At 53.5% G+C, this 139,478-nt stretch overlaps 4 protein-coding genes across 7 annotated transcripts in view; all 4 read right to left on the reverse strand.

Annotated features, from left to right (window-relative positions):
* Nucleotides 1-5,818: 5,818 nt before the first annotated feature.
* Nucleotides 5,819-12,261, reverse strand: TESC (tescalcin). Of its 2 annotated transcripts, XM_062504559.1 has the most exons (8): nt 12,204-12,261; nt 8,698-8,767; nt 7,101-7,181; nt 6,747-6,886; nt 6,599-6,660; nt 6,423-6,530; nt 6,008-6,055; nt 5,819-5,910 (listed from the first exon to the last, which is right to left on the reverse strand). In XM_062504559.1, the coding sequence occupies exons 1-8, from the start codon at nt 12,259-12,261 to the stop codon at nt 5,833-5,835; spliced, it is 645 nt and encodes a 214-aa protein (XP_062360543.1). In that variant the 3' UTR covers nt 5,819-5,832. The 2 variants fall into 2 exon arrangements, with proteins under 2 accessions (XP_062360543.1, XP_062360544.1); XM_062504560.1 differs by lacking the exon at nt 7,101-7,181.
* Nucleotides 12,262-12,880: 619 nt separating this feature from the next.
* Nucleotides 12,881-35,247, reverse strand: FBXO21 (F-box protein 21). Of its 3 annotated transcripts, XR_009933756.1 has the most exons (13): nt 35,034-35,247; nt 32,468-32,603; nt 30,295-30,389; nt 28,519-28,640; nt 26,759-26,905; nt 26,060-26,193; nt 25,701-25,837; nt 25,020-25,196; nt 23,738-23,870; nt 21,187-21,377; nt 20,110-20,267; nt 19,818-19,951; nt 17,183-17,320 (listed from the first exon to the last, which is right to left on the reverse strand). XR_009933756.1 is itself a non-coding variant. In XM_062504646.1 (12 exons), the coding sequence occupies exons 1-12, from the start codon at nt 35,237-35,239 to the stop codon at nt 17,142-17,144; spliced, it is 1,815 nt and encodes a 604-aa protein (XP_062360630.1). In that variant the 5' UTR covers nt 35,240-35,247; the 3' UTR covers nt 12,881-17,141. The 3 variants fall into 3 exon arrangements, 2 of the variants coding, with proteins under 2 accessions (XP_062360630.1, XP_062360629.1); XM_062504646.1 differs by lacking the exon at nt 19,818-19,951 and having other exon boundaries at nt 12,881-17,320; XM_062504645.1 differs by lacking the exon at nt 19,818-19,951 and having other exon boundaries at nt 12,881-17,320; nt 21,187-21,398.
* A 10,223-nt stretch (nt 35,248-45,470) lies between these two features.
* NOS1 (nitric oxide synthase 1) lies at nt 45,471-82,780 on the reverse strand. Its single transcript, XM_062504701.1, has 28 exons — nt 82,068-82,780; nt 73,714-73,735; nt 73,150-73,236; nt 67,365-67,502; nt 66,803-66,948; nt 65,768-65,930; nt 64,616-64,707; nt 63,532-63,673; nt 62,938-63,077; nt 62,375-62,549; nt 61,518-61,619; nt 60,632-60,826; nt 59,199-59,284; nt 56,423-56,567; nt 55,986-56,090; nt 55,576-55,634; nt 52,721-52,837; nt 52,354-52,528; nt 51,867-52,005; nt 51,089-51,167; nt 50,438-50,631; nt 49,773-49,942; nt 49,337-49,547; nt 48,104-48,191; nt 47,710-47,831; nt 47,137-47,285; nt 46,378-46,572; nt 45,471-45,593 (listed from the first exon to the last, which is right to left on the reverse strand). The coding sequence occupies exons 1-28, from the start codon at nt 82,778-82,780 to the stop codon at nt 45,471-45,473; spliced, it is 4,272 nt and encodes a 1,423-aa protein (XP_062360685.1).
* Nucleotides 82,781-124,044: 41,264 nt separating this feature from the next.
* KSR2 (kinase suppressor of ras 2) overlaps nt 124,045-139,478 on the reverse strand; it is a 75,233-nt gene continuing 59,799 nt past the window's right edge. Inside the window, exons 15-19 of the mRNA XM_062504230.1 lie at nt 134,963-135,059; nt 131,236-131,369; nt 127,358-127,489; nt 124,724-124,853; nt 124,045-124,182 (exon numbers count right to left, since the gene is read on the reverse strand). Of these exons, the coding sequence (XP_062360214.1) occupies nt 124,045-124,182; nt 124,724-124,853; nt 127,358-127,489; nt 131,236-131,369; nt 134,963-135,059 (631 nt within the window). The remainder of the gene's footprint in view (nt 124,183-124,723; nt 124,854-127,357; nt 127,490-131,235; nt 131,370-134,962; nt 135,060-139,478) is intronic.

Consider the following 139,478-nt stretch of genomic DNA (forward strand, 5'->3'; position numbering starts at 1 on the left):
CACTGGGACAAAGGTCTGGCTCAGGTTGTCAGATGTGTTCTTGGCTGGATCATGTCCTTCCACAGCACCTGGAGGGTTTTCAGTGCTGTCCTTGCTTCCAAGCTGGGAATTGATCATGGAACAGAAGGGATGAAGTGGCCACAGTGGCCTCACTGGGTATTGAACCCCAAAGCTGTGGGGAAGCACCAGGTGAAGGGCAGGGTTCAGGTTCAGGAGAGTGAGGCTTTACCTTAAGCCCAGGTAGCACTGACAGGTAAAACCAGTTTGGGGAACAAGAGCTCCAGTCCAGGATGGATCTTTTTACTGAATTAAAATGATTTTAATTTTTGTGATTTGCCCTTGTAAACTTACTGGTGCAAACCAAAGCTGTGTCGGTTCTGTTTAAATTGAGGTTAAGTTTTAACTTAACACCTTTTTTTTCCTGGGTTAATGGATTCAGTGTAAAGTACTGCGGGAGAGGTGGAGGAATGTGCCCAAACCTGCAGGAGAGGGGCTGGGCTGGCACTTCACCCCTGTGCAGTCACTGAGACAGCCCTGGGTTTCACTGCTTGCTTTCTTTGGCTTTGGGTGCTTTCCCATGACCCCTAGGCCAAAATTTCACGTTTTAGGTTTTTAAGTTACCTTTTTCTATATGATGGATACACAAAAAGTGCAAGGTACAAAGACATTCTGTCTGACCAATAAATCTGATCTTTCATAAAGCTTTGGTCTTTTTTTTTATTCCTCTACACTTCTGAGAAGTCAGCTCCCTCCCTCCGTTCCTGGAGGAGCAGGAGGTGTCATGGATGCAGAGTTTGGACAAGATTCCAGCTGAAACCTGACGAATAAATAATGGTTTCTGTAGCATAAATGACTTTGGGGGTTGCTCCAATCCTGTGACTTCTGCTGTGTGCTGGGCAGGGAGAGCTCCATGTCATTGTTCTCCCTTGTCCTTATCTTGCCTCATTATCTAGGAACAGCTTTGTTCCTCCTTCATCTCCCTGCTGCAAGGAGCAGATAAAGTTTGTGTGGTGACCAAGAGAGCTCTTTTCCCGAAGTCCTCCCCCGGATTCCTGCTTCTCCCTCTCCTGCCCTGCCTGTGCCTTGCTGCTTGCTGCTGCCGCGGTCCTGGAGCCCATGGGAAGGGGATTTTCAGCACCTACACCAGCAGGTGTTCTCTTTCTGAGTCCAGGCTCACCTCCAGTGGAGATGGAGCTCTGTCCCCACAGACCCATTCCACTGGCTCACAGTCACAGCTCCTCTGGGGGATGCTGCTTTGGGTCTTTTCCTTGTTAATTAATGGAATTAATTGAGGAAGGTTACTCCACAGCAGTTGTGCGTGTGTTTAACTCGTGCTCATGTGGATGAGGGCACTTGGGCTGTTGGGGGTTGTCCATGTCAGGACTTTCTGGGGAGGGATGTTCTTCTGTCCCCCGGGGTGCTCATTAGTGCTGTGCTGGAGTGGAACAAACACCAGCCAGGCTGCTGAGGTTTGGGGTCAGGGGAGTTGAAATGTAGCCTCTTCCTTCATTTCAAGAGCAGGAACAGAGTCACCATCCCAGCTGTACTGGGGACAGAAGGCACCTTGGAGCTTCCCGGCCCACTGGTGCAGTCAGTGGCAGGGAGGGACCTGGTGTTTTGTCCCACAGGTCAGGGTGGGCACTGAGAAAGGGGCAAATCTGCCTCGGGTGGGCTCAGGGGCTGGTGTGGAGGAGCTGCAGTCAGGGAATGTTGGACCAGTGTGGACTGAGCTGGCAGAGGTCAGGCTGGAGGTCAGGCTCACACTGGTGCCACCTGCCAGGCTGGTGGCCCCAGACAGGCTGGGGGTCAGGGACAGCTGAAGGATCCAAAGGCATCACAGCAGGAAAGTCTGGCATGAAAAGCCTTGAGAGTTCTGGTGTCCATTGTTGGTGCCGGCGATGCTCAGCTAAAAAGAGTTGTCTTTGTCCTGGTGAGAAGGATCCCTGCTCCAGTGAGAATGTGGGACCAGAGGGGAGCTGTGTGTGTCACACCCCAGCCGTGCCTGCAGGGAGCAGCTCCAGGGCTGCTGGGCACGGCCATCCTGGAGGGCAGGACACGGCTGCAGAGCCGTGCTGGAAAATCCCCACTGCCCCTCCTCTGTCCTGGGCCAAGCCACCAGCACAGAAAGTGCTTTTTGCCTCTGGTTTCTATCCTCAATCACCTTGGCAGTGAGTCAAGAGCCACTCCTGGGCTTCAGGGGCTGCCAACCCTCTCTGATCTGAGGAGTGGTGGGAGGAGGAGGAGGGGGTGCTGTTTGTACAGAGGCACTCTGGGGGTCTCTGAACCCCCTTTTCTCTCCCACCCTGTGGCCCTTCCCACCTGGCTCTGCTTTCCTGCCCTGCCCACCTCTGTCACTCCCTGTCCCAGCTGCTGTCACAGAGGGGTGAATGCAGGTGCACTGAAGTGGTGCAGGAACTTGTTTATGTTCTCTCTTCCCCCTCTTCTCCTCCAGTGACATTAGCCTGCTCATTTCCACCTTCTGTGGATGGTCCTGGAACTCCAGGGACACGGAGCTGGTGTTCTCCAGATCCTGCTGCTGGAGGGGAAGGTGGGGAAAAAGGTCAGGATTTTTGCCGCAGGCAGATCTTTATCCTGCAACGTGGACTTCAGCCTCTGGGCCAAATTCCTCTTCGTGGAAGAGCTGCAGGCGAGGATTTCCTCTGTCGCTCCTGCCTCAGGCAAGGCCACTCAAAGGAAGGAGGAACTCCTCAAAATGTACCTTAGAAGTATCAGCTGCAAATGGCTGCCCCGGCTCCACGGCTGTGGGGTCTGTGCTGCCTCCTGCTCTCCTGCCCTTCCCCTCCCTTCCTGGGCAGGTGCCCCTTTGTTTGGTCTCTCCTACCATTCCCATGCTCCAGGGTGGCTGATGGATGAGGAGGAATGGTGGTAGATGGGTCAAGCTGTGTCACCTCTGTGCCAGCATCCACCTGCCCAGGGTCCCTGCCCTGCAGTCCTGGGGTCACTCAGCTCCCCTCTCCAATCCTGGGGTCACTCAGTCCCAATCTCCAATCCTGGGGTCACTCAGTCCCACTCTCCAATCCCAGGAGCATCACATCTCTCTGATGCTGCTCAGCCTTTATCAGCCTCCCTGGAGTTTTCCAGTGTGGGGTAAAGCAGCTTAAATTTCCCAATTTCCCTCTGTTGACCATCGCTGGGATCTGCCACAGAACTTTGTGCCACGTCCCAGGGCTCAGTGTCCTGGCCCCACAACAGAACCATTGTCCTTTATGGACTCTTATGGGCTTTGCAGGATTTTGCTGGGCAGAAGCATCGTCCTTGCCAGGTTTCCCAGGGCTCTGCCAGATTTTCCTGTGATTTTCAGGATTGTTTGTGGTATCCTGTGTGGAACATTAACACTGTGTTGTGCTGGAGTGATGCTCTTGCCCATCCTTGGGGCCCTTCACCTCCTTCCCTTTGCTGGGCTGAGGATCCATCTCGACTTCCCTGGTCCCTCCCTGTCACCTGCTCTGTCCAACCCTCCCTCCTGCTCTCCACTCATCCCATTTCCCACAGGGGATTCCAAACACAAAGCAAAGGGAAAATGCTGCAAAGTTTGTGTTGGGTCCTGCCTCTGTTTCCCAGCCTCCCACACTTTTCTTGCCCTGTAGAATATCAGGGGGCAGCTAATTGTCTCAAGGGATAATAATTATCCTCTCATCCATCCTCTTCACTCCTCTTGGCCTCTACTTGCCTGCATTGCAGGGCATGCCAAGCCCTTCCTGGTGTGGATCCTCTTGGATGATTCCTCCAAGGAAATTGGGGTGTGGAGGGGGAGTGGGACCCTGATCTTGTGTTAACCCCTGCAGCCCCAGCTGGGAGATGTGGGGGCAGTAAAGGACCTTTCAGACACCCAGGCCTATGATTGGGAGCATGGAGCTGGATTAGGGAGTGGGGTGGTCCCGCTGCGGATGTATGGAAATTTTAGTGGGAAAACAGGGAAAGGAGCCAGGATTGGCTGTGGAAACCTGGGAGGAGCTGGATGTTGTGCCCTTGTGTCCATGGGGTGGGGAGGGAGCACTGAGGGTCCAGCACAGAGACAAGGAGGAGGAAGAGAAGGAGGAAGAAGAGGAGAAGGAGGGGGAGGATGTTCTGCCTGGGCGGTGCTGATGTGGTGCCCAGGCCATGGGGGTACCCAGAGGGGCTCAAGGAGAGCAGGAGGGAATCCCAGAGCCCTGCAGATGCAGTCCAGGCTGTGGGGCAGCACCAGGAGCCTGCAGACCCCAAATGGCTCCTCTGGGACAGCCGGGAGCTCCATCCCCACTGTCCCTTCCCTATCCCTGGCTGTCCATGCCATGGGACCATCCCAGCCTGGAGATGGGATCAGCTCCATCCCTCGGGGTCATCCCAGCCTGGAGATGGAATCAGCTCCATCCCTCGGGACCATCCCAGCCTGGAGATGGGATCAGCTCCATCCCTCGGGACCATCCCAGCCTGGAGATGGGATCAGCTCCATCCCTCGGGACCATCCCAGCCTGGAGATGGGATCAGCTCCATCCCTCGGGAGTATCCCAGCCTGGAGATGGGATCAGCTCCATCCCTCGGGGTCATCCCAGCCTGGAGATGGGATCAGCTCCATGCCGGGGGACCATCCCAGCCTGGAGATGGGATCAGCTCCATCCCGCGGGGTCAGCCCTGGGCCAGCCGAGCCGTGCGGGTCCCTGCGGGCCAGGACTGCATTGCAGGGAAGGGCTGTCCTTCCCCAGCAGCTGCGGCTCCGGGACCTGCTCCAGGCTGAGCTCCAGCAGCTCCGAACAGACGCGGGACTTTGGAGGGGACAGAGCCTGTGAGGGAAGCCCTAAAAGCGCCCTCAGTGTGGGGGTGCCTGAGCAGAGACCCCCAGTAATGTGGAAAAGAAGGAGGAAGTGTTGTTGCCCGAGGCAGGGATGCTCTGGCTGCCACAGGGATGCAGGGGGTGCCAGCAGGGCCGGGGGTCTCCGCATCCCTCGCCCCCCCAGCCCCTCGCCTGCCCGCTGTGCTGCTCCCATCGCCTGCTCGTGTCACCCGGGGAAACCATTTTTTGATAAAACAAATAAATCTTCCCTGCTTTTCTAAAAATAGCCATTGCCCTTTTTTCTCCCCCTCCCTCTCTCTCCAGCTCAGGCTGCCTTAGAGACAGGAACCCGCCTGGAGCCATGCAGTCATTAATGCCGGTAAACAACCCCCGTCTCCGGTGCCTTGTTCTAGCGGGAACATGTGGGGGCAGGAGCCACCTGGTTGCCAGGAGCCCACGTCCCGCGTCCCTGCTGCTTGCTCGGGGCTCCTCCTGCCTGGCTGCGGCCGGCAGGGCTGGTTTGGGATTCAATTGGGAATATTCCTTGTGTTGCTGCCACCACCTTCACCGCAGGATGCAGAGTGGGGTGTGGTTGTACTTGCGGGTGCTGAAGGTGCTGCGTTCACCTTCTGCCTCTCAGCATCCTCATCCCTGCCTCTCCCATGGCATGGGATCAACCCAAGATGGGCAGCTCCTTCCCCACAGCAGCACGTGACAAAGGATAAAAATCCAGATTTATGGGGCAACCTGGATTTGTGGAGGCTTTCTGCTGAGAGAAACACTCCTACATGGATGGATGGATGGATGGATGGATGGATGGATGGATGGATGGATGGATGGAGTATTTTTCAGCAAGGACTAAAAAGAGAAATATCTTTTATTACAGATAAAAGCCTCTGATGTTTCTAGAGAGCAGAGGGCAGCCCCAGTGTGGAACAGGCACACGGGTGAGGCAGACCCATGGAGCTGGGAGCCAGGTGCCAGGACATGGAGCTGCTGCTGGGTCCTCTTCCTCCTCCTCACCCTCCTCCTGCTCCTCCTGCTGATCCTGCTGCCCCTCCTCAGTAGCAGTGAGCGATGGTGTCCACGTTGAGGAAGCGGACGTGCATCTTGGTCTCAATGTCGATGCCCTGCCACATCTGCCAGGGGACAGGGCTGAGCGGGGCCAGGGGCCACACTTCGGGTCCCTGTGCCCGCCCAGGTCACTCCTCTTGGATGAGCACAGCTGTCACTGACCTTAAGGAAATCCTCGAAGGTGATGCCCTCGTACACCTGGTCCGGGCCCTATGAGAGGAAACGTTGCAGCTGCCCCAGGGTGATGTGGCACAGGGATGTCCCCTGGGGTGAGGGACATGTCTCCCATGGGTTCCCAGTGCTAGCCCTGCCCTGTACCCCATGGCAAGCCCCAAACTGGTTCCCAAACCCCCATGGGTGCAAGGAGCAGCCTTTTCCATAAGGGTGGGGGTGCTGTTTGCTGATCTCCTCTGGGCTGTTCCCATGAGATAACATCACCCTGGAATCTGCTGCCTGCAAAAACATCTCCAGCCAAAGCATCTGTGGGACAGGGAGATGCCCTGGGAAGCAGGGACACCTTCCAGCCCTGTTTGTGCCACGACAGAGCAGGGAAGCAGCTCCCAGCAGAGGCTCCCACCATTTGTCCCACACAGATGCTGGCTGCCTCCATCATGGCCCCGTCAGCGATGGAGCGAGCCGACTCCTTCTCCAGATGGGGGTTCCCTGACAGCAGCTCCTCCACCACCTGCAAGGCAGAGGGTGAGCACCAGGCCTGGGATTTGGGGGGGCAGGGCAGGAGGGACCCCACGTTACATTTCTGTATTCCTGCAGCGTGATCTTCCCGTCGTGGTCCGAGTCGTACATGTGGAACAGGACTGGCAGGGATAGGAGGAGAGGGCAGGGTCAGGGCAGCCCCTTCCCAGCACCCCCAAAGCCCAGGGAGGCGCTGGGAATGCCTCACATTTCAGTTTCTCCTTCCGGAAGCGGTCGAGCTGCTCCTCATCCATGTTCATCTCGATGGGTCTGAAGTAGGACATGATGGTCAGGAAGTCCTCGAAGTTGATCTCATCTGCCAGCCCATCCGACTCCTGCCTCAGATTCCTGGGAGTTCCAGAGCCCACGGTGATGGGGAGCCCCCTCCCAAGATCATCACACCCTCAGCAAAGCTTTGGGACAGTTTTGTCCCTAAGGTTTAGCTGAAATGTTTCATTTCCCACCTGGTTCCACCCTAGCCCCTAGGGAGAAAGTTCCTGCCCAGTCCTATCCCATTTCCAGAGGATAAACCATCCCTCCCTGGGTGCTAGGGGGTTCTCACCGCTTGTCAAAAAAGGCGTGGACAATTTTTCCCCGGATTGGATTGAATTCCAGGTCAGGAATGCTGTCGAAGTTCTCCTTTCTGCACAGGGGACAGAGACAGAGCATGAGAGAGATGGAGACGAGGGAGAAGCTCTGACAGATGCTGAGAGACCCAGCCCCTTCCTTCCGCAGCAGTCATGGAAAAATAGAGATTTTGGATAAAAACCCTTCTTTGCTTCTGTTCAGACAAGTCTCTGTTCAGAGATTTTCATGGGTCTTTGAGAAGCTCTTGGGATGAAGCTGGGGCCCTTTGCATGGCTCCACCTGCCATGGATTTTAGAGTTTTCCCAGGAAAAAGGCCTCAAACAGGGCTCAACAAGGCACAGAAAAGAGATCATGCTCTCCACCCTACCCTCAGCTTCGTGCTGAGCCCGTGCTGGGCACTTTTGCTGTCCATGATTTATAAAGCAAACAAGCCAAGAAATAACCCCTGGGAGGAGAGGAGCAGTGGGAGCTCAGAGCTCTCCCAAGGTGAAAAATTCCCTGCACAAACACCAAGAAGAGGGACAAGAGCAACTGCAACCCTCCATGGAGGGGTCACCAAAACTGATTTTAAAGCTGGGGGTGATGAGATGTTTGTCAGGAGTGCCCCTGCTCCGGGGCCACTGTGTCATTGTGTTTTTCCTTGGAATACTTGCAAGGCCACGCTGCAGGAGCTGGTTCAGCACGGCTGGGCATGGCTGGGAGAGACACTTGGAATCCCAGTCCTGGACTGGCACCCCTGGGCAGCCCAGGGAAGGGGGATATGCTGGGGTGGTCCTGGCATTGGGACTGCAATTGTCATGGGATGGGAATTGTCATGGGGCCGGAATTGCCATGGGGCTGGGATTGCCATGGGACTGGGATTCCGATGGGACTGGAATTTCCTTGGGACTGGGATTGCCATGGGGCTGGGATTGCCATGGGACTGGGATTGCCAGGGGCTGGGATTGCCATGGGGCTGGGATTGCCATGGAGCTGGGATTGCCAGGGGCTGGGATTGCCATGGTACTGGGATTGCCATGGGACTGGGGTTGCCATGGAGCTGGGATTGCCATGGTACTGGGATTGCCAGGGGACTGGGATTGCCATGGGACTGGGATTGCCATGGGGCTGGGATTGCCATGGGACTGGGATTGCCATGGGGCTGGGATTGCCATGGGACTGGGATTGCCAGGGGACTGGGATTGCCAGGGGACTGGGATTGCCATGGGACTGGGATTGCCATGGGGCTGGGATTGCCAGGGGCTGGGATTGCCAGGGGCTGGGATTGCCATGGGACTGGGATTGCCAGGGACTGGGATTGCCAGGGGCTGGGATTGCCATGGGACTGGGATTGCCAGGGGCTGGGATTGCCATGGGACTGGGATTGCCAGGGGACTGGGATTGCCAGGGACTGGGATTGCCATGGGGCTGGGATTGCCAGGGGCTGGGATTGCCAGGGGCTGGGATTGCCATGGGGCTGGGATTGCCAGGGGCTGGGATTGCCATGGGACTGGGATTGCCAGGGGACTGGGATTGCCAGGGACTGGGATTGCCATGGGACTGGGATTGCCATGGGACTGGGATTGCCATACCGGATTGTCAGCTGGTCCTGGCTCAGCTGCTTGAAGCGCCGGTGCAGGTGCTCGATCTGTTCTGAAGTGACTGCCAGGGAAAGGAGAGAGGTGACAGGGGCTGAGCCCCTTGGGACACCCACCTGTGCCTGTCCCCACACCCCCATTTCCCTGTGGGTGCTCCTTGCAGCCTTGCAAGGTCCAGTTGTGTCCCTGTGCCCTGTGCTGGCTGCAAGGATGGTGCCAAGGGCTGGTTTATCTGCTGTCCTGGTCTGCAGGAAACTCCCTGGCCCAGCATGGCATGGAATGGCCCAGTGGGATCCCACCCCCAGTTCAGGATCCTTGGGGCCAGGCCACTGGAACAGGCTTGGCAGTTCTTTTGGGGTTGTTGGTGCAGTGAGCAGAGCTGTGCCCAGGGAGTTCCTCTCCCCCTGCCCCAGGACATCTCTGCCTGGAGCCTGGAGGTTCCTCCATGTCAGAGATCAGAAATCCTGACAGCAGCGACCTTCCCCTTGCCAGGGAGGAGGAAAAGACACAGAGGGGGCACAGCAGCACCCCAAAATAAATGCTTGGCTTTGAAATTGCTGCCACTGCTCAGGGTGGACCCCAAACCTTTGGGGTGGGCTGGAAGGGGGCATCAGCAGCTCCCTGTGAGCCCCACAAGTGCTGGGGTTCAGGCTCAGGCTCAGCAGCACCTCCCCTGTGCCCTGATCCCCCAGTAGAGGTGAGTTTATCTTCCCCAGCTGTTCTCCAGGGGCTGTAACCAAGCTCTAACCCCCGCAGAGCCTGACTCTTGTGCAAATATTGACAGGGACCATTCCCAGGAGCCAGGGAAGGGCTTTGGAGCTGTGTCTCTGTGAGCTGGGGGAATCTGGCACCAGCTGAACCCACAGGATCCTGCAGCCCAGGCACGAGGCAGGGCTGCCCCAGCAGCTGGAAATCAGCCACTCCTGGCATCATGGAGAGACAGAAAACCACATTAAAACATCTCTGAGGGGTTGCAAAGGGTTAATTGCAGCAAGACAGCAGGGTCAGAGCCGGGCTGAGCTGCCTCCTTCATCCTTTCTATGATGTTTAAATAATGTCTTTTGCTTTCCTGCCTGCTGCTTCACAGCCTGGAAATAGCTCCACTGTATTGATCAGAGAGCCTTCACAGCCCTCTGTTAGCAGCCTGGAAAACCCATCTGGGCTGGGGCTAGGGCTGGGGCCCTGTGCCTGCCTGGATCTCACCATGATGGGCTTCAAACCCCCTTTATTTACCCCCTTGACCCCACTGGCTCCCAGGTGACGATGCCCAGGCCCCACTGATCCATCCATGGGATGTTTTCTCCCCTGATCCCCCCTGGCTGCTGCTCTGCTGCTGACCACACACACACCCATGGAAACTTTCCCTGGACTTTGCTTTCCAATTTTGGCCATGGAGAAGTGACCTTTCACTCTCTGCCATGACGACATCTCTGTCACCATGGGAGCAGCTGGGCCACCAAGCCTTCAGCATCTGGGACTTGGGTGCACACCACAAAGCTTTGATCTCTCAGAAAAATGTCCCAGGCACCAAGAGGACAAAGAACTGGGGTCAGTGGCTGGATGCTCATGGTTGGACCAGCCCTGAAAGGCTGGATTAGGCTTTTCCTCCCTCTTTCCCCAGTCCCAGGTCTTTCTCCTAGGGCAGCATCTCTCTGTCCTGTAAAGGTGGCAGTGCTTGACTGCTTTTCAGAAAAAAAAGGGAAAATCTGCAGAAAAGGCAGAAAAAGGGCTGGCTCAAGGGCAGCAGAGGCTGCTCATATCCATGAGAAGCATCCTGATGCTGTAGGCCCGTCTCCAAACACAGCAGCCTCTGCTAATGGGGGAAAAAATGGGATTTAAACTAAAGGGAGCTGGGCTTGCTGTTTGCAGACTTTCATGGTCTGTGCTGCTTGAGCAAAGGACATCCCCTGGGACAGGGACACTGGGGGAGCTCAGCTCTCCCTGTGGGACCAGCCTGGCTGCAGGGAATGGTCACATCATCTCGGGAACAGCCCCCTCACCCCGGAGAGACACTGCTGCAGCTTTGGGATAGAGCACATGAAGGGAGGGAGAGAAGAGAACCGGCCCCAAGCAGCCCCTCAGGGCTCCCCTCCATGGGGGAGAAGGAAAAGGAACAAGCCATGGGCACCTCCAGGTGGTTCTGCCCTGTCCCTGCTCCTCCCACGGGACCAGGGGTGGGTGCAGCGCCCTGCACGAGGTCGGACCGCAGCAGCAAGGCTGCAAAGTCTCAGAAATCCCAGGGATTTTGGCAGCAGCCACAGCACAGTGGGAGCTCTGTGAATACCACGGGGAGCACAGCACGTGCACCCCAGTCATGGCTTGGAGTTCTGGGCTCCCCCTGCCCTCCCTCCTCTGGTTTCCATGAGATTTTTGGGTGTTGCCCTGGTAAACCCTTCCCTGGGGTTGATTCTCAGAGCACAGGGGAAGAAGCCCCCCCAACGGCAGGTTCCACCTGTGCCGGAGATGCTGCTGCAGGGTCCCCGGGACAGGGGGCTCCCCAAAAACCTCCTCCCACCCTGGGCTGCCAGGCTGGCACCCCGCGGGCTCCCCAAGCTCCTGAGTCAGCCCCGGGGTGATCACTGGGGTGCGGGGGGGCTCAGCCCTCCCTGGGGGAGGAGAGAAGGTGGAGAGGGAGATGTGACCCCAGAAGCAGCAGCAGCACTGGGGACAGTCACTGGACCCCCTCGGCCCCCACAGACCCTGTGGCCGTGGGCAGAGCTGCCCCCTCAGCCCTCCCTCCATCGCAGCGGCTCCGCACGGCAGGAGCTGGAGGATCCAGGCGGGAGCATCCCGGTCCCCGTGCCCGGAGCTCCTGGTGTGGGGACACTTCCCAGGACGGACACGATCACCCCGCCCCACGCCCCGGCCCCTGCGGGGTGCCCTGGGCCGTGTCCCTGCTCCTTTCCCTGCTGGTCCCTCCATCCCAAAGCAGCGCGCTCCGGAACAGCTCCGGGGGTGTCACGGCCCGGTGGCTCCGGGGCAGAGCAGCCATGCGGGGACAATTCCCTGCACGGTGGCGCGGGTGGGCAGAGCCCGGCTGGGGTTCGCACGTGTGGCCGCTCGACGCCCTGGCTCGTGGCATTGTGGCACCGGGGACACGACTGCACGTCCAGGGTGACATGCTGGCACCCTCTGGTGACAGTCCTACCCCTTTCTGCTCTCCCCCACCCCAGCTGACACCTCCGCACCCTCCCCGAGTGACATTTCCTGCATCCTCCCCGCGGGTGACACGACATGTCCTGCGTCCCCCTCCCCTGCTCGAGCGTCACCTTCCGCAGCCCCCCGGCCACCCAGGTGACATTTCCTCCCCGGCCCCCACCCAGGTGACATCTCCTGTACGCCCCCCCTCCCTCCCCAGGGGACACGTCCTGCACCCGCCGTGGGTGACATGTTCCCTGCGGGGCCGGACCCCGCTGTCCCCTCCGCCGGCGGGGCCGGGGGCTCCGGGCTGGGGTGGGCGGTGGCAGCGGCCGAGGTGCCCGCGGGTCCCCGGTACTCACAGCCCGTCCTGTCCGCCAGCTCCCGCATCTCGGCGGGCACGGAGTGCGCGGAGCCCATCCCGGGCCGTGCCGGGAGCGGCGCCGCGGGCGCTGCACCGGAGCCGCCGCCGCTTTTAAGGGCGGGCGCGGCGGGGAGGGGGCGGCGGCGCCGCGGCGGCCCCGGGTCCCTGCGCGCCCCCGCCCAGAGCCAGCGCAGGGCCCGCGGGGGTGACACCCTCTGGGAGCGGGGACGGCCCCGAGAGCTGCCGGCGGCACCGGGAGCCCCCGGCTCATCCCCCGCTCGCGGCTCTGGAGCGTCCCCCGTGTATCCCAGCGCGGGAATGGGGCCGGGGTCTCCGCATGGACACCCTGCAGCAGCTCCCACCTGAACCCCTCGGCTGCCCCAACCCTGGCACTGCGGGGGCTGTGTCACCCCCGCGTGGGGAAAGCCAAAGGGGACGCACAGAGTTGATCCAGGACCACCATAAGGGGCGGGGGGGGGGGGGGGGGGGTTCACCAGGAGACAGCTCTGGAAAAGCCCGGGGCAGAGCAGGGGATTCTGTCACCAACTCCATCCCTGCCAGACCGGCACTGGCAGGTACACATCACCCTCCCACGGGCACACGGAACAGCAAAGCCCTTCCAGAAGTGAAGGCAGAGGTTTGGGAGCAGCTCAAACAGCACAGCACACCGCGGCAGTAGGTAGCAAGTCAGTGTTGTTTATTTGTTTAAAGCCAAATATAAACAGGAAAGGAATGAAATAATTTCCAGCCTCCAGCTGTCCAGGAAAATACCTGTTTATAAATAAAAACAAAGGAAGGAGAGATGTCCCCATCTTGCAACCTCAGCTGTCGGCATCAGGGGCCCCGGAGCTCAGGGCTCCTCACCCTCCATTCTTGGGCCAGCAGTTTTCCATCCAATGTGGAATTTTGCCCAGTCCAGGCACTTCCAGGCAGGAGGAGGAGGGAAAACATGCAGCACTCTGTCCCTGCTGCCACAGTCCCCGTATCCCCCATCCCCTGGGGGAAGAGCCAGCAGGGAGGCAGGCAGGGCCCACAGAGTTGGGATATCCCTGGAGATGCCCAAAATGGATCAGGACAGTACCTGGAGCCAGCTCGTGTGCAGGTGGAGGTGGCCTGCAAGGGACGAGGAGATGTCAGAGACCCTTCTCCAGCCCAGAGCAGCCCTTTCCTCCTCTCACCCTCCTGCCCCAGAGGACACAGCTCTCCCTGGCCCCAGGGCTCCCACGGTTTGGTTTTCCTGCAAAGACTGTGGACAAACTCCCATGGTTTGTCAGAGGCTTCACTCCCTGCCCTCAGCTGTCAGGGTGCTGTGTGTCCCTGGGTGGTAGGATGGATCCAAAGGGGTTGGAAGTGCTTCCCAAGAGGATCCATGAGCTGGAGCTCTCCCTCCCTGCCCCTTTGCTGCTGCAGGGTGCCAGCAGCTCCTGAGCCTGGCCTGGAGCAGCAGCACATGGAGACCTCTGCCCCCAAGGGGTGGACAAACCTCCCAGGGTTTGTCCACAGGACTCACTCCATGCCAGAGGAAGCCTGGGAATGGCAGTGCCTGGAACATCTGTGAGTGCCAACATCCAGTGGTAAAGCTTGGAACCAGCCCTGGCTTTTCCTTATGATCCAGACAGTCAGTACTTGCTTCCTGCCTGCCCCGTCCCAGCTTCCTCTTCCCCCATCCTCTTATTTTTTCCTTCACCCTCTGGATTTTAACACGAGAGCACCGGGGCTGTTCTGTCCCCAGGACAGGTGGCCTGTGACACAGAAAGGGAAGGAGAACATGACATGAACTGCAGGGAATTCACCCTGCAGGGAATTCCTTCTCCTAAGGACTTTGGCACTGCACAGGAGCGACCTGGCCAGGCTTTGCACCTGGTAGGAGAGAAGGGAAGAAATTCCACCTTCTTGAGAAAGCCCCACAACTCTGTGTGGGAGAGCTCCACACAGACAGGACAGGACAAATCCCCAGGGACAGCACTGGCACCACCTTGAACACAGATACCATGGATTACAGTACTCACAGACACATGGAGATTTTGGGATTCACTGCTGCCTTCCTGGGGAAAAGGTGACTGCCTGCACTGCCAGGAGGGGGCACAGGCAAACCCCAAAATGCCACCCCACTGTCCCCCAGAGGTGTTCCCACAGTGTTGGGCTGTGGATGTGCAGCCTCTGGGAACCCAGGTGCATTCCAAGAGGCTGCTCCAGCACGGACATAGGGAAATCCTGGGGGCTTCCAGCTTTCCCTGGCCACCCTGGATGCTGGGATGAGGCCTCCCACAGCAGCAGGTGCTCCCAGGAGTTTCTCCTCACCAAGACCAAAGACTCCACCCAGGGCAAGCAGCAATGGGAGGCAGTGGGGACATCCTTCCCAAATGGGAAACCAAGTGAACTCATTCCCTTTGGGTTTGCCTCAAATTCCAAAATCTGACTTGGTCCCTGGGCTGAGACTATGTGGAAAAAATACTGGAACAGCCCAATCTTTTCCAAATTTGGCACTCCCAAGGCTGTGCTGATGCTCTGGGTGACCCCAACACCCACATCCCATGTATGGATGTGGGCAGCACCCAGAGCAGGCAGAGCTGTCTGAGGTCACAGCTCCTCCAAAAGCTCCTGCCAGCTGGATGAGGATTGAGCTCCAGGGCTGCTGGGCTGCCCTGAACACCCAAGGCTGTTCCCTTCTGTACCCCAAGCACACCAGCCTGTGGTGAGCAACAGCTCCCACACTTCCTCCTGGGCCAGGCTCTTCTCAGGGTATGAGCAGAGTGGCCCCAAAAGAGGAACAAAAGGGTCGTGCTGGCAGCTCTGGCACCCCTGAAGCATGCACCAGCTTTCCAGGTGGGTTGGCAAGCACTGGCCAGTTCTCAGGGAAACTCTGGGTGCTGGCCATTGGCTCTTTCATGGCATGGCTGTACCTCAGGCAGCTCCTTGTGCTGAGGGCTCCTGTGAGCTCTCCAATTCCCTGGATACACTGCAGAAGAGAGGCCCAGGTGCCAACAGAAGGGAGCACAAAATCCCAGGAATCTTGCTGACAGCTGGGAATGGGGAGCCCAAGACCTGCTCTGCCCATCTCAGCTACCTTGGCACTCATCACCCCCATTCCCAACCTTGCATCCCTGCCAGGAATCTTTTGGGATCTGCTTTCAAACAGGTTGGAGGGCTGATGTCTACCCCAACCTTCAAGAAAAAGAGATGGATTTTAGGATTTTTGCCCAAGGATTCCCTGCCCTGCTTCACAATGGAAACTCCTCCCTTCCCTCCAAGTTCACGTCAGTACAGACCTGGGATAGTGAAGGTGTTCCTGCCCATGGAACAAGAGGAGCTTTAAGGTCCCTTCCAGCCCAAGCCATTCTGGGATTCTGACCTTTTAAAGACAGAGTCCTGCTTGGAGCAGAGCCCCCTCAGCACTCCTCACACTCTCCCCACAGGCTGCTCTTTCTGGAGCCCCAGATCCCTGCAGACCACCACCACCAAAGAGCTGGGCTCTCAGCATTTATTTCCACAGCAAACCAGTGCTCAGGGATGCAGGAGGTGACATGCAGGGCAGGCATTGCTGGAGAGGAGGGCTGTGATTCCACGTGGAGATACCTGTAGTGCGTAAGAGACTAAAGAGCATCCACCTACCTCTACAGGGCCCTAATTGTCAGCTCGGAGAGAATTACTGTGCTGCAAGTAGACAGTGACAGGAGACACAAGCTGCAGCTACTCTACACACATTGCTTCAGAAACCACAAAGATATGCACCAACACTGTGTCACTCTGCACCCCACAGCCCCTGAGCCCAGAGGGAAACCTCTTCTGCAGTGGTTCTGTCTGGGCCTTTAAGTCAAGGTTAAAAGTCATGTGCCTGAGCTGCTAAAGCTCCTCCCTCGTAGGCAGCCAGGTCTGTGCTCCCGTAGAATCCATTTTCTTTTGGCAAGAAGGAAGAAGGCCTCAAGCTGCAGGAATTAACATTTTGCTTCCGTAATTGTTTTTGCTGCCTCCAGAGATGGCCAGGTTCCAGTCATCATTCCACTGTATTGCATAAATACCTATTGGAAAATTAAATTGGGGATGGCAGGGAGTGGCAGCTCCATGTCCTTTGAAGTCACTCTGGCGCTGCCCTCAAGGTCCCACCAAACATCCCCACGAGGTTCCAAATCCTGCTGGGAACACTCATGGCTGTGCCATACACCCCACCTTGGACACACATGATGGACAGACCAAAAAACAAGGTCAGGACACGAGCTGGAAAAGGGCCAGGAGCTCCTCCTCTGCTTTTGGAGTCTCTGCCATGGGCGAGGTGGCCACCTGGCCTCTGGGTCAGCACTGCTCGCCACCCCACGAGCCTCACTGCTGCTGGTTTTGTGGCTGAGCTCTTTCCCAGGCCCATAAGGATATTGCCAGGCCCAGAAGGATATTCAGGATTGGAACAGCAGCTCTAGAACAATCAGACTACTGAGGTGAAGCAGTACCTGACCCAAAAATTCAGACCGAAGAAGACAAGAGTGAAACGTGTGAGACTTTAAAAACTATTGCCTGCATGGGACAGACACTCAAACCAAACCAGACAGACACAGCCAAACAAAAATACTGCCAGGACAAGCAACTTCCTTCTCTGGAAGAGGGGGTTCCTCCATATTCCACACCAGGATCTTGCTTTGTTGACGTTCTAAGGCCACCACAGAAGGAGCAGAATGTGCAGATCCTTCCCAGGGACAGCACTCATGGCACAGCTGTCACTGTGAGATCCTTCTGCTGGGCCTCAAGTACCAAAGTGTCCCTGTGCCTCCGGGCCAGGATGGGCAGGCAGACAATGGGAAGATGCTGTAGCACCACTTTCCAAGTTCAATGCAGTTTTCAATGCATTAAGCCAAAGGATTGTCACCAAACTTGCTTCCCACGCAAGTTCTGCAAAGAGGGTAAAGCTACACTCCAGCTGCTTCTGTCCCCAGGCTGCCTTTGGCACTCACTCCTTGCCTGAGCTGTAAATCTTCTGCACTGTGGCTCGGGTGAGCTCCAAATCCTCTGGGTACCGAATTTCCAGCTCGGTATTTGCCAGGTAGTGAACGCCGGTGAACTCTGAGAAATAGCGGCCGATGTCAGGGTGAGGGATCTCACGAGGCTCAGAGTTGTACTCCAGGTTCTCTGTGAGGGAAGGAAAGCAGCAGTTACCACCACAGGAACAGCCTGCTGCAAGGCAGGGCACCCTGAGCCTCTCTCAGGCCTTGTTTGCATTTCTAGAAACACCAAATCTGGTGCTTGAAAGGAAAAAAAAAATAACCTAATTAAGGAAAATGTGCAGAGCAAGTCAGTGTGATTGCTCCCAGAGCCTCACCTCCCGAGGACCCCCCTGAGTAGGGACATGGGAACTGTTGTATGCCTGGGACTGCCTGGCATTAGGCTGGAGGAGCAGGATGCTTCTCCCACTCTGCTGGTCACAGGATTCCGTTGTAAGCGCAGGGAGAAGCTGCTGCACTGAGCTCTGCTCTTCTAATCCCTCACAGCCCTTGGGGGATCCGTTTTAGGAGAGATTCCCCCTCAGATGCTCCAAGGTGAGCCCACCTGCACAAGGCTGTCCTGGCAGAGGAGCCAAGCCTCCAGCAAAATAAATTTCCCTAAAGCCAAACTTCCCCAAGCCACATGAATGTCCCTAAGAGGGACATGTCAATTCTTTCCCACAGCAGCTCCCTTCCTACAGATAACCTGATTAGGCACAAGAGTTAAACTACACTGAACCCCAAAGGCGACCCTGGCCAAGGCTTCTCTGCTCCACAGTGTGGGCAAAGAGCAGGGATCTGGAGTAAATCCCTCACTCTGGAGCCCAGGGATGCAGCACTCCCCAAATGATGTCATTTTTTTCCAGCACAGTGCCAGATGAAACAGGTAGTATTAGCTAGGGAAAAAAAACGCTGCATCAGGATCAAAGGCTGACTTTGGGTAGGGCAGGAACGAGCTGGGGTGCAGAGAATGTCATTCAGGAATAATCAGTCTCTGAAATCCAATTCATTACTGGGAGCAGAAAACTCCTATTAAAATCCTCTTTGAAGCTGCTGCATGTCAGGGTGTGCAGCCAGCAGCAGCAGAGCTTTCCATGCCTCAGCAGCCTGGTGCAGTCCTAGAGGCTTGCAAAGGACCTTTTCAGATACTGCACCACTGCGGAAAACAATCTGCACTGCTGAGAGCTCTGCAGCAGCATGGCTGAGCTGGGAGCTGTGCTCGGGGAGCTGCAGGGATGGAACAGCAGCTGGCAGGAGGTACAGGCTGACACAGGTGAGCTCAGCATAAGGTGGGAGCCTCCCAAAGGTGCTGACTAGCAGTTTTGAGTCACAGATCTCTCTCCTGTGCTGTCACAAGGCAAACAAGACACAGACAAGAGTGGACAGGCACCAAACTCCCTGAATAACACAGGAGTTCTGGAATAAGCTGCACTCAACCCACAGATTTACAGGAAGGTCTCAAACTGAGGTACATTCATCTATAATAAGCATGGGTTATTTCTGAGCTGGTTAAGTTAAACTCCACGTGAGGATTTGTTAAGGGCTCTTTCGGTAGAGAACTCTCTCTCCCTCCCTCCCCAGAGTCAGAGGATATGAAATAATCCTTCCCAAATGATCTGAGGCTGTTTTAGAGGGGATATCAACAGCAGCAAGAACAAACCCTTCACTCTACCCCAGCAATATCAGAACTCTTGCAGGCCACAGAGCTGCCGTGATAACAGTGTCTCCTCCACAGAGATAACAGTGTCAACCTACTCTGCAAGAACTGTAGGGCCAGACACGGTTCTGTTTGCTTAAACATCATTAGACACAAGGTAAGTGATGACTCAGCCCCAGCAGCCCTGGGGACAATTACCTGATTAGGTAATTATCAAGATGCATATTTTAATATCAACCCATGGCACATGAGAATTTCTGGTTTTAAGGCTCTCTGAGGCCAAGTCCTGCCTGATCTGAATCATCAGGCTTTGACACTTCACCTTCTTGGGCTTCTGAAAAGCCCAAAAAGAAAAGCCCACTGTCCACTCTGAGGACAGTGGGAAACACCTGCACTTTAAATCTACAGAGGGAGGAGTGCCCCTGTCTGTAAAACCACCTCTTGTCACATCTCTTATCACACTCAGGGGACCAGAACATGAGGGAAAGGACATTTTCCCTCATTTTCCACCCAGGGAAAGGGCATTTTGGTCAGCACTTTCCCTCCAGCAACTTCCCCATCTTCCCTTAGCCAAACACACTCTGGCTGTGCAGCTGCCCTTCCTGGGGGAAACACAAACATGAGGCAAATTAATATTTTTACAATGTACAGAGTCACAGTTGTGTTCTTCTTTTTTAATTTTCATCAGAACCTCAGTTCAACAGTTCTTCCTGTATCCCAGCCACAGACTCTGACCATCAGACAAGAGTTTCCTCTTATGGTTTGCTGCATAAAGCACACGTGACATAGATTTCAACACCTCCCTGCACTTGTGAAGAGACATTAATTTTTGTTCTAGTTAAAGGTAGCACTACCAACCAGGTTGCCTGTGTTCCTTGGGATCCTGGCATGTGACAGTGGCCAGAACCATGTCCTGACCAGCAACCCCCCACTAAATCCCATTTCCAGGTGCTGTCCAAGGCACAGCTGTCAGGAACTGCTGACAGACCTTCAGCCTCCAGCAGAAGATGAATTATTTCTTTCAAAGCAGCCATCAAGGTTCACACCATGAGAGTGTCCAAAACACTTCAGGGGCAAGAGGAGATCACACCAGAGTGGGCCTTCCTGTCCATCCCAGCAGTGCTGATTTCATGGAGAGCAAACAGAGCAGGCCACAAGTCAGGGTCATTTCCTTCCTACTGCCACCTTTATAACCCATTCTTAACCATGCTTAATTAAATCAATTAAACATCCCTTTGTCCTGTTGTGGGCAGAGAGTGCCCCCATGAGCCCCTGCTCACCTTGGGCAGCGTATCTGCAGGAGCCATCCTCCACCAGGACATTGTAGAAGGGCTGGTGGGGGCCGTGGGGGAGGCTGTGCACGTTCATATTCCGGATCCACTCGTGGCCCATCATGCAGGCAGGATCCCAGCCATAAATTACACAGTTGTAGCCATACCTGATTAGAGAAATTGCACACAAAGGCTGTGGAAACTCCAGAGCCAGCTCTTTTCCCTCCAGATTAACAGAGCACAAACAGGATAGGAACCTCCTGAGAGCTGGCACAAGGAGGAGAGGAACAAGAGAAAAAAAAACAAACAAAAAAATCAATTCAGAAAGACTTTGTGTTTGCATTTTCAGGTGGAGGGAAATGATTATGAATGAATAGATAAACAGACAGGAATAAACACCTCAAGACAGGAGAAAACCAAACGTGAGTAAGAAAAGAGAATAGGAAAAAGCCTGGAAGTCAGCAGCCAGAAGAGGAAGGAAGAAAGAAGGAGGGATCAACCTCCCTGCTGGGCTGTGCAGTTCCTCCTGTGCTCATCACGCAGATGTGGCCACCCTAACACTGAGAACAAAGCCATCACAATTTACACAACATTTATGGGATTAATTGTGAAGTGTTGTAACTGCCACTGCTGATGCCCCTCAAATATGCTCTGGATGTCTTGGTGAGTCAGAGGAGTGGCCAAAGCAACACAGTGCTGGAGTGCTGGCAGAGCAGTGCAGGCACAGACAGGGAATGAGAGCACAGGGAAACATCCATAAACGGTCCTGGGAATATCAGAATCCATTCTGACTTTGACTCTGTTGCACAGTCCCTCATTAAGTGCTTGCTGCTGTTTCCTGGAGAGCTCTGTGCTGTGGAGATGTTACCTGTGTGACAGAGGATGACTCAGACAAGTCAGGTTCTCTGCAGTGCAAACATTTGCTCTCTCCAGGCACTCAGAGCCACCCCCCTGTTCCTGCATGGGACAGAGGCATGTGCCTGGCATTTCCCACTCCTTGGCACTAAAGCCCAGCTTACTGCTGCCAGCTCAAACCCTTCTGCTCTACTGCTACAGAGCTGACTGTGGGGAAGGCTCCAAGCTCACCTCTTGTGTTTCATGATGAGCCCAATGGAGAAGCAAACCTCCTTGTGCTTCTCATCCGAGCGGTGCTTGATCTCGGGGCCCAGCTCCTCCTTGCGCCGCTCGATGTGCTCCAGGGTGTGCTGCACCAGGTACCCCACAGCCCCATGCTGGGAGGGATCCAGGGCCTGGATGTGCTGCAGGATGTCCAGGACCTTCCAAACCACAGCAAAAACAAGTTCAGGACACGTCCCTGCAGTAGCACAACTTACAAACACGTACAGATATATTGCTGTAATCAGCTGCATGTAAGTGCCCTGAGATCTGCCACAACATCTTCACACTGCTCTCTGTCATAGCTTCACGTTCAGCCTGCACACAGCCTATTCTCATTCCTTTGCTCCTGGTAAAGCTCCCAGCTTCCAAGGAAAGGCACTGGAGAGCTCCTAAAAACTCAGCCCCACGAGTTCATCATGTCCTGTTTGGTGCCCACAGACCATCTCTCAAGGTTTCTGGTCATGAGAATGCAGTTCTCAGTGTCCCAAAATGCTGCTGGGAAGTGATTCCAGATGACTTCTGCTGCTCTTGAGAATATTTTAACTTAAAAGAGCTTCTCAGCATGTCTGTGAGGAGCAAAAATAGGGCAGCACAGGAGGAAATGGAAATAACCTCCACGATGCCTTCCCATGGAACAGGGAACAAGACAGAAAAGCTGCTTCTCTCAGGATGACTGAAGAACACAAAGCAGCAAGGTCTGCAGATCCAGAATTCCAGCCTCCCAACACCCTCTGGCACAGCATCAGAACATCTGCTGCTGTGTTTGTTAGAAGCAGACAAAGCAAATTGTAATTTTTTGGCAAAAGCAAGGAAAAAAACAAAAACCCAACCTGTTGTGTAAACGTGTTGGGAACAGACAGGTATCTGTCTCAACATCAAATACCTCGAGTCCCAAAATCTGCCACACTTCAGCACCTGGCAAAAGGATTGTCTCCTTCATGATAGGTTTGGTCATTAAGTTCAGAGCAGCAGCAGAAGAATGGAAGTCTCAGGCTGTTCAGCATGGACAGCAGCCAAAACCCAAGGAAAATCAATTTAAATAAAGGACAGGTGAATAATTAATGAGAAGAAACACAGCTCAGGCTTCGTGGCCACTTTAATTCTATTAAGAATTAAGAAGGATGTGAAAATCCTGAAAAAAGGTTACATAAAGGACGTAACCACAGCTGCCAGAGATTCTTGGGAATTTTATTTATTGTTACTTACAAATATTTAGAGCAACATTATGTGTAGCTCTGCAGGATTTTTTAGATTTCCTACCCGTCCATGAATCTGGCAGCCCCTGTCAAAGCTGGTACATTGTGTCCTGTCAGACACAGAATTTTCTCTGGTTAGCTGCAACCCTGCCTGACAGCCTGGAACGACTGGATGCAGTCCTGAAAAATCCAAATTTGCTCATTTCCATTGCATCTGGTACAGAGAACTCAGTAAAACTCAGTCCTGGGGTTGGGTTATGCATTCTGAGGGGCTGCAAATTCAAGTCTGGTGCTCTCCAAACACGTCCCTGAGTGCCAGGAAGATCTTTCAGTATTCCCTATTTTTGTCCAATTGCCGTTTCAGCTCAGTGAGTCCCTCCCATACACAATTTTTTGGCGCTGGTTTTTCTGTGCTCACCCTAAAATTTGCTGCCATAAGAAAGGAAGACCAAGCTTAGCATAGTTTGTTCTTCAAAGGGAAGGAGGCAGCTTCTCCAGCAGTCCTGTTCTGTTGACTTGGTGGGAAGAGCTTTGCTTTCTACTCAGCTGTGCAGCCAATATTCCTGTCCCCTTCCCAAACCTCACAGGTGGAACTGGCACAGGCTCCACTGAACCAGCACAGGGAATGCTGAGTAGGAAAAACCCCTGTGCTGCAGTGACACACTACAAAAATCAGACTTTTTTTGAGTTATAGGCTCTTCCCAGTGCCTTCTCCTGAAATCTCCTGAAATCTTCTCCTTCACTGAATCCAGTGAAAGCCCTAGATGATCCAGACTACCTGTAAATCTCAGCACCTTCTTTCCCACACTCCCAGATAAAAGGACTGGAGTTGTTACCCTGCAGGAAAAGGAATTTCAAGGACAGGAATATCAAGCTGCTTTTTCACAAGAGCCACAGATTGTGTGGCCAAGGTTGGGAGCACAGCTTTGGTTTTATTTATAAAAGATAACTTCCTGAATTTTTCTGATAAGGTAATTGCTCCTTTTCCAGGAGCCTAACAGGAGTTTTACCACAACTTAGGCACAGAGCAAACAGGATGCTCTTATAACTCACAGTCCACAGTCTTGGTTGCAAGACAAGCTGTAAATCATAAATTACAACTCAAGGCTGCTCCCAAGTCTCCCTCAGGACAAACAGGCAAGAATCATCCACTCTCCCTGCTTCAAATTGATTCCCTGCAATGTGAGAACTCCCCCAGCTGCATTTATTACAGAAACAACTCGTGGCAGACTGTAATGCAGGCTGACATAGCCCAAAAATCAATAGCTCAGTGTTACTAGTGCTCAGCCTTCCCCAGAACATTCCCCTGAGTGCCCAGGTACCTTTTCTGGCCAGATTCCCAGGTGGAAGTATAACCTGGCCTGGAGCATGAGGTGCTGCACATTGTCTGGGTACATGGCCAGGTACAGGTCCAGGGAGTCTCTCAGGAGCTGGTAGGACTGGTCAGTGCTCTCTCTGCCAGCAGAAAGGAAACTCAGCTGTGAGGCTCTGCAGCCCTGTCCCCAGAGCTCTCAGGCACAGGGGTGTCCCCAAAATGATGCTGCGAGTACAGCAAGCTTACAACAGTGACTCCAGCAAGGAAAAGCTCTCCACAAATGATCACTGAACTCTGCCCTCCCATCCACTGCTCTTCTCCTTGGTCACATAATCCCACACTGAGAATTCACTCTCCAAGCCATTTCCTTTTGTTCCCCTGACACCTAAATCAATCCCTCCACTCCTGTGAGTCTATGGCTGCTTGGGAAAGGCATAATCAGGAGGATTTAAAAACAGAACTTAATGTTCTACACACCAACAGCATTTCTGAAAAGGCTCATTTGAACACAGGGGTTGTGCTTACCACAGGACACAAAAAGGCTCTGCTTTTAAGGTGGACACTCCCTATCAGCTTTTCACAGAGAAAATAAAATATATTGTCTATTTTCATGAGAGGAACTGTTGTTATAGACTTTGAGTTATGAGACAGAAATTAGATACTTGTTTCTTTGTGCAGAATAGCTGATCTTTATTGTGCAGTTAATTTTTATATGGTATTAGAAGGCACTATGTTTGAATTTAATTGGTTAATAATTCACTGAAACTTTGTTTATTGGTCAGTAACACAAACTGTACATGTCTAGTAAAGGTCTTTATTTTTTGATAGTTTACTTCTTTTTTTACAGATTCTCATGAGATAGACTTTTTATTTTTGCAGGTATGAACTGTTTTTCTCACAAGAAACAGACTGTCATGTAAAATGATTTTTGCTTTTATATTTTTTTAAAATAAGAGCAAGTAGACCTCTACTGTTATGAGATTCTCAGGAAAGTTAGTAGGTTCTTACAGGAACTTACTAAACTAGCTATTAGTTTAGCTAAAGTAATAAGGTCTGATTTTATAAGGCCTTTCTTTATAAGGTTTTACCTATATGCAACAAGGAACTAATTTCACTAAACCTTTTTGTTTCCACTCAGCTGCAGGTGATCGAAAGCACCCACCCAATGTTTGTGACACAGGAAATTTTCAGGATCTCATGAGCTCAGTGACACCTTTTGGGAGCAGCAATACTGGATATGCAGATCAGACTCTGGGTCCTTTGTCCCAGGGCATGGATCCTGAACTCACCTCTTGCCAAGGTTCAGGAGATTCCCCACCATGCGCTGCAGGACCTCCTTGGAGGTCACCACCCCATAGAACTCCTCTGTCACGTGGTGCCCGATCAGGTACTCGCACTCCTTCACTGTCAGCTGCTTCCCCTTCCCAAAGGCATCGATGTAGGTGTAGTCAAAAATATCTGTGCTTCTGAAGAGGCAACAAAGAAACCAAACTGTGATCAGGGTCTGGTGGTAAAGCAGGATTTGCTGTTTCTGTTCTTCCCTCAGCACTTCCAACCCGTGTGTCCTTCGTTCCTCAGCTCCCTCCTGAACAGAGACTACCTGGTACTTTCTCTGTTTTCCTTAATGCTCACATCACCTCACGGGTATTATTATTTCAGGAAATCTGTTATTAATCAGCACCAGCAGCAGAACTGAGTTCTAGGAAAACTTTCCTAAAGGTCTCATCTTTCTCTCTGTAAAGGTTATAATTCCAGATAGAAAATAATTAAACATTCTCCTCTAAGTCTAGAGCAGGAAATGTGTAACCATTCAGCAGCAGCTGAATTCTAGGAAAACCTTCCTAAAGATCTAATCTTCCCCTCTATATAGGCAGATGGAACATAAACACTTTCACGTACGTCTGGAGCTGTAAATGTTTTCTGGTTTTTGTCACTGTGGGCACAATTTCAGAGTTCGGCAGGTCACTCACCCTTCTTTCCCTTGACACCATCGCAGGAGGAAATGGCTGGGAAAGTTGACAGGCTCCAGTTTGACTCCCAGCTGCCTGGCAATTGTTAAATAAAGCACAGACAAACTGATGGGAATTCCTGTCCTGCGGATCAAAACCTGCGGGAGAAAAATGTGACAAAAACACAGGCAGGATTTAAGAAAAAAAATTTCAAGGGTTGATTTCACAACTGAAAACACGACTTGACAGAATATGCACTGAAGGATGACGTATTTATTTAAGAGTTGCTCTTCACAGAGAATTATTTGTCTGGCTACATTCAGAAAAATAAAGTATCTCAAGCCTTGCAGCCTCCCGGTTTTTGCCTAACACACACACACCTGGTGAATGTAGGAATTCAGGGAGTTGTAATAATCCAGCTCATTTCCTTTGTACTTCAGCTGCTCATACAGGACACAGTTCATGGCATCAAGCACCTGCCTCTGAAGTTCCACTTCCGGAATGAGAATCTCTCCTGGAAACACATGCAGTGAAACAAAGACTGAGAAAACAAGAGCACTCAACATTTATGCAATTAAATTTTCACATGGGCAGGCTCAGTCTCTCCTTGAAAGCCAGAATTACTCAGTGTTTATAAAACCAAGGAGCAAGATGCTGCCTGACCTTTGGAGATGATAAACATGCACCTTTCCACTGATGATTTTCTGAGATTGGCAGGAAAGGGCTTTTTTCCCAGTCCCACAGCTCAGCTATAGATAACAGGACTAATAAGATTTCAGGGACAAATGGGAAAAAATAGAATTCCCCTCCAAATTCTTTTAGCATCAGATGGACTGAACCCTGGGCTACTGAACAGCTGTTTCTTGAATGATGGCTTAAGTAAATGTCAGAATTTTGTTTGCCAGGGGATAAAAACAACAACTCTTTGAGTTGCCCCAAGTACACAGGTGTTTCAGCTATGCAGAGGTGCAGGAAGGCTCTGCAGGAAAGCACATTCCTGTGCAGCACCTGCAGGAAAGCACATTCCTGTGCAGCACCTGCAGGAAAGCTCTGTAGGAAAGCACATTTTTGTACAGTACCTGCCTTGGAAGCCAAGCTGGGGTGCCTGGGGTTCTTGGTCCGCAGCACTTTGCGTACTTTGTCTGTGATATCGTCCACCTGAGCCTGGACACTCTTCAGGCAGATGTCTGACAGGGGGTTACAGTACTGATCAATCAAAACAGCACCTGCAAAAAACAAACTACATAAGAAACAGGACTTCAGTTTTTTCTTTGCTTGGTTTTGCCTGCTTTACATTCCAGGCATGCAGTGAGCGGTTGCAGCAGAACAGCAGAGCTTTGTGTTTGAAACCTGCAGTCATCTACTGGATTTGTCACACAAAATGCAGAGAGTTTTGAGCTAGAATGAGGAATTAGCAGCTGAACTCAATATTCCCCTTTCCACCATGCTAAAAGGTATCTGTACCTTGAGCAGGAATGCTGCTGGATCAGGCTTGACCAGCTCTGTGCTCACACTGCAGCCCCTGGCACCTCCACAACGTACAGATTTTTATTCATAGTCTGAAACAATGCCAACTTCACTCAAACTGTCTCAGCTCTGATGTCCCTGTCACATCCTCCTTGGATATCATCCTTGTTCAACATTTCCTTGTCTACTACACTCATCTTTTTCTTCCACGCCTGCTCTCCATCTTCCTAACACAACACAGAACAGATGTTCATGTTCCTCCTGCCCAAGCCTCTGCAGGAAAACATTTCCTTATCACAGAACCTTCCTGGCACCACTGCTCTTTCCAAAGCCTCCTCTTATTCAATCTTTGGAATCAGCTGTAAGGATTTTACATGGACCACACCTCTTCTAGCCACCTACATGGCTTTGGCAGCATGTCCATGACAGGCCTGTAAATCAAGGAATTCAGCAGGGCCCCACGTCTCCTTTTTGTCCTCCCAAAGCTGACCAGGTGAAAATTCCCAAAAAACTACCTGCTGGTGCTCCAAAGGCACCTTCATGGCAGACAAATCCCACGTGACTAGGTCTCATAATTAATGCGGTTTTTTCTTCAAAAGGCCACTTTTTGCTTTCCCTTCTTGCCCTAACAGCTCCTTCTTCAAAGTCTATTGCATTAAAAAGAGCCACCTTTTAGAGTGTTACAGACTCTCTTGTCCTCTTTCAGGGACATCTTGGAGTGTGTACTAAGAGGAAGAGACTCTTCTACAGCCCCTGGCAGCTTCTGAGCCATTCAGAAGATAGGAGAAGAATCCACCAGACTGAGAACGTGAAGAGCAGAACAAGCAGAAGAAAGAACTTTTCCTTTCTTAGCAGGTGTAAGTGCCCTCCCACCATGTGACTGAACTTGGATTTGTTTCCCACCAAAGTCCAGCACTCAGTTCTTGAGACACTCCCAATGCTCAGGCTACAACAATTCCCTCTGCTTGCTCCCTGCCCTTATCTGAGGAGTTCCTGGGAAAGGAAAAAGCAGAGAGCTGACTGGGAATCAGCTCAGCTCAATGCATTCCAGGGGCCACAGCAGCAATGTCAGGAATTAGAATGTCGAGCTACAGCTCATTTTTTCAGCACCCTGTTCAAGATTCCAGTGTTGTACCATTTTCTGCCTTCAGTGCAGCTGTGCAGGGGTGATTCTTCAAGCACACAGCACTGCCAGCACCTGATGTCACTCTGACATTTTGATACAACGCTGCTGCGGGATGGGAATGATTTCAGGCAGATCCAAAACCACACCTGCCAAGGGCTTGCTAAGCAAGGCAGGCCCCTGGCAAGTCCATCCATGATGGAAAGCTGTCATTAGGAGTTCTGGCTGGGCTTTGTGCCAAGGACTCACCCTCCAGAAAGGACTGCCGCTCCGTGGGGCGCTGCAGATACTCCTTCAGGTTCTTTAATATGTTCTGCTGCCGTAGGAAATAGAGAATTTTCTTTGCATAGTACTTCCAGGTGAGACCTTTCCTGCACAGTTAAACACAAGAAGCATTTCCCTAAATAGGTATTTGAAGGGTGAACAGTTAGTTTAAGTTTTCCACTGAATACAAGTTTACAGTTTAGATTATTGTTTTTATCAACAAGCACTGTCACTGAAAGTCAATCCAAAAAGGGAATGCTGAGAGGAATTTATCAGAAAAAGGCACACAGCTTGCAAAACATCGCTCCTTATCATCTCCAATTTTCATCCCATCACTGATACATAATTCTGAGAAGATACATTATCATGGGAAACAACACAGATCCTAATTAAAGGAGCTCAGGAATATCTGATTAAAATCCTGTACTTTATTCATAAAACATTACCCTCTGTCTGACTGCATCTCTCCAGAGCCACTCCTAAAGCATCCTCTCAGCCTTAAAAACAGACTGATGAGGGACATGAATGTGAGTGCAGTAGCATTCAGGAGAAAAACAAAATTCCCCAGAGGAAAACGAACTCTGTAGCTCTGAAAAGGCAGGAAGAGATCAACAGTTGGTCTCCAGATGACACAATTCCAAAACTTTTTACCGTAAAGCCCCATAACTTTCTAAAGCATCTCCATGCTCCTGGACAGCAGGGCAATCAAATTTCATAATAATTTATCTTCTTCCAATAAACTGGGATCCTCAACAGGGACAACTGCTTTATTGGGATATCTTCCAGGGAAATGATTTAGCCTAATGTTCCTGAATTGCAATGACTACAGCTTAATCAGGGTGTAATTAGCATCAATTCTGCTTTATGGGGAGGCATTTGGCCAGTGCAAAGCCTCAAAAGCTTTTTAACCAGTTGTCAAATGAGAGATGCTCAGGCCCAGCTCAAAGAGAAAAGGCAATAAAATGGATGGGAAAAGGCAAAAATGAGATGATTGCTATTCCAGTTGGGTTTTTTCAAGCTCTACTAACAGTCCCTCTAATCAAGGCTATTAGGTCCCATTAAGGACATTTATCACAGCTTTGTATCACATTAAACCCAGAGTGGGTAGGTGGTACCAGTAAAAAAAACTTCAAATAAACTCACTCATCTTACCCAGTGTAAATTAAGGTGATGAGATTACCCAGGCAGATAAAAACCAGGAGTTTTATTTACCACCTGCCTGAATAATTTGCAGAACTGCAAATTTTGCAGTGGCTGAATTCAACTCAGTTGCTTCTTTCGGGACAAAAATTGGACCAACCTGCTCCAGCTCAGAAAAGGAAAGAAAAAGCTGGAATTTCATGGTACAGGGATTCATGATGGCAATCCTGAAAGATTCCTGCTTCCCTCTGGTGCTCGGGCCTAATCCTGTAAATCAGTAGCAAACTGATCCAGGCTTAAATCAAAAAGGAACAAGAGGATGGGAACTGCTTAGGCAGAAATGTGGGTGCTTGGGACATTTCCCAAGAGATGCCATGAGCTGGTAAGGAAATAAACAACAAAAAGCAACACAAAGCCAGAGGATCTTCTTCTTGTGGGACAAGGTTTCCACGGTTTCCTCTGGAAATGCTCAATCTGTTCTGAAATCAGGTCTTAGCAAGACTGGGCGTGTTTGTTTAATGAGTGACCAAGGGCAGAAGCTGAAGTCAGGCATTAACCAGGGTATTTTTCTCCTTGAACTGGTGAAAGAGAGAAATCCCTGCAATTTCTCAGCCCTCTTACCTTCCTTCCATGTTGAGGATACACATCAGCTCATCCTCAAAGAAATGGCTGGGGCACCCCAGAGTCTCAATGTCACTGAATCCATCACAGGGGACCTGCCAAGGCAGACAAGGAGTTATGCACAGCACAGCAGATTCTCCCATAACATCAGAAAGAGTCTCAAAACCAAATTAGTCCAATTTTTTTTTTTTTTAATTTATGGAAGATCTTAAAAATGCCCTGCTCCTCAAATACTCACAGTCTGTACTCCTGGGTTTATTATTCCATTGAGAGCCCCAGGGACATCCTACAGCAATTTCAGCCAAATTATACAGCATTTAGGGCTGTGATGCTGAGTTCAGGACCAGAAGAATCACATTTATGCAGGGTGATTTTAAGGTGGAATCAACTTCTGCTTGTGGTTGACTGAACCTCTCCATACACCCCCCTGTGCAGGAGATTCATCCTGGGTGAAGGAATGAAGAGGCAGGAGCCTTTATTTTTTGCAACAACCACTTTTGCATCTAAATTCAGAGCAGCTATTTTCTTCCAGAATCCAGAATTACTTTTTAAACTTTGGCTGAACTGTAGAAAAATTTGCTTTCAAGCTTTTCACTACAGGATATGGGCTCATAGATGGGTTGAAAGCCTTTTCCTCTCAGTTCTGAGCAGGGAATCAAACTGCAGTTTGTGGCCCCACAGGAGATGGTTCTCATCATGAGGCCTCTGGGTATTGCTTAATGGTCTCTCCATAGTCTTTGCATATATGATTAAAACAGGAGGAATCCAGGAGCTTCTTCTCCCAGTTAATGCTCTGACAATTCTCCATGGACAAATGTGTGGCTGCTGCAGAACAGAGCAGCCAGGAGACACCAAACACCCACCTGGCCCTGGTGCCTTCCTTTTGCACAGGAGCCATAAAAGGGGCACTGTTTAGTGGGTCTTGTGTGGAATTTTGAATTCAGCCAAACCTATAGGCAGCTTTTTTACAGAATTCCAGGCTGACCCAGCTGTACAGCTTGCCAAAATCCACAGCCACCTACTAAGCAAACAGACAAGTAACTCCTGTTCCATGTGCACATCAGTGTGAGACACCACATTTTCACCTTTTCCCTGCTGAACATGGACTCATCTCAAGGTCAGGGCTGCCTGGAGAATTTCAAAACCACACTTTGCAACTGAGTGGCCCTGTTGTGCCTTGCTCCTGAACTCAAAGGGCCTGTGACAGCTCTCAGAACTCGTCCTTGCACAAGGTCTTCAGTGAAAAAAAGTAGCTGTGCTTTGTGTCAACAAACTCTGTGGCCTTCAGGATTCCCAGAGCCAGGGCTGAACTCCCAGCAAAAAGCAAAGAGCTTCTAGGGCTGAATGTAATCCCAGAGTGTGCTGCACTCCACACACCTCTGGATTTAGAACTCTCTCTCCTTCTGGCTGTGTTTCAGCATTTTCACAGAGTCAGGAAATACAAAATCTCTGACTTGCACAGATGAGGTGATGTGGAGAGGGGGGAAAGAGAAACTAATAAAAAGTATTGATCATAACTGAGGATGGTGAATCTTTGAATTATTATGGAATCATGGAATATCCTGAACTACCACAAGGATCATCCAGTCCAGCTCCTGGCCCTGCACAGACATCCCAAAATCCCACCCTGTCCATCCCTGGCAGCGCTGTCCAAACACTCCTGGAGCTCTGGCAGCCTCGGGGCCGGGACCATTCCCTGGGGAGCCTGGGCAGTGCCCAGCACCCTCTGGGGGAAAAACAACTTTTTCCTAATATAAATAACAATAAAGATTAAATAAACACATTTTTAAAAAGGTACCCCCCAAGAAATAAACAACTCTTGAATGGTTTAATAATTTTTAAAGAAGAATACACCCTGGTGATGTGAATGCTCAGGCAGCCTTGAGGAAACAGCCTCAAGCTGCTCTAGGGGAGGTTTAGGTTGGATATTAGGAGAAACTGATTAACTGAAAGGGCCATCATTGGAACAAACTGCTTGGGAAGTGGTGCAATCACTGTCCTTTAAAGAGGTGAGAAAATGTGAAGATGCGGTGCTTAGGGACAGGGTTCAGGGGTTGGACTTGATCTTTGATGTCTTTTCCATCCTTCATGACTCAATTAATGATTTTATTAATTATTCTATTAGACAAGCAGCCAGGCTGCTGCACACACACATGAAGAGAGGAGGACTTACATGTTCTGAGAAGAACCTTTTGGAGAAGGAAGCCACAATCCTCTGTGCTTCCAGCCCCGCGTTGTGCCGTGCCTTGTACTCCTCCAGCCAGCTGACACTGTCACTGTGGCTGTAATACTTCAGCAGGGATGGCCACCTGCACAGACACACACAAATTAACAGCATCATTAACATTTCACATCCTCCCTCAATGACCTGAGGAGCTCAGACAGTGCCCAGACACTGCCCAGCTTTAAACTGCATTATATTCCCTCAGACATCAAAGCACAACTCCCTGATTGCAGCTGTGCATTAATGATTATTTAAAAGCAAGCTCTCCTGAAACCTTCAGAGGGTCTCACTCTGGGATTTCAATACCTAAACATCCTAAATGCTTCAGTTTTATAATTAAAGGAGTTTACCACAAAGAAGTGTCATGTGGAAGCCAACCTGGCACTGAACAGAAGGGGAATTCTTTGTCCTGTGTTCTTCCTACTACCTCGGGGAGCTCATTAAAAGGCTGCACAAAACACAGCTGCCTCCACTGCCCTTGCTGGTGGCAACATCTATGGGAGGAAAACACAATCCTGAAGTCAAATTGTGACAGCTAAATGCTTCTGCAGTTTGGTTTTGAGACAAGAAGTAATTGTTTGAAGAAAAGAAAACAAAAACCTCCCAGCTTTCTTGTAAAAAACCCCCCTTCATTTACTGAGATTCAAAGTCCAAACATTTCACAGCTTACTCAGAATTTCAAGGTTCAGCTGAAAATCTAACTTCAGGGCATGCTCTAAGGGGGTGTTAGCAACACCTTTCTGAATAAAGTGGGTGTGTGGTGCCACAACACAGCTTTGTGCCATAAAATATGTGCCAGGACTGCAATTCCTGCTGCTGTAAAGACACAAGACCACTTGTGTGAGAAACATGAACAAGAACCAACACAGATGGAAATATTTTGGAAAGACAGCTGAGAGAAAGAGGTTTCTTTTAATTTGTTGCTGGGGGATTTATTCCACATGTTGAGATGCTGTTCATTATCACTGGTTAATACAAAACATTTTCCTTCAGCTCCAAGGGTTGTCTTAGGTTCTTTTCAGGTTATATGTATATATGTATTTGATTTGCCAAATACTGAAATCATTCCTCCTGTATAATAATTATTACCAGTGTCCAAATCACACCTGGAAGATATTTCACTGCTGGTTAATAAAAAAATATCCCTGCACTTGCCTCCACAAAATAAAGTCAAATAACCTCACATTACATAACAACCTCCCTCCTGATGAATCCCTGGCCCTTCAGCTACTGCTGGAATGCAGCCACCTCCCAATAACCATGACAGTCCTTTATTTTGGGATGAGAAAGAATTCCATGGGTTGGAAGAATAGTGGGAATTTTTTGAAAATTTTAGAAAGATGAAAGTGCCATTGCTCACGATGGAATCCAGTCAGGATGGCGAGGTCAGGGTGAAACCCCCTGCCAAAAATGCCATTATCAGGGAGAGAGAAGAGCAGCATGTGGCAATCATCCACCACACCCCAATCCAGCTGGTGGATCCCAGCCAGGCTGAAACTTGCAGGAACTGCAGCCCCTGAACTGGTGAAAGTCAATCCCAGAGCCACAGCATGGTAGAGTGGGGAAGCTGTAATTGTTCAGCAGCTTCCCCCCCCATGGAAAGGGAATAATCTCCTCACTTAGGCTGTGCTGGATTTCAGGAGCCAGCTTGCAGTTAGAGAAAGCAATTCTGCTGCTGCTCCTGTGCCAACACACACAAAAGCAGGTAAGAGATGAACAGGTGCTACCCTGGGGCTGCCCCTGGGGGAAACAAAACCCAAAAAGGATTTGGGTACGTGTGAGAACAGCTCTCCGCAAATCCTCACAAATAAATACCTCTCTGCTGCCCAGCACCAGTCCTGAGATGGGTCCTGGCTGCAGTTTTGGGAGCTCCTGGAGGGGTCAGGGCAGCCAATCCACAACCCCAGTGCGTGGTTCCACTGCCAGAGCTCTGGCTGGACCTGGCAATGCAGAGATCCGCGTGGCCCGTGTGGAAAGGGCCACAAAATTCATCTCTGGCCAAGGGGGATCCCCTGCCAGCAGCAGGCTTATCCTGGACGCTCCCCACGGGATTTGGGAGGGAAGGCGGCCTTGTGGAAGTCCTTGGAGCAGTGCAGGCCACCTGCCCGGAGAAGCTGTTGCTGCCCCATCCCTGGAAACGTTCCAGATTAGGCTGGATACCCCCGGAGCAACCCGGGACAATGCAAGGCGTCCCTACCCATCAAACGATGGGTTCAAAGTTCCCTGCCCACCCAAACCGCTCTGTGCCCGCATGATCCCGAACGATCCCGCCCGGGAGGAGCTCACCGTGGGGCCGGGAAAGCACGGAGGGATCGGCCGGTGACAGCGGCACTTCCACCATCTCCGGCACACGCGACCCTCCCGGGCCGAGCCGGGCCGGGCCGGGCCGACCACCCCCGGTGCCGCTAAAGGCCCGGGAGGACGCTGAAGGCCCGGGCGTGCCCATGCCATTCCATTCCCTCCCCTCCGCGGCCGGGCCGGGCCGGGCCGGGCCGAGCCGTGTGGCGGTGCCCACCTGAGGCGGAAGCGCTCCCGCCACACCTTGCCGCGGGGCTGGCACGCCTCACGCAGCCGGCGGCAGGTGCAGGACACGCGGCCGATGTCGGCGGCGCCCAACACGTCGCAGCAGAGGATGAGCTCCAGCAGCTCGCCCGGCAGGTCCGTCAGGCCCGTCCCGCCGCCGCTGCCGGGCCCCACCGAGCCCGCGGCCTCCGCCGCCATCTTGGCTGTTTACCTGCGCTCCGGGGCCGCCGGCGCTTCCGGGGAGGGGCGGCCCGGGGAGCGTCCGCCAAGTGCGGCCGGCGCGCCGAGCGCAGAGCGGCCAAGGGAGCGTCTGACAAGTGACGGGAAAGCGCAGGGGAGCTGTCGGTGGTACCGGGGACGGGAAGGGGCACGGGCGGGTCTGGCAACAGCGGAAACGGGGCCAAAAAGGGACTCCATCGGTGGGCATGAGTATGGGAAATAGGGGGCAAAAGGGGGCCTCATCGGTGGGCATGAATATGGGAAATAGGGGGCAAAAGGGGGCCTCATCAATGTGATCAGTATTGGAAATGGGGTGCCAAAAAGGAACCTCATGGATGGGTATCAATACAGGGAATAGGGGCCAAAAAGGGACCTCATGGATGGGTATCAATATAGGAAATAAGGGACAAAACGGGACCTCATGGATGGGTATCAGTATAGGAAATAAGGGACAAAAAGGGACCTCATGGATGGGTATCAATATAGGAAATAAGGGACAAAAAGGGACTTCATGGATGGGTATTAATATAGGAAATAAGGGACAAAACGGGACCTCATGGATGGGTATCAATATAGGATATAAGGGACAAAAGGAACCTCATGGATGGGTATCAATATAGGAAATAAGGGACAAAACGGGACCTCATGGATGGGTATCAATATAGGAAATAAGGGACAAAAAGGGACCTCATGGATGGGTATCAGTATAGGAAATTAGGGACAAAAAGGGACTTCATGGATGGGTATCAGTATAGGAAATAAGGGACAAAAAGGGACCTCATGGATGGGTATCAGTATAGGAAATAAGGGACAAAAAGGGACTTCATGGATGGGTATCAGTATAGGAAACAGAGGACAAAAAGGGACCTCATCAGTGTGGATCCATATCAAAAATGGGGTGCACAGGGGGGAATCTATCAATGTTTATCAATATCGAAAATGGGGCCAAAAAGGGACCTCATCGATGGGTATCAGTATAGGAAATAGGGGCCAAAAAGGGACCTCATCAATGTTTATCAATATCAAAAATGGGGTGTACAGGGGGGATCTATCAATGTGTATCAACATTGGAAACGGGTCCAAAAAGAGGCCTCATCAATGGGTATCAAAATAGGAAGGGGATGCACAGGGGATCTATCAATGTGTGTCAGTATCAAAAAGAGAGAGCCCAAAGGGACTTATCAAATGTGTATCAGTATCAGAAATGGGGTGCCAGAAGGGGACCTTATCTAATCAATATCCAATGGGTATCAATACCTAAGAGGCGGTGCCCAGAGGGGACTTTTAAAAATGTATCAGCATTGAAAAGGGGATGCCAAAAGGAGGAGCTCATCAGTGGGTACCAATATCTAATATGGGGTACCCAGAGGGGACCTAGCCAAGGTGTCAATGTCTAAAGGGGTGCATAGAGGGCACTTCATTGCTAGGTGTAAATATCAAAAAGGAGGTGCTCAAAGGGGACCTGTCAATGTGAATCAATATTGAAAAAGAGGTGCCAAAAGGGGATCTTATCAATGTGTATCAACACCTGAAAGTGGGAGACCAAAGGGGATCTTTGCAGATGTGTATCAGTATCTGCAAGGGGTGCACAGAGGGCACCTTGTGAATGTGGATCAATACCTAAAGGAGGTGCACAGAGGTGACCTCATCAATTGCTAGAAATATCTAAAGTGGATCAATATGTATCAGTATCCAAAAGCTCTGTGGCAGGGCCTCTCCACCCTCCCAGGGAACAATTCCTTCCCAGTATCCCACAGACAATTCCTTCCCAGTATCCCACTTAACCCTGCTCTATGGCAGTGGGAAGCTGTTCCATCACTCTACTTTTAATAAGCCCCCTTCAATTGCTGGAAGGATCCCCCTTACAGGGGAAAATCTTTTACCTGTGGGCAAAGCCATGTCTATATTTCTGCCTCATTTCCCTGGCTGCTTTCTGCCATTTCCAGGTCTCTTAGCCCCTGCCTGCACTGCTTTTGCTGTGTTCCCAAGGCTCCAAAACTCCCCAGCCAGCCCTCCTTTCTGGGCTGTGACATTTCCCCCGAGGACACGGGATAAAGGATGGGATCCATGGAATGCTGTGACTCAGGCCACCTCGGCAGGCAGTGCCTGTGTCTGGCAGGTAAACAGGCACTGCTGATTGTCACTGCTATTTATGGCACCCTGGCATTACAGGTGGCAGAGCAGAGCGAGGCCAAGGCATCAGCAGAGACCTTGAGCAGCCTTTGGTGTTAAAAACCCAGAGAGGAGAGAACAACTGCCAGCTTTCAGTTCACTTTTTTATTTTGACCGTAATGCAAACAGGCATAAGTATTCCATAAAATCAGAAGATTGGGACTATACAGAGAGAGATGCATGCTTCAGAACAACGTGGATATCTTGCAAACAGAGCCAGAGTCAATCTGAGAGAGGGGCTGGAGCACGGGGAATGAGTGGCAGAGATTTTAGCAGCATTGAGAGCTCAGAGGTAGGGGAAGAACCACGCTTCTGGCTGCTTAAAGCACTGGTAGGATCACACACAGCTCAGGCTCAGCCCACCCCAGCACAAACCTACCCTGGGATCACACAGAGAACGGCTACAAAAGGAGCTCCCCCTGCTCCACACATGCCTGTTGGATGGGATGCAAAGTGAGAGTGCCAGGCTCAGATCTTGGCATCATTTCCTGGAGCGAATGAAGGCACAGTGACATGAGGGTAGCGAGGAGCAGAGAGCAGCCAGGGCTTGGAGCTCCACCCAGCCCAGCAGGATTTACCCACAGCTGAAGGTTTTACAATGGAAAATTTGGGAGTTCCCTGCCCCCAAAGCTGCCACCTTTCCCAGCCCAGTCCCCGTCCTCATCGTGGCACTGCTGCTCTTCAGGAAAAGGCCACCAAAAAATTAAAGACTCCAACCCAACCTTTGAGTCTGAGACTAAAGGTGCCTGGGGGAGCTGAGGGGATAAATCCCTACTCCTATTACAAAAATTAATTGGCACTGAATATCAAATTCCCTGGGCAGCTGGCAGAAGTGGTGTTTTTAACTCTGTGCAATCTAAAAAGCAATGAGTCCCAGCTGAAAGTCATCCCGCTCCACTCATCCTGTGCCTGGGGAATTGTGTGTGCACTCTGGAAAAGCTGCAGACTGCTCACAAAGCACACAGAGCCTGGGGTTTTTAAAGGCATTTCGAGGCAGCACAGCATGGGAATTCAACCTTGGGAATCGTGGGGATTTGCCTATATTGTAGGATTTTAGCAAAGCAGGGATTTTGCACTGAATCTCACTCACAGGGAGATTCTCCAACCTCATCTCCTGTTCTTGGACATCCTGTGGGCTACTGGGAAGTGGCTTTTGTTAAGACAGGATTCCATGCCACGATCACACGGAGAGGAGAACAAAAAAACAGGCTCAGAAGCAAAGAGCATTAATGTCTCAGTTAATTAAGGCCGCTTTGTTGCCCTTGATAAATTTAAAAAATCTCCCCTTGCAGTTACTGTAGGAACAAAAGGTTTGCTTTAAGCCAAATTTGATACACTGTCTGTTGGCTCTCTGTTTGCTTTCCCCACCCCAAAACCAACACATGAAAACAAAGCAACAAAAAGAAGCCCTGAATTAGTTCCTCTCTTAGATCAACTTTTCCAGTATTTTAGCCTTTCAATTTTCCAGGTATTAAGGGTGCCCCTGGAAGGAAAATACTTTGCCTGGTGTTTTTCCCTCTCAGATTTCTGCACCAGCCCTGCAGAGAGCCAGGCAGGAACTGCCCTGAATCCCAGTGCAGTTCCTGCTTTTCCACAGCTCCAGAACAGCTCTGAAAGCTTTGGATGCAAGAGCCTTGCCCTATTCCTCAGCACAGGAATGATGAATAGCTGCAAAACTTTAGCCTGTAGGCTCCTGATAAACCAGGAGTTCTCAGGGCCAGGCTCACAGGTTTGATTTGCTCACTTTGAGGCACTTCCTCCCTCCTCCCTCCCCAAAACCTGGACAGGTGGATGAGTAAGGCAGGAGAGCAGCAGCCCTGGCAGTGAGGTGCTGCCACTGCTCAGTTCTGAGCTCACAACCTGCTGGGGTTTTATTCCTGTGATTCCAGGGCTCCAACTTCCATCACAGCCAAACACCTGTAGGGTTGGAGGTCAGGAACTGCCAGTCTGCTTCATTTTCCCAGCAGGAAAAAAAAAGGTGGATCTGCATGGCAATGCTTGGACATCCCACGAGTTTCTCTGTGCTAAATCAAGCTGGTTTTGACCTCTCCTAAATTCTGTTTCACCTCTGGAACCAAATGCTTTAAAGCAGCAACTCTCTCCCTCTCCCCTGACTCCCTGCTGAACACACATGGCCATGTGGAAGAAGCTGGAGCTGGGATCTTCCTGGGAAAGGGGAGATTTCCCAGGATTGCTGGAGCCATGCATTGCAGGCACGTGCAAGCGCAGATTGACACACACAAAAATATTCTGGATTTGCTGCTGCTGCACAAGCTGCCAAAATCCCCAGTGCCACTGAAGTCAGCAGGTGTGGAAGGCATTTTGGATCTGGGAGGACTTAGATTCCAGGCTAATTTAATCCAAGTTCAGGATTGCAGGTTTTCAAGAGCACTGGCCAAATTTTGCAGAAAGAATTGTTATAACAAACACGGAGTTACAGCAAAGTTGAATGGTCCTGAAAATGTGTCTCCATCTGTTCTGTGAAGGGACTGTGCTCCCCTCTGGAACTATCAACACAACTGCAGAGTTATCAGAACAATTCTGAAGCTGAGAACTAGTCCCCAGTGAAAGCAGGAACAGAATTTAGTTTTGAGCATTAAATTATCCTTCCAAAAAACGGTGGGAACCCTCAGAGGACAATGGCACAGCTTCAGTGGTCAGAATTCAGGAGGCAGCAGCTTTGGCTCGGGCTTGGTGCAAGTCCAGGAGGCTTCAAGCACAAACACGGCCTCTCCCCCCACAGTTTAATCAGAACAGGGTCTCCAGGATGTGGGAGAGTTCACAGCCCCAGCCTGCACCCACACTGTGACCTCTCCCCACCTCCATCCCCCTGGAAACCTCACCTCAGGGAGATGGGGCTGAGCAGGGCTGAGATTGCTCCCAGTGATCCCGGGGAGAATTTCCCCACCAGTGGAAAGCAGAGGGCAGGAGCTGTGCCGTGCTCCCTTCCCAGCACAAGGCACTGTGAGCCCGTGTCCATCCCAGCACCTGCACTCCCAGGTGGGCAGGCAGGGCTGGGAAGGGAGGGATCTCCAGAGGGAAACAGCCGAGATGGGATGGGCTGAGAGGAATCACACGCTGACAGAAAAGGAGCAGCCACAGGCTGGACACGGGGTCATAGTCCCATTGTCTGTTCCCACCTCCTCTCCTGCACGGCCGTGGTTCCTGGCCCAGGACACACCTGCAGGACTGCTGGCCATGCACAGCCACCCCAGATCCCCGTGCTCAGGGTGTGACCAGAGTCCCTGCTCCCCCCTGGGGACACACAGGCAGAGGGGACAGGGAGCATGGACAGCCCCGAGTCATTTCCCATCCTCTGGCCAGTTTGGGTGTGACTGGCTCAGTTCCTCTGGAGACAGCTCAGGCCACGATGTGGAGGTGACAGCTCTGTGAGGCCACTCCTGGTGGCAGATATCTCATTGTTTTGCCATTGTCTCTCATAAATAGAAGAATAACAAACTCCCAGGCAGTCCTTCCCAGGAGATGAAACCTTAGAAATCATCAACAACACAGCACTGGATACCCTGCACTGAATGGTTATTCCCTGCTGGTGGACACAGCAGGTTGGGAAAACACAGAAACTTTCCCCCTAGGTTTTCAAATCCATATAATGACTCTGTGGATGCTTGAAAGACCTAGGATGTAAAATCTTTGCCACAAAAACCCCACTTTGTAGTGTCTTGAAAATCAAACCTCCTGTTCAGAGAAGAGTCTCTTTAACACCTGAAGAGTGAAAAGGAGCGGGGCTGCTCAGAATTGGGGTTGTGGTGGTGGTGGAGATCCTCAGGAGAGCAACTGGGACACTGGCCAGGCTAGGTGTCCATCAGTCCAGCACAGGAGGGGCAGGCAGGCACCAGAGGGGACAGATTTGTGACCCAAGTGCCCCAGAGGCACAAGCCCTGTGTGTGACCCCTGGAGCAGCTCAGGGCAGCGGACTGGGGCAGAGCCCACCTCACCCTGTGTTTATAGCAGAGATTTTGTAGCTACACCCGCACGTCAGAAATGCCACAGTGAGATGAGCAGAGGCCAGGCTGGAAGAGCTGCATTTTGGGAATAATAAAGCACATCCACAAGTTTCTTTCCCCTGTTGCTATGGGAGAAAATGAAGCTTGAGGGGAGTGTGAAGCCCCCGCAGGTGGAGGGGATGAAGGGGAGCAGTTCAGACGTCAACAGCAAAGAGTGAATCAAAATTCCCAGCGGTGCAGCTTGTGAGGAGCCAGCAGCCCCACTCAGGCTGTGGGAGCAGAGGCAGCTCGGTGCCCTGGGGGTCTTTAACTTCATGGACCTTCATGGCAGAGAGGGGATTTCTGCTCCAGGTCCAGGCAAGGAGCCTTAAACCAGCATTTCCCTTCCCAAGGGCAGGCTCAGCAGGGCTGAGCTTTGCTGAGCTCTGTCTGTCTGCCTGGCCCAGACCCCTCTGCAGACCCATGGCAGGCAGAGCTCTGCTTCCCTGCTGGCAGCCCTAGCAGCTCCGGTGAGAGGGGTGATGGAGCTGGAGAGCTTTGGGATGCAGGAAAAGCGAGATAATCCAGCTCAGGCATGGGCTCCGGATGGGAGAAGGTACAGCAGAGCAGGCAGGAGGCAGGACAGGAGGGCAAAGCTTGGCAGCACCACGGTGTGAGCTGGGAAGAAGATGAAGAGATGTTTCTTTGGGCATTACCTCCTCCTCCTCTTCCTTGTCAGGTTTCATCGCCCCTTCTTCTAAAGGAGGATGAGAGCACAAAGCCAGAGCCAGAATTTCCCAGAAGAAGAGGATGAGTCTGATTTTCTTTCTGATTTTAGCTTTGTTCCCACAGGCACAGGATGGGGCTCAAACCCAAGCTTGCTGCGTGTTCTCAGCTCTGGAGCCAGGGAGTTTTCTCCCGGACAGAACCTCTCCCAAACTCACGCATCTCAAACCAAGGGACCCGGGTCCCCCATCCCACTGCCCGTCTTGGGATTGGGGCACATCCCACAGGGGTGGGCTGCCCTTTCCCCTGCAGGTCGCCAAGTCCTGAGGCAGTGTCACACAGCCGGCCGTGTGTCCCAGCCCCGCTGGCCCAGCCAGCTCAGCTCTGGCCACACCGTGGCAGCATTTATTCATTTTATCCCATGCTGGATGCTCGGCTGGCACCAGCAGACCTGGACCTCAAGTTCTCCCGGTGCCTGGAGCCCTTTTGCTCCTGGATTTTGGGCTGGAGATGCTTCAGGGATTCGAAGTTGCAGAAGGTGTCAGAGCCCATGGAGAAGTGGCAGGAGAGGGCAGGAGATCCTGGCTGAGGGTGAGAATAACAGCACAGCCTGAGATAGGGGAGCCAGTGGGGCTTGTTCCATGGGCTGTGAGAGCAGCAAACCTCCTGCAGTTCTTTCTGGGCTGCCTTTAGCTCAGGGCAGGTAATATTAGCCCTGTGAAAGCTCCTGGACAATTCCTGTGCTGTCACCAGTTCTGGTGCTCGGCTCCATCCAGGATCCAAGCACAGCTGGGCACAGCAGGGCAGGAGGGGAGCATCAGCAGCTGCCACCTCAAGATGCCAACCTGCATCCCTGCCTCCAGCAAGAGCTGCAGCCATGTCCTGCTGTCCTTGTGATGGCAGCGAGGGAGGACAAACCTGGGATTGTGGGCAGAGCCTGGTGCTAAAAATGCCAAGGTTCAATCCCTGGATGGGCCATTCACTCAGGAGTTGGGCTTGATCCTTGTGGATCCCTTCCAGTTCAGGATATTCTGTAATTCTTCAGGGTGCAGCAAGAGGAAGGACACACAAGGTCACATTTTCTTTCCCTTGCAGACAGCTTTTCTCTGTTAGAGGCTTTCTGTTTTCTCCAACCTCTCCGTGGTTGTGTCAACAAATTGCTTTTGAGGCCAGGCTCTTGCAGCAGGGCTGAGGTGTGAGTGTGTCAGAGCCCAGCACCTTTGCAGCTGATATCACCTCTCTTCTCACGTGAGATGTCCTGGCTGAGACAGCCATGCTGCTGGCAGGTGGCACAGAGCAGCCTGGCTCATCCCCAAAATGCCACACGTGTCTCTCTTGGCAGGCAGGTGGATCCAAGGTGGCACTTTCTGCTCCCTAAAATGTGAAAAGGGCTGGGGTGTGCTGTCCTAAAAGTGCTCACGAGATGTGCTGCTAAGAGCTGATGGCTCTGGGATTTCATGATTCTTCTGTTGGCACATCCTTGCCAAAGACCTGGAGCCTCCATCCCCCTTCAAGTGCTGCCTTTGTTCCCAAGAGGTGCCTCTGGCAGCTGGGAGCTGCTTCTCTCCCATCCTCCTTTTCAGGCTCATGTGGGAGAGGGATCAGAACATGCAGAGCTCTGGGTGCAGCCAGGCCCTCAGTGTCCCACCAGCATCGTGGCTGCAGATCAAATATTCCCTGCAAAACCCTCTGGAGAAGTCACTGCCAGGAGCTTTTCCTCAGCCTGAACATCAGCCTGTGTGTTCAGAGCTTGTGGGAGAACTTCCATGCCAGCAAAAGTTGGGATTGAGCAAAAGGAGAGGCTCACAGGGAGCAGGAAAAGAGAGCAGGAAAAGAGAGACAAGGGGCAGGGCCCATTTAGGAGAAATCATGACACACACATCAGATCAAAAAATACACAGCTGTACCCAGGCTGCCTGGGGATGAATAAAATTCATGGGCACAAGGGAACTACATATCACCTGCCCCCAGGTTCAGGTGTATGCCCAGGTTTGTCCAAACCCAAAGGAAAGCCATGAAAACACAAGGATTCAGCCAAGCCCCAAGCCGAGGAAAGAGGGAGCCTGGCAGGAACAACTCCCAGCTCTGGACAAGCAACAAGACCTCACCATTGCCCAGCCCCTGCCACCTCTGCTCACTCCTGGAAACACCCAGAAATGATCACAAAGGTGGTGATTTCATGCAACTGCAAATTGCCCTCATGGGAAGGAGGGGAACTGTGGAATTCTGAAAAGAGCCACTGCAGGTTATAAAGCCATTAAACTCCAGTGGGGAAATCCAGGGAAGGGGAAGGAGGTGAAAATAAATGGCCACAAGAAATGGACAAGAGCAAGAGAAGGAGGAAGAAAGGAAATAAAAGTCATCATCATCATCAGGACACAACAATAGGACGAGAGACAGAGTGCTTTCCATGGGCAGTTCCCCGTGGAAAAGGAGCCACCGTGTCCGTGAAATACAAAACCCAGCTGGAGGGGGCAGCAGGTGCTGGGACTGGTTTGGCATCCCCTGGGGGCGAAGGGTCCAGTTAGGAGCAGAAAACCCTGCAAGGGAAAGGGGAGAAAAGGCTGCCTTAGAGGGAGCAGCGAGGAGCACCGGGATGATCCCAGCGTGGACTTTCCATGCTGTGGGCAGGAGTTCACAGAGCTGTGTGAGGTGGGCAGGAAGGTGACCTTTATCCCTACCCACAGGTGGGAAACTGAGCCACTCTGATAGAGCACCCTAGAGTATGTGATTCCTTGGAGGAAAATTCCTACCAAACCTCAGGGAAGTGGGGAAACTCACTCCAGGCACTACACAGGGAATGGGTTTCACCCCAAGCTACCAAGGGCAAGCACAAGGAACAAGATCCATGCAGCCTTTATCCTAAATAATCCTTCTCCTCAGCCAGGGAAAATCCCACCACGACCAAGCTGAGCAAATGGCAAGACTTGGTAGAGCAGAAACAAACATGGCAAATGTCAAGTTTTTTTTTGTTTTTTTTTTAAACTTCTGGCTGTTTTTGCAACAGCAGAGAGAAAAATCTCTGGATCTTTCCTGAAGGGGCATGGAGAGCTGAACACCTGGAGCCAGCCAGGCTCCCCTGCAGCTGGGGAGAGTCAACCCTTCCTGTGGGCTTTTCCAGACTGGAAGCAGGCAGCGGGCAGAACCTTTTTCCTTTGGATGGGATTGTCAGGTCTGAGCACATCAGTGCAATAAATTGGGATTTATCCTAGAGAGGTGACAGCTATTGCAGAGGCACTGCCGGAGCAAAAATCCAGTGCCTTCCTCAGCCTCTGCTCCAAGGTGTGCACGAAAGTCAAAGCTTCCTTCCCCATTCCCCATCCCCCAGCCCACGAGGTGACTGCAGGGGTTAAAATAAACGTGTCAACTCACTCATCCGTGTCTTTTTTGCTCTCCTCGATGAACGCGATGGACTCGGATCTAAGGCGGTTTGTCACCTCGTACGTGCGCAGGGTGACTCCAAAAATATCCTCGTGGTACCGGCTGTCATCCTGGGAGAGAGGGTGGCAGAGGGAAAAACGGGGTTTGTAAAGGGTTGGTGTCGGCCCCAGCAAAACCCTGCGTGGTGGGGAGACACCAGATGCACAAGAGAGGGTTTGGGGTCTGTCAGGAGTGGGACAGGGGAGTGGAGTGACCTTCCCAAAGTCACACCCTGGGGAACAGGGGAGCTGTTCCATGCATTAGACCCCCTCAGCTGCTGGAAATTCCTGGCTGGCAGGGGCACAGCAGCCCTAATGCCAGTCTGTGGACAGCCAGAGGCTCTGGGCTCTCTTGGGGCTTGGATGGAGGTGGGGACATGGCTCCCAAAGAAAAAAGAAAGAAAAGGAAAGAAGGGGAAATCCCACGGGAATCATGCTGAGTTATCTTCCTGGGGAGAAGCAGAGCTGTTCCAGCACCCATCCTTGAGCCTGTATCCCAAACTGAGCTCATTTAAGCTCCAGCTGCATCATCTGTGTCTGGCATGGGGCACACAGACAGGGAGATTTGGAGTGGGGACCCACAAAGTGTCCTGATAAATTCATTTTTCTGACGGAGGGACTTTGCAGGGCAGAAAAAGCCCTGCCAGGGGTGCCTGAAAGCACCAGCCCCAATGCTCAGCACACTCCTGACAGCACCCAGGTAACCTCCCTGCACACAGGAACCTTTGGAGTGTCACCCTCTGACCCTCCCTGTGTGCAGTGCAGGCGGGGGCAGGCAGCAGGTGCAGTGCCCATGGCAGGAGGGGACAGTGGTGGCACACAGAGGTGGCAGTGTCACCCTGCACACACGACTCACCCGCAGCTTGCTGAGGAAGGCTCCTGCCTCCTCTGCTGACAGCTGGCCCTGCTGCCTCACGATGCGCTGCACGGTCTTGAGGACGTCCCCAGCCATGGTGACATCCCCACAGACGTAGATGTGGCCTCCCTGCTCCTTCAGTGCTTTGAACACGGTCTGGGCCAGCTGCTCCTGTAACACGTCCTGCACGTATTTCTGAGGGACAGGAGGAGGAGAGAGCTGGGATTAACTCTGGTTTCTCAGCCCCTTCCTGCCCTGGGGGCAGCACTGAGGTGTGACCCCTCTTTGGGGGACACAGCTGTGCCTTGAAGCACCCACAGTGACAGAAAAGAGATGGGGACAGCAGCAAAGCATCACTCTGCTCTTGCATGGGCATACCTGCACCATCTCTTTCTCTGAGCCAGGCCTGCTCAGGTCCCAGTGGGAATTTGCAGCAGGTATTTGCACTGGCTGTGGGACACCCCACTGGGTGACATCTTTCCCTTTCCCTTTCCCTTTCCCTTTCCCTTTCCCTTTCCCTTTCCCTTTCCCTTTCCCTTTCCCTTTCCTTTTTCCCCTTTCCTTCCCTTCAGACTGGGCACTGGGATAGGGACACACAATTCCCAATCCTGGGAATTGGAGGCCACTGGGAAGGGACAATCCTGCACATTTACATGCCCCAGGCATGAGCAACTACTGGCCAAGGAAGCAGCACACCCACACCCTGCTGGCTCCCTGTGGGTACCCGGGGCTGGCTGGCACTCCCGGGGCCGTGCCCACCTTTGGTTTGTCGGGTTCCCGGGAATAGGCAGTGTACAGCTCTCTGAAGACACCCTGGCTTTTGGCAAAGAGCGTCTCCTCCTTGTAGATGTGGTCGATCCTGGACTGCCGGCAGCCAAACACCAGCACCATGGGACATGGCTTCAGCCCTGGGGACAGCACGGGGACAGCAGTCAGACAAATGCCAATGCCACCAGCGCTCGCGAGCCACCTTCCCCCGGACTGCAGCACATGTGCTGGGACAGCCCTGGCAGGAGGGACCCCATCCCTACGCCCCCAGTAAGAGGAACCCAAAATCTGTGTGAGGTGAGCAGCAGGACAGCTCCACCCAGAATCTGGGGGAGGTGAGGAAGAGGAAGAGGAAGAGGAAGAGGAAGAGGAAGAGGAAGAGGAAGAGGAAGAGGAAGAGGAAGAGGAAGAGGAAGAGGAAGAGGAAGGTTCCACCCAAAATCTGTGTGAGGTGAGGAAGAGGACGGCTCCACCCAAAATCTGTGTGAGGTGAGGAAGAGGAGGAGGAGGGCTCCACCCAGAATCTGTGTGATGTGAGGAAGGGGAGGAAGAGGGGGGCCCTACCTTTGTGCTGGATGTCAAAGAGACGCTGCTGCCAGAAGCTCCGGAAAGGGGCGATGCCAGTGCCGGGACCGATGAGGATGCAGGGCACCTGCGGGTCCTGGGGCAGGTGGAACCCGGGGGCACTGCACACATCAAAGATCCGGTTAAACACAAGCAGGGTGTTCCCCCCCTGCCCACAGCCACCTGAGACACCTCCTGGAGAGGGAGGGGTAGGACATGAGGTAAAATCCCAGGATGTCATACTTTTTTGCAGAACTTCTCTCAAAGGGGAACCATCTGCTCACAAACCCAGCCCTGTTTTCTCCCATTGTGATGACAATTGAGGGCAGAGAGTTCATCCCGTGAGGGGTCTCAGCCCCTCTTCCTCAGGCCTGGCCTTGTGTGGGTCACTCACCCTCGTACAAAGCAGGGCACCACTTCATCCGTCTGGATGCGACTGAGCCACGAGGAGCAGACTCCATGGTGGATTGGTCCCTCTCCGTCTGGGGAGGGAGGGAGGGAGGGAGGGAGGGAGGGAGGGAAGGAGGTCTGTATGTGACACATCACCCAACGACTCTGTTTCCTTTCCTAAAACCCTCCCTTCTGCATCCTGCATGAACACTCCCTGAATAATTTCATACCTCAGCATTCATTCACCATGAACTTGGCCGAGTTTGGCACTTGGATCCCTCTGTGGAGCTCCCCAGGACCCAGACCTGGCACAGATGGAGCTCCACAATCCTGGAGCACCCAGATCTCCTTTGGACCCTTTTGGCAGGAGCAGCACCATGATGGCACAAAACCTCCATGGCAGCTCCAGTGTCCTCCCTTCAGAGCACCAGGGCTGTGTCCATCTACACCAGGACCATGCTTGGACACATCAATGCTTGCCCTGCTACAGAAGTTTGGCTACTGGGAATGTGGATTTTAGGGTGGGCAAACAGAATCCTACACAGAGCTTGGATTATGTATTATATACATAATATAACTGCTATAATTATGTATTACATACATACATACATACATATATATATATACATAAATAATAACTGTCCCAGAAGTGCCATCTCTGTGTCACTGCCACTCTGCATGACATGGGACAGCAGTGCTGTGGTCTGGGGGAATCTACTCTTGCAGCAGGCAGTGATGCCTTGGGTTTTAGCTTTTATATGTTTTGGAATCTCTGCTGTGTAGTGTGTAACTCTGAAACTTCATGTTAGGTGTTAGTAAGTTCTCTTCACAGGGTAGTTGGACAAAACAATTCCTTCCTAGCTGGAGAATCAAGGACAACCAAAAAAGAGAAACAATGGCTAAGGGAAGGGGGCAAGCCACGGGGCTGATACTTCATAGCCTTGGGCTGTGGTTGGATAATTAACCCCAAGATGAACCAAAACTTTTAAAATTGTGAAAACTCCTGACCAGGATCCATCTTGGATTTGATTTGTGTGTAGCCCCAGCCAGGCTCTTGCACTGCCCAAGGTGTATCCTTTCAGTAAATACTGATTTTATTCCTTTGTCTCTGTTCCGGGTCAGCCTTTCCAGGCAACGGCAGAAAGGCTTTGAAGGAACATCTCCCCGCCAGAGGTTTGGTGGGGTCACCCCGACTGCACTGCTGCCTTTGTCCAGAGCCCCAGGCCTGGCACAGTACCTCGGGTGCGGTAGGACACCACAGCCACAGTGAGGTGCACCTCTCCAGGGTACATCTCTGGGGACGAGCTGATGGAGTAGTAGCGAGGCTGCAGGAGGGGCAGCTGGGTGAGCAGCAGCGTGGAGGGCATCTGCACCGAAGGGAACTCCTCCAGCACCTCCACGATCGTGGGGTTCTTGGACCACTTCCACTCCTCGTACTCCTGCAAGCCCTGGGAAACGGGGAGGGAGGAGAGAGCTGCAGATCCACCTTTTCCAGGTGTCTCAAGTGATATCCCGGGAGGTCCATGGCAAAGCTGGAGTGGGTGGCAGTGAAGGCACCCTGAGCCCTGCTCAGGGGTAGAGACTCAGCCTAAGCACAGTGTGGGATGGAAATGCCCCGGCTGGGCTGTGATTGTCCCCAGGGCCTTGCAGAACTTGGGGCTTGGGCTCTTTACCTTGCTAAGGACCTGCAGACGTTTCTTCTCCTTGTCACTGGTGGCCAGCAGAGCGAACTGCTGCAGTAGCAGCGGGGTGGGAGGGGTGGTGATGTCCAGGTAGTACTTGAAGGCCTGGAAGATGGTGCAGGGTGGGACACGGTTCTCGTCTGTCCAGTTACTTATGACACCTGCCAGGAGGCAATCCAGCACAAGCCTGGGATCAGCTGAGCAGCAGGGCCAAGGTGGACAAATCCTGGTTTTCATCCCCCTCTGAGACACTGGATTAGGGTTTTCCATCTCCAGCTACACCGTGCATGGCAGTAGGGCGTCAGACTTATCCCTGAAACATGCTGCTGGGATGACCTCTCAAGACCCCTTAATTCTTCTTCCCAGTCCTAGATGTTGCCCTTCCTAAGCGAATATAAACACCTTTAATTTTTCCATGGAATAAGGAAATATCTTCCCCAGGGCCCTGCCCACCCTTCAAACCTTTGCTCCACATCCCAAGTGCAGGCAAGCAATGGCTCTGGGCAGAGCAGAGATGAAGGTGCTGCTCCCAATCCAGGTGAACACAGCAGGGAGATGAAAATAATTCTCCTGGGGCCCACCCACTTCCCTGAGGAGCTCCAAGAACTGCAGGAGCTGGGAAAGCAGGAGAGAGACCACCTGTACTTCCTGATTACCTAGAGCTGTGTTCCTCTCCTCCAGCAGCTCCACCTTCACCAGCTGGTTGGTTGGAGGGGCATCCTCAAGCCTGTCTATGAGGGCATTGACCAAATCCTCGTGGTTCCCTGGGAACACCCCCAGGTGATCCCCGGGCAGGTACTGCAGTCCCTGGTGCCCATTGGTGTGCAGGCGCAGGAAAATTGTCAGGCGGCTGCGGGGAAAGGAGGAAAAGCAGGAAAAAATGTTTTGGGGGATCCTTCAGGGAGAGAGTGGCTGAGCCCTGGCCTCAGGAGCTGCTGTGGCACATCCAAGCTGTGGTGGCCATGTCACTGAGGTCACAGCAAGGAGAAGGGACGCTGCAGCACACCCTCACTCACCCTCAAGGACTTTTATTTAAAAGGAGAAAACCAATTTAACCTCTTGCTCAGCGGTTTTATCCCTCCTTTGCTGCCACTCCAGCCAGCTCCCCATCCCGTAGGCTGAGGGAGGGACCAGCAGGAATTTCACTGGGCATGGAGGTTGGGAACAAACACTCTCCACTGGCTTCCAGTTTTACCCATGGTTTGCACAAAGGGTTCCATGGACACCCAGGGCTCAAGGGCTATTTGTGGAACTGTTTTGGGTGCCCCAGGTGTGTGTCCAGCTCCCAGGACAGTGCCATCTCTTACCTGGATTTGGGGCTCTGCAGGTTCTGGCGAGTGAGGAGCCGGGCTGCATAGACACGTTTTTTGTGGATGCTGTACAGTCCTGAGGAGGAAAAGAGTCAGGGAAGGGATTCAGCAGAGCACAGCCAAGGACTTCTGGCTGTTGTAGGGTCATTGTGGGTTCAGCCCTTCAGACCAGAGCCGACCACAGGGGTTTGATCTCCCTCCTGCAAGCCCAAGGGATCACAAACCCCAGGGGTGACCCAAGCACGTGTTTTTAGTGACAGAGGAGGACTCCAAAACCACCCCGTGAGACTCAGGGCTGTGCCCTCGCACTGCCCACAGCCTCCTCTCGCTGCCAGTGCCACCTGGCTGGCAGGAGATTTTGGGAAGATTTGGGAAGAGCTGAGCCGGTGCGGCAGATCCTGCGCTGCAGGAGCCGTGCTGAGGGGCCAGGTGTCCGTGGGCTGCACCTGCCTTTGCTCCGCGGCGCTCGGTGGAGTGGCATTGGACAAAATAAGCTTGGAAAGATCCCAAGCTTCCAGATCCTCGCTTCAAAAAATGGGGTCAGGAGGAGGGAGAGCAGATCATGTCCAAACATCTCTGTTACGGACACAGACAGGGACTGGCCAGAGGGGCCTGGGACTGTCACAGGCTGCTCCTTAGGCACGGCATGGGGGGTAAAAGCAGGGTTGGAATTGTGGGAACTTAACAGAGACAAAAAACGGTGTTTGGCCCCTTTGCCCTTGCATCTTCTCCATCTGCCCCACAGCCAGAGCCCTCCAGGTAAGCCCGTCTGTACCTTGTGTGAGCTCCGGGGCCTCAGCCACGTAGGTCAGGCGGAATTTGCTCCTCTTCCAGCTGCGGTCGTTGCTGATGAGGGAGTTGTTGGCTTTCTCGATGTTGACGTCGTCCCCCACGCAGAACACGTCGCATGCTGCCTGCAGCACGCACCAGGGCCTCAGGCACCTCCCTGACCCCACTGATCCCCTCATCCCAACCCACGTAGAGAAGGAGCCCCCAGCAGTGTGGGGCTGCATCGGTAGCCGCGGGCACGGCTCGTGGGGCTCTTCTTCCCAGATATCTGGGATGACGCAGGAATTCGACACATTGGTAACTTTTTGGTGGTCAGCACAAGCCAGAACGTCAGCTCCACCCTCTTTATTGTGGGCTGGGTGGCGCCGGAGCATCCCAGGGCCAGGAAGGGGAGGCTGGGCTCAGAGCCAGCTCTAACCTCTGTCCTTCTCCCCCCTGCTCCTCCCTGCAGCACCAGGGCAGCCCCAGGTTACCTTGAAGACCTTCTTGGCCCAGGTCCTGAAGGATTCCTCCTGGCCACAGAGCTCATCCCCTTCTCCCATGCGGAGGATCCTCTCTCCCCCCAGCTCCTCCAGGAGCGTGTCCACGGCGCGGGCAAAGGCGCAGAAATGGGGATAAGCCCGGGAGCCCAGCCCGAACACGGAGAACCTGTGGAATGATGGCTCAGCTGTGACCGCCCAGCTGGAAGAGACACTGACACATCCCCTAATCCTGTCCCACCACCTCCCATAGCAGCCTGGAAGGGTCTGCACATCACCAGAAGACCTCAGGGTGAGGGGGAGTTCTGGGGTTTGTGCAGCACCAGCTCCTGCTCTGTCCCTCCTCTCCTGTCCCCTTTACCTGACGTTTGCCAGGGGCCCTGTGCTCTCGAAGTTGTCTCTGGAGTCGGGGCCATCGCTGGAGGATTTCCGTGCATCCGAGTAGGAGGAGACACTGTTGAACCGGACCTTGTAGCTCCTGTGAACAACGACAGCATCCAGGATTTACACTGAGGTAACCTCACCTCACCTCACCTGGCTTCGTGCTCAGAGGGCACCCACTCGTGGGGGACACCAAACCAGAGCTCAGGGCTCACAATTCTATGAGCAGGCACTGTTGGAAGAGCAGAGGAATGTGCTCCCTCCAGGGTAAAGCCATAGCAACCCCTCTGCATCCTCCAGCTGCAGCAGGAATGCTCCACGAGGTCCTTGTCACCTCCTTGTCACTGTGCTGAGCCAGGTGCTGGCCACCACATTGTCCTCAATGACGCAGAGCTGCCAGGACCTTTGGCTTTACCTGTCCTTCCCTGGCAGCACACAATATCGGGTGTGTGTCTGAAGAGATATTCTGAGGGTTTTTTCATTCATAGGAAGTGAGAAAAAAAAAACAACAAAAAAAACCCCAAAAAACCTGAGTGAGAGAAGAAGGGATGAGGAGGGGGAAGGAGAGCAGAGGGGGAAAAAAAAAAATCTGACAACAGCAGAAGTATTTCTGAATTGAACCATCTCCCAAAATTGCTCCACACAAGAGTTTCTAAATTTACAGCCAGAGCAGTGAGCAGTGGTGTGTGCATGAGTCACGGCACAGCTCCTGCAGCCGGCACGGCACGGAGAGCACAGCCCTGAGCCGAGTGACAGCCGGGTCACAGAGTCCCCAGTGCCACCTCTGCTCCTCTGCCTCCTCCTCCCCTGTCCCCACACCTCCACGCTTTTCTGCTTCTCCACCTGCTTCGGCCCACTCTGCTGGCCCTGGCCACGTCCTCACCGGGGGTTAGCCCAGGACAGGTGGCCTCTCTCCCTCCCTCCTTCTCTCACTCCCCAGCCTCGGAGATGCTCAAAGCTCCCCTTCCATTGTGGAGGAGTCTCTGCAACCCCAGACTCTGTTCAGGGCAGCAAAAACACCTGCATTAGATGGACACAAAGCCCAAATTCTCCAGGTGGGTGCTGGGCCCAAGGCTGGGACAGCAGCTGGAATGAGATGGTCCTTGTGGTGTGGCATGGCTGCTGAAGGATGGGATGCATTTGAACAGCAGGCTTGGGATAGGAATGGCTTAGGAATGCTTTGGAAAACCCTTGGAAAACTCTTGCTGTAAGAGATGAGGACCCAAATATCAACCCCAGCACAGCCTCAGGGCTGTGGTCAGAGAGCTGTGGTCACAGAGCCCTGACAGGATCCTGTGACACTGGGATTTAGAGAGGCCACCCTGCCTTGAGGGGTCTCAGCATCCCCTGGGGGAGCTGGGAGTTCATGGGGTGCATGGACAGGAACTGCTCTCTCCAGCTCTCTTTTGCCAGGCTGACACTGTCCCTCTTCCCCTGACAGTCTCCTGCAGGTCTCCTTTCCTCATTGCAAAAGGATTTTTGTGTGCTTGATGTTAGCAAGGTCCTGGATATTGGCTGGGGCAATCCCAAAAACAGTTGGCCCAGAGAAACTGTGGCTACCCCTGGATCCCTGGAAGTATCCAAGGCCAGGCTGGACACTGGGGCTTGGAGCAGCCTGGGATAGTGGAAGGGGTCCCTGCCTGGCTCTCAGAAATTCCTTAAATTACACTTGGAGGTGTCTGGGACAGCAAGCATGGAGCTCAGGGGCTTTTAACCTCCTCAAATCTGCCTGACTGGCCACGGGCAGCACCTCTGCAGCCAAGGAGAAGATCCTTGGGGTGAGAACCACGTGTAGAATGCCCTGTCTCCATCCTCACCCCTCCAGGGCAGCCTGCTCATCCTGCTTTGTCACTGTCCCCATTAAGGTACGAGGCCATTAGGAACCTGATGGGTTTTCAGCTGGGCAGCCCTGCAGGGATCCATCAGCTGACCCGGCTGCACAGCAAGGAGAGCACCTCGGGGCTGCAGCAGGGCCAGCTCTGGACAGCCCCAGTTTGGCCCCTGCCGTGTTTGTCACCACTCCACAGCCCCAGTGACACCGCCCCAAGTCAGGGTGCTGGAGTTGCCCTGGATCCCTGGCTAGGGCTGGTCCATCCTTAATTAAAGAGCAGTTCTGTGCCAGTTGTTAGCTCAGGGGACAATCCAGGGCAGAGCAGTGTCCCAGTTCTGGGAAATCTTTTATTCTTCACAGCTAAAATAAGAGGAGACCCCAAATGATTATTCTCACTGCCCTCCTTTCCCAGCCCCTGGGATCTGCACAGAGATGCTCAAAGCTCATCTTCCCCTGAAGGGGGATTTTCTACAATCCCAGATTCTGTCTCCAGGGTACCGGTTACAAACATCACAGGATTATCACAGCTCTTATTTTCCCTAGAAATCTTTTCACACCATGCATGGAGCTAAATCTGGTTCTCAAGCCCTCCCCCACCTACATCTGCAAGGCTGGGAACTCCCTTCTACCTCCAACTCTTATTATTTTGATGCCTCCTGGACAGGCCCTGGCTCTCAGAACGGATGATTTTGGGGAAATTCCTATTTTTATCTGGTTTTTTTCATAGATTCCTGCCTCTTCAAGATGAAGAGAGAAACTCTGAAGTGTCATCCCAGTGAATTACAAGCTGGGATCCACAGGCACCCCTGATTCTGTGCTTTTGTCCTTCCTGGGACCCCAGTCTCTCCATTCCCTGGGTCTCCATGTGGGTCTCATTCCCGGATATTTGCAAATGAGAGATCTGCCTGAGGAGTTCCCACTCCCTTGTGAGAGGATGGAAGCAGGGAACCTGTCCTGCAAGCTAGAGTTTGGATTGGGAGAGGAAAGGGTTGGAGTGCTCTTACTTCCTCTCCTCCAGGTTGGAGTTGGGATTCTTCATCTCCATCAATGCACAGCCAAATTTCTACAGAAAAAGAATGAAAAAGGTCATCAGTTTTGCCAGGTTTTGCAGGAAGCCAAGCCCTGAGCACAGCCTGTGCTCTCTGCTCGCTGTTCCCAGCTGTCCAGGTCACAGCCCCCAAGCCAGGGGACTGTCACCTTCTGGTGACACTGGTGGTGGTCACGCAGGATGAATGTAACACCGGATCAGTGGCTGCCTCATGACAGGGAGGTATCAGGAGATATCCCTGCTGCAGAGCAGGCTGGAGGCAGCTACAGCACCTGGACCTGTTTTGGGTCATTCCAGCCCAGTCTGAACCAAAAGAGGACGTTTCTGGCCCTGTCCCACTGCTGTCCCCCCTCCCTGCTGTCCTACCTCTCCGTTCTCAGGGGGGTCCCCGTTGCCAAAGGTGCTGGTGACCACCAGGACCATGGTTTCATGCTCCAGGTGCACGATGTCATACTCATCCATGGACATGACCTGGGAGCACAGAGAGGTTACAGAGAGCTGGGAGCCTCCTGGGCCGGCTCCAGTGCCCCTGGGGATGGGAACGGCACATCCCTGCTGAGCTCTCTGCACGGGCAGGATGGGAACAGGAGCCTGGAGGGACATGGGCAGCCCTGGAGCTGCCAGCCCAGGGCCACAGGCAAACGGAACGCTGCGATGGCTGCAGGAAATCAGCTGGAAAAATCCAGCCCAGACCCACAGGGTCACATCCTGAAGGCCCCTGGCAGCTGTTTTCCATGTATTTCCTTGGAGCACCCACGATTTCACACCCATCACGTGTCAGGAGCTGGGAGCTGGTACCATACCTTGGCATCAAAGGCGTGTTTGAAGATCTCACACAGAGTTTTTGCATAGACCTGGGACTTCCCTGTTTCTGTGGCATACAAGATGGTGGCCTTGACCCTCTTGGCCATGGCTTGGCCCATCAGCTTGGCTGAGAACTTCACAGCCCTGGGAAGCAGGAATAAACCCCAGTCAGAGCTTGGTCCTTATCCATGCCTCTAGCCCAGACCTTTTTATTTCTTATTAAATGAACAGCCTTACAAAGCTGTAACATGGAATTTTTTGGTTGTTATACAGCAAACAGGGAAGCCTTGGAAGAGCTTGACTTGTCAGAGAGGAAGAGGAGATGAGGGAGCTTGAACAGAGCTCAAATACCAGAATGGGTCGAAAGAGGAAAATGCTAAAGCAGGCATGGGGGTGGTAATTCTGCAGGGCCAGAGAAGCAGGAGAAGAATCAGGAGCAGGTAATGCCAAAGGAAAAGCTGGAACCAACCAGAGCTGGAGCTACAGGAGGAACAGCAGCTCCTCCCTCCCTTCAGTCCAGGCAGGTTCTGCAGGAGCTGCCCTTGCCAGCCCTGCCCCGCACAGAGCAGAGGACACCGAGGTCACACTGAGCTGTCCCCATCCCTGTCACCTGCACTCTGGTGACACCGAGAGCTCCCTGGGAGGAGCAGCCCTTCCAAGCCTGGGGGTAGCACATTTATCTGAACCTTGTCAGGGCTGTTTCCTGCGCCTGCAACTCTGACTGGGTGATTTTCTTCCAGTTTTCCCCACTGGCTCAGGGCAGAGGGGCCCTGGGAGGTCTCCAGCCTGTCCCCAATCCTGGCTGAGGTGATGCAGCACCAGGAATGCTGATTCCTTGTCTGTGGCATCAGTGGGAGCAGCGTGGTGGGGGACAGGGGTTGCGGATTTGTTATTTTAGGGACATCCACAATCACATCAACACTGTTTTTCCTACACGCCCAACATCCTTTTTCCTAAGTGGACCACCAAGCCTTTAAATGGGGCCAGCAGAAAGGCAGAAATCCATCAGGTCTGGATTTAGGCTGGTGTTGCAACAGGGAAAGGCAATTTTTGGGAGGCTGAGGGAGCACAAAGCATGTCTGTGACCTCTGCAGGAGGAAGGGCTGCTTGATTCACTTTGACAGCCCTTGCCCCAGGTTTTTGAGGTCAGCAGGACTCCTGCATCCCCTGCAGATGAACTGTAGTGAATGGAGGCTGCAGCTGGAATGGTCACACTGGACAGGAGGAGTCCAGCTTCTCCCTGACCCTCCTTAGAAATACCCTGGTTTGGGGAATCATTTAGGGAGGGGAAAAAAAGAGGAAAGAAGAGGTAGAAACTCCTCCAGGCTGGTTTATCCTGCCTGCCCCTGGCAGCTCCTCTCCATGGCAGAGTCAGCCTCAGGAACATTTCTGTTTGCTGCTGTACCACCACCGTCAGTGAAGTTCTGCCCTTGGTTATCCCGTGGTGGCAGTGTCCCCTGTCCCCAGGACCCACGCTGGCCCCAGGGCAGGGAGAGGGCAGGAGGGGCAGGGACTGAAGCTCTGAAGGCTCGGATTTGCTCAGATTTTTGAGTCTGAGCAGGCACCAAATCATGCTCAAGGCTCTGGACTCAGGCTGCCTCTTCTACAGCTGATAAGCTCAGATCCAGACAGGATTAATGGTGAATTACAAAAACAATTCCTTTCCCTACATCAAGAACAATGGAGATTTTGTTTTAAATTACCTGCCACGCTCACATTTTTATAAAACCACCCTTCAATGGGGTAGACAGCTATAAAAGCATTTTTTCTCCATACTCCACGGATCCTCCTGCTCTTCCCCCAGCCCCAGTGTCAGCTGCAGGAGCACATTCTTCAGCTGCTGATCCTGTTTATGGATGCACCAGGGAGAGCAGCTCGCAGGAGGTGACAGCTGAAGAGTGGGAACAAATTGATAGCAGGAATTCGGGGAAACTGAAGCGTGGGGAGATGCTGTGATGAGCCAGGGCCACCTGGCAGCCTGGCCACCGCCACCAGGGCACACCCAGCCCTCTCCTGCCTTGGCCCAGGGCTCTGCTGCCACGGAACCAGCAGCTCCTCTCTGCCAATGGCCCACAGGGGAGGAATTTGCACCAGAATCAGCCAAAGGGTCCAAACTGTGCTTGATTCTTGCATTCTTGCTGCTGAGGAGCCTTGGCAGGGAAGAGGGACTGAGGTGGCTTCTTGCCAAGGGTCAACTGACCATGAAGTGCAAATCTCAGCTCAACCCTGATCCATCTGCTGCCTGCAGGGGGATCCCTCATTCCCATCTCCCCCCTTCTTTCCAAAGCAGGTGTTTGGAGGCTTGGGCACACACTGGGGGCAGGTTCTCCTCATGGAGGGAAAAAATCAATGGGAAAAGGAGGAATACGAACATAAGTTAGTGCCAACACAGCCCTGAAGAGGGAGGGGGGGATCTTCCTGCCCCAAGGAAAGGAAAAACAGGTAAAACACCTGCTTTTTTCCCAAAACAATACTCAGGGAAAGCCACCCCTGAGCATTAAGACCTCCTAACCAGAGAATGAGCAGCTTAGGAGAACAAACAATAACCAAAATCTGACGTTCACCCGGTCACAGCCCTTTTGGTGGTCTAGACCGGGTGTTCAAAGGATTGCCTGTGTCCCCAAATGTCCCTCGTGGCAGCTAAAGCCTTCAGTGGCCCAAAGCCCAGGCTCAGAGCCCATCATCTGTAGGGTGATGCACACACCCATAGAGTGCTTAAATCCAGGACCAGCCCCAAACATTCCAGGTCTTTTTCCAGAGCCTGCTGGTACTTACTTTGCCAGCTTCTTAAAGCCAATGGCCCTCTTCTTGGTGGGTGTCCCATTGACCCCTTTCCAGACATGGGTGTTCCAGGGGTCAGGCTAGGAGAGGGAAAAGCAGGATCAGATGGCAGAGAGTTCTCAGAGCTTGGATAAATGCAGCATGCACAGCACTGAGAGTTAAATTCTTCCAGTCAGGTAGGGGAGGAATAGCTGCTACTCCACAGTTCTCCTCTCCTCTCCTCTCCTCTCCTCTCCTCTCCTCTCCTCTCCTCTCCTCTCCTCTCCTCTCCTCTCCTCTCCTCTCCTCTCCTCTCCTCTCCTCTCCTCTCCTCTCCTCTCCTCTCCTCTCCTCTCCTCTCCTCTCCTCTCCTCTCCTCTCCTCTCCTCTCCTCTCCTCTCCTCTCCTCTCCTCTCCTCTCCTCTCCTCTCCTCTCCTCTCCTCTCCTCTCCTCGTCCCTGATCCTTGGAGCCCCATGGGGCTTTTTTTTTGGGCAATGGAACATGCCCAGGAAAATTGCAGTCTAATTAACCCTCCTGGCTTGTAACAGCATCTGGCCAATTACTCTGTCACCTCTCAAGAGGAGCGTTAATAGCCCACAGCCAAAAAGAAGGCAACACCAGAAGGGGAGAGGTGATGGAAACAGATCCTTTCCCCTGCTCTGGCCACAGGTTTTAATCCCCTAAGAGGCCCTTTGGGAAGGGGAGGCAGCTGAAGCCAGGAGCAAGCACACAAACACTCATTCCATGCCCTTGCAGGCTGCAATCAGAGCCAGGAAGCATCAGGGTGCCTGGTGGGTTGGTTACAGGAGTGAACAGACTGCTCCTGCTCTGAGATTATTCCTTAAGGGCTCTTGACTAAAGGTCACATTGTGTGGAAAGCACCGGAGCAGGGATGGCTGGATAACGAGGGAAATTTGCTTAGGGGTTTTTCTTCATGGTCTGGAGTGTTAAATAACCCAGCAGCAGCATTTGATCCCCTGCTGGGCCTGCTGGGCCAGAGCCCCTGTCCCACTGTTGAATCCCCAGGATACAGGAGCCATCCTCTCAAACCTGCAGACTGGGATGGGACACGGGAGCCATCCTCTCAAACCTGCAGGCTGGGATGGGATAAAGGAGCCATCCTCTCAAACCTGCAGGCTGGAGAAGGCAGGGACACAGGAGCCTTCCAGGCCATTTCTTCAGCCACCCATCTGGAACTTCCAAAGGGGAGTAGCTCTGTGTGATTACAAATTGGGACCTCAGGTGTCCCACATTCCTATGGAGGAGCCAAACCCCATTATCACATTATGTTAGGCTGAAATATCCATTGGACTTGTCATGGAATTGAGGCACAGCTTGTGAATGCTGTCCCATGGCGTCCCTCTCCTTCCTGCACCTCCTGAGCTCCCATTCCCACCCTATCCTTGGCCACAAGGCGCTGGTGGAAGGCAGAGGTGGGGACAGCACCTGGTACTCAAAGGAGGGTGTCAGGCGGTAGTTGAGCATCTCCTGGTGGAACACGGGGGTGATGCTGCCCGACATGGGTGGGACAATCCAGACCCAGTCGGCGGGACAGCCCCCCCGGCACCGGTACTCGTTCTCCATGTGCTTGATGAAGGACTCGGTGGCCGAGTGGTGATCCACGATGGTCACCTTGTCACTCTGCCAGGGGACAAGAGAGCAGAGCCAGCAGTTGTCAGCACATCCCAGAGGGCAAAAGGCCAAAATTTTACTTTTGGAGCTCTTGGTCCCAAATATTCCTCACTCCCATGGTCTTTGGGGATGACCCAAGATGGCTGCTGACCCTCGTCCTCCCAAGAAGGCTCTAAAGCTGCCCCAGTGCTTTGAGAATAAATGTGCTATGGGAGCCCTGCTCCGCCTGTAAATTGGCCTGGGCCAGGCAAAGATGGGATGTCTGGGATGTCTGGGATGTCTGGGATGGGTGGGGTGGGTGGGATGGGTGGGATGGAGCATCCTCTGCTCAGAACCTTGGGAAGCTCCTCCAGCGGGGCAGCTCTGACCCAGCTCAGGGCAGGACTGCCACCATTTGAAGCTGGGTTGCCAAGGACTGATTTTGTTACCCAACCCTTAAGTGCAGGCTGGGGGAGAACCTGGGCCAGTTCCTGCCTTGTGGATAGGTCAGAAGGGCTGGATTTTCCCCGTTGGGATTTTCCTCCTGGACCAGCAGGACTCAGGTGCTGGCAGTGCTGTTTTACAACATCCAGAGTGTGGAGATTATTAAATCTCACTGCTTCAGCCCAAATTTGGGAGGCACAGCCCAGTTTCAGCCCTTGTCCCACCTAGACCCTGTGTCCCTCCAGCCTGGCCCAGACAAAGCAGGGTCCCGAGGTACCTGGAAGCTGTAGAGCACAGCGATGTTGATCTCCACCAGGGCCTGGTCCTTCCACAATGAGGATGTTTTCCTCATATCCAGGTTCATTTTCTTGGCCACTTGCTGTAACAACACATTGCAGGAGTGGAAGGATTTAATGGCAAAAAAACAAGGATTGGAGATCTCTGCTTGGGGAGAGGAGTCCAGAGGAGGAGCCCAGGCTGGCACAAGGCACCCACAGGGCAGGGAAGGGCTGATGTTGTGCCTTCCTCTGGGAAGAAATCCTGCCTTTTCCTCTCCAGGATCATGTCCTTTCCTCCTTCCTGAGCAGAGGCAGGTGGCCAAATGCTGCTGAGAAGGCCACCAGAAGCAGCTGGACACTCACACTGCTCCCACCCCTCTGGTTTTCAGGAGACTGGGGAGGGGTGGAGCCCCTCTAAATAACACAACATTCCTTAGAAGGTTTTAATGGATCCAGATGCCCTGCACAGGCACCTTTCCATGGCTTGGCTTTGTCTCTCCCAGTGTGGGTGGTTCCTGAGCCATGGGATTAGCTGGAGGTCCCACACACACGTCCCTTGAGGAGCCACCAAGTGTCTCTGCACTCTTCCATGCTTTAGCACCTGGCCTCAGCCGAGTGCATGACCAGGTGCCTGCTGATCCCCAAGATTCTTTGGCAAGCCTGTGGGAAGCTCCCCAGGGATCACACTGCCTGTGTCACACACCTGCTGGCCCCACAGGACACAGAGACCTTGCCAACTTTGTCCATGTGACTCCAGGAGAAGGGATATGCTGAACTCTCCTGCTCCAGCAAACACTCCCCAGTGCCCTGCCTGCTCCCCAGTAACTCCACACCCGCCAGGAGCACCAGGAATCACCTCCAGGATGTTGTAGCGGGAGTTGTCGCAGTAGTCGCGCACGCCGATCTCCGTGCCCATGTACCAGCCACTGAAGGGGCACGCGGAGAACTCCAAGCCCCCGATCTCCAGGAGCATGTTGGAAACAGCTGGCAGCCCGTACCACTTCAGGCCCAGGTCCTTAAACCATTCAAACCTGCCAGGGAAAAAATCAGGATCAGGCAACCAGCCAAGAATTCCCTGCCCAATGCAGGCAGAGGGGTGGGGGAGGTCACTTTGCCACCAAGGTGAAGGACTTGAGCAGAACATTTCCATCAGTACCTCCCTGTGGGGCTGTTTATGGGGACAAGGTGATTATGGAGTGGGAGACTTCAAGGAAAAGAAAACTTTCAAGGAAGTCACTCTGGATACAAGGAAAACCCCTGAGACATGGACACAATTTCCTTGCCAGATCTGCCAACTTTACTGGAGGGAAGACCCAGGAGAGGGTCTTGGGTGAAGCCCCCAGGCCATGGCAAGGGTGGAACCAGAGGAGCTCAGTCCTGCTGACACCCTCGAGCAGTTCTGGGGTACCCCTGACTCACTTGGGGTGCCGGATGGGCACTTCCAGCACGAGCTCCGGTGGGATTTCGAAGAGCTCAGGGTCATTGCCATTGGCTTGGAGCAGCAGGGGCAGGATATCGAAGCGCCCGTATGGAGCCTTCCAGCCTTGCTGGATGCAGATCTGCACGGACAATAAAGGCAGGGTTGATGTCCCAGCAGGTCACCTGCTCTTCAGACACTGTGGGCAGGGAATTGTGTGGTCCTGGGCACAGTTCCCCGGCAGGATTTCTGTCCTCATGGTTAAGCCAAGGGAGCTACAACAGGGGGTGGCATGTCTTAGCCCACCCATGGCCAAGTCAGGGGAATTTAGGGTGAAAATGAGCCTGAAATGTATCCTCAGGAGGATCATGGCTTGTGCCTGCAATGCTGAAGGAGAAAAGGGGGAGAAAAGCAGAAAAGTGACAAAACCCAGCCTTTATTCCTGGGGAAAAAAAAAAAAAAAATCTGCGGGTGACACAAACCCAACCTCCACCTGTGGCGCTGCACTGGACAACCCCAACCTGCTTGGCCCAGCCCCTCCTCCCTCTGGGGGTGCTCAGGATTGCCGTGTGACCCTTTTTTGGCAGGTCTGGCACCTCGGTCAGCTCCACGTTGGCGGGATCTCCCAGGATGGTGCCGTCGGGCTGCTTGTAGCCGGCGTAGCGGATCAGCTGCGCGTTCCAGATGCGGAAGTCGTGCTTGCTGTCCGTGCGCTGCGGGAAGATGGTGATGGCAGATCTGGAAGGGAAAAGGCAGCGCTGCACTTCTCCACAGCATCTTGCTAACGTGCGAGTTAATGCTTTTGAAAAGCAGGTTGTAAAATCTCAAGAAAAGATGGGAAAAACATTGAGAGGTAATTTGGGGAAAACGTTGGGACAAAATATTTAAAAGCTTAAAAAAGCCCTTGAGGCACAAACAAAAGTTTTTTTAAAAATCTGCTGCAACTGAAGAGTTGGACTCTTATAAAAAGGCTTGTTGTTTTGCTTGTGGTAAACCAGGGCACATGAAAAGGGATTGTCCTACAACAGCAATTCAACCTAAACAACTTTCTCTTTGCCCTCGATGTCTACGTCCTCACAGCCAATTACCCAATCAAATGGTATTTGTACCTCAGCCATTTATCCCTCAGTCAACCCTTCCTCGAATGGTCCCAGCTCAATACCCTCAGGTGCAAAGTTTAAATCCTATCAAAGAAGTTTTTATCGTACACAAGTGATGTGTATGGAAAAAATGATTGTGATCCTGGTGAATGCCAGGAGTGGTGGAATGCTGGAGGAAAAAGGTGCTGCCACCACCTCTGGGTGTGCCCCAAGTGAGTCCCAAAGAGTTGCTGAGCTGGAAGAAGTCGAAGCTCTGAAATTTGGGAGCTCCTGTTAGCAGCTCCTGGCTGCTAACAAGGGGTTTCAGGCAGATCTGAAGGAAAGTCTGAACACTGTATTGGATGCAGAATATAGGAAAGGAGGAATAATGAGAAAATCTTCCCTCTGAAGTCCCACAGGCAGCAAGAAGAGAGAGACTTGGACCAGCAGGACTCCTCCACCCCAGATCAGGACCCTCTCATGCTTCCCAGGACTGCTGGCCACTGAGTGGCCCAGACCCAAGTCCAGCAGGGCCCAGAGCTGGGTCTCCACTCATCCAGAGGCTCTGGGATTCAAACCTGGTGACTCCCCAGTGGCTCACCTGAGGTTCCCCTTGTTGGTGGCGTACTTGATGTGGTTGCAGATGTAATTGAACATCCCGTGGGCCGTGGTGCAGTCCCGGGCATCGAACACCTGGAACAGGGAAGCAGTTGTGGGGATGTTCCAGCTCCTAGGGCAGAGCCAGGCAGAGGAAACACAGCACGTGGAGAACTCCAGGCACCACTGTGGCTTCTCAGGGATCTAAAGCTCCATAATTATGTGTTCCCTGCCTTTGGAACACATGGATGTGTAATCCAGCTGCCCCTTTTGCTTTGGAGGGGTGACTCATCTGCTGCTCAGGCAAAAACCTCCTCATTCCTGTGCTCCCAACCTGCTGCTTTTCCTGCCTTATCCCCCCAAAATTATGGATTCTGCTCTGTTTCTCTCACAGATCAGTACTCAGAGCTGGAACAGAACAGGTGTCAATCACATCTGAGGAACAGGGAGTCACTGAATGGTTTGGGTTGAGGCTTTTAAAGAACATCTCCTCCTACCCCCTTCCCATGGCAGGGACACCTTCCACTATCCCAGGCTGCTCCAGGGCCCGTCCAACCTCGCCTTGGACACTTCCAGGGATGGGGCATCCATGAAAGCATTGGGAAATCAGGAAGGGGGATCAACAGAAGTGGCTGTGCCCATTCCCTGTGTGAAGCAGCCACAGGAACTGCTCAGCAGCACTGATTTGTTCCAGGCTGCAGGAGGAGAGAACATCTCTGTACCAAGGGTTTCCCTAGGGATCACTGATTTCCAATCCTGTTCTGTGTTTCTCTTGCCAAAAGGGCACTGAGCCAAATCCTCTCCTGCTGGATCTCAGTACTGAGGACAAACGTGTCCTGCTGCCTCGCTCCAGGTGGAGCAACAGGTTTGGAAGCAGCAGGAAAGATGTTGGAGCAGGACTGATTTTGGAAAATCAGAAGGCTGGAAGCACTAGCTTCCATTTCAGACACAGCCACCTCATCTCCCACCCAACAGACATTTTTCCACCTCCAGCTGACATCCCAAAGCTTCTGAGAGGAGCTGTGTGTGCTGAACACCTGACACTGGGCATGTGCTGTGCTTCCCAGGTGCTGGAGAGCAGGATTTGCCTCTCTAAAACTCCAGCACACCCTTTGGCAGCAATCTCCTGGGTGTTTCTGGTGGGGTTGGTGCTCACCTGCAGCTTGGACCACTGGATCCTGCCCACGCACCGTGCTGCATTCCTCCAGGCGTGCTTGGCTCCGTAGATCAGCTCCGTGTCCCGCAGCTGGTAAGTGTCAGTGGCCTCAATCTCCTTGGTCACCTCCTCCAGCCTCTCCATGTGGGCCTTGGAGCCAGATCTGGGATGGTTGGGAGCACAGGAGGTGGAGGGTCAGGCAGAGGGCAGGGAATGCTGCTGCTCTCCACCTGGAATTCCTTGTTCTGACACATACACAGGGATTGTGGGAATGGCTGTCCTAGCTTTGGGATAACCGGTAAGCAAGGACTAGGGGGAGGGCAGGCACTTGTGCAGAGACACAACAAACACCAGGAATAAAACTCTACTCAGGAAGCAGCTGCTAATGGAGCACCAGAGCCTCCCTGGGCTGTGACTCTCACGTGTGGGAGATTAGATCATGGAATCATGGAATCATGGAATCATGGAATCATGGAATGGCCTGGGTTGGAAGGGACCTTAAAGCACATCCAGTGCCACCCCCTGCCATGGGTAGGGACACCTTCCACTAGCCCAGGTGCTCCAAGCCCCAATGTCCAGCCTGGCCTTGGACATTTCCAGGGATCCAGGGGCAGCCACAGCTGCTCTGGGCACCCTGTGCCAGGGCCTGCCCACCCTCCCAGGGAACAATTCCTTCCCAATATCCCATCCAGCCCTGCCCTCTGGCAGTGGGAAGCCATTCCCTGTGTCCTGTCCCTCCAGCCCTTGTCCCCAGATCTCTCTCCATGTTTCCTGTTGCCTCCTTCAGGCACTGGAAGGCCACAGGTGGGTCACCCCAAAGCTTCTCTTCTTCAGGCTGAACAATCCCAACTGTCTCATCCTTTCCTCCCAGCAGAGCTGCTCCATCCCTCTGATCATCCTGGTGCCTCCTCTGGCTCCAGCAGCTCCAGGTCATTCCTGAGCTGGGCCCCTGGGCTGGAGCTCTGCGGGTGACACGTGTGACATCTCGGCGCCAGCAGCAGCCTGAGGCTGTGGGCTCCTGCAGGCATCACTCACCTCTTTATGGAGGAGTAGTACTGGTCAATGAAGTCCTTGGCCAGGAGCAGCACCTCCTCCTTGGTCCTGGTGTCCTCTGCCTTGCGGATGTGGGGGCTGGGGGTCATCACGGAGCCCATGCAGATCTGCTCCGTGCACGCCGTGGCCTGAGGGGACAGGAGGGAACAGGAATGTTCTGGAGCCACTTCTAGACACCTGAGCTGGGCTGGGGCAGTCAGTGATCACCTGCACAGAGGTGGTGGTGTGTGACAAACAGGGACATTCCCAGCTGGCTGGGGACACTGTGCGATGGCACAGGCCATGTGCAGTCACCTCTGGATCCAGATGATCAGAGAGATGGGATCCACCCCCCAGCTTGGCATGAAGTCAAATGCTTTTCCTTATTTATCCCAGATGGATTTCCTTCTCCCTGCTTACTGCACCAGATTTGAAAGTCAAACCCTACTGGAGACAAGACTGAATTCCTCCATTTCTGCATTCCCAGGTAAATCCATCTTGGAAATGGCACCATCCACTCCACAATGCTCAGGGAATTTTGGCCAGTCCTACCAGCTCTACTCACCATGGCAGTCTTGAGGTGCAGGGTGTCGTGGAGCACGGAGCCTGTCTCCCAGTTCTTGATTTTCACAAAGCGGGGGCATTTGGAAGGGCTCCCGTTGAGGGTGTTCTTGGTCGGGGACTGGCGCCCCGACGGTAGTGGCTGGAAAAGAGGGAATACAAGGTCAGAACTCATCAGCAAAGTACAGGAAAAGGTCCCAACAACACAGGATCGTGTATGGGGATATCTGTGCTTAAATTCCAGGGGTGACACAGCCAGACAAGGTGTATTATCCCAGTATTTGGCATTATTTGGGATTCTACAACAGAGAAGCCAACTCGCAATGGAATAAAGAAGTCGTGTCTGGTTATGGGACAGCCAAATCTGTGGAAAATGAATTAAAAACAGAGGCGGAAGTGACTTGGAGAATGTCATGTTCAGGTTTCTCTCCAAAATCTGTGAGATGCTTCTTTCCAAGGAGCATCACCTGCTCAGGGTCTGCAGGTGCCAAGCTCTGCCTTGATGGTGACACAAAGCTGAGAGCTGAGCATCAATCTGAGCAAGCCAAAGGCACAGTTCCTTTGATATTAATGCTGGAAAGGTTGTAGGAATGAGGATGGATAAATTATCCGGGGGGGAGGGGGGGGGGGAGCTGCTGAATCATGAGTAGTTGGATTTCTCCACCCTTAGCTCCCTGACACTCTGCCTTGGGATGAGCTCATCCAGCTCTCCTTTAGTTCTGTGCCAGCACGGGGAGAGTCTCAGCCAGCACAGAGCTTGTGAGGAGGACAACTGGTTACAGGTGCTTCTTTTTGCACATTTTCACAGATAAAATCGCAATTTTCTGCTCTGGCCCTTCCTCACCCCAAGCACTTAAAGCTTAAAGAGCCATCAGTGTCTGCCAGTGGGGACAGGGGAGTGTGCAGTGTCTCTGGGAAGCAGAGCTCTGTCTCCCAGGAATCAGATCTTACACAGGGATGTAATTCCATCACTGGAACCACGGCGCTGTTGCTGTAGCTCTCCAGGGGACATCTGAGAGCATCCTGGCTAAAGAAGATTGTGTTTGGCACCACTTCAAGGCTCTGCACAGCAGATCTGGGCTTGGTTGGACCTGTCCCTTCCTACAAGAATCCCGAGTGTCCCTTTTCGAATTAATCTGGTTTTCTTGGAGCTGGCACTGCCTTCAGCCAAGTGTCACCCTCCTTTCTGGGGGTCCTGGGCTCATGTCCCCGTTTCAGAGGGGCAGCAGCAGCACAAATTCAGCCAGAAACAAAGAACCTGCACAGAGTGGGGAAATCTCCTGGTTCAGGAGGGGAAGCAGCAGGAGCCACAGGGATGACAAAGCAGCTGAGGCTTCAGGTCTGACTCGTTCCCACCTCGCCAGAGGATTGCTCTGCTTTTCCAAAGCTCGGAGAGATCAATCCTTGGCTGATTGCAAGGCTGATGCCTGGGCTGACCAGACACCTTTGCATTGTCCTTTTAGTGTTGCTGGCCAGAATTTTTGCTAAGTTCTTGGTTTTACCATAAGCTCCAGACATTTTTTCCCCTGGAAAACAGGGATTTTGAGCAGCCTGAGGCTCACAGTGTAATGCCATGCTCTGAAAACATATTCTGGGAACAAGGGACAGAGGCTGGCGGGGAAGGTAGAGATTTCCAGCCTGAATCCTCAGCAGGACCTTCTTTAGTCCTTGCAGTTTCCAAAAGCTGCTCCCTCCACCCCCCAGGCTGTGCTGCTGAGGATCTCTGACATTCCTCATGTCACAAATCCCAAGATTTTCCCAAGGAGTGTGTCATAGTCTACCCCTTGAAGCCAAATGTCCACACACCACATCTCAGCCTCGACTTTGCATGCTGCAGAAACCAAATAAAAAACCTCATGTAGAGCTCAAACCCAGCAATAAATAAAAAGAACCTCCTTGATGTAGTCCTGGAAAAACACTATTTTAAAGCTAATTTTTTTCAGTTTTGAGGAATCCAACCTGAATGGCAGTGGCAGCTCCTGGTCATTTTTTCCCTCTTCTTGTTTTACTCTTCCAAGAGAATGAAATCATTCTTTAGTCACCAACAGCATCCTGTGCTCCCTGACCCATCCTGAGGACCAAATCTGCCACCTTCCCTCTGAGCCTGATTGCTCAGAGCAGCTCTCCGAGATGGGCAAAATGTGCTGAAAACAGCTCAGAAATGCAACCAAGACCAATCCTCACCTGCAGCTCCACCTGCCAGACAGAAACTGGGAGCACCAGGCAGGGAGTGTTGATTATATCCAGCACTTTTTAATCGGAGTTTTGACCTCCTGACAAGGTGTGCTGCTAAAATACTTCTTGCTGGAGCAGGTATGGCCCCAAAATGTGCCAGGAATGCAGATGTAGCAACGTCCCCATCCTTGGAGCAAGTGGGGGGATGCTGGCTGCTTGTCTGCCTGCAGATGTTCTCCCTTAACCCCCCTCAAAGCTGCTCCGTTTCCCATTTTTGTCTTTTCCCTGCAGGAACTGGGCGAGCTGAAACCTTGGAATCACACGGTCATTAAGGTTGGGGAAGATCTCCAAGATGGTTGATCCCAACCTTTGAGCGAGCACCAAGCTGTCAGCTAGAGCAGAGCACTGAGTGTCATTTCTTGGACACTTCCAGGGATTAATGGGACCCCATTAATCTGTTCCAGTGCCTGACAACCCTTGCTGGGAGAGGGGCACAGAGGAGAGGGATGCTGAATCCTGGGATACTGACCCCACAGTGAACAATTCCTCTGGGGCATCAGCACCAGCTCAGAGAGGTTTATGTGTCCCTCATGGGTCTCTGACACTGCAAAAGTGCATGGGAACATCATTCCATGCAGGATTGCCAGGACAAATCCATCCAGCCCTGGTGTTCAGCACAGGAAGGACCTGGAGCTGCTGGAGAGAGTCCAGAGGAGGCCACAGGGCTGGAGCCAGGCTGGGAGAGCTGGGGGTGCTCACCTGGAGAAGAGAAGGATCCAGGGAGAGCTCAGAGCCCCTTCCAGGACCTAAAGGGGCTCCAGGAGAGCTGGAGAGGGACTGAGGACAAGGGCTGGAGGGACAGGACACAGGGAATGGCTTCCCACTGCCAGAGGGCAGGGCTGGATGGGAGATTGGGAAGGAATTGTTCCCTGGGAGGATGGTGAGGTCAGTGACATGTTCCAGGTCACACAACCACATCCCGGAGCAGCTGCGGAGAGAGGGAAGCCAGAGGAGCCTGGGAGGGAGCTGTGTGTGAGTTTGTGAGCGTGTGCCTTCCCTGCACGCCGAAACTGGAGCCAAATATTCCCCGCCGCTCTGCCATGGATGCTGCGTGAGATCTTTTCATGTTTTAATGAGGCAGCTGGGATCTCGGTGACTCAGGAGAGGGACAAGCCGAGAGACAACTGCGGCAGCCGGGGCGCACACGCGTTATGCAAACAGCTTTTAGCCACAGTGTGCCGGCACTTCGCGGCTCCGGAGCTGTCTGCTCCTGCAGGAACAGCACACCCGGCCCTCCTGGGCTCCTTGGGGACAGAATGACAGCGGACATCTCCCGTTCTGGGCTCCACAGGTCCTCACCCTGCCATGGAATTGCTTTGCTCAGTCCCACCGGCTGCAGCAGCAGCAGCCAGGTCGTGGATTTATTCCCGTGGTGACATTTCCTTCGAGACTGCATCACCCCCGCTCGGCTCAGAGCGTGTCCTTTGCCTTTGGACAGCTGCAAATCAGCCTCACAAGCCGCTCTGAGCCGCTTCCCCCGAGTGCTACACGGGCACAGAGCTGCTCACAAATCAGACCCTGGAGGGCTGAAACAGGACCTGGCACAGCCACGGCATCTTCAGGGCTAGGGTTAAGGCCAGGGGGATCGAGCCCCTGGGAAACCAGCAAAAAAAACGGTGTGGTTTTGTAAAAAAAATAACAGAGGGATGGGGATCGATGCCCAGCAGGGCTTTCAGCACCTTATTACGAGCCTCAGTGAGCATTCGCCACCTGGCCAAGTGAATCCACCCAATCCTGCTTGAAAAAAACAAGGAAAGTTCCCACTTGGCTTGACTTTCCCCTATGTTAATAGTATTTATTGCTGCTTGAAAGAAGTTCAGCTGCCTTGACTGCACACAGCCCCGGGGAACGGCTGGGGGAAAAGCCACACTGCTTCCAGAAAAGCAGGCGTAAGGATTCGGGGATAAGAAGGATAAAAAGAAACTGTGCATCCAGTGAAAAAAAAATAATAATAAAGAGTTTAATAGCAGCTTAAGACTGGTGGTTTTGGCAGCCCCAGCACACAGAGAAATTAAGCTCTGCACACAGAAGGTTATAAAGTGCTTATAGTAACAGACACGGACACGCACGGGGCTTAGCAAAGGACGCAGCAAGACGGAGTCTGTCCAGAGCTGGGGCAAAGGGAGGGCAGCACTGACCTGTGCTGGGCTCAGGATTCCTGCCACAGTGCATTATCCATGTGCTGAGACCTGGGGCTGCCCAGGGCCACCCCCCCAGTGGCTGCTGCAGCTCAGGGATGCTGCCCGTGTTGGGGACACCCACCCCGAGGCTGGCTGTGCTGCTGGGACACCTGGTCCTGAGGTGAGGGAGGGTGGAAATGGATCCCAGGTGCACCTCAGCACCCATCCAGGATGGTTACAGCCCTGCAGCGTGGTCAGGGCTATTCCAGCGCCCTGTGTGGACATCAGCACCAGCTCAGAGAGGTCTGTGTGTCCCTCATGGGTCTCTGACACCGCAAAAGAGCATGGGAACATCATTCCATGCAGGATTGCCAGGACAAATCCATCCAGCCCTGGTGCCCAGCACAGGAAGGACCTGGAGCTGCTGGAGACAGTCCAGAGGAGGCCACAGAGATGCTCCAAGGGCTGGAGCCAGGTTGGGAGAGCTGGGGGTGCTCACCTGGAGAGGAGAAGGATCCAGGGAGAGCTCAGAGCCCCTTCCAGGACCTAAAGGGGCTCCAGGAGAGCTGGAGAGGGACTGGGGACAAGGGCTGGAGGGACAGGACACAGGGAGTGGCTTCCCACTGCCAGAGGGCAGGGCTGGATGGGATATTGGGAAGGAATTGTTCCCTGGGAGGGTGGGCAGGCCCTGGTACAGGGTGCCCAGAGAAACTGTGGCTGCCCCTGGATCCCTGGAAGTGTCCAAGGCCAGGCTGGACAGGGCTTGGAGCAGCCTGGGATAGTGGAAGGTGTCCCTGCCATGGCAGAGAGGTGATCTCCAGTCGGTCCCCCAGGTCCTGCCCTGGATAATCCCATCAGGGAGACCCTTCAGCCCAAGCACTGGCAGAGCTCACGCACATCATGTTTTCCCTGAGGTGATCTCGGTGGCCTGGCAGGGTCTGCCTGACGTCTCTGGCTTCTCTACAAACATGGAGTTAATCTCCTTTTGGCAGGGGAGCCTGAGAATTTATGGCTGTGGAGTGTGAGGAGATGAAAAGGCACCTTGGAACACTTTATGTGAAGTGCTCTATTGAGTTACCATCAGATGAATCCAAACGACTTTAATGATGCAGTTTGGCCTTGTGCCACCAAAAGGGATCACATTCCCCAGGGAGGCCTCAGCCTCCTGCTCCTGGCTGGGCTCCCATCCCACGTCAGCCCTTGCATGAAGAGCATCATTCTCCAGTGACCTCCATTCCCTGACTGAACCACGGCCACTTCAGCTCCTGGCCCAAATGGGCTCTGGGATCCATCACCTACAGCTTTCAGGATCAAATACATGTTGTCCCTGTAGGTTCTTTGTGCTGTGAGAACCCATCAGGATGGGTCACGTTCCCACAAACCCTAGGAATTTTGGTTTTCCCACCCCAAGCAGCCCCAGCCATGGCCTCTTACCTGCTCTGCTTCGGAGTAGGGGTTGTTCAGGACCACGGGGACGTTGCTCTTCCCCCACAGGTCCCCCAGGACACGATCGTTCTCCATCTGAGCTGGCAAAGCTCTCTGGGGATTGTTCTCCCCTTCCCTGAAACTGAAGGGTTAAAAATCATGGGTGCTGGGACCATGGGCACAGGTCCTGCTCCAGCTGCTTCCCACAGAAGCCAAAACTTGGCTGCTGCTCCATGGGAAGGAAGGAAAGGCTGAGCCTTGGCCAAGGCGATGAATCACCGAGGTGAGGACAACCCAAACACAATGGAAATTCCACCTCAGAGCCACAGGAAAGCCCTGTCCCCATACTGGATCTACCACAGAGCCTCTACACCCCAAAACCCGAGCTGGAACCCTGGGAAAGGAGGCTGGAAAAGCTCGTGGCAGATGGAGTTTGCAGAGCAGCCTGGTGTTCATGAGCAGGGAAGAGGAAAAAACAACCCAGAACAAACAGCAGGTTTTTCCCAGGAGCTCTCTCTCCTCTCCCTGACCTTTCCAGATGCTGTCAGTGGAAGTGATTTCAGCCAAGCAAACTGCTGGATTGCCCCTGGAATTGCTGGGGATGAGGGGAAGGCTGGGGACTGGGGACATCCCAGCGCTGGCTGCCCTGGCCCATGAGGTGACCCCAGAGTAATTCAGGTGTAACTCACTCTCCACACACGTTTTGGGGGGTGGGAGAGGCTCTGAAATGCCACCTGAGCAGCAAAACCTCTGCCACGTGAGCCCTCACCAAGGAAAAAACCAGCGGGGTTTAGAGATGTGACATTCAGACAGGCAGGAGGTGGCACCGGTGCCACCAGCACCACAGAGTGAAGGGTTGGGCTGGACAGGGGCATGGGTCAGGATGGGCACAGGCACTGAAGAAATGTCCTCTGGCATTGTTTTGCTCCTGCTGTCAGTCCTTAAAAGTCTTCCAGATGCCACTGAATCAATAATGAGACTTCTCATTAACGGTGGCAGGCTTTGGGCACTGACCAAAGTAGGACACTTGCACTCAAGGCATAAATCACACCAACAGGATGCTCTTGACTCAATTTCAGGAAGACAAATAAATACAAATAAAATTGGTTTCACAGTCCTTGAACTCCTTTAGCTTAAACAAAATACTTCATTTAAAGAGCATAGCATCTCCCTGTGCTTTTTCTGCCATTTTTCTGCTTTTACAGAGTCATGCTCAGATGCCAAAATATTTCCCTGGGCTCTGGCCACCTTCCAAACATTGGAAAGTGGCCACCTCGGTGCAAGTGAGGAGTCACAGGTGCCTAAGGGCTTTTTTTTCCTGGGATTTCTGTGCCCCTCCAGGCCATGAAAGCTGTTCCCTGGTGACCTGGCTCCTAGGATGTGAAAAGGTTTCAATCAGATAAAACACAAGGAACTCCACCCGCAGCACCTCAGCCAAAGGCAACAGATCCCAATCTCTGCTGCAGGTGGTGGTGATCCAGACAGATCCCAGAATCCACATGGATCCACACAGATCCCGAGGGACAATCCCGAGGACAGGGACAATCATGAGCCACAGTCCTACTGTGCCCAACCCAAAGGGCAAGCTCAGGGTCTCCTGGCCAGCCTCCCTCTAGCCCAGTAATCCCCAGCAGCCAGGCAGGAAATTAGCAGGATGACACTGCAGCTGATCTGGCTGTCCCCTCCCAGTGAGCCCAGCTGGTAAATCTCCTGGAGAACTCTCATTTCCAGGGCTGCACATCCCTGCCCTCCTGCCCTGATCCCCATCGAGCCAGGGGACACAGAGCCAGGTCAGCACAGGGCCACCAAGTTGGGGAAGTCACCTCCAGCAGCTGCTGAGCCCCAGCTGCTGCTCCTCCCAACAGGCCCAAAATTGAGACACAAGCACTGAACCCATGAGAAAGATCCCTTGGCTCTCCTGGAACTTGGGACATAGCAGAGGGAACCCACTGGAAAACCCTGCAGGGGCTTCTCCACAGGAAAAGTTTGGGATCAGCACAGTTTGAGATCCCACAGGCACCTCCAAAAGGATGCTGGTACCTGCTGCTCCCAGAGAAGTGTCTGCAGGGTCACTGCCAGCACGAGGGAAGCTGGGAGAGGGATTCATCCAGCAGTAGCAAGGCACCCTTGGAACGTGGGATCTCCGTGTGTGCACAGCAGCACAGCCATAAGTGTTGGCAGCTGGAGAAATCCCAGATGTGCAATTAAATTGGGTATTAATTTGGGTATTTTGGGATTTACAGGTCCTGCTGGAGCAGGGATTGCTCCCATTGCTTGGCCTCAAGCACCACCTGACAGTGTCCTGAGAGACAGGGACATCGGGTGGGAATTACCTGGAAGCTCCAAATCCCCCACATGTCTGAAGGTGTGGCAGGAGCAGGACTCGTGCTGCTGTTCCCTATGGATTTATGGCTGCATGAGCACGGCAGTGAGGGGCTGACCCTGCTGGAAAAGCTGGAAAAAGCTCTTCTGGAAAAGCACAGTCAAGCGTGGCTGTGACAAAGCCATCAGAGTGACCTGGGGGTGTTCCTGGTGCTGTGCCTGGCCAGGGGCTGCCCTGAGCCAGTGCAGACCTCCCCCGGATGAGGCTGCCCAGAAGGATCCGGCTCTGTCTTTTTGGAGAGAGGCAGGGAGAGAAAAGCCCATTCAGAGCAGCCAGAGCCTCACCCCAGTCCGAGCACAGATGGGGGAATAAAAATAAAAACCATCAATTGCTTCATTTTACAAATATTTCCTGCCCCTTGCTTGTAAGGGCCTTGTTTGCGAGCTGGGACAGAAACAGGATTTTTGGGATGACTTATTTTCCTCTCTTGCTGCGGCTGCTCCAGCCCCCAGAGGCACAGGGTGTCCTGGCACATCCCTGTGAGGATGTCACTCACAGCTCGAGGAGGCTGAGGGGACAGCCACAACACCACGTCCTAGCTCAGCCCCTGGATAATGTTTCCAAAAGGATTTTATCAACAGGAGAGCCCAAAGGGTGGTTCTGGTGGGCACTGGAGAGGGCACGGCTTCCTCAAGAGAGCCAGGTTGGACATCCCCAGGGATCTGCCTTGGGAGAGCCAGGGAGAGAGGAGCTGGCTTCTTTTCTTTGGAGAACTCTAGCAGGCTGGACAGGGCTTGGACCAACCTGGGACAGTGGAAGGTGTCCCTGCCCATGGCAGGGGGTGGAACAGAATGAGCTTTAAGGTCTTTTCCAACCCAAACCATTCCATGAGACTTTTTAATCCCCACTTTGATGTCTTTAAGGAACTGGAAGCAATGCTGAAGACTGAAACCATTGATTGGACAAACTGTCCCAAAAGCCAGATCCAGGTATTCCTCTCTGACCACTCCCACATCCACTACACACTCTTAGCCAGATCTCTTGGATCCAGAGAGGTCCAAACCCCCGTTTGAGGGTTTTTTCTGTTCTGAAAGCCAAATTTGATACTTTAAAAAGGAAAGAGGAATCCTGCCCTCCCCCACTGGTGCCAGGCAGAGCCTGGGATGCTGCCTCCCCTTGGAATGAGCATCTGGCTGTTTGGAGAAATGAGAGGCACCACTGTTTTCTTTTGACTAATTTGATGATGTTGCAGTGCTCCGAGTGATGAAGCAGCAGGGAAGTTGCTGAGACAGCCCTTTCAGAAATTTCTCCAAAGCTTTTCCAAAAAGAAATTAAAGGGGGAAAAAAAGAGTGAAAGGAAAGTTTGTCAGTTTGTCATTCGGCTCCTTTGAATTTCCTTGGCAGAAGGATCTCTCTGACTTCCCAGGCAGAGAGCAGAGATAGCCCTGGCTGCTGTCACCCCACTTTGGATGGATGATAAGGATGGCAGTGCCCACACCTCTGGTGACGCTGATAACATCACCCTGTGCTGTGACCAGGGGACAGGATTCTTCCTTCCAGGCCCTTCTCCTGGAATTCCTGAGCCTGGGGCTGTTTGGGAAGCTCACACCCTGGGAGAGAAATCCCTTCTTCTTACCTCATTCCCTGATTTTTCCTTGGGAATGGCTGCACTTGCAGAGCTCCTCCTTCCAGTGCTTGGGGCTGGGATAAGCAGCTCTTGCCTCACCTTTCTTTTGCCTCATGGAAAACCACATTCCAGAGGGCATGGCATCCTCAGAAATTTAAATTCCCGTGCCTCTTTCCCTGGGGCAGTTGGAAAACGTGCTGACTGCAGGCTGGAGGGTTCAGCAAGGTCTGGACAACAGCAGAGGGAAAGGGATGGGGCAGGAGAAGGGATCTGCAGGACGCAGAGGATGGAGCAGAGCTCATGAAGGAAGCGGGAATTTGGAAGAAGGAATAACTCCAAAAGCCGGGATGCACTGCCTGGAGTGTGCCCAGGGTGGGAACTGCAGGGTGATCCAAGCAAGGAACACATGGGAGAGGGAACGTGGGTCAGCACGGGAGGAGGCCCACAAAAGCCTCGGGAAGAACCTAAGGAACGATCTGCAGAAGATCCTGCAGCCTCAGAAAGTCAGGAATGCGCCCAGCACAGGGATCAGGGACTAACCAGCACGCTGTGGCCTCAGGGAGCCTGTGAAATATGAGGCTGGAAAATGCCTTTGAGGAGGCACTGACACATAAAGACCTGGGAACAGATCCAATCAGTCCCAAAGTCCCACCAGCACAGCTCAAAATTCCACCAGCATCGAGCTGCAGCCGCCGCTCCCGTCCCTTCCCAGCCATTCCCAATGAACATCTGCAGGATTCCAGGCTCTCCTGAAGAAAAGCACAGCTCAGGTGTGCTGGGAATCACACAGATTCACACAGGGATCTCCTGCAGGCTCACACCTGGGCCATGGGTTTGTCTGCTGGGATCACCAACAAGGAGAACAGCTGTCCCATCCCACGGGATGCAAGGAGCAACAAAGAGAGCTGAGTGGGTGAAGGGTGATTTGGGGACTGCTCTCATGTGTTTGGGGGGAATATGGGATATATTTGGGTGGAGTATGTGTTTTCCAGGCACAAAATGCCTCTTTGGACCAATGCCCAAGTAAGAGTGATGAGAAAGAAGCCTTGGTCGAGGGAGCAGGGGAAGGTTATTCCCTGCCAGAGCTCCCTGCACCCATTTCCAGAATGGCACAAATGTGGTAATTCCAGGGAATCTTCTCCTTTCTGAGGTTTGAAAGTTTTGTGTCCAAGTGCAGAAGAATGAAGACAGATCAGAAATGCAAATGAAATGTTTTGAGCAACACAAAGAGATTTTGGCCGTCCTGAAGATGGTGGGAGGAAGAGAATTTTCTCTTTGGGAACTGCAAAATTATGGGGTTTGTTCCAAGGCAAGCTGGAGCCTGAAACCTTGAAACCTTTTCTGACTGAATTCCTGCTCTCAGCACGCTTCTCCCTCTTGGGGCTGCTGTTTGGACTGAAACTGCCATGTTTCCATCATGCTGCTCATGTCATGGAAGAGACCTGGGAAGGAAAATAAACCCTGGCAACTCAGTGGGGAGGGGTGGAAGAAGGAGGGAAGATGGGACCTGACAATCTCCCCAGAGCTCTGAGGGAAAAACAGACCTGGGTTCACTGGCAGGGAGTGAATCAAACTCTATTTTTGCTTCCTAGCCCACAGTGAGCCTCATGGCAGAAATGCCAGCTCTCATCATACCTTGAGCCCCACATCCCTGCTTCCTTTTCCAATTGCAGATGGCCTGAGCTGAGGAGCAGCCATGGTCACACGTGCTTACACTGTGCTCCCAAGAGCACATGGTGGGGGGAAAAGCCAGCAAGGAGAATTTCCTTAGGGAATGCAGACCATGGGTGCAGGGGATGGAGAGGAACTGACTGTGTCCCCGAAGCAAACTTGGGATCAATCAATCAGTCACAGGATGGTTTGAAGGGACCTTAAAGAACATCCAATGCCACCTCCTGCCATGGTCAGGGACACCTTCCACCGTCCCAGGCTGCTCCAAGCCCTGTCCAGCCTGGCCTTGGACACTTCCAGGGATCCAGGGGCAGCCACAGCTGCTCTGGGCACCCTGTGCCAGGGCCTGCCCACCCTCCCAGGGAACAATTCCTTCCCAATATCCCATCCAGCCCTGCCCTCTGGCAGTTTGAATCCATTCCCCTTATCCTGTTCCTCCACGCTCCTGTAAGTCCCTCTCCACCTTTCTTACAGGCTCCCTTCCAGTTTTCCTTGGAAGCAACACTGGAGAGAGGAGCTGGAAGCCCAACGCATCAGGTGTAGTTTGAATTATTTTTGCCAAAGCCCATCTTGATCAAGAAGTTTTTGGCTCCCTGTGGACAAGCTCAGCCTTGTGCCATTCCTGGGAATGCTGCCACAGCTCCGTGAGCCGGATCAGCTCTGACAAAACACCACAGGCTGGGAAGGTCAGCACCAGGAAAAGAGGAGACAGAACAGGATTCGTCCCAAACCCCTCATCTCCAGCTGGATCAACAGCCAAATAATCCAGGCCGGAGGTGTCCGGCTCAACCTTGAGCGAGGTTTTGCACCCTCCTGGGTGTAGGTAAAGCTCAATTCCTGCACTACTCCTGCCTGGAGAAGTCACGGCCGATGCCTGGGAGCTGCATCCATCTGATAAGACTCACTGGGGTTTTTTTGGCATTTCCTTGGCATCGACCAACACTCTCCCCAGTTATCCACTCCCTGTTATTCCCTGACCTTTCTGCACTTCTCCTGCCTTCCAAGAAAACTTGGAGTGCAGGAGACCTTCAGGTTGCCCTGGCTCTGTGTGAGCCCGAGCTGAGGAGATGAATCATCTGCAGCCCCATCCCACAGAAATGCCCTTTGCCCCACGTGGCAGCTCCTGGCAGCTTCTCCCTGCAGCAAATCTTTCCTGCACGTCTGCTCCAGCCTGGGTCTTCTCCCTCACACCGAGTCCTTCCACAAGAGCCAGGCAGCAGCTTTTCATCAAGCAGAAGAATTTGACCAAAAAGTGGATTTTCATCCCCCCCCCCCCCAAGTACAGAGATGACAAAGATTTGGTTTTTATTAGAATATTGGGGTAAAGAAAATACATATATATATATATATATGTAGGTTAAATCCCCGCTTTGCTGCTTCAAGGTCCTTCAGTTTAAGTGAAATCAAAGTGAAATCAAAATCAAAGCATTTCTGTTTAATCTCTGAATAGAAGATTCTCCACGAAGCAAAACCACGTTTTTCAGCCCTCCCTACGGCTGGAGCAGAGTTTCCTTGGAGATCCTGCAGCCGGTGGGATGGGGACATGGTTTGAAGGGTGAGGCTGTACCTTGTACAATCCCAAACACTGGGATTGTGTCCTCTGGGGGCTTCGCTGGGCTGTGACCCCCAGGTCCCTGAGCTAAACCAGAGAGGATTTTGAAGCCCCCCTGCACATTTTGTATCCAGTCATGACCCTTTCAACATCTCAATTCTTAAACCAGGTTCTCCCAGGCTGGGCTGGTGCTGGATCAAAGCACAGTCCAGACAGGTTTTTGGAGAGCGTTCTGGGCTCAGGGGGTTAAATCACTTCCCATTGCACAGCAGATTATCAAATATTCCAAATCCCAACACTACCCAAGAGAACAAGACCTGGAGAGTACCTGTGGTGGGGAGGGGATGGTGGGAAGGACACTTAGACCCCGGCACCGAGCCCAGCAGATATTTTTTCCTTCTGACTCAGTGTGAGCACCCTGACAAGCTTTGTACTGTGTCCTCCACGGGAAACAGGAATAAACTGGGAGAGCAGGAACGACATGAAAACAACTGAAAATAAAACAAGGAAGGTGGAAAACACAGGGGGTGTGGGTGGGACTGGGATGGGAGCAAGCAGGAGCTCAGCCTTGGCTGGGAGCCCACGGAGGGGACCCTGCTGTGGCTCTCCCCTCTTGTTTCTGATGAAGAAAAATGAACACATTTTTTTCCTTTTTCTAAAAAGTGTCTACAGCAAGGGAACCTGAAATTACAGAGAACTTGAAATTACAGATCTTTCCACGGCTGAGCATGAGATCTGCAGCTCCAGCAAACCTTTGGGGCTTTTCCAGACAGTCAATAAGCGAGGGCAGCCACAACCTGCTGCAGCACTTGACACTGCTAAAATGTGTTTGGGGACTTGGGGAAAAGCAACAGGAAAAGGCAACCTATCAGTGTTAATGAACGGTCAGGAGGGGAGGGAGCTGGCACTGAAAAAAACCAGCTCCAAACAACAGCTTTGTAAAGCAGGGAGGGCCCCGGGGAGCTGCTCCAGCTCCAGAGCAATGCCCTCCAGCTCCGGGAATTGCTGAGGAAAATCGGGAGCTGTCCCACTTCCCCCTCCTCAACAGCATGTGGGACAAACGCTGCCCACGTCCCCACCCTTACACACGAGTCCTGAAATAGTGATCTGGCTCTAGAAGGAGCAGAGGCAGATCCATCCTGGCATTTCCGCAAGGATTGGGCGTTCCGAGCTCCCGATCTAAAATATTTCCCCCCTTCCCACCAGGCTGCCCCTGCCCTTCAGATGGAGCTGGGCTGGGGCTCTCCTCCCCTCTCCCAGAAGGTTTGGAAACTCATTTCTCCTGGGAAGCACCATGCCCTGCCGGTCCAACCTTCCTGCTCCTCTCCCGTAGTTAAAGCTGATTTCAACTAGAGGAGCGACCACAAGGACAGGAATACCATGGACCTTATTTGGCAGGTGGGGAAACTGAGGCATGGGATTTTGCTTCAACTTAAAACAAATGGAATTGAGAACATGGAGCAGAAATTTATCTCAGCGCAGCCTGCAATCCACCCCTTCACACAGCTCAGCTTTCCATGAGACATTATTCCAAATCTCCCCAATTTCCCATGCTTACATCTTTCTTCCACAATCTTATCCCAATTTTCCATCTTCCCCTCACCGACCACTTCCCCCATTCTTGCATCCCTTCCTCTCCATCTCCACCCTGCCGTGCCAGGCAGCAGCCAGCTGTGGAGAGGTGCTCACCGACGCCTCGGGGAACCAAAACCAGCACGTTCCACCAAAGGTAAAAAAAGTATTGAGGGACCTACCAGTCCACCTGGACTTCTATATCCCGTGTCTCTACCTTGGAGGGAGCGTCTCCGTTGCTGTCCTTACCGCTGCTCTTCAGCAGGTCCAGGACGGGCTCGATTTCTTTGAGCAGCTCATTGTCTTCCATGCCACCGTTGAGACAGGAGTGACCACAAGCCCCGTCCTTGCCCTTCCTGGCATCTTTGCTGCCGGGAACAACACCGTTAACGTGCACCATGGGCTCCACCTCCTTCCCGATTTCCCTGCTCCACAGGGATCCCATGGCTGCTGGCTGTGGCTGCTCTTTGCTGGAAACGCTTGGGTTGGATAAGTCAACCGCCTTCGGAGCCGGGCACAGGGGTCTGGTGACACGGACGGTTTTGGGCGTCCCGTCGCCCGTGAAAGTGGTCTCCAGGTGAGTGGTGAAGCCCTCCGGGCCGCGCAGGATGAGGACCACGTAGGTCTCGGAGGCGATGCTTCTCAGGATCTCCAGCGCCGTCTCATAGCTCATGTCCACCAGGGGCCTGCCATTGACGGCTAAAATGATGTCCCCAGCCTGGATGAGGCCACTCTGCTCGGCAGCCCCGCCCCGGATCAGGTCGGAGATGATGACGGGAGGTTTGCTGACGCGCTCCTTCACCAGGAAGCCGAGGCCGCCCACCTTGCGCTTGAAGAGCCTCACCGAGATGACGTTGGGCTGGATCTGCTGCACGCTGAACAAATTCTCTTCCATGGCAGCCCCCTCCTCCAGCCCGCACTCCAGGACCTCAACACCCGCTGGGCGCAGGGAAATTCGCTGTTGGAGGCGCCTTCCAACGCCGGCCTGGGAAGGGGCAACTCTGGCTTCTAAGGAGCTGGACTCACTGGAAAACTCCCCTGGGCTTCGGCTGCAGAGGGGATTTGTGCTGCATGCTCGGTGGCACTGCTCTCCGAACAGGAGAAAACCGGGAATGTCACCACTGGGAAGCCAGGCTAGGAGCAGGGCGGGCAGGGCTGGGCATCGCCTGGAGTGGGAAACATTCCAGCTTCCACTCAGCTGCTGGTCCTGCGCCGGGCAGAGAGGGGCAGGCAGCCCGCTCGCTTCACCGGCATCCCCGCCGACGGTGCGCGGGCTTCTTTATCTGGAAAGGAGGGGAAAAAACAACAAAGGAGGGAGATAAGTGAGGCAGGGCAGGCACAAGTGCCTGCTCAGCACAGGGCTCGGCACGCCACAGGCACCCCGTCCCCACAGATGTCACCCCCCGGGCTGCGTTTGGGAGCCAGGCTGCAGCCTCGCAGCGCTCCGGGCTTTGTTTCCTTCACCTCCCCCTGCGAAAATCGGCCCCATCTGTTCGGCGGGGGCCGCGGAGGCGCGGGGGGAGCGGGGAGCCCTGGAGGGGCCGCCGGGCACGGGCAGCGCTGGGCAGCCAGGCTCGGACACACACGCGGAGAGCCGCGCGGAGCTCGGCCGCGATTCCTGCCGGCTCAGGATCCCGTCTCCGTGTGTTTCCCAGAGCATCCGACAGCCTGATGGGTGAGAGCCAGACAGGAGACGGGCATCCCTGCCCGGGAGGAAACCTGTTCCGTAGGTGCTGTCGCTCCGAGGTGGCTGCAGGAGCAGGAGCAGCACCCACGAGCGCAACGAGGGAACACAAGAGGCCGCTGGGCTCCCCTTCCCGAGTCAGGAAAACACTTCCAAAGGCGACTGCTTTTAAGGCTGGCTGCAGGGATCACCGCTCAGCTCCTCCTCTCCCCCTATTTCCCGCCTGGCATGGGGAGAAGGAGGCGACGCTCGCACTCCCCCGAGCCCAGCCCTGCCATCCGGCTCCGAACTGTTCCCGCACCAACTGCTCCAGGAGGGGAACCATGGCGAGGAGAACACGCCCGGAGCTCATCCTGCCCTCGGGGGAGCCTCGTGCAGCTGGGCACGGCCAACAGCCCTCGCAGGGTTCGGGGAGTCACATCCCATTGACTCCTGATGGGACCCTTGCTCTTACATAGCCACGCTTGGCTTCTGTCACTTCTGCTCCCAAAGCCTCTCTGCACTCCCCTCGCGTTTCGCAGATGCTCTGGAGAACGCTTTTCTCCAGTACTGTGCCCTGACACTTTGCATCGAGCCAGCACCTTCTTTTCTTTTTTAACATCTGAGTTTTGGGCAGAGAACAGAGGGCACTTGTTCTGCTGGAGGCACTGACGTGGCAAGGAAAACAATCTTCTCTCTCCCCATATTCAGAGCAGCACTTGCACCTTCAGCCCCGCTCTGCTGGGAGCTCCCTCCTGCTTCCAGATGGGACAAACAGAGCTCTGAGGAACACGGCAGGGACACCAGCGCCACTTGGGCACGTTAATCCTCATGTGAGGAATGCTGCTGACCCCAGGCTGGGCTTTTCAGCTGCGAATTAGGAGTAAAACAATTAGAGATCCATAACCCAAACCGATGGGTTTAACCCCGGTGGCCCTTCCCCTGCTGTGACTCGGCCCTGCAGAGCATCGGCAGCAGCTTGCAAAGGGTTAAATGCCACTGGGTCACATCCTCAAGGGCTAATTAACGCCCTAATTGACAGGTTACTTCCCACAAATAACGCTGGAGCAGGACCCCGGGCTGAGCTGTGCCAGCTCACAGGGCTGGGGCAGCAGAGCAGGACAGGGAAGGTTCCGGTTTTGGGGAAGGTTCCAGTTTTGGGGAAGATGGAGCAAAGCAGGAATTTGCTTGTACCAGACAGGATCTGTCTCTTTCCTCCCTTCCCAACCCTCCATCCCTTCCCCATCCCCACCCAGCTTTCAGTGGGGCCCCAGCCGAGTTTCCCCCTCTTTCCCAGGCTCTTTGGGAATCACAGCAGCAGCTCCCTTCTCCCTGCCAGTCTCGGATTTTCCTGACCCCGCTCCCTCAGCCCAGCTCCCCCCACAGGGTGACCGTCACCCTGACGTCCAGGCACGGCACTGAGTCGCACCAAACTCATCCTAGCGCCTCGGCTGACGCACTGGGGACAAAGGTGGCTCTGGAAGCAGCCGAAGTTCCACGGGAGCTTGGCACAGCAGCTTCCTGCGAGGGGTCAGTCCCGCTCTTTGCTCGGGGCTCCTCTCAACAACTCCTCACCATGGGCCAGGTCTGTGTTTGCATCGTGCCCGTCTCGGCGGGCAAAGCCACCGCGGGCACTGCCTGGCACGGGTCCCTGTCACTGCCAGGCGTCCCCAGCCGCTCCCACGGGCAGATGTTGCACAGCTGGATGGGACCGTGGATGTCCTTCAGCGCTGCTCGACCTTACAGCGGGACTTGCTGAGCTCGCTGGAAAGAGCTGAGAAACCCCGGTGCTTAATCCCTCACTCTTGTCCCACCAGGATAATTTCCAGCTATTTCCATGGAAAAGCTTGTCATTTATTGTGTGTGTTCGTCCCCAGCCTGCAATCCCATGAAACGCCAGCATTTCTAGGTGCTCATTGTTCCCTGTCCCCAAACCCACCGAGACATCAGCATGCCTTACAAAAGGGATGAGAAGAAAAAAGTAGATTTTAAGTGATACCTCAACTTCCATTCCCCTTTTCCCCCCACCCCCGCTGCTCTTCAGAGTCAGAAAGGTCAGAGAAGACCCAAAAAGGAGAGGGAGCACAGATCAGCTCCAAGCCCCCCAGCCTCCTGCTCCTTTAGGGAATAGTTGGATAAGGATTTTCACAGAATCATGGCATCATTTACATTGAAAAATAATCATAAAGATTATTAATAATAATCATTGAGTCCGATTATTTTCCAGCTAGAAAGCCTTTGCACAAACTCAGACTGGAGAGAGGAGGGAGAATCTCAGGGAGGCAGGAGACAGCAGGAGTGGTTGGAAGACTCCCCCAGGAGGGTCAGGGCTCTGCTGTCCCAGCTCGGGAGCGTCCCAGGTCTGATCCCAGAGAGGACACATTTTGGATGGAACCCAAGCAGTTCAACCCTATGGGTTGCTGAGCTGTGCTGAGATCTGTGAGCCCACAGATTCCCAGCTCTCCCTCCCAGCACCAGGAGAACTCTGATTTATGGACTACAGAGCTGAATCAGATGTTGAAAAGCTACTAGAGGTGTCAGGTGTCCTTAAAACAGTGAGAGCAGGGAGATATTTCACCAGGGTGGGGACACTTATTTCATCCCAAAAGACAGCCAGGAGATGGCAAATCCATCAGCAAAGCCAGGCTCAGCTCTCTGTCGGGCCACACTGCTGGAATAAACTCCATGGATGGTGCCATCCCACTCCTGCCTCAGTTTCCCCGCCCTTCCCAAAGCACAAAACCAACTCGAACTACAGAAGAGCAACAAACCCTGCAGAGGGGCAGCACCACAGGCAAGCCCTACCCCTGATCCCAACACCAAGCTCTGGGAGCATCCCTCCTTTGGAGGCTCTCAGGGAAGAGCAGCAAAGCCCGCTCCCCTCCGGCAGCGGTGAAGGCGCTGACTCAACACACACACACACAGATAACATTCCAAGAACAAACTCCGGCACAGATGTTAATGGGATGATTTGATTTCCAAGGCAAAGAGGAGGAGAAATCAATCTTGGGAGCTTTAACACAATCTCCTCACTGTGGCGGGCAGGAGCCGCCGGCTGTGCCGTGCTCGACGCCCGCCCCTGCCGTGGCCACCTGCGCTGCCCTCGGCCTCACAGATCCATTTGGAGCCCTGTTTTCCCGGTGATAATGGCTCCTGGATCTCTGTGCCAGCTTTAAATGGGCATCGTTGTCCTCTTTAATTAGCTTTCCTGGGATTTATAGCGCTCGAGGAAGAACCCCTGGCGCTGATGGATTTATGCCCATTTAATTTTTACGACCCACGGAGCATCGGTGGATCGGATGAGGAGCGCTGGGATGCAACATATGCACATTTCCTGTAAACCTGCATGGCTGGGCCTCCAAAAAGGGAGTGTGCAAGTGATTCCCTGGCAGGCAGCTCACCAGTGCCAGCAGTTCCATATTCCATCCTTGCTCAGGGTCTCCTTGTCCACGGCCTTTTAATCCTGGGAATACTCAGAGAATATTCCCTGATGCCTTAAGCTTTAGCTTTTATATTTATCAGATTCTGTATTGCATTACTGTGCAACTCTGAACTCTACAGAATGCTAGTTAGCCTTCTTTGCATTTTGGTCAGACTAAGCAGTCGTTCTGGGCTTGGGGACCAAGGTCACCATTACAGCCCCAGGCCCAAGAATTATAAACAAAAGTGAACCAGTGATGGAGGAAACCAGGGGAATATTACTTCATTACCTGAAGCTATAATTGAACAATTAAGCTCTGACATGCAGATAGACCAAACTGATATCTGTCTGAGAAACTCGTGACCATCATCCATTTTGGGTGTCGCCTCTGCCAGGCTTTGCACTGCCCAAGGTGTATCCTTTGAAGGCCTTTAATAAATACCTACTTTATTCTTTTAACTCTGTCTGGCCTCTGTTCTAGGTAGCCACACCAAGGCATCACCTCCAGCTCTAATGATCCACCTCCCCTCAGCCTTCCCCAAATCCACCCAGGAAGGGTGAGACCTTTTCTTTTCAAAGCTAAATCATGGCCCTGCTTCTCCCTTCCCATTTCCAGCGAGTCTGGTTGGGAAGCATTATTCCAGCTGGGCTGGGACTTTGCTTTGCCCCCAGTAAACCTGATTTCCACCAGGAGTGAGCAGAATGAGGCACTTTGCCATCTGTACAATGCCCTGGTGCCAGTGCCTGCTGACCTGAGGTGGACCCCAGCAGCCTCTGGAAGGACACTGCCAAAGGGATGGAATGCCAAGGGCTCCACCCCGGAGACCCCCTCACCTCCCCGTGGCTGTCTGCACCACAAACATTCCTGTTCCTGCAGGAAGAGCAGTTAATCAGATAATAGAATAGGAATAAATCCATGGGCAGACCCCAACAGGGTTCATCTGCCTCTAATCAGGGGTTGTTTCCTGGAAATCAAACCACAGCTGTTTGCACATGTTGGGATAAATCTGCCTCAAAGCCCCAGGACCTGCACAATTATCCAAATCCTGACACTTGGTTTGGTGTCCATCTCCTCTCCAGGGAATGAAACAGCCAAGGAAACCCTGGTGCTGCTGGCACAACAGCCACTGGAATGCCAAGGCAGTTAAAATGATCCTTCCAACATAAAAATTCCATTTTTTCTGATCTGATCCTATCCCATTCCATTCAGACCAGCGTCTTGCACACTTCTGATCATGGAACAACAGTGCTGGAGGAGGCAGAGCCCCCCCAAACTTTCCTGCAATTTACTGGAGCCCCTCACCCCCTCCTGTTCACCCCACCCGACACAACCCGAGCAGACCGCACAAAATGTGTTTTAATGTTGCCAAGACAACTGTGTTGACAAAATCCCCCTTTTTCTTTAGCTGCCAGAACCAGGGTTTTGTTGTAATTTGGAGTTCAGGACTGAGCAGATTTCTGCACCACGCCTGCCATTCCTCTTTTGCTGTTTCCTACAATATTTTGCTGGTGCCTGCGGTGTGTGGCTCCAACAGAATTTAGATAAAAGCGTCAATTCTGCCGCTCACCCCATCTTAAACTGATGTTCTTATTAGGGCTTGGCCCATCTGTAAAACCTCAATTCCACCACCATCAATTTTCTGAGGCTTGGAATTACACCAGTGACTCCAGTGTGACAAATTGGAGCGGTGTTAACACACCGCCACTTTGTCCTGGAAGACAAAATAGGTAGGGAGGAAATAAATGAGAAAATGCCACTTGATGGATGGTCTGGTAATCCAATCGCAGCACGAGAGGGGATCTGGGGCTCCATTTAGGGAAAAAAAAACAAAAGAAAAAGAAAATTTAAAAATCACAGCAGGTTGGCTGGAGCTGTAATAGCTCTGGAGCTGCCAGCCAGCATCAATAAAGACAGGGATGGAGCTCCCAGTTCTGAGTCCATCCAGGAATAAACTCCTGGTCCTTTCCAGCCACTCCCGTCCCCTCCTTTGCTGCTGACACCCCAAAATCCTTCTTGCACGACATTAAATTTCCCAATAAATCATGTTGGCACTGGTTTTCTAAGGAGCGACTCATATCCCTGTTTAAAACCCTTTGGAGGAGATCAGGCTCCTCGCAGCACAAGCCCCCAACCCCCAGCCAGATCCCAGAGAAATTCTGCCCCTGAGACAGCTCTGGGATTTCCTGAGCGTTGTCCCCAGCCCTCTCCAACACGGGAAGGTGCAGGATTAGGATTCCTTGCTTCCTCATGGATGAATCAGACACATGGAGCCAAAGCAGAGCTCACCCTTTCTGCCTTGGCATCCTCAGGGACGTGCCAGGGGAAAATTGAGGATAATTTGCTCCCCGGAGTTTCTGTCCATGCTTTAGCACTTGTTGCCATAGTATCAACAACAGCAGCAAAGTTTTCCAAGGGCCTCCTGGGACCCATTCCTTGTCCTACAAGGGCTCTGACTCTAATTCCATCAGGATTCAGGTGGGGAGATGATGTGGGGACTTTTCTGCCTCCTGGATTTGTTAAAGGTGCTGCCAGTGGGAGGAAGGCTGTTCCTTGGAAGCAGCACCAGCCTCATCATCTTCACCCCTCCAGCATCCCTGAACATGGATGTGGCAAAAAACCCAGGAGTGTATGTGGGAGAGAAATGGGAATGGCCCCCATTGACCCCAGGGGTTTTCCCCTTCCCTCTGGAAGCTGAAGAAGCCCCAGCCCCTACCCTAAGCCAGTTTTCCCTGTGCCAGATGAGAGGATTTTGGCTCCCCAGGCCTCTGCTCCTCACTGCTGGCATTTGGGGCAGGCTGACACCCCAGGGCCCCCTGGGAGCCCTCGTCCCTGATGTGGCAGTGATGCTCTGTTTTGCTGCCTTTTGGGGATGAAAGATAATCCCTGCTTGGAGAACCCTGAGCTCCCCGGCCTTTGAAGGTGAGGAAGAGCCGCACGTTCCCAGCACGTCTGAAAACATAAGCCTGAAACTCTGGAAAATGGGATTAAGACAAGCCTCTCCTAGAAGGGCATTGCTAGATCTCATTAAGCATTTTGGGATTGTCACGGAGAGAGAAACCACAGAAAGCGTTTCCTTGGCATCACTGCCCTCGTTTTTGTAGGGACACACACAGAACCTCCAGGTTTCCACACTCCACATACACAGTGACATCCTGGTGACATCTGGGCTTCCCACAGCCACATCCCGAGCCAGGTCCCGCACACACGGTTGACAACCCAGGGTCTCTTTTCACACACAGCCCATCAGGGCTCATTTGGAACGAGCATGATTTATCCAGCTTCAGCCAGACAGTGGCTCACACGCCTCTTTGGGACACAATACATTTATTTTTGGAGGGATCAGATTGCATCTAAAGATTCGATTTAACACACAGATACGATCGGAGCAGTGGGAGTAGAACAAAGGCATCTGAGCTCTGCTCGGAGCTGCCTCTCCAACCTGGCCCCTCGTTATCGGGGTTGGGTTTCTTTAGGGGAAAATTGATGGTATCAACAAGTATCAAACAATATCCTTGTTACTCTGGAAAGGTAAATGCTAATCTATGCGAGCTGAGCTCATGTGACTTATCAGTTACTAAAAATAGTTGTTTTCAGGCACTGATTTAGGGAATCTGGCAGATTTCCTAAGCCTTTGTACAGACACACCACTGAAATGGAAAAGACAAAATACACAAGCAAAGCAGGGAGGGGGGAAAAAAAATCTGACAGGGCTAAAATGGCCCTGAGGGTGAGGGATGACCAAGCCCTCCCCATGAGCAGCCACACAATGTTAATTCCAAGTGAGGATTCCAAGGAGGATTCAGCCCAAACCCCTCTGCCTAAGATGGCCTCTCACTCACAGTTGTGGTGCTGGCAGGGGGAATAAAGAGAATCCAAAGGGCACAAGGAATTGTCCCTTTCCTGGACTCCAAGGCAGTGTGATGCTTCTCCCAGAGTGGGCACCTGAGTAGGGAAATACCCCCTCCGAGCCCACGGCTGCGTGGGAAGAGACTCCACACCCGGAGTTTGTTTGCAAACATTCGAAACTGCAGAGTCTGTGCCTGAGTTTGTGGCATCTTTAAGGAAACATTCTGGGAAATACAAGCTGGGAGAAAAGACAGGGAGGATGAAGTTGCTGATGCAAACCTAAATTCTTTAAATAAGGCTTCCCCGCTGAGACCTTGAACAGAAAATGATAACCAACAAAAGGTGCAGGTAGAAATTCCTGGGAGAGTGATTTCCCCCCTGCCCCCAAAGCCTCCCTGCAGCTTCTGTGTGATCATCCCTGTAGATTCCTGTCTGCCAGAGCCGCTGGCACTTGGGAATGTGGGTGAGGAAGAGGAGCTGGTGTTTAAAGCAGCCAAGCCCCTACTGCTGCAGCTGCCCTGCGATCTCCCCTGTCTCCCATGCCAGACAGCCCCTGCTCCCCCGGGAAGGAAGGAAGGAAGGAAGGAAGGAGACACTTGCCCTCCATCTCAGCGAGAGGCGGATCCGCTCCTCGGGGACTCGGCACATCACTGTCAAGTCTCCTGCCAGAATTTCCTCCCGACAGTTGTAACTTGGAAGCGTTGGGAGAAAATGTCTGCACCGGGGCTGTGGGTGTTCAGCGAGCTGAGACAGGGACCCCGAGCTGGACGGGGCAGTGCACACCCACCCTGGCACCAGATGTTCCAGATGCGCCTGCACAAAGAGCTCTTTCCCCCTCTGGTTTGCCAGTAAGAGCCAAAAGCTTTCGGCTGCAAGCCCAGCCGAGGTAGCAGCAGGGCAAAAAGGGTTCATCCCCTCCGATCCCTGCGGCAATAACTCCCGCCTGCATTCCCGGCTCGTCCAAAGGGACTTTGGTGGGCAGGGGGGCAGAAGGAAGGGGAACAATCCGGGCTGAACCCCCGTTCTCCCTAAAATACAGGAGCCAGCCATCAACAGGACATCCCGAGGGCTGGAGCACTCTCTTGGGAGTCTCCTCCCCACCCTGGGCTGCGTGGAGGGTTTTGCTTCCACCCCAGCGCCCCGGGGACAATGAGGACACCCTGGGGACAGCTGGGACATCCAGGGCCCTCCAGGGACAGGGCAAGGACCCTGCGTGAGCCACTCCTTACTCCAGCACGGGGCTCGGTGGCATCTCCTGCAATCCCAACCCTCCCCGTCGGGGTCCGGAGGCTCGGGAGAGCCGGCCGCAGAGTTCAGCACCCGGGACAGCTCTGGCGAGGCGGGGGGACCAGCTCCTCCACCCGGGACAACGCTGCTCCACCCGGGACAATGCCCCCCGCCTCCGAAACCGCCTTCTCCCGGGAAAGCTGCCCTCCCTCCGGCAGGCTGGCATTTTGTGGAAGCTGCCCCCTTGCCCTCCCCGTAACACGTCCCTGCTAACCCCACTTCGGAAAGCGCCGGTCCCGCTCCCTGACCCGTCCGGACCGATCGCATCCGGCCCCCGCCCGCCCCGGCTCCGTTCGCTGCCCTTCCCGGGCAAAGCGCCGCCTGTCCCGGGCTCGCTGCCCGCCTGCCTTCCCCGCATTCCGTCCACCTGCCCCTGCGTGCCCTCCCCCGGCCCGGGCACTCCGTGCGCTCTCCTCCTGCGCAGCCCCCTCGCCCCATCCCAACTTGCTGCTCCGAATTTAGGGGGAGAGAGACTCCGGTTCTCGCAGCCGCCTCCGCGGGGCCACCCGGAGGGCAAGCCGGGCTCGGAGGCGCTGGAGGAACTTTGCGGGGTGCGGAGGGACGGGGGGAGACACCCACAGCGCGTCCTGCGGGTGGGGGGCGAGCGGGAGCCGCGCCTCGGAGCAGCAAAGCGGCTTTGTCCGGGCACGTCCCACGCGTGTCCCCTGTCCGCAGAGCCCCGCACCGGCAGGGCTGTGGTCCCGCTGCCGCCTCCCCTTGCCCCGGCCACGGGCACGGCGCAGCGGCGCGGCCCCGGTGCCCGGAGGCGGCGGCGCCGCTTCCGACGGGGCGCACGGTCCCGCAGCCCCTGCAAAGTTTCCCGGAGAAGCGGCGCCCGGTGCGGGGCTGGGGGGCACCTACCGTGCGGCAGAGAGGAACCGTGCCCGGCCCCGGCCCCACGGCCGGCCCCGCATCCCTCCCGGCGGCTCGGCAGGGACGGACCCGGCGCGGCGCTGGGCTCGGCTGGGCTGGCAGGGGGGGAGCCAGTCCTCGCTGCGCCCCTTTATCCCAGCATCACCGAAACGAATCCGCTTTGACGTCCAACCAGGGTTTTTATGGGTGTGGAGCGAGCCGGTGCAGCCCTCATTAGGAGACACTCCGCTCTCCAAATCATACATCTTTTATATAACCTCATTTCCAGCGTGGCTTTTCTTCCCCCTCCCTCCCCTTGCCGGGGAGCATCGCCCACCTCCCCAACTCCCCCACCAATTTAAGAGCTCAGAGGCACCCCCGGCCCCCACTTGTTGCTTGGAAGCTCCGCTTCACCCCCCGCGGGCCTGACTCAGCCTGCCCCGGGCAAGTGGGGGGCTCTGCCTGCCCCCGGGGGGCAACGGAGGGGCTGAGTGGTCCCCAAGTCCCTGCCCAGCCCTGCTGCAGCCCCCACATTCCTGTTCCCAGGCAGGTTATGCTGCAGAAAATCCCCCCCCTTTTCCTGCCAGCAGGAAGCCCCCCGTGCCTGCTCGGTGCCCATGGCAGACACCACCATTCCTTTGGATCTCCCAGGGCTCCCAGTCCGGGTCCAGGCTCCGCTGGGACAGCCCCGTGCCTCAGCTGCCGGAGCTTCCCCCCGAATGCACACAGGGCAGGGAACAAAGGGTCTCCTCACCCCATTTCCCCTCCTGACTCTTTATCTGCCCCCAACACGGCCCAGAGCAGACCCAGGTTTGACATCAGTCTCCAGCCTTTGCGATTGTGCTCATTCCCATGGCAACAACAAACACACAATTATAGATATATAATATTATATAAACCGAGCCGGCTCTCGGGCAGGGGTGTGAGGTTCACCTGCTCCCAGCCCGCTCCCAAGGCCAGGAGGCAGCTCCCGCCGGAGCGCAGAGAGGTGTCCTGAGCCTGGGGAGGGTGCCCAGCCCGTGGATGTCCGGCAGCTGCGGTGCCACCCGGCCCGGGCAGCCCCAGCGCCTACCCCGGTGCCTCGCCAGAGGCACGCAAACAACACAAGGCACAGCAGGCGATTCAATTACAGAACTTCCCACAGCGAAGGGGGAGCGGAGCAGCCCTGTTCCTGCCCGGCACACCGGGAGCTGTGCAGAGGTGGAGAGGGGGAGAGGACGGGCAAACGCAGCAGCAGAAGCTGAGCTGCCTCCCCCGTTCCGCCCCTCCTGACAGAGATCAGGATGTAACACCGTCTGGGGCTAAGGAAAACATGATTCTGTCTATTTAGAGCCAGGAGGACTCATCTAAAGAGCAAGCTACCCAAGGACATCTGCTCTGATCCACCGGCCAGGGAATGCTGCCCCGTGCAGGGAGGAGTGGGCACACACCGGTGACAAAGGACTTCATAGCCCAGGCACAGGTTGGCAATGGGCAGCTCAGCCCGGGCTGGGAAAAGCCCAAAAGCCCCTTCTCCTTCCAGGGCTCACAGCCTGGAGCCTCAGATCTGCAGGGCTCTGGGGGCTGCTGAATGCCAGGGAAGCTGGGGCAGTTTTCCTTGTATGGGGTGCAGGCAGATGCAGGGCTGGTGGTTGTGATGTCACCTGTTTGAGGGGACTGTGCACTGCCAAAACCACCATAACACATGGCCACCAGCACCTCCTGCTCCTCCTGCCAACGAAGCAGATCTATCAGAGGAAGCAAAGCCCGGATCCAGGGGAGCAGGGCTCCCTGTGCCACTCCGGGACACGGCTGTGGAAGTCCAGCTCTCCCATCCACCACCCCCGGCAGGATCCCAGCCCAAGAACCAACCCAGGATCCCAGGGAACAGAGCTCTGCTCATCCCAGGCCCACATCCTCACAGGGCACGGCAGAACTTCCTTCCCTTATGGGAAGCTGAGTGGGACAGGGCTCGTTTTGGGATCACCTGGAGCTTTTCTGCTGCCCGGAAATCCCGGCGAGCCAGGAGTAAAGCGTCCCTGCGGGAAGGGAACCGGTGGCCTGTGCTTGTCCTGCGCTCCCCCTGCGCCAGGGAGGAGCCCCAGGTAGCCTTTCCCTCCAGCTGGAAGCCGTGAGTCAGCCGGGAAGGGAAGGCTTGGAGGCTCATAAACAACTGAGGAGGCAGAGGTTGGGCTGTGAATGGAGAAGGTGGAGCGAGACCCTCCCCAGCACAGCCGCACCACTGAGCCCCTTCCCGACACAGCTCCTGGTGTGACAGCAAAGGGCCGCACCTTCCTCCCTCCAGCAAAAAGCGTCTGGGGACAGGATTTCTCCCCGGGGAACGCGTCCCTGTCATCCTGCCTCATCCTCCCCGGGCAGCCCCAGAGAGCAGCCCCCAGCTCTGGAGACAACCCCCATTCCCAGCCCTGCCCAGCCAGCCTCGTCCATGGAAGTTGCTTTCCCCTTTCCCACAGCTGGGAGCAAATTCCAGCGGTGCTGCCCAGGAAGTTATCCCCCGAAACTGCTCGGGAGAGGGAAGAGCCGCCTCCCCGCCCCTCACAGCGCTGCTGCCCGGTTCCCCCTCTCCTCTGGAAGCAGCTCAGCGCCGCTCGCTCCCGGCCATATGCCGCCAGAGGTTAGGGATAGAAACCAAATATAAACCCAGCACTTAATACCCGAATTTCCTTCCCACCCCGCCGATCCCGCTGTTTCCCCTCTGCTGCTGCCCCTCTCCCTCACCCACCTCTCTCTGGGGAGCGTGCCGAGGAGCTGGAGCCGGATCCCTCGGCTCGCTGGGATCCGCCGGGAATGTGCGGCTCAGGATGCTCGGCTCTCCCTCCCTAAGATCCTTAGGAATGATGGGCACAGATCACACACACAATCTCCCCGGCAGCCGCGGCTCGGGAGTTACTGGGCTGCGATTTCCACGCGGCTGGAAATGCGTGCGGGGGATTAAAGCCCGCGGACTAAAGGAAGGGCTGAACATATTTATACTAAAGCTTTAGGAGCTGTGGAACGGCGCACACACCACACACACGCGCACCAGCTGATAGCGGGCTCTGGCACTGCCACTGCGGCGATTTGGGACAAATCCCATGATTGTCTGTCCGTGCTCCAGTTTAGAGAGCGCCGATGCTGGGCTTTGCCTAGAGGTGGCAGTGAGCCTTCGCTCTTCCCATTCCGAGCCCCCGGCACAGGCTGGGAAGTCCCGGGAGCTCTGACGGGTTTTGGGGAAGGGCTGCTGTGACCCGCACCACAGGCACAGGTGGGACACGCTGGCCCCTTCAGAACCCACCCTTCACGGGCTTGGGGGATTCTTCGGCACCGTCCCCTCTGCGCGGGGCAAAGGTCGGGGGTTCATCGAAGCCAGGTTTGGAGCAAAACTGGGATTTTCTCAATTCCTTAAAGCTGCGGAGATCACGGCCAGGGCAGCTCGCTTTTAAAACATCCCTGGGCCAGCTCCCAGCTCCTCCTTCCCTCCCTCGCCATGACATTTTTGGGGAAAACTCTTTGCCCCCCACTTCCAGAAGCTGTCACAGCCCTCAATGACCAGGCAGAACTGTGACAAGGTGAAATATCCCAGCACAAACCCCAACATCCGACAAGACACCAGTAAACGCCACCAAAAGCCACATTTACGTCCCAGACCTCCCCGCCCTGGGGGTCAGAGCTGGAAAACGCTGCTGGAAAGATTCCTTGGGAGCTCCTCTGGTCCCCCGAGGGCACGAGGTGGGTGATGAAGGGTGATCTCTCTCTCTCACACGCGGGCACACACGCACGCAGCAAATCTAATAAAAAGATATTAGTCCAAGAGAATTTGGCTCCTGGCGTTCAACTATCTCGAGCTTCATACAGACACCAAAGAAATGAGATTATGGGAGCACACAAACAAGAAATTCCAGGGGGATGAATTCATGTTTCATCACCGTTACAGGGCAGGGAAGGACCTGTCTCTCTTCCATTGCATTTCTTTTCCAATTCTACTTCAAAATGTGAATCCCCTCCCTTCAAAAGTCACATTTCCTCCAGCCCCAAGCCCTACCACCTTCTCACCAAAATCCAAATTTCTCTCATCATCTTTATAAGGACGCGCTAAAGGGCTGACAAACACCCCAAAGTTCAAGGACTTCTTGTAAATCCGGGGTGTGATTCAGATTAAAAACCCTGCTTTAAAACCTCGTTTGGCAGCCTGAAAGGGGCTCGAGCCACTCCTGGGTTATTCAGATGCAAACCCTGTTTTGTAGCACAAGTGTCTGAGCTGAGCCATCCCCAGCAGCTGGAGGTTCGGGGGCAGATGCCTCAGCAGCAGCAGCAGAGCTCCACGACTCCACTGGAATCAGCGGAATCGAGATCATTAAAGCCAGCTAAAACCAGCCAGTTCCCAGGATTTTGTGCCATCTGAGTCCCTATTTCCAGCCCATTCCTTCCCAGTGGGATCAGGCCCCCAAACGGCACCTTTGAACCTTTAGATCAATTCTTGGTGCAATTACAAACCAGAAAAATCACTTTCGTGTCAACCTTAAACAGTAAATTTCGATATTTGTTTTTTTTTGTGGTGGGTTTTTTTTTGGTGTTGTTTTTTTTTTTTTCAATGAAGTAACACATTTCTGTGGGCTGTAGGTTAAAGACTCTTTTGAAAAGCCCCAAATCCCTAATCTGAAGTGCAAAGTTATCGCTGGAGCACCTTGGGGTGGGTGGTGTCAAACACAGGAAAGGGCCCTGCGTCAGCCGGGGCTGTGGGTAAATAGGGCTGGGGAGGAGAGGCAAGGGCTGCAGCAGCCTGACGAGCCTGATAAGCCAAATCTGCACAGCATTCACTGCAAAAACCAACACAAAGCAAACCCAAAAGCACAGAAACAGCTGCTGCCGAGTTCTTCATTTCTAAAGAGGAGCAAAGAGGAAAAAATAATATGATAAAAATAATCCATCATGAACCAGCAAAGTCCCTTGGTACTGGCCTGCAGGGAGGAGGCTCCAGTTCCCTGCTGCCCCCAGACCCACTTCAAGAAACAGGAATTCAGGCATCCCACAAGGAGGAGAGAGCAGTGAGCCCCTGCTGAGAGCAGGGCTAGATGGGATTTTGGGAAGGAATTGCTCCCTGGGAAGGTGGGGAGAAGCTGGGATGGAATTCCCAGGGAAGATGTGGCTGCCCCTGGATCCCTGAAGTGTCCAAGGCCAGGCTGGACATTGGGGCTTGGAGCACCCTGGGACAGTGGAAGGTGTCCCTGCCTGTGGGAATGAGATGAACTTTCAGGTCTCTTCCCACCCAAACCATTCCATGATTCCATATTCCAGCTCCATCCAGTCTGGGTGGAGCAGCAAAGAGAAAGAAGAAGGTGACCAGGTAGAAGGCAAATCCCAGCACCCATATTAATCACAGCCCAGCATAATAATAACAATAATAATAATAATAATAATAATAATAATAATAATAATAATAGTAGTAGTAGTAGCCTTGAGTGATGTTCACCTCTAAATCAGCCCCATTTGGCTGATTCCAAACAGCTGCCACAGATCTCTCCCAGCCCAGCTCCCAAAAAATGAGGTACAAACAAGAACTCAGGACGGAACTGTTGGATTTCCCCCCTTTTCTTCCCCAAATCCAACAAAAAGCCTCTGCTCAGCCCTCCCACCAACTGAGAAGTTTGCAGATGTTGTGCCAGGAACCTGGATTTATTCCTGGCATGGCTTTAATGGGATATTGAAACTGCTGGAATTTGAAGGTATTTAACAGCTCCTTCTCAGCCCCCCAAACCACTTTGCTTTGAGCCAACAAACACCAGCCTGGCCAGGAGAGCTGAGCACTGAGCCCCAGAAGCAGATTTGGACATGCCAGCTCTAAATAAAACAAAAAACTCAGTATAGAAATTTTTTTCCCCCACCTCCAGACACAGCCCAGTGATTCACCTGGGACAGGTTCCCCACAGCCAAATCCTGCCCCATGAGGGGTTTCTGGCTCCCAGGAGCAGGACTGGTCCCAGTAAAGGGAGGGAACTGGGGCTCAGCAGCTCACTGGGGTCACCTCTGAGCACCCATCCCTGGGAACCCCATCCCTGCATGGGGCAGAAATCTCCAAGGACGAGATGGAGAGATTTTGCCTGGAGTCAAAAACGTCCCTGACATCCCCTTGTGAGATCCCACAGGTGGATTGTAGCCCAAATCCCAGCTCCCTGCTTTTATCCCACGTATTTCAGTCACCCTTTTCCCACAGCTCCCAAACCCATCCTGTTTTCTGGATTCAGCTGGATTGGTCAGGATAAGGCAGGGGGATAAAACCCAGGTGGATGCACCCTGCTCCCTGAGGAAAGGGAGACCAAAGGGATCCCCAAAAAGAAAAACCAACCCCCCCTCAAACTTTCCAGAGTTTTGGTGCTGTTGGAGAAGGAAAATTGTCCCTGTGTTTAAAATCTGGATGATTTTCCCTCTGGATGCATCCAGAGATGGCAACTCCACCAAGGGTGGAATTTCTGCCCAGAAATCCCAGCTGTTTTTGGGGGGATTAAAAGATGTTTTCCATGGATAAACCCTAGGCAGGGAGAGGATTCCAGATCCCTGGAGGTGTCCAAGGCCAGACTGGACAGGGATTGGAGCAACCAGGGATAGTGGAGGGTGGGATGGGATGAGCTTTAAGGTCCCTCCCATCTCAAACCATTCCATAATTCCATGCTGGGCACACTCAGATCTCCCTGATCCCACCACTTGCACCTGGCTCCTGTCCAGTTTGCAGTGGGAGGAGGTGAAATCCTGGGATATCCTGTCTCTCCATGCCAGGAAAACACAGCAGGGGCCCCACCTGTTTTGATTTCCAGACTTTCCCTGCACCTCCAGCTCCATTCCAGGCTGGATCCTGGGAAAGAGCCTGGGCAGGAGGATGGAGCCCCACAGGCCAGACAGACCCAGCCCCACAACTTTTTCCTTACTAGTATGGGATAATGAGGAACAGGGGGGAGGAGAGGTGCTCAGGATACCAAGGAGAGGCAGCATCCAAAGCATTGTTTTTTATTTTATTTTATTATTATATTATTTTATTTTATTTTATTTTTAGCAATGTTATTTTGCCCTCCTCATCCAAGAGTGTTTTGCAGCAGGAGCAGCTGATGGGCTGGAAAAAGCTCGGAGTTGGGAGCGGGAGGTGCCCATCCATGCAACCCAAGGGAGGGATTGGAGGCTAAAAACACAGTAAAGAGGAAAAACAACTTCACAAAGAGCCAGGCCACCTTGGACAGGCGAAGCACTGCTCCATGAAAGGCTGGAAAATAACAAATCCCTGCCCAATTCCCATTTAAAAATGGGAAACAAAGGCACAGAAAAGACTAGGGTCAGCCACCAGGTTTGCAGCACCCCCGGGGCCAAACCTCAAAGAGAAAAATAAAAATGTCTGAGCATTTTTCTTTTTTTTTTTCCTCACCTGCCTGCTGGATGAGAGACAAAGCCCAGGGGTTTCACAGGACCACCAGGAATTTCTGGGGAAAGGCTGGAAAACTCTCACCCCAATGGAGCAGCCACAGGCAGAGGAACCCAGCCTGGGGCCTGGCAAACCAAAGGCTTCTGTTTGCCACTGAGACAGAAAAAAATCAGAGTAAGAAAGAGCAAGAAAAAAGAAAACGAACCCTGAACACCACCAGGATCAAACAAGAAAAGAGCTGCTACAAAATCCTGGATCTCTCCCTGCTGCTTGGGCTGCCTGGAGCATTCCCAACCCCACTCTGCTCCCCAGGGAGGCTTCTCCTTCTCATCCCAGGGTGAAAAGAGAAAAATTTGGGACGTGGGGACACCTGAAGGCTGAAGGGGGAGGAAGGGAGGGATGTGGGAATGGCAGAGACTGGGATTGTACTGGTGCATTGCTGGGACCTGTACTGGGAGTGGGGAGAGCTGCACCCAGTGGGGTCCCAGCACAGGAAGGACCTGGAGCTGCTGGAGAGAGTCCAGAGGAGGCCACAGAGATGCTCCAAGGGCTGGAGCCAGGCTGGGAGAGCTGGGGGTGTTCACCTGGAGAAGAGAAGGATCCAGAGAGAGCTCAGAGCCCCTTCCAGGACCTAAAGGGGCTCCAGGAGAGCTGGAGAGGGACTGGGGACAAGGGCTGGAGGGACAGGACACAGGGAATGGCTTCCCACTGCCAGAGGGCAGGGTTAGGTGGGATATTGGGAAGGAATTGTTCCCTGGGAGGGTGGAGAGCCCTAGGACAGAGTGCCCAGAGCAGCTGTGGCTGCCCCTGGATCCCTGGAAGTGTCCAAGGCCAGGTTGGAGGGAGCTCAGAGCACCCTGGGACAGTGGGAGGTCCCTGCCCATGGGAGGGATGGGATGGGATGGGATGGGATGGGATGGGATGGGATGGGATGGGATGGGATGGGATGGGATGGGATGGGATTTAAGGACCTGATGATCTTTGAGCTGATCCCAGTCCCTGGCAGCAATTTTCACCTGAACCCCACAGTTTGCCCAGACCAGGGGTCCTATTCTCCTCTGCCCTGGTTTCACCCTGATGCCAAAGGTGTCCCAGGGATGAGCCAGGACAGGATCAGAGCTGCCCCAGCCCAGGGTGATGATCACACATCAGGAAGCTGCTGACTCCTCCCTGCTGCAGCTACAAGTCAGAGTAACGCTGCTTTGGACACCTCTCGCTGTAATTCCACTCTCCCACAGAGAAATCTCCACCTCTCCAGAGCCTGTTTTTCCCTCACAGCCCATTTCCCTGCTTCCCCTTCCCTCTCCAGCATCCCGCTGCTCTCTAAAGAAGTCTCTCCCGACTTCTCCAGGTTTTGGAGTGATAACACAACCTCAGAGGTGTTTCTCTTGCTCTCGGGGTCCTATCAACACCCTGCAGGGGAGGCCAGGGCAGCCTCTGGCCCCGAGCTACTCTGCCAGGGCTCAGGAATGAGCCACAAGAACCAGAGCTCTCCAAACCTCCCATGCAACCAAGAGAGAGGAGTCTGAACCAGGCTCCCCCTCCTCTTTTTCTTGCTCTCTCTTTATTTTTCCTTCTTCCCCCCCCTCCCTGCCTCTCCCCAACCTCTTATTCCCAGTGGCCAAGAACATTTAGTCTGGCCGGGAAAAGGAAATCTCATTACAGAATTATGGTTCATTTAGCAGGTCCCACTGGAAGCCCTGCAATAACCACTGGCTTCCTAACAGGATTAACCAGTGTCTGAACCTCCCGCTCTCCCTGCAGGCATCTCCCTGCCCAAAAACTCCCCAAAAAAACCCCAGGAGACCCCAACCAGCCATGGAAAACCATGGTTCAGGTGGATGCAGGGAAGGGAAGATTGAGGGGAGCTGAAGGTGAAGGATTTGTTGGTGTGAAGGTGGGTGCTGCCAGCAGAGGTTTGAGCAGGTTATTCCAGAGTCATCCCAGAGTCATCCCAGAGTCATCCCAGAGTTATCCCAGAGTCATCCCAGAGTCATCCCAGAGTCATCCCAGAGTTATCCCAGAGTTAGTTATCCCAGCTTCTCCAGCTGCAAATCCCGATTTTCTTTGCTGTCTTGGCCTCTCCCAACCCATCCATTCTCCCCTGGTGGTGGGAATTTGGGATATTAATGCTGGAAACGCCCCAGATTACACAAATCCTGTTTGGCATTCCCTGCCTGCTGCTCCCAAACCAGAGTCCAGGTGCCCCTGGAAGCTGCTTGAGCTTCTCCTGGCATCAGTTTTGGAGTCTACCCGATTTTTGTTTGGAAATACCAACACTATTCCTGGGATCTACTCTTGTTAAGAAGGTGGGAAAATATAATCCAGAGGAGAAGGTGAAGAAAAAAGCCAAATTATGTGGGGCCAGCAGAACATCCCAGACCGGGGTGAAAAGTCTCTGCTCTTCCAATCCCTGTCCCCACTTAGAACCAGGCAAACGGGGATAAAGAGCAGTAAATTGGGTGTAAATGCATGAAACCACCCCTGGGATTTTCCTGCTCTCTGCATCCTCCCTTCCCTCCCCTCTTCCCACAATTTCCCCTCTGGGCTGGTGGGACCAAACCCAGGAGATGCCCAGCGTTCCATGAGCACACTGGGTCACACCTGGAGGGGACACAGACACTGTCCCCAGCAGCAGGGACATCAGGCCGAGGGTGGCACAGCCTGGAGCTGGCTCTGTGCTCAGCCCTGGGCAGGGAGGCAGCAGCAGGAACATGGAGAATATTCTGCTCACAAGGAATGTTCTGCTTGAAGTGGCTCAGCAGCAGCATCCCCCCAGGTGCTCAGAACAGGAGCAGGATTTGCCTGGATTGCTTCCCCTCAGATCAGGGAGGGGTTTAAGGAGAAGAGGTTTTAATGTTCAACAGGAATTAGAATTTCCTATTGAAATAGGAGATTTTTTTTTTGAGCAAGTTTGCCAAGACTAGGCTCTTGTCACTGCCTTACTCCATCACAACCCTCCTCATCCTCACTCCTTCCCTCCTCTGCTGATTACACCAATTCTCATGGAAAACAGGGAACTATTTCCTCAGCCCCTTTGTCTGTCAGTGTCCCAAAAAAGCCCAGACATGTGGGGTCACTGATTCTGGGAGTGTCCCTTTGTGGGGATTCTCCGTGTAGCAGCCTCTGGACTGGGGGTGCCTCATTTTGGCCTCATTTGGTGCCTCAGTGTTCAGGGGCTCGGTGAAACCTGCAGAGACTCTTCCCAGATCTCCACACTTTTCTCCAAAAGCATTCCCCACTTGAGGGGCCCACACTGTCAGGTTAGGAAATAACATCATTAATGCTCACGTTAATTGAAAATTGTGACTGTGTCCAAGGATTGCTGCCAAGTGCAAAAATGCATCCAAAGTGATTTCTGCACAAGATCTGATCCCCCAAATCTGCCTTGGGATAATCCTTCAGTACACACAGAATGTGATCTAGCAACGAGAATAACAAATAATAATAATCAATAAACCACAAAGCGTGTGCTCAGCAAGGGTGGTCATACTTTAGGGGTGGGTAACTCTGGGGTGAAGGGAGGTGTTGATTACAATTAGGTTAAAATTAACCAAATTCATCTCTGGAGAGTTCATCCCTCATGTGAGGGCTGCTCCGAGATTTATCAGCTCCAAGGTCTCATCAAATTCCCCTCCCTGCAGGGATTTCAGAGCCTGGCCTGCTATCCCCATGCTGCTTCACCCTCTGCTCCCTCTCAGGAGTGTTTCATGCTGCAGACTGGGGGCCTGCCTGGGGGGGGCTCTGCCCTGGGAAAATGAGGGAAAACTGGGAAATAAATTCCCATTTTACCTGTAGTTTTAATGGTGCAGAAATTCCAGGGGGTAATAGAGTTGCTACTCCCTGAATGGAATGGGGTTGGCATCCCCAAAACCTGTTCTACGATGATTCCCCATTCTATCCGGGGAATCCTGGCAAACTTGATCCAAAAAAAATTTTCCTATTTGAAGAGGAAATTCTAATTCCTTTTGAACCCTAAAGCTCTCCTCCCTAAAGCTCTCCCTGCCCACCCCAGCCTGGCCCCATGGAGTTCCCTGAGGACCCTGCCCATGGACCCTGTGCTGGGTGGGAGCTCTGGGAGCTGCTGGAGCCCCCACAGCCCTGGAGCTCGGTGTTTGCTCCCACCTTTGATGCTCTGAAGGAGCTGGGGATGGCTGAGACACATCATTAGGAGGAAATAAAAAGCCAGGTTGGGTTGTTTTTCTCAAGGATGAGCCCTGCAGCTCCTACGCTGTTCCAGCAGAGGTTTGCCAGCGTTAACGAGACTTTGTCTGGAGCTGCAGGGATGTGGTGGCCCCGGAATCACTCTGTAGGCAGGGGTTAAGTGCTGGGGGCAGCAGCAGGAGGGGTTTGTGCACACGGGGTGCCAGGGACCTGCTCCGGAAGGCAGCAGAGATTTCAAGGTTTGGCATCACCAGCCCGGAGGGTGAAGCCTGGGGTGAAAATTGTGGGAAGAGGGGAGGGAAGGAGTAGGGAAAGTTTTCCTCACAGACACTCTGGAATTCAGTTTGCAGCATCTCCTGAAACCAAGAACTGAGGCCAAAAGGCATTTCTGGACCTAATGGGAGCACAGGGGTTGGAATTGTCCCACCAGGAGGGTGCAAATCCCTGCTCCAGACCTTCCAGCAAAGGTGGATCCTCTGTGGAGAGGGGAGGGCAGATGAGCCCTGTGCAGCAGTGAGGATGGGCAGGGAAGGGGCAGCCTGAGCCCTGCCAGAGCTCCAGAACAAGGATGTCATTCCCCCAGGACAGAATCCCTGTTGGGGATTTCCTCCCCTTTGGGGAGGGCTTTTATCCCTTTTCCTTGAGCTGCACAGAGCTGTGAGTGCCCTGCCTCCCCCTGGCCCTTCTGAGCACCATTCCCAGCACTGCTCCCTCCCCCCTAAAGGGAGGAAATTATGCCTTGGGTTCTAGCTTTTGTATTTTTCAGAATCTCTGCTGCTTAGTGTGTCACTCTGAAACTTCATGTTAGGTGTTAGTAAGTTCTCTTCACAGGGGAGTGACAAAACTATTCCTTCCTAGCTGGAGAATCAAGGACAACCAAAAAAGAGAAACAATGGCTAAGGGAAGGGGGCAAGCCAGGGGGCTGAGACTCCATTGGATAATTAACCCCAATACATAGATGAACCAAAACTTACAAAAGTGTAAAGACTCCTGACCAGGATCCATCTTGGATTTGATTTGGTTGCAGCCCTGGCCGGGCTCTTGCACTGCCCAAGGTGGATTCTTTCAATAAATTCCTAATTTATTCCTTTTGCTCTGCCTAGTCTCTGTTCCGGGTCAGCCTTTCCAGGCATCACCTCCACGGGCAGGACAGGAATGTCACTGGGAGAAGTGGGAATGAAGAAATCCGACCTTTCAGTGGGGCACAACAAGCCAGAGCATTGCCCCTGGGGGAGAGGGGCAGGCAGCAGGTCCTGGTACCCAAAGTGTCCCTGCAGCTTCCCCCCACCCCTCTCCCATTTCCCCTCTCTTCTTATTTGTTTATTTGGCCATCCAAGCTTTCAGCAGCAGCAACGGGGTCTGGCAACCCAAAACTTCCCCTGGGGAAGAAGTTCTGGCATCCAGTGGCCAAGTCAGGAGACTCTGGAAAGTTGCTCCGAGCCTGTCTCATCTCAGGGCTTGACATATCTCTGCTGTCCATTTCCCTTCCCAAGGAAATCTGATTTGTTCCAAAGTTTATAGTTTCAGTGACCTAATCCCAGCATAGTTGTTCCTGTTTCCCTTTAATTTACTGCTGCAGCTTGTATTAATTGATGGATTGCAGAGGGTTTGAGCCAAGCTAATTGTTTTAGGAACAGAAAAAAAGAGGAGAAAGAAAGGGAGATGTGAGGTCCCTTAGTGGATTACGGAGGGATTCAGAGGGGGAAGCAGAGGGAAAAAGCTCCAAACAGGAGTGACTGTCTGGAGAGGTGGAGGCTCTCCAGGCTCTTGCTCCCTGCAGCCAGGAATAACTTCCCTGAGATGACCTTGGAGTGGGAGAGGAGGGCTGCCATGGCTCCTGTGCTTCACCCCTCTGGCTCTGTCCTCACCCGAGCTGCTCCTGTCCCTGGCTGATGCTGGGGAGCAGGGGAGCTCCCTGAGCCCAGGGAAAAGGGAAATGTCACCCATCATCCAGCAGGGATCACCCAGGGAAGCACAGGCTGCTCTGAGCAGGTGATGGAGCAAACCCTCCTGGAAGGATTCTACCCGTGATGGATGTGGGAGTCACTGGGAGCTGCCAGCAGGGATTTATCAGGTACAAAGCGTGGCCAGTGGCCCTGATCTCTTCCCAGGAGAGGGGATGGGCTCTGTGGGTCAGGAACAGTAGTTCAGGCTGAGACCTCACTTTAACAAGGCCTCTGACAGTCCTATGGTATCAGAGAATGGAATCATGGAATGGTTTGGGCTGGAAAGGACCCTAAAAGCCCATCCCACTCCTGCCCTGCCATGGCAGGGACACCTTCCACTACCCCAGGCTGCTCCAAGCCCTGATCAACCTGGCCTTGGACACTTCCAGGGATGGAGCAGCCACATCTCACTATCCTCATCCTAAAAATTCTCCTTGTATCCCATCCAAATCAACCCTCTCCCAGTTTAAAACTGGGAGTTAGGAGCTGGGTCCAGTCCTATGAAATCCTGGGGCAAGAGAGGACTTGGCATCTCCTCTGCCCTCCCTCATTTCCTTGCCCCCCATCCCTTCCACCCCTCCTCCCTCTCCCCCAGGAGAACCAAAGGGACCTCTTCAGGCAGCAGAGAATCCTTTTGGAGATTGGGTTGCAACAAGGGGACATCCCCAGAGGAAATTCCACCTCCCAGGAGTCCCCAGCACTCTGAACCTCAGCATCACCAAGGCATTAAAGTTTTCCAGGCAAGGAACTCTGTCCCTGTTGTTTCCCTGGCCAAACCCCTCCTTCTCCGTAAATCAACCCAGGCTCTTTCAGCACGGCTCTCGCAGAGAGGTTGATTTATTCAGGAGCAACACAGGGAGTTTCCAGATTCACACTAATTGCTCTCCCAAATTACTTAATAGTTGAAATTGCAGTCCTCTCTTTGGAAATCATCTCAGACAGCTCAATAAAAAACTATCAGCGGAGAGACAACTGCAAATTGATAAAGACTTCTAGACGAGGGTAATATCATTGTTGTCTGGCAAATTTATTCATCTGAAACCCAAACGAGGAGGATAAACAGCCTCGCTTGGTGAGGAAGACACCGCCCGCTACTGAGTTGCTCAATTTTCTTTTCCAGAACCGCTCTGATTACTCGGAGAGAGAAGAGGCAGCAGCGCTGAAACCAGGCAGCCCCTGCAATGCCTGCGAATAAATCGCTCCAACCTCCCCCTCGCCGAGGAGAAACAGAATTTAAAAGAAATATAATAATTATAATAACAACAACACAAGCGCTGGTGCTGGTTCTGGCGGGAGCTGCTGATCCCCTGGTGGGGTGTGGATTCGGGAGCTGGCCGGTGGCCACAGAGCTCCCGCGGGTTTGAAATTGTCACCCAGGAGGGAAGGGAAAAACTTGTTTCATTTTGGCTGCTTCCCAATTTCCCGGCCGCTCCGGGAAGGGGGGGGGAGGCTGGGGGTGCAAAGGGGGTGCAAGGGGGAGAGCCAGCGGTGTGGGGGGCTCCTGGGGGGCACAGCTCCATCGAGGAGGCGTCGAGGGGCAGGAGCAAGCGAGAGGGTGCCAAAGAAGCACCAGGGGGGTTTGGGGGGGCGCTGACCAGGGTGGGCATGCTGGGAGCATCTCCTCTGCCCTGCAAGGTTTTGGGGCTCTCCCATTTTGGGAGCATCTCCTCTGCCCTGCAAGGTTTTGGGGCTCTCCGTTTTTGGGAGCATCTCCCCTGCCCTGCAAAGTTTTAGGGCTCTCCGTTTTTGGGAGCATCTCCCCTGCCCTGCAAGGTTTTAGGGCTCTCCGTTTTTGGGAGCATCTCCCCTGCCCTGCAAGGTTTTGGGGCTCTCCCTTTTTGGGAGCATCTCCCCTGCCCTGCAAAGTTTTGGGGCTCTCCGTTTTTGGGAGCATCTCCCCTGCCCTGCAAAGTTTTGGGGCTCTCCTTTTTTGGAAGCATCTCCTCTGCCCTGCAAGGTTTTGGGGCTCTCCCTTTTTGGGAGCATCTCCTCTGCCCTGCAAAGTTTTGGGGCTCTCCCTTTCTGGGAGCATCTCCTCTGCCCTGCAAAGTTTTGGGGCTCTCCGTTTTTGGGAGCATCTCCCCTGCCCTGCAAAGTTTTGGGGCTCTCCTTTTTTGGAAGCATCTCCTCTGCCCTGCAAGGTTTTGGGGCTCTCCCTTTTTGGGAGCATCTCCTCTGCCCTGCAAAGTTTTGGGGCTCTCCCTTTCTGGGAGCATCTCCTCTGCCCTGCAAAGTTTTGGGGCTCTCCCTTTTTGGGAGCATCTCCTCTGCCCTGCAAAGTTTTGGGGCTCTCCCTTTCTGGGAGCATCTCCCCTGCCCTGCAAGGTTTTGGGGCTCTCTCGTTCCGGAAGCGTCTCCTCTGCCGCACGATTTTGGGGCAGTGTGGTGTCAGGAAGGACCCCAGCACCAGGATCCCCATCCCGGGATGACCCCACATGCTGACAGCGACAGCACCCCCGGGTCCCACCCATGGCACAGCGCCCTGCCCTCCCGGGTGCCCAAAAAGCTGCTCCTTTCTTCTGGTTTCAAATCCATTTCTGGAAGGTTTAGCAGGAGACTGGTGGGAGAATAGGGTCGTTGTCACCACTGACTGATGGGCAGCACTTCAGACCCACAAACTTCTTTCCCTCCCGTGCCCAGTTCAGGGCATCACACCAGAAGAGCAACGAGAAACTCCTCGGCGGGGGTGGGCACGGGGCTTAAATGTAAAATACTGAACGGAGAAGCCCCAAATCCCCCCAGTTTTCCCCCAGAGAGCAGCGTGGGAGCGAGGGGGTTACGAGGAGCCGCTGCCCAGCACGGTGCCAGGAGCCACAGGGATTTGAGAGGCAGCCCGGCCGATGGCTGCCATCTGCTCCTGGCACCTCATGTCACTGCCGGAGCCCGACAGAGCCCGGGAGCGGGGAGAAAACAACCCCAAAGCCCAGGCAGCCCAAAAGCAGCCCCAGCCCCGCGAGCCCTCGCCGGGGGAAGCAGGACAGGGCGCGGGGAGATGCCACGACAGCTGCGACACGGCCGGGCGGGGACACGCAGTGACACATCCAAGCTGCTGGAGCCCTCTGGGGTGTTTCAAGAGCTGTGAAAGCTTCACAGCCGGGGCCGTGTGCCCCTGTCCTTCGTGGAGTGGCCGGGGACACGGAGACAGCGGGAGGGTGGAGAAGAGGCCGTGGGGTTCCCATGAAGCTCTTCCTCACTTCTGGCACCCAAGACAAGAAGAATTCCCTGCAGGAACCGCAGCGCCGAGCGATGCCTCATGTCCCGAGGACCCGCGGAAGCTCCCGGGGCTGCAGAGGGAGGGTCGAGGTGGCAGTGCCACCGTAAAGGGCACCGCGTGGCGACCCGCGGGGAGCGGCTTTGATGGCACCCCAGGCGCGGGGAAGAGCAGCTCGGAGATCCATCCCCATCCCCATCCCCATCCCCATCCCTCCGGGAAGGCGTCCAAGGGAGCCGGCTTGGCAGAGCTGGCAATTAAAGCGAGGAACGGGCGAGTGGCGGCACAGAGCCCCGGCTGCCACGTCCGGGTGACCTCGGAGCCGCGGGGGAGAGCGGCCGCCTTTCCTGACCAACATCCCAACCCCCCCCCCCGCCCCCCCCTCGGGGCTCCGGGAAAGAAAAACCCTTTAAAAAAATAAATAAAAAGAAGTCTCATTCATCATTCAGCCTCTGTTTGTTTTCTGCACTCCGCTAAGCTCAAACAAGCAAAACAGATTAGCTGGGCTCATTTGTTTCCTACTTAATTACACCTCTTCGGTGCTGATGTAATATTTCAAGATTTGGGTTGCTAAGGCTGAAAATCCACCTGCCCCTCTCTCACACCCACCTTGGCTTTTCATTCCCATCATGAAAAAGCCCAGATGGGGATTTTTTTTCTGAAAAAACTCCTCTAATTATTGAGGAATTCAAGGCTCTGAATGCAGAAGCTGCCAGCGAGCGCTCAGGTTGTCAGAAGCAGATGGACGCCAGCTCCAGCTTTTGATCACAGGCTCGGAACCCCTCCCCAAAAAACCGGGGGGGGGGGGGGGGGAAGGACCCTGCATCTGCAGCAGCACACGGCCGCGGATAACTTTAGTCATTCCCCTCCCTCTCCAGGATTGCTTTGGCATCAATAGGACTTCCCAGGAAGCCGGAGCAGCTGCGGTGCCGACGCAGTTCGCAGGATGAGCTCGGCGCTGGGGGAAGGAGCGCACGCCTCCCCGCAGGAGATGCTTCCCTTCCCTTCGGATGCTTTTCCTTTTCCTTGCCCACAGCCGCACCCCACACCTCTGCAGGTGCCCAAAAATCTGCTGTGCTTTACCCAAGGCAGAGCACGGCCCTGCCAGCCCACGCACGGAGGAGAAGCTGGAGGTCCCCCAGGTGGACAAAGGTGCGCCTGGGAGGGGTTTTTAAGGCTGTCAGTGCCTAAAAGGGTCCCGCAGAGCCCCCAGCCAGGAGGGAGCTGCCGACCTGCTCCCGGTGCTGACAGCATCCCCAGCCTGCCGAGGCCAAAGGTGTGTCCGAGGTGAGGAACAAGTGGACACGCTTGGAGATCGGGAATGATCCCCCAGGAACCTGAACAGACCCAGCAGGAATATGGACGCCCCCCATCCCATCCCGAGCGAACCACTCCTAGAAAACTACAACTCCCGCTTTGGCGGCAGTCAAACACATTGCCACTCTCCGGGCCGCGCAGAGCCACCCTGAGCCACCTCCCCGGAGTGTCCCCACCGCCCCCAGCCTTACTTGTGTCCGGAGAGAGCCGCAGAGAGGCCACCGGGCATCGCTCCCCGCTCGCCCCCGCCGCAGCTGCCGCTTGGCCGGGGCCCCGCTCCCCCCGCCCCGGGCTTTGGGTCCCGAAAGGAAGAGCAAACAAAAGGCACACACCGAGGCCATGGCTCGTCCAGAGGCAGGGGCTGGCCGGAGCCAGGGAAGGAGGCGCTGGGCAGCGGCAGGAAAAGGGCTCAGCCAGCGCTGGAGCTGCGGGAGGGCTGCGTGAGCCGTGCCCAGCCGGCTGCGCGGTGCCCGCCGCCTTCCCACGGTGGCATTGCCCCTCCGCGGGTCCAGCAGTGTCCTTGTCCCCTCGCCAGCCCGTGCCCAGGACCCACCCTGCTCATCACTCCACCCCCTGTGGCTCGCCGGGGCTGGGACGGGGGAAATCGCTGGTGGTTTTGGGGTGACCGGAATGCCCGCCGGGCACCGCGCCCCTGGCACCGGCCACAGCCCCCGGGGCTGGCGGAGGAGCTGGGTTATTCAGTAACTTCTAATCTCTCCCGGCTGGAAGCTGCTCCACGCCTGCCTAAGCACGGCTTGCAGCCGATTTTCGAGTGTTTAGGGGGGCTGTGTCTCCCTGCCTGGGGTTGGGAGGGAGGGCGAGGACGGAAGAAGCTTCGGGGTTGGGTTCCAAACATCCAACTCATGAAAGAGCCCAACAGCCCCTGGGGACCACGGGCACAGAGGATCAGGACCTTCCCTTCCCCAAAGTGCTTCTCCCAAAGGTGCAGAGCTGGGAAAAGGGTGTTTCCACCCCACAGCCGGGCCAAGTATGGCTCTTTCTGCCCTAAACCAAAGGAATTTTATCCATCTATAAAGAGAGGTTGAATTTTTAACCCGCTCCCAGAGGAGCTCCTGTCCTTGACGAGGCAGTGGGGTTTTGTTTGAGGTTGATCGGGAGATAACGGAGCTCTTCGGGCGTTTGGAAGGGTTTTCCATTGATTTTTCTCAGCTCCAAAGGGAGGGAGTGCAGAAAGGCACAACCAGGCTCCTCACCACAACCTCAGCCCCTGTCTGCTGCAAAGTCAGGCGTGCCCAGACAATTAGGAGGCATCCAAGGACTGCTGCGTTAATTAAAGAAGTCCTTGGAGATTAAATCATCTCCGGGGACCCTGATGTTCATGTCCCCTCTAATTGTCCCATCCAGCAGGACAAGCTGCACCTCAATTCGACGTCAGGTTCTGCTGCAGTGCCCCTGAACATCCCCAGAAGCAATTTTCTTTAAATTAAGAGATTTTAACCCCAATGAGAGCCCTGAGCAGGGAGAAACAAGCTTGACCTGCCTGTCGCACCAACACGGACGCGGCTGTCTTGCTCAAAAGCCTCAGCTTAACTCTGAGAAGCCAAATAAAATTAAAAAAAAAAAACAGGCTTTGATGTCACATCGCTGCCGTCAACACCTCCAGAGCAGGTACCTGCCACACTTCACACCATCCTTCCCATCCCGAGGTGACTCAGACACAGCTCCTGAGAGCAGGAACCCTGTGTGCCCTCACTCCAAACTCCACTTTTATCTGTCTGGGAGCCATTTAATCCAGCATTTCCTGTTCCCAAAACCAGAATCCATCTCTGCTGTTCTGTGCCAGGGCCATTTAACCAATGGATCTCTGTCGGAAGGAGTTTTGTGCAACCACCTCCCAGCAGAGGCATCAGGGCAGTTCAGTGGTTCTGTCCCCAGTTGTGAATTCTGAATCCCAGATTCCCAGGATCCATCTCCACACACCAACCAGATTCATGGAAATAAGGAGGGAGCAGTAGGGAAAGGGGCTGTGACTGATGAACAGGCAAATTTTCCATTTTTATAACTGAACTTATAAGGGGGCTTGGACATCTCCAGCAGGACTGGAGGAAGCCATGGATGGATGGATGGACGGATGGATGGATGGATGCCCTGCAGCTGAAGCCTGGCAGAAACAGGTAGCTCCCATCAGGGAAATCGCTGCTTTTGCAGCCTCACAAATATCTGAAGGCAAACCCTTTGCCCTTCCCTCCATATTCTCATGACAAAAGTAGTGGATCCACAACAATTGTCAGCTGCCTTTAGGAGCACAACTCCCTTCTCAGCCACTCATCCCCCAAATTCCCCCCACCCCAGAGCACATCACCCCATCCAGCAGCATCCCAAACCCCAGGCACATGGATCCAGCCCATAGTATCCCCCCCAGCACAGCCCACATCTCTCTCACCACTGCATCCAGGGATGGTCACAGTGGTGTTTCCCAGGAAAATCAGTCCCAGGGTGCTCAGTGGGAGGTGTGGGAACAGCTCCCAGGGCCAGGCTCGTTGTATTTAAAGTGTGGGATTGAGCAGGGATAATGAGGCAATCAATCCATTTTCCTCCCAGGTCTGTGCCCAGCCAAGCCTGGGGGCAGGGGCTGGGGAAAGGCACTGCTGGTGTCTGCCCAGCCATGGAGCAAGGAATTCCCACAGCCTGAACCACGGAATTCACAGTGCCAGAACCCAGCAATTCCCACTGCCAGAACTAAGGAATTCCCGCTGCCAGAACCTTCCCCTTCCCAGCTCTCTGGAGCTTCTCTGCATCCCTGTGCAGATCCATGATATGCAGAGCCATTCCCACCCAGCAGAGCTGTGGTTTAGCTGCTCCCAAAGCGTGGATGCACTGCTGGAAATGCAAAATGAGCTGAGAAGCAGCCAAACGGTTTGGGTTTTGGGGGCTCAGGGGCTGATCCCCACGTGAGAGGGATAATTCCAGCAGCAAATGCCCCGTGGAAGGGACGAGCAAGAAGCCATCCCCATCCAGGGAGCTGGGATTGGGAATGAATGGAGCTCACAGCTGGGAATGAGAGTTAAGGGAGGTTAAATCCCAGAAAAGAGCTTGGCCATGTGGAGGAAGGACTCATCGTGCTGAGCATTATCAGCCATGGAATTTACAGGACCAAAAATATCCGAAACCCAATCCAGGGACATCAACCCCAGTGTCCATAAGACTGGAGGTGGCCGTCCCCTCCTGCAGCCCCCCGGTCATGAGAGGCCATGAGAGGCTCTTGTGCAGTGTCACCAGACACAGAGGGACAGCAGGGCCCCAAGTGCCACTGCAGCCACCAAACCAACCTCTGGAAAAACCTCTGGAGAGAAACAGGTATTCCTGGAGCAAGATTTTCCTTCAGGAATGCTGCTGGGAGCTCCCAGCACTGCAGCCCGGCTGGGGGGAGTTTGGCAGGACCAGTGCAGAAGCAGCTTGGAAAAAATGGACAAAATGGTTTCCAGTCCCTCCTTGCAGCATCCCAGCACTCCCAGACTGCAATCCCACATGGAATCACGTGTGGAATCCATTCCAGTCTCTGCCCTGCCCCAGCTGCCAGCCCAGCTCCCTGGATGGGGATGGCTTCTTGCTCGTCCCTTCCACGGGGCATTTGCTGCTGGAATTATCCCTCTCACGTGGGGATCAGCCCCTGAGCCCCCAAAACCCAAACCGTTTGGCTGCTTCTCAGCTCATTTTGCATTTCCAGCAGTGCATCCACGCTTTGGGAGCAGCTAAACCACAGCTCTGCTGGGTGGGAATGGCTCTGCATATCATGGATCTGCACAGGGATGCAGAGAAGCTCCAGAGAGCTGGGAAGGGGAAGGTTCTGGCAGCGGGAATTCCTTAGTTCTGGCAGTGGGAATTGCTGGGTTCTGGCACTGTGAATTCCGTGGTTCTGCCCCATGGCCATGGGGCTGGAGGAGGCTGGAGCTGAGCTGTCCCCACAGGAGCTGGTAGCTGAGGATGGAAGAACAGGCTGAAGGTTCACCCACAGTGCCTGGCACCTTCCAGGATGCTGGAATGTGTCTCTCCACCAGCTGGAATTGGGGCCATGGAGCCAGGGGGTACCACAGAGCACCCCTACCCCATGGCTGTCCCTAGGATGGAGGCACAGGGATTTCCTCACGCTCTCCAGAGCTTCTGGGGATGTCTGGCACCCCGAGGTGCTGGGAAAGGTCACCGACACCCTGGAGTGACAATTCCCCTCTTGGACTCCCCACCAGGTGCCCCGGCACAAACCCTGAGTATGGGATGATTTTCCTTCAGCATCACAGACCCTCTCCCACCCCATAGGGACCCCACAGCACCCCCAGGGTCCCCTGCCCCCCTCCCACCCCTCAATCCAGACACAGAAAGCCATCCTGTCCCAAAAAAAACCCCAGGAATAAATAAAAAAAACTGTGGGGCCCAGGAAAACCTTTAGCCAGTTCTACCTGCTGCTGCCCAGCACACGGCTCGGCTCTCTGGAGGCTGCAGGTGTCAAGTTTAGGGCAAAACGCTGGAAATTGGGAGTCTCTCCTCCTTACCAGAGCAGCCAAGAGGAAAGGGTCCTGCGCTGCGAGCCCGGCAGGAGCTCATTGCAGCGTCTGCAGTCACAGGGGGTCAGGTTTCTGTCCCCGAGGGCAGCGTAAAAATAGAGGTGAGAAAGAAAATCTGCTGAGCAATGGGACAGCAGGAGCGGGGGAACTTGGAGCAGGGCAGCCCCTTCCCAGCAGGCGGGCGGGAAATGCTGGAAACCCCCGGGGGAAGCTCCTGGCTGGAATTAATCCCAATGGCGAGCCGGGGCTCTCCGCAAAGCGGGATCAGCTCCGCGCTGGCTCAGAGCGACAATCCTGTTAAAGGCCGGGTGGCCACGACAGAATTGGCCAATTAGCCCGGGCTGGGGCAATCGCCTGCCCGAGGCTCCCCAGGGCTCTCCCCGAGGCTCCAGCGGTCCCAGCGGGTCCCGCTCCTGGCGCAGGGCAGCCCTTAATGAGCAAATCAAGCCCTAATGGAGAACTGGAGCTTTCCCCAGGCAGGACCCCCCGGGCCGTGCTGGGGTGGCTGCGGGGGGCTCAGCCCACCCCGACCCCCCCCAGGAAGGACCGGCCCTGTGCTCCTTGCGGCTCCCGAGAAAGCCCAGACGAGCCCGGCGAGGAAACATAAATCAGAGCTGGAACAATGCTGCATTGTGGGGCTCTGCCCCAGCCCCGCGGCCCGGGGAGCACCGGCACGGGCGGGACGGGACGGGGCCGGCTCAGGGATGTGGGATCCCGACCAGCCCGGCTCCGAGCTGTGCCTTCAGCTGCGGATTGTCCCCCTCTGCCCTCTCCGGGACCCCCCGGGACTGGCGAGCCCTGGCTGCGGTTCTCACCCTCCCGGCTCCTCGCCAGCCTTTTCTTGCGCTGCTGCAGGGCGGAAAGGTGAACCCAGACCTGCCACGGCCCTGCGGGGACAGCGCTGGGTCCCACCGCGAGCAGAGCCTTGTGGCCACCGGCCAGCCCTAACAGCCACACCTCGGCGTGTCGGAGGTGTTACCTTCAGCCTCAGTTCGGGGGCACAATTAAACCCATCAAGACAGATCTGTGTCTGTAACAAGCCGGGTGCCTCCAGGGCGAGGGTGGGTGACCCAAGCGGCTCTGGGACACCACGGGGACATATTTAGAGATACCCGCCCTGGTGGTTTGTTATCTCCAGCGTCACAACCGACCCCAAACGTTTCAGTACTCCAAAGCAAGCCCAGTTTGATGTTGGAGCGCCCCAACTGTGTCCACACCAGGAGCATCCAGGCGGGAATGACGCCGTGGGTTCACCCAGCAGCAGTGACAGGAGAGCTGGAGCTGCTGGCCTGGAGGTTGAGCTCCTCTGTCACTCCCTGCATTTATCCTTTGAAATATTAATGGCTCGTGATTCATCCCCAGCAAGGAGGAGGTGACGACCACGTGTGAGCTTCGCTGTCCCTCTCCCTGCACACACACAGATCCACACAGGGATGTATCCAAAGGCATCCCCAATCCTCCAGAGCTGCTGTTAAAGCTGTTTTGGGGAATATTTTGGACATTTCTCACCATCCTGGTGCTGGCATCTCATTAACCACAAGCCAGGAGCGAGCTCAGCCTCCCTGCCCTGTGCTCGACAGGGACTCTGTAGTGCCACCAGCAGCTCTGTCCCCGGAGCTGGAGTCACCAGGGCTGCCCAGTTACCCACAAGTGCCAACCAGTTACACACCAGACTCTCCAGACTGGTGGCAGCCCTCCAGCTTTACCAAGCCTCCCTTGTTTATGGCATATCCAGGAGATGACCGCACGGTGCACCCAGAGAGGGAGGCAGAGAGGGCATCGAGTGGTGGCTCTTTATCCCCCAAATCCCCCATTCCTCCTGTGGGAGGATCCATCAGAGCAGCCCCTTCCCAAGAAAATCCCCCTGGATGGCTCCATCCTCTCTCCCTGCCTGGGCTGAGCCTGGTTTAATTGGTTCCAGCTCCTGCAGGCTTTGAAAGATGAAAAGCCCTCAACGGGAGAAGTGTGGAGCGTTCATGGTTTATTAATGGCGTGCCATCATTATTTTACCTTTCAAGTGCTCGGGCAATGGTGAGGAGGGAAGGAGGGGGGGGGGGACCGTGTGAACTTCCCATGATTTTTTTCTCCATCTCCTGGGTGCCCCTACCAGCCAATGCTGCCACTTTTCCAGAGGGGCTGCTTGGCAGATTGATGGTGGCATCCCGGGAAAACAGCATGGGAGAGGCAAACAAACGGAGCAGCAGATGCCAGGAGCCTCCAGTGCTCCATCACCGGGCTCAGCCGTCCCCCTGGCACTCACCCACTCCAGCCCCTCTGCTGAGCACAGCTGCCTGGAAATTTATCTGCTGCTGGCCCACAGTGTGCACAATTCCCATGTTTTCTATCCTGCATCTCCCATCTGAGTGTTTGCTGGGAATTATAATCCCCAGAGGGCTGGGCTGGGAGCTGGCACAGTGGGAGAGAGGGAAAAGAGATTTGCCAGTGCTGAACCAGACAGAAATGCTCCCAAGCCTCTGATGGACCATCCAGACCCCACCACGGATAAAAAAAATCCCAGGATACGAGGAGGAGAGGACGCAGCACAGGACAAGGCAATGTTTTTTCAAATGTGTTTTGTTTTTTAGTTTTTGGGGTGGTTTTTTGTTTTTTTTTTTGTTTTTTTATTGGCATAAATAATTCATACACTGTCACCTCACCAAACACTGCACAAGAAACCACGGGAACAAATGGCTATCCAGGTCTGCAGGTCCCAGAGATTCGCACCCAGCCAGACAGCAGAAATTAGAAATTACTTTCTTCAAGTGTAGAAAACGTTAGAAATGTTCCTGTACAAATTTACAGCGGGGAGAATCCATCATGCCTTTCTCAGAAATTCCTTTTTTTTTCTGTCACTGGTTTGTGGGGGTGATTTGTGTTTTTATTTCTCACCAGCTTCTTTTTTTTTTTTTCCAGAGGTGTTTCTTGTTTTTTTTTTTTTGCAACGACAACAACGAGATATATATATATATATATATATATATATATGTGTGTGTGTGTGTGTGTGTGTATATATATATATATATATATATATATAAAGAAAAGGGTGTCGGGGGAGGAAAAGGGAACTGAAAATCAGCTCATTCTGCAGAACTACCACGGAGAAAACAAAGCAGGCCAGTGAGTTCAGCTGGCAACTGTACAGGATTGAGGTCTGTATATATCTATATACATACATATAGAGATATGTATATATATCCATATATACCTTATGTACAAGGCAATGGAAGGTGGGAATTTACAGGGACCTGAAAATAAAGGCAGCGCTTGCAGCTGACCAAGCTTCCCCCCGAAAGAGTTGATGTTGGCAACAAAATTCAAATAAATTCATAGAAATTCAATTAAAATAATTTAAAATAAATAAAGGGTGAAGAAAGGAGGAAGGGCTCGACCCAGGGCACTTGAGGGGCTGAGAAAGGCTCGTGGCACCACTAGCACAGAGCCCTTCTCCTCACACAGCCAAAGAGGCCAAGTTCCAGGCACCAACTCTTCCACAGAATCCTAAATTGGTACAGGGAGGGGTTGGACTGGGTGTTGGGAGGGGTTGGACTGGGTGTTGGGAGGGAATTTTTCCTGGTGAGGCCCTGGCACAGGTTCCCAGAGAAGCTGTGGCTGCCCCTGCATCCCTGGAAGTGTCCAAGGCCAGGCTGGACAGGGCTTGGAGCCGCCTGGGACAGTGGAAGGTGTCCCTGATCATGGGGTTTAAGGTCCCTTCCAAGCCGAGCCAGTCCGTAATTCCATGCTCTAGGAAAGGTTGAGCAGCTCCTCTGCCTCCAAGACATTCATTTCTGCCTCCCATCCATCCAAAATCTGCACCATCCCAGCTCCTGCCACACTCAAGGAGTTGATAAAAGTCATGGGGGCCAAACTCTGAGCTCATCATTCCCAGAAATTGCCCGGTCAGGGCTCAGCAAGAATTTGGGAATTTGTGGGGAAAGAGGAATAGAAGAAAAAGTCAGACCAGGGAATGTCCTTTAGCAGCCAAAGAGGGACACGGAGCTTTGGGGCCACCTCTTCCACCTCTGGGAGAGTCCACACGGCCCAGCCCCAAAAGCCATGTCCCCATCAGCATCAAAATGCTGGAAAATCCCTCTGGCAGCAGGAAATCTGGGAGCTCTGGGAAGAGCCTAGGAGGGTGATGGGAAGATGAGAGCTGCAGGGCTGGGCCAGGAGAGCATCACTGGGGCTGGGGGTGGCTTCTGCATCTCAAAAGCTGCACTGAGCTAAGCCCAGCTAAGCCCAGCACGGCTGGAAATAGCCCTGGATCTCTGCTAAACCAAGCCTCCAGATGGACCCTGTCCTTCCTTCAGAGCTCCTATTAGAGGCTATTGTGGAGAGCTTCTCCTGCATTCCCTCCTCACAGAGGCGCTGGATATTTTTAAACTGGGCAAAAAAAAAAAAAAATCCTTCACAAAGGCAGAGTCAAAAAAACCCTAAACAACAACAACAACAAAAATAAGATTTGTTGGTTTGGTGGGTGGGTTGTTGTTGTTGTTGTTGTTGTTTTTTAATAATGAAGACTTTAAAAATAAGAAGGAATGATGGAAATAACACGGCTGCCTGAGAAACTGGAAAGGAAGGAAGGAGCTGGTCCTCAGAGCTCATTTGGGATAAATTCAAGACAGCTCTTTTTCCATCGATGCCATTGTGCTGTGCCTGTGGCTGAGACACCATGGTGAGGGGAGAGGGGAACAAGAGGGTGGAGAGGAGGGAGAGGTTGGCTGTAGGAATATTTCCTTTCTTCCAGATGCCCAAAATTCAGTGGAGAAAGGTGTGGGCAAGAGGGAATGAGATAGGACAAGGGAGATAGACAATTTAAACTGAATGAAGGCAGAATTAAATGGGATATTAGGAAGGAATTGTTCCCTATGAGGGTGGGGAGGGGCTGGGATGGAATTCCCAGAGAAGCTGTGGCTGCCCCTGGATCCCTGGAAGTGTCCAAGGCCAGGCTGGATGGGGCTTGGAGCAGCCTGGGACAGTGGAAGGTGTCTCTGCCATGGCAAGGAGTGGAATGGGATGAGCTTTAAGGTCCTTTCCCACCCAAACCATTCCATGATTCTGAGGCCAAGGCTGTAGCCCAGTGAGGCCCTGGCACCAAGGGGGAACCAACCCAACACCCATCAGGTCATTGTTCCTTCAACTCCAGGCTGACAGAATCCATCAGGTGTCTGCCAGCAGTGGGGATGCCCCATGGGGGACACATCAAGGTGAGACTTTCCAGGCCAGGCAAGGACTCAGGACACAGGGAGCAAACCCACAATGACCCCAGGATAGACATTTCCCTTCCACCATAAATCCACACAACATCCACCAGGCTCCAGCCCTGGTGTGTGCCCCGGTGACGAGCACCACCCCTGGTGTCACCTTCTTCCTCCTTCCAGCACCTTCCCCTCTCTCCTGCTCACCTGGGGAGTTCACACCTGCTCAGAAACCAAACCCGCACAGCCAGGCCACTGCTCCCTCTGGATGGGGACTGGGGATTGGTGACACCTCCCAGCACCCTAAACCTCTGAGAAAGAGGATTTCTGTCTCCAGCAGGGCCCGGGAGCAGCACAGGTGAAGGCATTGGTGAAAGCTCAGAGACACTCTGAGGGTTTAGTGCAACGTTCATGGCACGTGTGCGCATCAGGGAGAGCTGGGAGGGGAGCAGGGCCAGCACAGGCCATCCGTGCTGTAGGCTGGGCTGGGATAAAAGGCAGGGGAAATGTGGGATGAGAAGGTGGGATGAGCCCTAACTCAGAGACCCCAGGTTGTGCTGCTGGAGCAGGGAGCATTTTCTCCCATACTCAGCCTGCCCATCCTACTCAGCCTCAGCCCCAAAAGCCATCCTGCTACACATGTGACACGTGCACATGTGGCACATCCCAAAAACATCAGCAGGAGACTCCTCTGGATCCTCCTGGGGGCTGGATCCACCCCTCCCCGCTCCTGCCCACCTCGGAATTTTCACACGTGCACATGTGAGGATTTTAATACCCCCACAATTAAAATCCCATCTCATCTCAGCTGCAATTAAGTTTCTAATCTTCATTTACTTATGCTAAAGCACTTCCCACACCAGCAAGGAGGAGTTGGAGGAGCAGCCAGACAAACCAGGGCTGGTTTAGTTTGCAAAGCCTCGTCACGGCTCCAAATTAAAGCGAACTGAGACTACAATTGAATTATCTGGGCTGGTTCCTGTCAAGCAATTATGCTCCATGAGGGCCTGGGAATGCTATTTGCTCTTGTCTGACAGCTCATTTGAGGGGCTGGAGGGCTCATCCGAGCTGTGGGGAGAGGGAAATTCCACCAGCACATGGAATTCAGGTGGCAACAGCAGCTCCCAAAGAGAATTTTTGGGAAAACTCTTGGATTTGGCTGATGGGAGATGAGCAGGTGGGGGGAAACGGTGCTGGGCATGGCTGAGGTGTCCCAGTGTGGGGCTGGGAGATGCTCTGTACAACCAGAGCCTGTCTGCATGCCCAGCTGTAGGAATGAGAGAGGATGGATCCCAATTCCAGCTGCCCTGCTGTTCCCAGCCCCAGAGCATCCCCAGACTCGGGGTTTTGGCAGCGAGGAGCAAAGCCAGGAGTAGGGCAGTGATGGGGAGAGCGGGAGGGCAGGGCTGGCTGATGAGACGACGGGAAAAGAGGATAAATTAACGGGAATGTGGAATGTGCCCCGCTGTGAGGGAGACCCGCGGGGGGACACACGAGTGGCCGCGGCCGGGAGGGAGAGAAGCCACTTGTGAAAGGTCAGCGCTGCCCACCAAGGGGCTGCGGGGGCGCGGGGACAGCGGCACAGATGCATTTCCCCGCGGGGGACAGCTAATGGCAGTGGCGCTCGCTGGCCCCGCAGGATCCGGGGATAAACTCGTGAATCAGCGACATTCCTCCTTTTTTCATGACAAAACCGCAAAGAAATAAATAAAGGGAATTAAATAAAGCCACAGAGAACCGAGAACAAGCCCTCCCCAACCGAGCATCACTGTGGGCACTGGATCGGGATCAGAGGAGCCCTGGTGATAAACTGGAGTCATTGTCCTGTGGGTCACCCCTGCTCGGGGGGGACCGTCCCCAGAGCCACTGCCTGCGCACCGAGAGCCGCCCGCTGTCCCCATCCCACCGCAGCCGGGCGTTCCCGGGGCTGCTCCGGCACCTCCCGCCCGCGCAGAGAGGATTCCCGGCATGATGAGACGCTGCGGGGGAAGAGTCTCGTTCCCGGCCCGCTGTCGGCCCCGCTGCTCCTCCTTAGCGCAGGGTAGGAAGCGGAGAGGAAGAGGAGACCCGCTGGGAGAGGAAGGCACCGTCCCTTAACTCCTCCCGTCACAGCCTGGAAGGGACACGAGGAGCACAGTCAGCACTGGGCGCCTCCTCCTGTGGAAACGTGCGGGTTTGCAGGGAAGATCTTTGGAAAAAAACCTCCTGGAACAGCTTTGCCACGGAACAGCGGCACCGGGGGAAGCTCCTGCACCTCCCTGTCAGGCCTGCCTGGCTCCTGGAGCATCATCCAGAGGGGAAAGGGCTCCTTGGGTACCACTCCCATCCCTGTGTATCCAGGATCCCGCGGGGGCTTTGTGCCCCGATCCCTTGGATCCAGGGATGGCAGAGCCTGAGGGTACCACAGCCAGGATTCCTGGACTCCGCGGGGAAGCCGGGACCTAACAGGAACAACAGCCAGAGCTGAGTTCCTTGTGGAAGCAATCAGCTCCCATGGAAAGCTGAGCTGGAGCATCCTGATTAGCAAAAGATTGGGCCGGTAATTAACAGGGAGCTGCGGGGCAGCCCCAGCCCGGGGCAAGCAGAGCGCGGTTCAGTGACTGGAAAAACATTCCCAAACCCAGCGGAGCAATCCCGCAGCTGCCTTGGGGCCCAGCATCCTTCAGCATTCCTTGCTCAGCTGCCGCAGCCGCCCTGGTGCCTGCTTGGAGCGTGGCTTGGGAATTAACTCCTCTCTTGATTAACATCTCCCGTTCCGAGTGTTTCGGGGGCCGCCCGACCGCGGGCTTTACGCTGCCCCCGGCAGCTCCCCGGGGACAGGGAGTGGCACAAGGGACATTCCAGTCACTCCCGGGGCCGCCCAGTGAAGGAAGAAAGGCAGCTTGTTATCAGCAAGAGGAGAAATCGGCATCTCCAACCCTCTGTAAGGACCGGTTCCTGAAGCCCCCAAAATGTCCTCAGTTCTCTCCCTGAGAGAGCTCACATCTCCTTCCCTCCATCCATTCCCATTTCCAGCCTCTGGGGATGCACGCTGGGAGGAGGAAAAAAACCCCCGTGAATGCCACCCCCGCACGGGTGAGATTTTGGTTCTATTTGTCACAATATGACAAATTCCAGGGAGGAAAATGAATTTCTAAGTGATTGCTCTGCATTTTGCCTGCTGTTCCCAACAGGGCAAATCCTGAAATTCCAACTGGGGACTCACTGATGCCGTTTCCTGGAGCAGAGGAATGTGACTAAGCCAGAACAACGGAACAGAGCAGGATTTGGCCATGGGAGAAGAAGGGATCAGGCTGGAGGCTGTAATGGCTGAGGGTCTCAGGAATAGGGGAGGATGGGCAGGGATGGGGACTTACTCTGCTGACTTCCAGAAGTGCCCCGGGTGGGAAAGGCGGCGGTTGCGCTTTGGCAGTTTCTCCAGCATGTCCATGAGCTTGGTGAACGTGGGTCTCTCCTCCTGCTCGTAGGCCCAGCAGAACAGAAGGATGTCCTGGAGCCACAGGGAGAGCATGTGAGGAAACCCAGCCAAGCCCAAGTGGGAATTGAGCCAGTTCCTTTCCCACCACACCCCCAACAGCCATGCCACAAGGACCCCATCTCCATCCCCACATCCTTGGGAAGGGCTGGGATGGAGGGGATGTGTCCATCCCTTGAAGAATCATTTTCATCACTGGATTCTTGGGAAAGGCTGGGATGGAGGGGATGCACCCAACACATAAGGATTCCATCTCCACCCCCACATCCTTGGGAAGGGCTGGGATGGAGGGGATGTGTACATTCCTTGAGGAATCATTTCCATCATTGGATTCTTGGGAAAGGCTGGGATGGAGGGAATGTGCCCAACACACAAGGATTCCATCTCCATCCCTACATCCTTGGGAAGGGCTGAAGCAAAGGGAACGTTTAAGCTGAGCCCAGCAGCAGGACCAAGCCTGGCTGGATGAGATCAGCAGATGCAGAGGGTTTTTCCAAGGGCCCCCCCAGTCACGTCCCAATCCATGCACACCCACCCAGGGTCCCACTGCACCTACCGAAATCTCCTTGCCCATCCCGATCTGGCTGAGGTTGGGCTTCATCCCTCTTCCCACCTGCCAGATTATTGCCTCTGCTGGCTGCGTCTTGAAGGGCCATTCCCGGGCGTGCAGCTCGTACCATATGGTGCTGTGGGGAGACACTGGGAATTAGAGACGGAGCAGCCAGGAGGGATTCAGGATGGGGAGGTGTCCGACCACTGCACCCACATCCAGTGCCTCTCCCTGCTCCAGAACCACCTCATCCAGGAGATGCTTCATCCCAGGTGGCACCAGAGGTGCTCAGCCCTCGTTACAGAGGTGTCGCCTCTCCCATTTTCCAGAGGGAGGAATTTGACCCGGAGCAAGTCCTGATTCCCGCCAGGGGAGATCCCAAGCCGTGGGAAGGAGGACAGAGGCTGATGGAGGCCCAGGCAGAACCATCGAGTGGGAATGTCCCACCTGGATGTGACAGCACGGCTCACGGAGCAGCTGAAGAGAGGATGGTGGTGATCCAGCTGCCACCACTCCAGCAGAATTCCAGGAAGGGATGAGCCCAAGAATTCACTTTCACTCCACCTTTTCCCTTTTTCTCTTCCCAAAAGCTCTCCAAGCTCCAAAAATCCATCCAAGCCATGCCATGAACCATCCCAGGTGTCCTCACCAGGTGATGGCCACGTGAAGTCCTGGCCATCTGTTCCTGCTCTCATCGCTAAGCCAAGCCCTCTTTTCTGTGAGGAATCCCAAATCCAAGGGAATATCCCAAACAAGGGCATCACTGAGGGACCTGGTGGGCACCCCTGTGGTTTTCCGCCCCCGCTACTGCCTGGAACTTTTGCATCATCATTTTTTGGCACCTGGAACCTGGATGAACCTGGATTCCCACAATGCCAGCCCCACTGTCCAAGGCACATGCCCTGGACCTGCTTTTCCCTCCCAGGGATGCCCTCATGAACAGTTAAAGTAGTAAAACCCAGGGTTAAAATGGCATTAGGGTGGAAAAACCTGTCTGATAAACAAAAGATTCTTCCTGGTTAGGGAAGCTTCCCTGATTTTGGGAATTGGAATTCTTCTGATTTTGCACAGTTTGGCTGGAAATGTCAAAAAGAAAAACAAAAATCGGATAACGGGAGAATTATGTTTGTGCAGAGGAACAGGGGGCTTGGAGAGGGGCAGATCCTGTGGGCACAGGACAAAATCATCAGGAGGAGCATCCAAACACCCTCAGATTGGATTTAACACATCCAAGGCATTAATTCCAATTATTCACTGGGAGTGTTTGTCATCTTTAAAAAGATCTCTTCCTCTTGCTGTCCCTGACCCCTAAATCCCTGGAGGGAAGCGACCCCTCCAGATCATCCCTGAGCCTTCTGGGCTTGATGGAGGGCAGCAGAAACAAGAAAGAGGGAAAACATGGGGAAACCTTTTCATCTTTTCAGGAAACTCACACTTTCCATAAGGGCAGAGCTCACACTTGAGGAAAAAAAGGGGAAAATTACGTCTCCCCACCCACTCTCACTTAGTTGGATACGATCCTTTAATTACCTCTTTATTTCTGTGCTGAAGTTGTACCTCAGGGAGGCAAAAAAAAAAACAAAATAAAAGAGCTAGACCCTTCCAACTGTAATTACTGTGGGTTTGATGGGAATATTGCCTTGGATAACGGGCCCACGCTCCCTAATCCCACAGCCTTCGAGGTATCCATGAGAAAATTAATCCTCTGGGTAAAATCTGCATCTGCCTCAGAAAGGGTTTTGCAAGGTGGAATTGGGCTCTTGCCCTCAGGGAGGTTTGTGGGCAGAAAAAGGGCAGCAGGAATAAACTGATTTGCTGAGGAAAACTTAGGAATTCTCATTTTCTTGGCTTTTGGCAACTCCTCGTAGAGCTGTCACCACCATCAGCCCCGTGCAGGGGGCTAGAGGGAGGAATTGGGGTGTCCAGGGGTTCCAAAGCTGTGTCCCCAACCTTTGGCAGCCCCATCCATCATCCAAGCACCTTCTCATCAGTTCCCACCCCAGGAGGATGCAGAGGAGAGATGATGCCAGGCTGGCATTCCCTGGATATTCTGGATCCCATTGCCTGGAGCCACCCTGATCCATGGCCAAAATAGGAAGATTTGATAATTTAGAGAGAATCTGGGTGTCCAGGGGCTCCCAGAGCTGTGTCCCCAACCTCTGACATCTCCATCCATCATCCAAGCACCTTCTCATTGGTACCTGCCCCAGAAGGGTGCAGGGGAGAGATGATGCCAGGCTGGCATTCCTTGGATACTCCAGATCCCATTGTCAAGCACCACTCTGGCCCAAAACAGGAGGATTTGGTAATTTGGGGAGGACTGGGCTGTCCAGGGGCTCCCAGACCTGTGTTCCCACCCCAATCCCCTCATCCCCAGGCTTGCATCCTCAGGATACTCTGGATCCCACTACCCAGAGCCAGCCTGGTCTAAACCAGGAAGATTTGGTGATTTATGAGGGATAGTTTCACTCAAAATTTCTCAAAGCAGGAAGGTTCTCCCAACACAGTGATGGGAATTCCATCCAGCAGCATCCCCTTGGATTTGGAGCAAGCCTCATCCTCATCCCCTCCTGCTCCCAGAACAGCTCCTACCTGACCCAGCCACATCAGCTTCCCTGCTCCCAGTGCCCCGGGACTCACCCCAGTGCAAAGACATCCGAGTGCTTGGAGAAGGGCAGCTTGTCCTCCTCGGTGTCCGGAGAGAGCTGCCGGATGATCTCGGGAGCCAGGTGGCACAGCCAGCCATTCTGGATCCGCAACTTGTTCTCCCTCCTGCCAGACACGGAGCCAGAGCCGTGGGTACCCCGGGACAGCACCACCACATCCCCAGAGAGCAGCCCCCAGCTTCCCACCCTCTTCCCAAGGTTTTTTAAGCCTGGTTTTCCCCACGTCATCCTTGCAAAGTCAGGTTTTATCGCTGCTCTAGAAGGTTGGCACAGTTGTCCCTGTCAGGCAGCAGGACAAACTTGGGGCACAGGATGGTGGTTCCTGCTGGGACAGGGAGCCAGAGCTGTGGATGTCACATCTCCACTGAGCAGCCCCCAGCTTCCCACCTTCTTCCCAAGGGTTTTTAAGCCTGGTTTTTCCCACATCATCCTTGCGAAGTCAGGATTCAACCCTGCCAGACAGCAGGACAAAACTGGAGCACAGGATGGTGCTTCAGGGGAACTTCTGCTCTTCCAGGATGGTGATGGGGATTTGGGGTCTGCTGGGGCTACTGCTCTGCCTTTTACATCAAAACCCCTTAAAGGATCCAGGGGTAACGTGGGGATAAATTCCCTCAGCAGCCCCCCTGTGGTTGGAGCAGGAAGTTGGACTGGGGACCACAAAGTGCCTCTTCCCACCAAACCCATCCCAAAGGAATAGCCTGGGAATTGGTGTTTTCAGGTGTTTGGCCCCAAAACAGCCCCTTAAAGTCCAAGCCTCCACTGGCATCTCCCATGGGAGCAGTCTGGCTTTATACCAACCCCTCATTTCACCTCATCTGTCCTTCCTCCACCTCTCCAGGCTCCCCCTGCTCTGGATAAACGCATTGCAATTCATTTGCCAACGGCTGAGGATGACACTGGTGATATCTCCATCCTTTGCCTCCTCCAGCAGACACTGCTGGCTTCAAAATTCCTCCATTATCAGGGGTGGTGTCACCTAAGCAGCTTCACCGTGTGTCTGAGCCCGAGTTCAGCAGCAGGAGGGAACAAAACTGTCCCACATCACATTGGGCTGGAGAAGGAAGAGCCCACTGGCTTCTGCCAGGAATTTCTCCCTGTTTGTGCTTAGAACCCTCCCAAAGATGGGGATGAACAGGGCTAAGGGATGGCTGTGGGCTCGTCTGTCCTCCTGAATGCCAGTCTGGGGCCAAAATCCCATGGGACAGCATCCAGGGATGGGGTTCCACTTCAGAGCTGACTCATCATCCCAAGGCAGCACAATCCAAATCCTCCCATCTGCAAAGCCATCCCCATTCCCAGTCACAGGTCTGGCAGTGACCAGGGGGACCCCTTCCCTAGGGAAGGACACTGCCACTCCCCGGAGTCACTGATGAAGCCTCCTTGTCCCCTCTGGGGTGTCAGTGGCTCCTCTCCACTCCAGAGTTGGAGTCTCTGCCGCAATCAGTGACTCTGGCACGGCTCGGACCCTCCGGAGCCGCAGGAAAAGCACTTTGGCACAGAGGGGAGGCTTTCAGCTGCCCAGCCACCTCCCTCCACCCTCCAGCTCTTAATTACAAACCAGCATTAAGCACCTGGGCAATTAAAAAGGCTTGGGCTCGCTCATCCTTCCCTGTGCCTCTCTGGAAGCAGTGGGATGCAGTGGGCAGCACTTGGATCAGCTCCAGCACCCTCAGCAAGGCCAGGTTTGCTCCTGGGGCTTTTGTTTCTGCTCCTTGAAGTGCCTCAGGGTTGTGACATTCCTCAAACAGCCTCGGGATTCTCCAGGGGCTGGATTGGGATACACAGCTCCTCCCTGACAAAGGGATGGGTTAGGAGCTACCAGCAATGAGGGCTGGGCTTTAATGGGATCCCAGAGTGGGTCGGTTACAACAATTGGAGGTTTATGACCAAAGTTTACCTGACTTCACAACCACACCCAGCTGAGCATCTTCCAAGCCACCCACAGGGCAAAAGCAGGAGCAGAAGAGCTCCTCAAGACCCACCTCGTGCTCCTCCTAATCCCAGAGCAGCCCCATGGAGCCCAAGAACATTTAAATAAAGGAGGGATCAATATGATTTCAGCAGGATGAGACCCCAAGTCAGCAAATCTCCACAGGAAGTGTTTTAACCCCAGAGAAACCAGCTGAAGAGATGTCACCATCCTTAACCTGACCTCCAAAAACTTGCTTCCTTCCCAATAGATGTTTTTCCAAGCCCCTAAGGACCCAAAACTGGTTTATCTCCCTTGTTCATCTGAGAGACACCATAACCAGCAAAAACCCATCCTGAAAAGGGGAGATCCAATCTGCAGACACTTCCTGTACCAAAATTCATGGTGGCTGTGGATCCCTGCTCTTCTCTCAGCTCTCCTCCAGCAGAAAACATGTGCTACCAGCAGCCCAGGGCATAAATTTTCTCATTTTCTCCATTTTCCCAGCAAAACCCTGCTCATTTCTAACCAGTCCTGCTTTCCTGGCCATCCTTCCTCTTCTGGGTCATCTCCTGGATTCTAACCCCACAAGACACATCCCAAACTTGGGCAGAGGTGCCCACACATCAGCCACCTCATGAAAAACCCCATTCCCACCATTTCTAATTCCATCTCTGGAGCATCCCTGGCCTTCACAGCAAAGATTCCTGGCAAAACTTGGCCACTTCTGCCCAAATCCACATTCCCTGCTGGAATGAGCTGTCCCTTCCTCCTGGCAGGCCCTGAATCCCAAACCCCCTCCCAGCTGTCAAACCAGAGGCAAACCCCACTTTGCCACAGTGGGAGATCCTGATTTCCTGGCTTTCCAAAATGTTGGCCAAGTTTGTGTTAAAATCCACTGATATTTTTCCAGGCAGACTGGAAAATCTGGGAGTGCACAGTGAGGGATGGAGAGAGGCAGCCACTGCCATTTTTTCTAATCCTTTGAACTCATCACTAGGAAATTGGGAGAAATCCATTCTTTCCAAAGGGCTTTTTATCTCCTGAGCATTTTTGCCATGCTGATGGAAGGACCAGGAGAAAACTTCCCAAACTTGGGCTGTGCTGCTCCCAACACAAAAGGTTTAGTGGAAAATCCAAGACTAATGATTTAGTGGGAAAGGTGGGAAAAGTCAGCAACATTCTTATTTCCCACTTGAAAAAAATGGAAAATATTATCTCTGTTCTTCCTTCCCCACTTCTGTCTCCTTTCTCCTCCAGCTTTGCTTTTCCTCCTTTCCGCAGCTGTTGGAACTCTTTGCCTTGCCATTTCTATGGCTGGATAACCTCCCAAAGCATAGGGAAAAGAAATTTAATAAGGGACATTTGCCAAAACCTTCAAATTTAAACCCTCAGAGACCCCAAAATGTCACAATGTGAGTGTCTCAAGCCTGGCTCTCATTTTCCATGTCTTGCTCCATGCCCAGCACAGACACCATGGCCAGATGTCTGTAATTCCCAAAATGTCAGCGGAGTGGGGACAGCACAGGGATGGCATCACTCAATCCAGTCAGGAGATGAAGCAGATGATGGAGTTATAACAATGGAAAGAGAAAAGCCAAGGAATGAACCAGCCCTGCTGCCACAGGAGCATCTCCTGGGTGGCTGCAAGGTGGTTTGGCCATGGAAGTGATGCATCCCATGGGAAGAGGTTGGTCCAAGAGGCACAGTTTGCCTCTCTGAACCAAAATTCCAGAGGTTTACACATGGCATCGTGCTCCTTCCTATGGATCAAAACCAACTCCCTACAAACAGAGCAGCCCTACGACACTCAAAGGCCTCTTGAACTCCCGTCTGCTGAGGCTGGGGAGACCCAAAAGCACTTGGAGAGGGATTTTTCCCCGCCATGTTTCCAGCTTTAGGGCACGGGGAGGAACTCCAGTATGTCTATGTCCTCCTACCTGCCTGCTTGGAGAACACCGGAGATGCTGAAGAGCCCGAAGTCGGTGATCACCACCTTCCCATTGTCATAGAAGACATTCTTGGACTTGAGGTCCTTGTGGAGAATGCCCTTGGCATGCAGGTATCCCATTCCCTGGGATGGAACAGAGAGAGGAAAACACCCCCAAGTCACAAAAGTGGCACAAAGGGACGGGACAACGCCAGAGTGGTGGCATTGCCACGGGATGCTGGGAGCACCCATGGGGCCACCACAGCACATCCAAGCTGTACCATGTCCCCAAACGTCCCTGCAGGAAGGGAAAGTGTCTGGAGGGGTCTCCTGGGTTGGGATGGGCTCTTGGAGGAAGATGGGATTGCGGTGTGGGTGTCCCAGCTGCCATGGCCCCCACTCATCTTCCTGATTAATTGATTCTGCAGGAAAAATTAGCACCAAACCCACCCGGCATCAGCTTCCCTGGAATCCTCTGCTGGGAAATGGATGGTGATGATGTTTTCGCCTCCGTTTTTTGGGGGGCTGGGAGAGGAGGGTAATAAGTCACTGTTCCCCATAGTCCTGGTGGAGCCATTGGCGCTTCCGACATCCGCCTGGAAACGGGCGCCTCGCAGGAGTCCTGCCTTAATTCCTTTTCCCCAGGAAAAACTGCTCGGCAGTTAATTAAAATTAGCGTTAATGATGCACAAAAAGGCCATGGGTGGGAAATCCAAACTCTCCTGTTTAGCGTAGGCAAATCAAGCAGACTGCCGGCAGCTCCATGTGGCGGATGTTCAGCTCCGTGGGATAATTCTGGGAATGGGGAGGGGGATACAACACATTTATCCCAACTTGAGCAGGGATTTTGATGCTGTCCCACTTTTCACTCTCCTAAGCAGACTCAGGGAAAACTTGATCTGCAGGATGCTGTTGAAGGATCAATGCCCAACAGGCCAGCAAACTGTTGCTTAAGAGGGAATATTGGTTGTCTGTCACTGGAAAAGGGGGATTTATTAACTGGAATTCCATGGGGATCCATCCATCCTGATCATCGTCTCATCTTTTCATCTATCATCATTAACCACGCAGGCTGTGCGAGAAGAATTTATTTTTAAGCTGGCGGCTGATGTGGAGCCAGAAGACCTAATCCAAATTCCACCATCTGGAAAAAGTGGGAAAACAAATGGAAAAACACCCCAACCCAGCAAGATATGGGGGTTTCACTGCACACTGCAGGGAGCAAATCCTAAAGAGCTTCTGCCAAAAGATGCTGGAGGAAGGAAAGGATTTGGGGCTGGATGCCAGGACCATTCCAGGCACCGGGATTAATTAGGGGTCTCCAGTTCCCAGCACATGAAATAATGATGAGGTTTAAAAATCAGCTTTCAAATGTCACTGTCACCTCCAGTAAGTGCCACGGGGGGAGCAAGGAACAACATTCCAATATTTCTCTGGCCAGGTGCAGTGCAGGGAGGGACCTGAGCATTCATGGATGAGCCCCAGTGCCACGGGAATGCTCTGCAGCCCCTTCCCATCATTTGAAGGTGACAGGATCCCAGAACAACACCAGGACCTTGGTCCTGCCTGCTCCCACATCCAGCGGGGAGCTCATCTCCATGGAATCATCAAACACAGCCTGACCTTTGCTGAAAGAATTTATCTGGGCAAACCCAATTCCCTCACCTCGCTCCATGCTGCAAATTCCAGCCCTGGCACCCCGGCCCATGGGATGATCTGTGAGGAAACACTCTGGGCCCAGAAATGCCTTAATTTGCTCAGCCCTATGAAAAGGCAGCTCCCTCGCCGGCACCACTCCCAGGATAAATCATCCTTTCCCTCCCGAGGATGGCAGGGAAACCTTGCACCCACTAATCCAAGGAGCTGAGGAGCTCTCCTGGCACATTCCAGGACTCAAAGGATAAAATCAAACAACTGCTGTGACCACACAGCAAATCCAAAGCCTCCGGACAATGCAGCTATAAGCCCACCCAAACCAAGGATTTGGGATTTTCCATATCTTCCCAACACCTGCCACTTCCAAGTCCACCAAAACATCTGCTGGAGATTGGTGGGGAAAGATAGGAAGGCTGGGAAGCTGCTCCTCAGCAGGAATGGGCCACATGGTTGGGTCATGGCATTGTGGCAGGGCTGGAGTTCTCCAGGAATTCCCTTTGGTGCACGGGGAGAGCCTTTGGAGCTCTGCTAATTCCTCCAGGGATCTGGGGTGGATACAAAGTCCCTCTGCCTCTCAACGCGATAGGGTTGGAGGTTTCCAACCTGTTCCTAACAGGCACCAGCTGCAGAAAAAAAATCTCTCAGCCTCATCCTGGAAACCCACACGGAGCAATGAACCCACGCAGGGCAAGGGGCTGAACGGAGCCATTCTTCCTGCTGGGAACATCTGGAAGGCAAAAGCCCTGAGCACAAAAAGGGGGGGAAATACAAGGCTAAACTGTGATGCATCAAGTGTTTGCTCAGTGGGAAAAATCCATGTCAAAAAGGTGGAAAACATGGATCAGAAGCAGGAATTAAGATGGGAGAGGCTCTGGGTTGCCTCAGGCACCCCCAGCTCAGGCCATGGCTCCAAGGTAGCAAAAAGGTTCAGGTTGTGCTCACCTGTCACTCACTTTCCTGCATGGAGAGTCCAGGAGGATTGAAGGAACTTAAACTTAAAAGTTAAAATTGGGTCCAAATAAACACAAAATAGGCAATTTAATAGGACACATCCTAAGCACCATGCAAGAAATATTGACGAACCTATTCTACTTTTAATATTCTGCTGAGTTTGAATGTTTAAGGGGAGGGTGGGAGGGGAGGGCTAAGATCTGCCAGAAAATGTGATTTTCTGTTGTTTTCCCACAGTTAAACGTGGGATCAGCTCCAGGTTTGGGCTCTGGGGTGGAAGCACTGGCTGACCTTGAGCAGGGCTTGGGGGCAGTGTCACAGCTCCCATGGCACAACACGTGCCAAATGTTTTTGGTGACAAATATGTTTGGAATCACAGCACAACCCCGTTCTGGCAGACAGCTCAACATTTCAGTGCCACTGCTGGCATCTCATGGGAAGCTGTGAGGGCTCAGGACCAGCCACTCCACCCTGCCACAGGAGGATCTTCCCTGGGATTTTCTGAAGGATGACATCTGAAGCGTGGAAGATGCACTTGGAGTCATCCCTGGGAAATTAAAAGCATTTTTAGCTCTGGAAAATGTACGTGAGCTCAGCCTTGTAGAATCATGGCAGATTTCTCCAGGAGCCTCGACTCCGGGAATGTTTTATGGGAATGCTGGAAGTGTCCAAGGCCAGGTTAGACAGAGTTTGGACCAACCTGGGACAGTGGAAGGTGTCCCTGCCCATGGGATGAGCTTTAAGGTGCCTTCCAACACAAACCATTCTTGATTATTACAGCTTTTTCCAAGAGCAGAGGAATATCCCACAAGGAACACCTTCACAGCAGCAATGCTGGATTTAAACACCTGAAATTCCAGCAGGGAAGAGGAGCCATGGCCAGGAAGATCCCCAAGCATGGGGAGCCCATGGAAGCTTTGCTGCCACCCCAATTCAGCCACATGAGAGAGGTCAAAGAGACCTGGATTTTAAAACCAAGGAGTTCTATCCTTCCCAAAATCCTTGGATTTTAAAGCCAAGCAGAGCTATCCTGCTCAGAATCCTTGGCTGCTCCTTTCCTGCTCCCCAGAATGACTGGACTGGGTTCTTGGCCAGGTTTTTTGCCAGATCCAGACCCCACCAGACCATACCTTCACAATTTCTTGTGCTATCTGCCTGGTCTTGTTGACATCCAGGACAATTTTGGCATCCCTCACCACGGAGTAGAGAGTCCGTCCTTTACACAGGCTGCAAGAACAGGAAAAGGGAAAGACAAATTACAAACCCTCCTGGAGAAAACCCCAAAAAACCCCAGAAAAGCCCCAAATTATGACGCAAGGAGCTGCAAATCATCACAGGATTTTGGCCAGATTTTGGCCTCTTGGCTTGAGGCAGACTGTAGATTCCACAGGGAACTGGGGGCTCTCCGAGTTTGTCATTGGGAGGGAGCTGTCACTGCTCCTGATGTGTCCTGGTGGCACCACCGTGGTGCCCCAAGGGACAACCTGGGCTGGTCCTGGCTTTTCCCTGTATCCCAGCCCACAGCAATCCACCTGGTCCTCTTGCTTCCAAGCTCTTGTGCAGAACTGGCTGTGGCTCCCTTCTCCTCCTCCCTTGGGATGCAAAGCTCACAGATGTAAAGTAAGTCAAAAGAGGAAAGACAGGGAGGGAAAAAAATCCCCCAACCCAATCCCATGTACAATGTCCTCCAATTTTCCTTCTCGTACCAATTACAGTAAAATCTATTTACAGAGCCTTAATTACCAAAGGCAGCTGGATTGGGGGGGGGGTGGATATAAACCAATTAAAAATATATCGACATTTGAATATCATAATGGAGGACGTGGGTGGCTGCTGCCTTGACTCCCGCCCACAAAAAAAGAGCTTTTTTATTTTTTTTTTTTTTGCTTTTCTCTATCCGCCCACGCTCATTCCAGGCAACTTTGGAAAGATGAGACTGGATACCTGTGCCTGGGAAATAAAACACCCAACACACAGCTTGTTAAAGAGGTTTGGTGACTGCAGATGTTGATTTGATTCTGTTCTGGTTAAAAAATTTAAAGTTCCGGGGTTTCGTTCCACTGCTCTCACCCAGCTTGGCTCCACCACTTTCCCTTTGCCCAGTTCCTCCTGCCTTGGGAATTCCAGTATGGCTGGTTTGGAATCATCCCCTGGGAGAGGTTTTGTCCTTTTTGGGTGAAAATCATCACAGAATCACAAAAGAGAAACGCAGAATGGTTTGGGTTTGAAAGGACTTTAAGGACCATATCATTCCAGCCCTCTGCCATGGGCAGGGACACCTTGAATGGGGCCTGAAGCACCCTGGGATAATGGAAGGTGTCCCTGCCCATGGCAGAGGGTGGAATGGGATGAGCTTTAAGGTCCCTTCCTACCCAAACCATTCCATGAGTCCATGAAACTCAGAAGAACCCCAAATTCCAGAAGCTCACGAACACAAAGGATCCTCCTGCTCCTAAGCCAGAAGCTCCACATCACTCCATGGGCAGAGAGCACAATTTTCAGGACAAGCAGTGAAGCAGGAATGTGATCAATCCCACATCCCATGGGTTTTGGAAAGACAACAGCACCCTTCCAAATATTTCCTCAGTGGGAGTGTTAGGAGTTGTCCTGCTGGACACAAGTGAGCTGCAGTGGGCATTTAGGGCAGCAAGTGCCTCCTCAGGGATGGTTTTCCTTGCTCAGGTGTCCCAGCACATCCCTGAGCATCCCAGATGGATTTAGCCCCGAGGCAGCTGTGATGCAAACATGCTCTCTCTGCACCATCTTCCCATTTTCTGCAACATTTTGACTGCAGTCAAATAAGAATTTGCTGGAGATTAGGATCCGAGCGCTTGGAAATCTGTGATAAAATCCCTGGGTTTCTGTGACTGGAATGAATCAAAGTGTGCAGAATAATAACGGGCACAAATTCTACATCCACCACCTTTATTTTTCTGCATTAATTTGCTACATAAACCCACCAAGCTTTAAGCTCTGTCACACAACAGCCTTTTGCCACCTCCATGACCTGCCTGCATACACAGGAGTTCCCCCAGCCCTTCCCAATCCACAGAAAACCAGAGAAAACCATTTTACAGCCAGTTGCCTGTGATCTGAATTGGTCACAAATTGACACTGGAAATGCAATGAGTGGATTAGCACTGGAACAGGCCTGAATTCCAGCCCTAAATTGAGTTAAGATCAACTGTTTTCCTGGGAAAGGGTTGTTTAGAGGAAAAATCCTCACATTTCTGCCTATCTGAAGTACTGAGATAACCCCAAGAGCAGAGCTCACAGCCCTTTGCTGGTGAGATTCCCATCTTTCCACTTCATTTACAGAATTTCCAAATCCTTCTCAGCAGATAGAACCACTGCAGGAGAGCAGCCAGTCTCGGGGTGGCGGCACCAGGACATGTCACTGTCACCTCTGCTCCCCAGACCCTGGCAGAGCCATCAAAGCAGCCCAGGTGCTTTTCCCCTCCACTCCACGAATAACGGCTCCGAACGAATTCACCCAACGCTCCCAGCGCCAGTACATCTGACTTTTCTTGCTGGATAAGGAGCTGCCAACCTGGAGATAAAGCCCGGCTGATACCTTTTATGCAGCACCTGAGCCCATTCAGCCACCACCTGCAGAACCTTTTCATGGCACAGCTCAACAATTCCACTTCTCCTCATTCCTCAATCGCTCCCCATTCGGGCAGGACAAAGAGCGGCATCCGGGGCACGCTCGGAGTCTTCTGCCTTCCCACTTGGAGAGGTCCCTGCTGAGCATGGCTTTGAGGGGTACGGCTGTGGATAACAAGGCCACAAAACGCCTCCGCTTCACACCAAAAACAAGGCAGGTAATTTGCATCTTCAGATGGATCCCGGGTTATTCAGCGCTGAAGTGAAAATTCATAAGGAAATCTTGTCTTCTTCTCCCAAACTTCTCTGTCCCACCTGGCGACAGAGCAAGCTGATGACACATGCCCTGGTACCACGAGGTGACCAAACGCCATCCAGAGCTGAGGGTGGCTGGGACAGAGATGCAGAGATCCTTCTGGGAGTCCTCAGGAGTGCACCTCATACCATGGCACATCCACATCCACATTCCGGTGCCTTTCCCGGCATTAGGACAGGCCCAGCCCCATCCTGCTGCAGATGCCACTCTTAATTCAAAATGAGTTTTTGAAGTGCTCAGCCAAGCAAGCCAAATCCCAAATTGCTTTATAAACACTCTGCATTCCCAACGTGGGCTGGAGACATCAGCAGCGGGAGCAAAGCCAAGGCAGCTCGCAGAGGAACAATTTGGGATGAGGGAGGAAGAGCTAGAGTGCTGCCTCTGGGTGTTTTTGCTGTTCCATGGGAAAACAGCCTCATCCGTCTCCCATTCTTTGGGGTTTTTTACCCCAAAATGGTAAAAATGGTCATAAGCTCTGCACTGGTGGCCAACACCTCTACATTGATGGCCACCACCTCTATCCTGGTGACTGTCACCTCTACAGTGATGGTCATGGCACTCACCTGTACATTCATGGTCATCACCTGTACATCAATGGTCATCTCCTCTACACTGGTGGACAACACCTCTACATTGGTGGTCATTGTCTCTACACTGGTGGTCATCACCTCCATGTTGATGACCATCATCGTCACATTGATGGCCACCACCCCTATCCTGATGGCCATAGCTCTACGTTCATGGCCAACACCTCTACATTGGTGGAGAATCCATCCTGGCTCCAGCTCAGGAGCAGGGATCATCCCGAGGCAAAGGCCTGGCAGTTGTAGGGCACATTCCATAGCTCCAGGAGCTTTGTGCTTCCCTTTCCTCTTCCCATCCATATAAACGCCCATTCAATTAAAGAGGTGATAAATGCCAGACCCAGTGAAGTTCATTCCTTGCCGAGGTATGGATTTATAGGGAAGCAGCTTGGATACCATGGAGACAGTCAGCACTACAGACCCAGGGGAGACACTGGAGAAGAGAGCGAGGTGGGAAATTAATAAAAAATGTTTTAATATCAAAATACCTCTGCTCACAGCTTACATCTGTGCTGGAAGACAGACACAGCAAAGGATGCTTGGATGCTCCCACATTCCCCAGCAGTTTACCCACTTTGAGATTTTCATGGAAAAAGGACCCTTTGGGTGATGTTAAGAAAGAAACAGCAACGGGAATCACTGAGCCAGGACTTATTTGATTTCATTTGAGCAGGACCAGAGAGGGAAAGAAGGAGCTCTGCACATTCTGGCACATTACTGACTTATTTGGGAAGTTTTCCAGCTGTTCCCATACACTGGCTTGCTCTTCTCTTTTTCCCAGTGTCTGGTAATGGTACTTTTAGAACTCAACAGATCCTAAGGTGTTTCACAAAAAGGAAAATTGAATAAGGCTGGAAGAGCAGTAAAGGGAGAGCTTTGGGTCCATTTTTACCCTGAGGTTTTGTTTTCCTCTAAATAGATAAGGAATTTTGCCCCCTTGATTCCCTGCCAACGCCAGAGCAAGCAGTGGCAGCATCCAGCCTGAAATTCCTCATCCCTCTACATTCAAACACCATGACCATGGAGGAAAAATTAGGATACGAGGGAAAAATTCTTCACTGAAAGGGTTGTCAAGCCCTGGCACATCCCTGGAGTTCCCATCTTGGGAGGATTTAACAGCTATGTGGATGTGGCACTTGG

This window comes from Cinclus cinclus, chromosome 17 (assembly GCF_963662255.1).
Source record: "Cinclus cinclus chromosome 17, bCinCin1.1, whole genome shotgun sequence".
NCBI classification, from domain to species: Eukaryota; Metazoa; Chordata; class Aves; order Passeriformes; family Cinclidae; genus Cinclus; species Cinclus cinclus.

What these genes read in the sequence shown, in the direction of transcription:
- FBXO21 (XM_062504645.1), bottom strand. Translation starts at nt 35,239, where the DNA reads ATGGCGGCGGAGGCCGCGGGCTCGGTGGGGCCCGGCAGCGGCGGCGGG. An exon ending in CAGCTTGGCTTCCAAGGCAG is followed by an intron (nt 26,194 to 26,758) that starts GTACTGTACAAA and finishes ATGTGTTTCCAG; the next exon opens with GAGAGATTCTCATTCCGGAA. An exon ending in CTCCTGAACCTTGGCAAGAG is followed by an intron (nt 23,871 to 25,019) that starts GTGAGTTCAGGA and finishes TTCTGCTGGCAG; the next exon opens with AGAGAGCACTGACCAGTCCT.
- TESC (XM_062504559.1), bottom strand. Translation starts at nt 12,261, where the DNA reads ATGGGCTCCGCGCACTCCGTGCCCGCCGAGATGCGGGAGCTGGCGGAC. An exon ending in CAGGACCAGCTGACAATCCG is followed by an intron (nt 7,182 to 8,697) that starts GTATGGCAATCC and finishes TCCCCTGTGCAG; the next exon opens with AAAGGAGAACTTCGACAGCA. An exon ending in CCTTCGAGGATTTCCTTAAG is followed by an intron (nt 5,911 to 6,007) that starts GTCAGTGACAGC and finishes GTCCCCTGGCAG; the next exon opens with ATGTGGCAGGGCATCGACAT.
- NOS1 (XM_062504701.1), bottom strand. Translation starts at nt 82,780, where the DNA reads ATGGAAGAGAATTTGTTCAGCGTGCAGCAGATCCAGCCCAACGTCATC. An exon ending in CACCCTCCTTTGAGTACCAG is followed by an intron (nt 59,285 to 60,631) that starts GTGCTGTCCCCA and finishes TCCCTCTCCTAG; the next exon opens with CCTGACCCCTGGAACACCCA. An exon ending in GGGAACCCGACAAACCAAAG is followed by an intron (nt 46,573 to 47,136) that starts GTGGGCACGGCC and finishes CCTGTCCCTCAG; the next exon opens with AAATACGTGCAGGACGTGTT.